This window comes from Nannospalax galili, unplaced genomic scaffold (assembly GCF_000622305.1).
Source record: "Nannospalax galili isolate Female #2095 unplaced genomic scaffold, S.galili_v1.0 scaffold243, whole genome shotgun sequence".
Classification (NCBI taxonomy): Eukaryota; Metazoa; Chordata; class Mammalia; order Rodentia; family Spalacidae; genus Nannospalax; species Nannospalax galili.
Genome location: NW_008353490.1, coordinates 9,618,768 through 9,726,843, shown reverse-complemented (window position 1 = coordinate 9,726,843; position 108,076 = coordinate 9,618,768). Strand labels below are relative to the sequence as shown.

The window sequence follows — 108,076 nt, the reverse complement described above, 5'->3', positions numbered from 1 at the left end:
TTCCTTTGTTGAGTTTAGGTCTGCTTCTTTTTGTAAACTTTGTGTGCCTTTGTGGTTTACTTGTTGGACATGAAAAGCTGGTTGGTCTAGGCTTCAGGTTCTCTCTTTTGATTTTATATTGGAGGGGCCAAATTGATTTCATCTTCCTACTCAGGGCCTTCCCAGAAAGGCCCAAGTTGGATGAGCATCTGATGCTCTGAGGCTTTTGCCTAAGGACTGGATTCCTCCAGGAAAGATGCTGGCCCCACGAAGGTGGGGGGGTGGGGTGTGGACGCCCAGAGGTGCAAAGGGAGGTGGGGACAGGAAGAGGCCCTGAGGGCTCCTGGGGACTAGAGGGAGGAATTGGGTTGGTCTGGATGCAAAGGATCAGGAAGCAGTGGGGAGTCTGGGCCAAGAGGTCAGTCCAGAGGTCTGGGGTACCAAGACAAGAAATGGGACAGTACACAGGCTAGGAGGAGAGATGGGGTGGGGGAGCTGGATGAATGTGGTTGGGGGAGTCATGGTGCAGTGGGCGCTGCCAAACTTACCCAGGAAAGCTGCTGGCCCCAGGTACTTGTTTTCCTTTTTAAAAGCACTGTTTTATCGTTGTCTTTGCTCTGGCTCCTATAACAAAGTAACACACATTGGGTGGCCAACGCAATGTAAACTAATTTTTCATAGTGATGGAGGCGAGAGTCCAGGATCAAAGTGCTAGGCTGTTGATTCTTGGGGCTCTCTTTCTGGTTTGTCATGGTTCCTATTTTTCTTGATAAGGAACTAAGGCCAATACACTGGGATTGGCCAATGTGTTTCTGAAACCTTCATCAAGACTTACTCAACAATTACCTTTTAAATTAAAAAAATTGATTTTTATTTCATGTGTATGAATGTTTTGCCGACACATATGTAAGTGTGCCATGTGTGTACAATGATGCTCACAGGAGTCAGAAGAGGGCACTGGATCCCCCAGAACTGGAGTTACCAACAGTTGTTAGCTATCACGATAAGTGCTGGGAACCAAACTCTGGTCCTTTGGAAGAACAAACAGTGCTTTTAACAACTCTCCAGTCCACAATTATCTTTTTAAAGAATCTGTATTTTATGTGCATGAGTGTTTTGCCTGCATGTATGTAAAGTGCATAATGTACATACAGTTCTTACAGAGGCCAGAAGAGGGAGTCAGATCTCCTGGAACTGGAGTTACACTTGGTTGTCAGCTGCTTTGTAGGTGCTGGGAACTGAACCTAGGTCTTCTGGAAGAGCAAGAAAGGCTCTTAACTGCTGAACTCCACCCTCTGTAACCACCTTTTGAAGAAGCCCAGTTGTTTACATTACATGCTTGTGGTTGGCCCAACTTGGCAGGCTGTGTATCAGCGGTGTTGATTCTTTCTACTGGCAGCTGTTCGTACAAATTTAATCAGATCAGATGCAGGTTTCATTGTTTCATCGGATCAGATGCAGGTTCCATTGTGCTGTATTCTTCCTTTAGGAGGCACACACCATCTGGTTCTGTAGAAGCTCAATGCCAAGATCCCACAACCCTTAAGGTAGAAAATGTTGAGAAAGCTTCTTCTAACCTATCCATGGCTACACACACAGCACTACCTTGCTAAGAAAGGGGATACACAGTGGGTCTTTCTCTTGTTAAATCAATCTTCAAAACATACTGATTAACCCAAGTATCGGTTGATTAACCCAAGTATTGGTTACTTTTCTCATTGCTGTGACAAAATAACCAGCAAAAGTCAACTTAAGGAAGAGAGGGTTTATTTTGCTATGGTCTGAGGGTACATTCCATCATGGAGGGAAGGTGTGGTGGCAAGAGTGGCTCTAGCTGTGTTGGAAGGAGTGTGAAGCAATGGGTCACACTGCACCCACACTCAGGAAGCAGAGAGAGATGAATCCTGGTGCTCAGCTTGCTTTCTCTTTTATTAAGTCTGCGACCCCAGCAAATAGAAAGATGCCACCCACATTCAGGGTGGGTCTTCCCTTTACAGTTCAACCTTTCTGGAAAAGCTCTCACAGATACATCCAAAGGTTTATCTCTTAGGTGATTTTAAATTTAGTTAAACTGACAATTTTGTTTATAAGAAAATGACTGAGACCTGGGAGTCTTCTGAGGAAATTTTGCCTAAAAATTTGACATGAGAGGGATGAAATACCCATGAAATATCAACACTATGGTTTCTGAAATAAGACCTGCATAATGACACTAGTCAACACTAGTCACAAGGTCCCACTCCTAGATGTTGGCAATCAATGGCTGCTGAGGGGTAAGTAGTCTTTTCCAGGGACGAGCCTCCTGACAGGATATATACCCACATGGTTAGCTCTAAGCACATGTATGTGTAAGAGCAGCACCAAATGGGCTCAGGTTGTCTATGTACATATGTGTAACAATAATTACAGAGGAGGTCATGAACTTGAGGGGGGGCACCAAAGGGGTTGAAGGGGAAGAGGAAGGGGAGGAAATGAAATAAATTCAGTACCCATGTATGAAATTCTCAAAAAACCCTTAAAAGATATGCAAATAACCTCCCATTTACATTACATTTTGGATTCACCGGTTTTTTTTTTTTTTTTTTTTTTGGTCTTTTTGAAGCAGGGTCTCCTTGTAGTCCCAGCTGTCCTGGAACTCACTATGTAGACCAGGCTGGCCTTGAACTCACAGAGATCTGCCTGCCTCTGCCTCCCAAGTGCTAGGACTACAGGTGTGCACCACCACGCCCAGCATGGATTCACTGTTTTTAAAGGGTAATGATGGGATTGCTGAAATGATTTTTAACTCCACCTAAATATGTGAGAAGAGAAAATTCTGGGTCTGTGACTCAGTGATAGAACACTTGCCTAGCATGTGTAAGGTCTTGGGTTTGAACCCTAGAATAACAACCAAAAACGTGATATGAAGACAAGTTTATACACTATTCAAATTATAGAAGTGCTTCACATCAGTGGGGAAGGTCTCCATAGACTGTGTTGAGACAGTCAGCTAATATTTAGACAGCACAGACCATACACCTAGCCTCAGCCCATGTAGCATGCAAGGCAGATGTTAAAGATGGGAAGGTCACTATGAAGCCACGTGAAGGTGTTGAGAGACCGTGGCTGACATGTGCCAGGAGTATCCCCAAACCACTCTGGACACAAGAGAACACAGTAACAAGGTGAAAATTAGAAACTTCCTAGCATTGAAGTCATTAAAATGAAAGAAAACCAGAAAAACAACTGCAAATGATTGTGTATAGTATACAGGAAGCAAAAGACAAACTGGCACACCGATGAAGATGTGGAGCAAAGAAGTTCCAGTCTATGCTGGTGGGACGCAAAATGGTGTAGTTACTTTGTCCACTTTTTACAATACTAAATAATCTTACTGTGGCATCCAGACATCCCACACTCTGGCATTTACCCATAAGTTAAGCCCACCCACACAAAACCTGCACGTGGATGTTCACAGCAGCTATATTCATCACTGTCCACACTTAACCAAAGTGTCCTTTGGTAAGTAATACATAATCCACAGTGGTCTACCCAAAGAGACAAGAATGACCTATGCATCCATGAAGGATGCAGGAGCCTTGGGTGCAGGGTAGTGAGTGAAAAGTCCATCTGAAAGGGTAGTGAGTGAAAGTCCATCTCTGATCCCACATGTGTGATAGACAGGGAAAGCAGACTTGTGGGTACGGCACGATGCAGAGACTAGAGGGAGGGATAACAGGGGAGCACAAGAGATCCTGGGGCAGCAGGATGATTCTGTAGCATACCACAGTGCCATGTGCACACCATCCGGTGGGTGTCAAAACACACAGAACAGTTCCAAGATGGAGGCCTGCATTTGTACCAGCAGCAAATGTGCTCAAAGGTCAAGAGCTTCATGGTTGTCTTGAAAAAATTACAATGAAACTCTGGACATGAAACACACTCAAAATGCCACATTCTGTTTCTCAGAAAAGATCAGAAAGCTGGGCATAGTGGCACAGGCCTGTAATTATAATGTTTGTAACCGTGATTGAGTTCAGGCTAAATGTGGGCTATTTAGCAAGATCCTGTCTTGGAAAAAAGGCTATTAAATTTCAGTTGTTACAAATTTTTAGATTTTGGAGAGTAACAATCTGCTTACTACCTATTTATGTAAAGATTTCCTTTGGACTTCAATGAGTCTCTTGGTTTCATTTTTTGAAACAGGGTCTTATTTATATAGCCAGGTAGACCCTGAACTCACAGCAGTCCTCTTGCCTCCGCCTTGCAAGTACACTGTCACACCCAGCTGCTCTTGTCAAGTTCTTGATTATAAATTTCTCCCTTAGCCATTTAGGGCATAAAACCTAATCCGAAAAAAGGATCTCAGAGAATGAAGTTCAAGTTTCCTATTAAAATTTCCTAACAAGATTTTATTTCAGATAGAGGTACAAATTATTGAACATATTATTTAACATCTAGCAATTCTTTATGTCACAGGAGAATGTGAATTTGATCTGTGTCTAGATTTGATCTGTGTCTAGGGGGGCATGGGCCTGTTTGCAGGGCTTCTATGGCCATTTGGCCACCACAGATGTGCAGCATGCTCTAGATAGGAGGTCTCCAAGGCGGGGGAGTCAGGGGACTGGATAGTCAGGGCCCCACCAAAGGACACGGCCAGTCCTGACAGGCAGGAGTTAGGATGGCATCTTTATAGACACGGTGGCAGATCCTCTAATACCTGCTGTTCTTCTGGCTGGCCTAGCCCTGGCATGACTGTACAAAGACAATCAAAACTGGTGGGTGAGAGAAAGTCCATTTTAAGCAACTGTGGAGAAGTGTTCTGGAGCTACGTCCCACCTCGAATACAGGAGCAGAGTCTGGGATACACATATGCAGATGGGGGTGAGGGTGGGAAGTGGGCTCTGAGGTCAGCCCTGCCCTGGTCCAGCACTTACAGCAAATCCATGCTCCTCAGCTGCAGACAGAAGGCCTAGCTGTCCTCTGCAGCTGCTTTTCTATACTCACCTTACTGGGCAGGAGTTGGGGACATATGTCAAAAAGCCTTTTGTTCATCTGAGACATGGGGAATGGGGTGAAACGCACTGTTTAATATCAACAGAAATACCAATGATACATAGCCAAATCAGGTGACCACTGTAGGGTCCATGCTCAGACATTACATGATGGGATGGCTGCCTGCCCTGGGCACACCCATTTCCTGTGGCCAGCCCAGCTTTCTCCTGTTCTTGGTGCTCCTAACCCCACCCGTGCTTTTGCTCTGCATTCAGGAAGAACTCCCACAATGTAGACGAACTTCCTACAAAGCCAGGGTTTGGTAAAGAACAAGACATTGCTCAAGTATCTGGTGGGGCACAGTCCCACCTGGTTGCAAGGACTAATGTCCAGCACAAGGTGCCTGTGCCCAAGGCACCCTGCACATGGAATCCAATCCTCCACAGAACAAGTATGTTGAGTTTTCTTGAGCTGGTCCCAGGCAGGACAAAGGGTAGAGTCCTCACACAGGTTTCTCCCAAGCTCTTCTGCTATTTCTCTGTACTGTGTACCTCTGCATGTTATCTGGAACCAGCAGTGTTCAGTCTGGGCAGCAGGCATCGTTCAGATGGAGTAGCCGTTGGCTATCTGCTGATCACCCCAAGCCTGTCAGAATGTGGACTCTCTGGGTAGTCTGTGCTTAATGCTAACTCAAATCTGGCTTTGAAACATCCTGCCATTGGTAAGAATGGTCATATGGGCTAGGAGGAGCATGCTGGTCAGTCCCGCCTTCCTTCAGCTCCACTGTCATGACAATGCAGAGCATAGACAAAAGCACTTGGCACCCGACTCTAACCACCGAGGGAGCCTCTGGGGCTGATTTCATGGGAAGGCCTAGGCCTGGTTGATGGCCTGAGTTTTATGACCACTGCATCAGTCATCTTCACGAACCCTTAGGACCCACATGTTCTGTAAAGGCTGTGACCAAGAGTGCAGAGCCTCTACCTGCCACATAGCCAGGCAAGAACAGAGCAGCAGTGTGGGGGGAGGGGCTCAATGGCAGCTGACAGCCCAGATGAGCACACAGCCAGACAGAATGACACAGTGAGAAGATGCTAATGCTAAACAAATGCTCAGAAAGTCACCCGGAGAGCTGCTTTGGCAGGTTCCAGGATGAAATCTTGTTTTTGTTTTGACAGGGTCTCCCAAGTCCCAGCCCGCCTGGAAGTCACTATGTGGGCCAGGCTGGCCTTGACATCAGAGACCCACCTACCTCAGCCTCCCAAAGGCTGGGATTAAAGGCATGCGCCATCATTTCCAGTGTATCCACGATGAAATCTTAACAGTCCACTTTCATTTCCATGCCAATATGGACCCATAAGAAGGGCTGTCCCCCTTTATTGGTTCATAGGAAACACTGCCACTAGAAGACACAGAAATTTTGGTTACTGCTACTGGAGTGAATCAATGAATGCATTCATGACACTTCCAATCAGCAGGGCATGTTTCTTGAATCTGTGTGTCTGCTCTGGGCCCACAGCAGCCTCTCTCTGTCCACTTTTCTTTTAGGGTGGAGTTGTACCATATTAGCCCAGCAATGGAGGCGGCCTAGCAGAGCAGAAAGCCAAATTAGAGGAAACTCCAGCTTCTGACGATACTTGAGCATCCAAAGAACATCTAGACCTACAGGTACCTGAAGCTCTGTCCACAACTTCTCAGGAGCCCACATGCGAAGGTGATCCTGCTGGGGTTGTGATCCTGAGGTGCAGTTGAGAACACAAGTGATGTAGTCTTGGCCAGGCACTTGACTGCTGATGTGATGGCTAACGATGGAAGGTGACCAGGCTGAAGTAGGATTTCAGCAGTGGTGTCTCTAAGAACAAACTCCTCTTAGCTGTACCCCAGACGGCATTTACTTCCTCCCACAATGATGATACGGTTAGGAGGGGTCTCAGCTTACATCCAAGTGGTAGCTAGGAATGAGGCACAAAATCCCCTACTGGACAGAAACCAATAAAACCCTGGGTGCAATCCTACCCAGGAACAGGTTGTTTGATGGTCTGCAAGCAAAAATGGATAATCAGGATGGCCTCAGGTGAAAACTCTGAAACGGAAACAGATGGAAACTCCTAGGCACAAACTGTCCTCCTGTGCCCTAGCCAAGTACCTGCTTCCCTACCACGGATAAAGAGGAAGCTTTTGGGAGGCTAGTCTTGCTCCTTCTCTCCAGGTGTGACAGCTCTTCCTGATTGGTTTTCATTTTCTACTTCATTTGCCATACACACATCCAGCCTATCAAGACCCACTTGGGTCTATATAACAGGGTACACAAGCTCTGGATAGGCAGATTCCGCTTGCTCAAAGTCTGGGGAAGAGAAGGAAGACTCCAACTGCCCCAGCCTCCAAGACTCCACTCTACTGTAGACTGGGTTTCATTCTTGCTACTCTTTCCTGCCTCCGCCAGACCCATGATTCTGAGACCTACTGCTCCAGAGACCTGCAACTCCAGCCTCCAAGACCTGCTGCCATGTACCTCAAGACCTGTGGGAGCTGTAACATTCCTAACGCTTGTCAGCCAGAGCTCAGCTACCATCCTACTACCAACAGCTCAGATCCTTCCCAGTTCCATTCTAGTTGTCACTCCCAGTGATGACCTGCATTCTCATTTGAATCATTAATTCCACATTAATAAATTTCTCATTTTTTTCACCCTTTGCTGTCTACCCACTTCATTCTGGGAGAGGGCAAGGCAAGAACAGGTTAGAGACAGAATCGATGGCCTCAACAGGTCTAAAACATTGGCAGTGATGTCACGGACTCAGTGTACAGTCTGGATCTTTTCCTCCACTGCCCACAGCTTAGGAGACCAGGTTTCTGAGGGGGACGGATGACTGAGGCTCCTTTGTTCAGAGACCTCTGAAGACAAGAGACCACCATGTGTCCCACCACTTCTCCTGAGGGTGCCTGTGTGGCACACCAACTGACTGGCTCTGGCAGCAATGCAATCAAAGTTGCTAGATGTTTCCCATGGTGAAATCACTCTCCAGCTGTGGGTCATGAGCACCAGGCCAGAGCTGCCCATTTCTTCAGGTGTCCCTCTAACAGTTGGAAATAAAAATACCCTGTGCATTCTTCCTATTTTGGCATAATCTTCTGAAAATTCCTCCCAAACAATGGGATGAGTAAGTAAGCACCAAGTGTCAGCGTGTTCTATCACCTAGTCAGTCCTGTGTAACTTTTAAGGCCCAGGTAATTAACTCTCTAGCAATCTTTAGTGTGTTGTGTTTTCTGTTCTACAGACTCTGGCAAGGAACAGGCTCAGCCTTGGTCACCCTACCCAACACAACATTTGGCTACTGAGTCGTACTCTGACTAAGAAGGTATCTGAAGAGAGAGAGCCGCACACTGCTGCGATGTACCAGAGAAGAGAACTTACAAAAAGGATTTTATTAAATGGAAGAATCTGGTGGGTCGAATATCAAATATACAAAAACTTTACATCAGATCTTATAGAGCAGCACAGGCCACCCAAGGAAAGGGAGGCGCTCTCATCACACTGCCCAGGCTGCAGGCAGCATCTGTGCCAGGAACCCCAGGTCACCTGCAGGTCCTCTGAGGAACTGGTGGGTGACTAGGGCTCCCACCCAGGCCTGCCCTAGTGTAGGTACATTGCCGTTCCACTTAAAAAAATCCTTCAAGATTCTGACAGTGTCAGCTGTGAAAAAAGCCCAAGATGCCAGGTTTTGCTACATTGTTTTCTAAGTCTTATTGGGTCCCCCAGAGTCTTCACCCTAAATATGTTGTGGTATTAAAGGGAACCACCAACCCCTCACTACATGACCAGACGTTGCACGTCCACTCTCGCTGTGCGAGGTTCTGCTGAGCTGTTTGGCATAGCACACCAACTCCTCGTGACACTCTGTCGCTTAAAAAAGTAGACTTTCCTATAGTAAAACTTCTTACAAACACTTATTTCTGCAAAATAATGTGTTTCTATATGTGGAACTCTGCAAAATATAAGTTTTTCTGGAGAAAGATGACCTGCGCCAAGGGCTGGCAGAGTAGCAGGCCCCAGTCACATCAGGTCATTCAGCTCTGCCTCCAGAGCCGCTGCCATCTCGTCTGCCTCGGAGCTGCTGGCCTCCTCGTCGTCATTGCTGGACTCCCCACTGGACTCGCTGGCAGCATCTTCTTCATTCAGCTTTCTCTTGTGGCCTCTGATGAGAGAAGCAAAATCACATGAGACAGTGGCAGTGGGCAAGCATGCAGGGCATTTCTGTCACCCTGTCGCCTGCATTTGCATGGGGCCTCTCAGTCTCAGCACAGGAAAAAACAACTCTGTGGTCAGGGATACGGGCAAGGCATGTCATGAGGGCACACCTCACCCTTTGTTGCATTTGGAGGTGTCATGGGTAGTAGGGGGCTATGTGGGCTGGTGATTACCTTGACCCTCAGGCATATGCCAGGGTAGCATGAGGTTACCATAACAGGAATCCTGCAGACAGGTGACCAAAGTCTATAACGTGAGAAGTCACAATGAAGGAAAATAAGGTCAGAAAGTAAGAAGTGGGTAGTGATGCACAGGATGCCCAAACTCCATCCCGTGGGATCCCAACCTCACTATAGCAGGTTTCAACCCAACAAGGAGTGTCAAGGTGGACAACAGGAATGAACACTACATGGTGACACGGGGTGCTACTATGGACATGCCATGCCACATTCTATAAGGAATCACAGTCATTCATGAACAGTCCTGGTTGTCAGCTGGGGGCCTGTGATTGATGCATACCCCTTTCCTTTGCTATTCAAAGCTCCAGACACTATCAGACAGTGTCATAAAGAACAGGCAAGAGCCACACAGGAGTAACTAAAGACCTCAAAGGGTTAGCACAACCACTCTCGGTGAAAAGAAATCCAGAGTCAGCTCAGGTAACTAAGCATGGCCATGGAGTGATGCCTTGTTTTAAAACTCACTTCAGGTAGCTGCTCTAACCAATCACTCTACTGAAACTAAAATGAACAGGAGCAAAGGCCACTATGTGTTTCTAAGCACTGTGATTCAACTGTCCCCAGGGAATCTGCAGGTCAGAATGAAAGCCACAAAGCACCATAAGACTCTTCAACACTGTCCTTCCGTTAGCCCTGAGGTTGTAGTGACCCTGCTCTTTGAAATTTAGCTACAACCCTAGAAATGGAAGCCTGTACCCTACCTGATAAACAGTATCTGGGCAACACCAGCTTGCAGCTCTGATCTTGGGACATTTTCCAAGAGAGAATGAATACACTGTAACCATGGTCACTGAACAGAACATGTATGTTTGGCTAGCATACACACAAGTATGTAACACACGCGTGCACACACACACACAGAGAAGCTAACATACCCAAATTGTAGCATAATGCTTTGAAACTATAGGAAAACCTATAGATAACGACAAGGTGATGGGATGGCAGCACTCCTTGACTGTGGCCAAGGAAAGTTTGTGTGTCTACACCAGGTAGGTTACAGAGAGATTGTTCCAGGAATGTGTGTCACTGGCTATGAGACAAACACAACAGCTGAGAGGACTGCAAACCATAGTGTTCCCAGTCCCTCTGAAGCCACATCTGTCATCCTTTTCTGCTAACTCAGCCCTGCCCCGCACTCCCTGCAAATGGTAAGAGGAATGTGATCCTTCATCTACACGCTGGGACCCCTGGGTTAAAAGATTTTCCTATCAAAAGTTATGAATTCTATTAGCCTCAATTAAAAATGGATATATTATCTTTCAAGTGGTTTATCATCTTTTAAAATGTCAACCAGAAAAAAATGAAGGGTTGGTCTCAAAACTGATGTAGAAGGCAGTTCTCTACACTGGAGTATGGAAATTAAAATTAAGGACTGACAAGAGTGGTCAGTGAAAAGAGTCCTTGGTACGGAAGTCCCAGTGGAGATTACAAAAAACACCAGCTGGTCTGGTCCTATGCCATCAATGGCCCACATGCCTAAAGAAGGTACAGACACCTTTGGAAACAAGGACTGAAGGGTGCCCTGTGGATACCTCTGTTCCACGCAGAGGTGGCACAGTGTCAGTACACAGGGCACCAGCTCTTGGCCTCCAGCCTTCAAGGAGTTTATATAACATGCTCTCAAGCGGCTTCAATGCAGCAGACATAGGAATAGGGAGGTGCCAGGTGACACTTCAAACTCCCACCACTAGGGGAGGAAAGTTGCCTGAACCACTTCCCATCATGGCCACACCACGTCCTGCTGATAAACTCACACTTTTACCCCTGTCAGCCTGAGCCACCACAGCTTTGCTCCTGCTCTTTGCCATTCTAATTAGTGTGCATCAAGTCTCAAAGAGGCTTCACAACACCCCCAGTGACTATGGCCTCATCTCCCACCCCTGATTAGGCTGTGTGTCTCCCACTGTTTAGGGCTCAGAGCTCTTCTTGTTGGATGAATTGAATTCTCTTCAGGTGCGTATTCCACCTGCAGCATGCCTTCTTTAAAGCTTTTTTAAAAAAACAAAAGCTATTGTTTTCTGACCAGTGCTTTCTATATTGTTGTTAAAAATTGTGTAACACATGGCCACAAAGATTTTTCTCCTACAAACCTCAGTTTCTATTTATGTCTTCAATTATTATGAGTTAGTTAATTTCTGTGCTTGGTGTACGGTATGGGTTGAGATTCTTTTTCTTTTTTGCAACTGGACAGCTCATTGCTATAGCACCATTTGTAGAAAAAAAAAATTAAGACACATGAGTCAAGGGAAACTTTTGAATTTTGAAGCAAAATAAGAAACCTCCCCAAAAGATGAATTTGGCTGGAGGAAAGTGAGTATTTGTTTAGCTAAACAGACCACAAAGTTGCAAACACTAGATCTGGAAGACAGATGGCACACACTTGGCCACGTATGTGATGCAATGTATGAGATTTCTAAAACCAGTAGGACAACAAAAAAACCTAGAAGGAGAAATACTCCCTAAGTGAAGAAAACAACCGAATTTCAAAATAGAAAGGAGACCAAAGAGTACCAGGGAAATGCCAGTCAGAGTAACAATGGTACAATATACCTCACTCCCCAGGAAGGTACCTCTTCCAGAGTTGCATGCAAGAAACTGAATGCTGTTCTGGGAGCTGCATGAACTCAGGCTTTGGGAAACAGGTCCAGCAACATTCTGACACTGAAAATACACATCTGCTTTGGCCCAAATTCCCACCTGTAGGACATCTCCTTCAGCAACAAAAACCTCTGCAGGGGCTGATGCTGGTCCAGGATCAAAGAGTGATTGGGGTGGGGAGATGGCTCAGTGGGTAAAGTACTTGCTATGCAAGCATGAGGATCTGAGTTCAATCCCCAGCATGCAAGTAAGAGCTGGGTGTATACATATGTAAATCTAGCCCTGGGGGTGGTGGATGGAAACTGGTGGGTGCTGGAGGCATGCTGGCCAGCAAGCCTTGCCAAAATGGCAAGCTCTGGTTAGAGACCCTGTCTAAAAATATACAGAGAGAAAGAGGAAGACACCCAAAGCTGACCTCCTTAAGTGCATGTACAGGTTAGCACACCTGCAAACCCACACACTCCTCACACATATACTTGAATATGTACGCACACAACACCTCGCCCCCACCACAAATGCAAGTTGAGGACGGGGCCACTCAGTCTCCTGGCAACAAAAAGAAAATTAGGTATACACATCCCAGGATACTGAGGTGCAGAGGTGGCAGAAGTTGGGACAACTGCATCAGATTCTAAAATGCACTGTTAAATGTTGCTGTCTATGCTCAAAGAGCTTTAAATAAATTTTATGTGTTTTTATGTTTCCTTCTCCATCAGCATCTTCCAAGGTACTGAACCTCCAGGTAGGGGCAGACTCAGACTGCCAGTGGGTGGCCAATGGATAAACACCAGAGCATGGTCCAGACTCCATTTTTGGTGGTGTGGTACAAGTGTTCAGTGGTTGAGGAGGAGGAAGAGATGCTGGGAAGACACTGGAAAGACATGGAGCCCATGCAGCTCTGCTCTGGGGAAGCTGCCTGTGTTCTGGGGTGTGTAAAGGCATGTGTTTCTAATGTAAAAGATACTTATACTTGATCACATCAACAAAACTTTGACAGAGCTGAGTAGCACAACTGCCTGCCCTGGACTAACATGGTGGTGCTTTGTCTGGGTTGAGAGCCTCAGGAGAAGTCAAGATTTATGATGGTCTGTCCCTGCATGAAGAAGAAAAAAGATATACCTGACTCCAGGAGGGCACCAGCCTCCATACAGAGCACCAGTCTATAGGGTCACTGCACTGCAGGAGGGCAGAGCAAGGAAAAGTGAAGACCAGTTCTCTGAAAGAAGCCACTGGCCTACAGCATGCCTGCATGATGCAAGGGAACTACAGAAGCTCAGCTTGTACACCCTTGGAAGCCCTGGAATTTGTTCTTCTATTTCTGTAAGCCTTGGCAGCACCTGGGGTGGTGTCATCTCTCTAGCTAGTTCACCCTGGATGGAACTGTCAGATGCTCACTATCCAAACATTGCAGCTCCAGATCTGGGCATTTCTACCTAGACGGCAGCAGTCAAGAGGATGTCAGGAGAATGCAGGAAGGGAGCGGGCTGCTGGAGAGAGGCAAGGGGGGGAAACCTGGAGAAGTGCAAAGGGCTTGATGCAGAAGAGGGGCAGGGTGTCCCACTGGTGCAACACACTCTCCAATGAGAAAAATACTCTCAATAAATTCTGCATAAACCTTGGCGTGGCCTGGATCAGAAGCCAGGAACTGGGTCCTTTTGCTAAGGTCCTTTCCAAATCACAAATGGAATCCCTGTTTAACACAAAATCAGAGCAGACATACAACCCAAGGACATGGCCCAGGAACACCTGCCACACAGTCTCAAACAGACATTAAATAAAAGGAACCAGTTGTATGGTTTCCCTTTGTCAGTGTTAGCAAGAATACAGATATATTAAGAAACCAAACATAAATAGAACATTTAAGGATAACCTCGTGAAGTATTTCATGTGAAAATTAAGCACTGTCTACCAAAGCTGGGAAATAACGGCAATACAAACTAAACTCTACTGAACAGTACACAGGTCAGTTCCTGGGCATTCCCAGAAGGTAGCAAGGGGGACTTATACATACATATCCTGCAACATGTGTATGCAGGGAGTGTCAGTCTAGGCCTGAAGGTTGCTCAAGCCCCTGCATATCCCACAAGAGTCCACTTTCCTGACTGGTCCTTAGTGGTCTCCTGGAACTGTATTTTGGGAATGCCCTCATGGATCAGAGACACTACTCTGTCCAGACTGAACAACACGTGACTGCTGGTAGTCCTTATTTTTCTCTGGTATCCAGGGCTCTTCTGAGCCTGCAGGTCTAGGTCCCATCAAGCTCAGCTAAAGTCCTTGTGATACTTCACCCTGTGCTGTGTAGTTATTTCCTCAGTCAGAGGAAGGGGCTCAGGATGCTCACAGAAATTACAAGACTCATGAGGTAGGCCCTGAGGTCATAAAAGCAGTAAACAATTGCTGGGATAGGGAAAAGACTCGAGAGCTCTCAGTCAGCTGTGCAGGAGGGACTGCCAATGATGCGACTTTCCTGAGTTGTCATCCATACTGGGTGGGATTTTTGGTGATGCAGCTGTCTTTCAGTCACATATGCTCCTGTAAATAGCTCCTCATCCATGCTCTTGGAAGTAACCCCAATAAACTCATTTCTTCATTAACCTGGACTTGGTTGGAATCATGTTCTACCTGGGGTGAACGGACAACTGTTTATATCGCCCCACAGGGAAAAAACCCACAAAGTGTCACAGGTTATGGTTGGAGAGGTAAGCACTCATGATTCCCTAGAAAAGGCTACTTAAAGAAGCTTCAGGCCTGGCTTCTTCCAGAATGCCTCAGGTACATCATGGAAGTAGACTCTCAGCTTTCTGCTGTTAAGAAACCACAGCCTTGAGTTTTAGCACCGTTGAACTTGAGGATGGTCTGGGGCTACAATGTAGAAACTTAGCAAGCATTTATAGTGTAGAGTTAGAGGGGAACAGGCACCATGAGGCCAGTACAATCTGGAGTCACGTTCTGTTAAAAGTGATGAGACAGCTGGGCATGGTGGCGCACGCCTTTAATCCCAGCCCTCAGGAGGCAGAGACAGGCGGATCTCTGTGAGTTCAAGGCCAGCCTGGTCTACATAGTGAGTTCCAGGATAGCTGGTGCTACAGGGAGACCCTGTCTCAAAAAGACCAAAAAAAAGTGATGAGATAAAAGCAGAATCTATACCCAAATCCTCAATATCCTCACCACATACCTACTGCCCAGAATGGACAGATTTAGAATTACCTTCTTATGAAACCATTAATATCCTTTTAATTTTTCATCTCAAAATGACGATTGTGTAAGTTACTTACTGCAGTATACCTTCTCCCAGAAAAGACTGCTCAACACAGGGCAACTGTCTTAGCACACATTTTCCTGTCTCCTTTGCCCTCTTCTTCCTGTGTGTGGAGGTTGGTGACCAGAGGCTCAACCCCTAGCTGCCTCAGGATTTCAGGGTAGCCCAATACTGTAAACAACTCAGTCTCAGACTCAAGGTTCTTCCAAGCCTAGCTCTCTGCCTCTAATGGTTGCCCTAGGCTGGCATGGCTTTGATCCTTCTCACTACGATGCCCAGAGTGGTGACAGATTTGAAGCTGGAAGAGAAGGAATTCCTGATGAAGTATGAAGGGGAGAGAGGTGCCTAGTAGGACCTGGGAAGAGCAGGAGAAATTGAGTCCGAGAAGAGATGCAAAAAGCCAAGCAGTAGACATGCCTTGTAGGAGACAAGCACTCTAATGGTGGCCTGCAGGGTACCCAGGACAACAAAGAATGGAGAACATGCCAATGTGGTAATTGTTAGGAATTCCTGACAGACCCAGTAGAGTCCTGACAGCTGACTGGGAAGGCATCCACAGGCAAGCTAAGCACTAAGGTATGGGAAGAACTTCAACTCTGTACCACATATTCTGTGAAAAACATCAACATAACATATTCTCCATCATGAAGCTGCACCAGGAAGTCTAGCACACTCTTCCTTTTCTTGGATCCTCTTACTACTGTGGACCTAAGTAAGAAGCTGATGTCCTAACTGTCAGGAGTTTGAAACAAAGCCTAGAAAATGACTCCAGAAATCTTTTCCAAGCGCTGATGCCCAATGGCATAGGTTCATAAGCAGCAGGCTGCTTCCAGGATGCAACGCTCCCCATTGAACAACTGTGCTACTTAATCAGAAACTTTTATTACAATATTATAAAAGAAAAATTTAGCATTTCATTAACTAAAACTAAAGATAAAAAATAATTCAAAGAGTAACAATATGACCTAAAGGTTCAGAACACAGAAGACAATGAAAAGTACTTGATTTAACCTCCACTGTTACTGTTCTGGACCTGAAGATGCCATGGGGAAGGAGATGGCACAACTTGGCTGTGTGTGCCTGTCCTGGGCACTAGCAAGCTGGTGGGCAGGACACAGGCCAGGGAAGCGGTCACTACTTCATGTAGTGAGGGACTTTTATATAATGCAACTGGCTGCTGTCAAACATTAATGTCACCTGGCAAGACTTTTCATTCTCAAACAGCAATACACATCTCATGACTCCTGCGGCTATAAAATTCAGTCACGAAGTGTGGTCTGGTATGGGAGCTGACTCCCATGTGAGTTCAGAAGTCAGCCCTACTAGGCCCATTTCCAAAGCGTCAGGCCACCACTTGCCAGTCCACCCCCAGAAAGTAGTAAATTCCATTTAGATCCTGGAAATTCTCACTTCTTCCCAAGGTCTGACACACAGAACTCAGCCACATAGCCACCCTGGCTTCACTGTGGTTTGATTTCTCCAAGCATCTGGTTTTACTGCAAGTATCTTAACTTTTTCTTTGGGGGAAGAGGGTCTTGAGATTGGGTTCCATGTAGCCCAGGCTGGCCTTGGACTCCTGATCCTCCTGTCTTTGTCTCCAAAGTCCTGGAGTTACAGGCATGCACCATGACACCAAGGGAAAGTAAAATAAAATCTTTTTCTAAATCTTCAATCGATCCTTTAAGGGTCAATCTGGCTTTTAAGTTTATTGCTCTATTTAAACTAATATTTAAGAGTTATGTGTAAAATATAAGCAATGGAAAAGAAAGCTGGAACAGTATTTTAAATAGAAAGCCAACTAATGAACCGTATTTTTAAGTGAAGAAATGATAAACACCATGAGAGCTGAATTTCAAAATAGACATTTCATTTCCATAATGCCTTGACTGATACAATCTTTTGGTCTAGTCGGTTCCTCCATGTGTGGCAGTTGCATGGAGTCAAGACCAGGATACACACACAGCGCTGGCAATACTGTGCCTCCAGCTGGGTGTTAACTTCCTTTAAGGCTCACAAAAAAAACCATTGGTGGGCAATGTTTCAACAGTATGCTTGTCAAGGAGAGTCTCACAGGCCCTAAAGGCCAGGCCAGCGTCTGCTTATAGGTGTGTCAGAGCACAGAGGGACTGCATGTGCTCAGAGCACTGGCTCTCATGCTTTAGAAGTGACTCTTACTGAAACACAGGATTAGGGAAAGCACAAGGACATGTTTCTGGGATGTGAACTTGTGGTGCTGACTCTAAGGAAACAAGGAGTATGTTCTTTATCAGAGACAGTAAGACCATGAGAGAAGGGACAGATCCAGGCAGTAAAACCACAGGGAAGAGACAGACAAGGGCAGCAGGTGCATGGAATGAACGAACAGATGGGATAGCAGGTCCACAGGGAGAAGAGGGAGGGCAGGCCCAGGTCGGTGGTGGTGACTCCTGGTTAGGTGGTCAGGTTAGCCCAGCCCTCTACTGTCTCAACCTGTTAAGAGGTATAGGCAGAGCTTCACTGAGAACCCACAGGCTCCACTTGGCTAAGCAATATTTGTAGAACAGTTTAAAATACGCCATGAGTAAATTTAGGTAATTTAAAATTACCTTAAAAATTAGAAACAGATGCCAGGTGTAGTGGCGCATACCTTTAATCCCAGCACTCCGGAGGCAGAGGCAGGCGAATCTCTGAGTTTGAGGCCAGCCTGGTCTACACAGTGAGTTCCAGGACAGCTGGAGCTACAGGGAGACCCTGTCTCAAAAAGACCGCCCCCCCCAAAAAAAGAGAAAAAGACAGCTGCAGGCCACAGTAATAAATGCTGTGTAATTGATACCAGTTTCATTTCCTCTCAGTACAACACTCAATATTTATATTTTGCTTTACAACCAGCTGCACAACACCATAGAGAAATATTAGCAGATTTAACTTTGGAAAACTTTAAAGCTCACAAAAACACATTAAGTTAAATGTGCTATAAGGCAAGAATATAAATTCATGTATATTTCCTCTCTAATATTTCAGTTTTCTGAACCCACTGTTGTCACAGCATACATGGATCACTGCCTAAAGTTTATTATTCAAAAATATGTAAAACTATTTTAATAAAGACAGTGCTGTCTTAAGTCAGTATCTAATCCAATAAGATGCCAACTTTGTAGACAAAGTGTGTGCTGTTCACATGCTGATTAAAGTCTGCGTGGGTTGTATGGGATAAAGACAAGGAAAGACCAGAACTGTAAGGGGCCTGGATCCTGCTTTATTCCATAAACCTGTCTTTGCTGTTGTGTGGGCGGGTCTGGCATGATGCACAAGCAATGAGAACCACTGAACAAGCTTAGCAGTCTCTTTTTCAAGAGGACTGTGTTTCTGTGGTGATGCAAACGCTAAAATGTGGGGCTCTGCAAGCAGAATGGAACTGTGCAGAGAACAAGTGCTGGGCCATCCCTCATACACTCCATTCCATGGAGTTTACTCTAGTGGCAAGATCTGAACAGGCTGCACTAACAGCATGCATACTTAGGACACAATATGGCCACACAACAGGTATGTGTTTTTCAAAAAATTACCATGGCAGCTTTAAAAAAAAAATATTACTTTTATGTATGTGTGTATTGCCTGCATGTGTGTAAGTGTGCCTGTGTTGTGCAGTGCCTATGGAGATCAGAAGAGGGTATTGGATCCCCTGGAGCTGGAGTTACGGATGGTTGTTAATGACATGTGGATGCTGGGAATCAAACCTGGGTCCTCTATGATAGCAGTCAGTGCTCCTAACTGCTGAACCATCTCTCCAGCCCCCATGATAGCTTTTGAAAAGCCCGTAAGCTCACATGCAGGCATGGGTATGGCAAGTTTCAGCAGAGCACTTTTGAGTTGTCCTTGCTTTTCCTCTTCCTCTTCTGCCTCCCTCTGGGAGGTGCTCACTCAGGTCCTACCTTTCCCATATGTGACTAGTACCCAAAGACCCTGAAGCTCACTTCTGGACTGTTGCCTCTACTCTAGGGACTGACAAAGGTAGGTCAGCATCACACCCAAGGCCACAGCCATAGATGTGGCTTGCAAATCAACAAGTATGCATTTCTTTCCTAGGGCCTCCAAGGCCTGTATTCAGGTTCATGATATTATCTAGCAGCATGTAAGGAAGGTTGGCTCACTTCTCAGTGGTATCCACAGGGGTCTGTGGGGTCTGGATGGGTCACTGTGCTAAGCAGTCCTCTTTATCCTCTTCGCCTTAAACAATGACAGCCCCAGTGTCACTGTCTGACTGCCTACATCTCCCTCTATGCTGTCACTTACCCGTGTCTTTCCTTTCTGAGGGTTGCCTTCTACATGATTTGCTCTACTCACGGGCAGAATTCAACACCCTACGTCCAAACCTGCCACCTCAGGTCTGTATTTTTCATGTGTCATGTGGATTTTGCTCTTCTGCTCCCTCTCCACTGATTCTTATACGTTAAGCGAATGTTTTCTGATATATTATTTTAATTTGGTGATTTTTTCACTATATATTTATTTTAAGATGTATCTTTAGTAGTAACTTCCTCTGTGTATGTATATGAGTGAGGTTGCCCACAGAGGTCATAAGAGGGTGCTGGATTCCCTGGAGCTGGAGTTAGAGGTTGTGAGCCACCTAATGTGTTTACTGGAATCTGAACTCAGGTCCTCTATAAGAGCAGTATGTACTCCTAACCACTAAGCCATCTCTCCAGTCCCTCATTATATATTATATATTTTCTCATGTTTTTTGAAGTTCAAGGGCTTGGGATACATACATACACACACACATATATATATATTTGTGTGTGTGTGTATGTATGTATGTATATGTATATCTCTTACACAGTTAGGATCTACTTAAGTTCTAATTGCTACACAGTACTAGCCCTACCCTCATTATGATATTAAATCTAACATACTGTTGTAATTACTGCTTCATATAACTTTATGCCTTTTAAGGAAGTGGAGGGAAGAAGGAAGAACAAGTCTAAACTCAGTGTCTCTGTCTATCATTTCTGGCTCTCATCTCTTGCTGTGAGTGCCTAACTACCTCCTCCCTGTTGCCATCTCCTTATCCCAGACATGTTCCTGCCTGTGTCCTCTGCCCTGATGCTGGCAAATATTACACTTCTGTATGTCAAGTGCCCAGTAGTGCAGCTATGTGCATTCATAACATAAAGTAGCCAAAGAAAGAATAAATAAACAGAGTACTATCTTCCATGGTTACCCAGTGTTCCTAGCTGTCTGTGGGGCTCAGTCTGTCGTTGGGGTTTTATGCTCTCAGCTTAAAGTGTCATGGCTCTTTGGAAAGGGTCTGCTAGCAATAGACTCCCAATTTCTTTGTCTGGGAGTCTTGCTTCCCTGGGGGGGACGGGGGAGGGAGGGTTGGGTTTAGCCCCATATAGGAGTTTTGGCAGACAGCTGATCTTCAAGCACCTGGATGGCCCTCTGCCCTCCGGCTCCTGCTTCCCACATGAAGGCAGGTTTGCTTCACTGGGACTCTTGTAAACACATCATGTTCTCTTGCTACTTTTCTGGTTTTCTTCTCATCTTTCACTTTCATAATTTTACTGTGATGGGTCTGGGTGCAGATTTCTTATCTTACATGGAGTATGTTGAGCTTTTGGGCCACATCAATCAATGTTTGCCATCAAATTTGGGAAGTTTTTGACCATTATCTCTTGGAATATTTTTTCTGCTTTCTCTCCTGAAGAGTATCTTTCCAAGTTAATTATCATGGCTAAACCTAACTTTTATGCAAGTATCTCTATGCTACTACTTAGTGTAGTCCATCTACAAGTGAGAGTTGGGACTAATAAGTAATTCTCCAGGGAGAGAAATGGATGGAAACAGGCTGGGCAGAGCTTCTCTGGCCATTTTTGATAACCATACACTATCCATAAGGAGATGGTCAGGAGAAGAACCCAGTGCCAGGTGCTAAGAACTTGAATCAGGAAATTAAAGCCTTTATAAAGTGGTGTTATTTTCCTTGTTCATTCTTTCTCTGTGTTCCCACACCAAGGACAATGCTAGGTAAACAGTATGTGCACAGTGGCAGCCATGCTTGACCCAGCTGATGTTCCCTGGGTGTCTGCAAGCTAGGAGGGCCTTGCACTGGGGCTTTGTGTCCATCTAGTATGTACTCCAGGCTGGCAGCCCAGGTCCTCCACAACAGTAGGTGTAGGGTACTGGGGGAACCAAAGGGTTAGAAGCAACATTGAGACCAACTAAGAACAGGATCCAGTGCCATCTAGGTCAAGGACAGACGCTCAATAAACACTTCAATAAAGACTTCAATAAAGTATTTCTCACTTGAGAGTTACATACACTAGCAAAACTGCTCTGGGTTTTGGAAGTTAATTAAATAGTGTTGCTTTCACTTTTCTATTAACTCTAGGAAGAGTCATACTGTATTTTAAAGATGACAATTGCTGACCATGCTAGGCACCCACTGCTCCAACTGTAAGAAAAGCTTTTGCTAGGAGTTAAGCTGGCTGTGAAAGACCATGCCTATGAGCCCACGCTGTGCCTGTATGGTCACACTGTATCTGGGTGGCACTATACACATCCTGAGTAACTCCACTGGGCAGACACTTTTCAAGTCTGTGCCTGATCTTTCATCTAAGGCATGTGCCCAGAGAATGAAAGTGCTATGTGCTGCTATGAGAGGAGTATGAATCACTTCTCGGTAGACAAATACAAAATACAGCCCCCTGCCTTCTGTTAGTCATTTTCAAGTTCAAGTGGTGGTAAGATTCTGCAGAACAGCTTGGTTTGTGAACCTGACAGGATGTGCTGCCAAGCAGAGTACTGCATGACAAACCAAACTTGCACCTCAGTTGCAATGCCTTGTCATACATGGAGACAGAATTATTAAGAAACCTGGCAGAGAAAGAGAGACCTCCAAGTCTAAGGCACAAAGCTACAGCTGATGGGAGCAAGACACATCCAGAGTGCATGGTGCCACCTTCCTACCATTAGAGGCTGAGCTGCCTCTGCTGGATGTCATAGCTATCAGGGACAGCACGTGCATGATGACATGACAGGCCATGGTAACTTGTATCTATGGATGCCTTGTGGGTCTTAGGGGTGCGGAACGAATTTGAGAAGGGTACGAGATGCATGTATATTTGCAAAAACCAGCAGGCACTCCTCCAGCCTATGGGCCACTTTGCTTTCTGCTCTCGAGTTCTAAAATCACCTGAGTCAAAACCATAAAACAGTAATTACAGCAACAGCGTTCCTCTTCACCTGAGGAGAAAGAATGGACAGGCCGTTCCCCAGAAATCTACATGCACATATATCACATCACTTATCTTCAACGCCCCAGCATTCTGCACCCAAACCCCTCTGGCCAAACCAAGTGGTTTTGCTTAGAGGACTCACGCTGACCCTGGCACAATTTCTAGGCTGGCAGCCAACTTGCTTTCTCATTGCTAGTGCTGAAATGGAGAAACAGAGCAGACATGGAGCAGGCAGAGATGTGCACAAAAGTCCAATGAGCAAAAAGCAGAGCTGGGACCAGAAACCTGCTGTTGTATGGACTGTTCTCCGACAGACTGACCCAGTCTTCCCAGGAACAGCTGTGCCTGCTTGCCTAGGATCACCACAGGTAGGCTTGTTAACGGTCAGCCCTGCAAGGAAGGAGGGGCAGGGAGAGTCACAGGACTGTCAGTCACACCTACCTCCCAATCAACCAGTTGGCCTTAGATGCATGTGGCCTAGGGGAGGGGCTAAGGGTATATAGGTTAGGGAAGCCTAGGGTAAGCTCTCCCTTCATTTTATGCCAGCTATGGGGAAGCCACCACCCATGCTTGGGTGAAGACTTTACAATGTGGCCTTCGGGCCACTCCTGTAAGTAAGCTCTTACCCACTGCTCTGTTAAATAAGCCCAATAAATTCACTGGTTTCCCAGACTGCAGTTTAGCGAAATACCTTGATTTGTCATTGGGACCAAGGGGGGGTGGGGTAAGGTGTTGATTATACACCTCCCCCAGTTGGAATTTAGAAACACCTGGCAACCTTCATTCCCTCTGGACATGTCAAGTGGTCTCCTTCAGCCTGAGAGCAGATCTCACTTCCCCAGTGCAGGGATTCTTCTCTAATAATACAGTAGGGATTTGACCTCTTTACCTAGAAGTGGCAGCCACAGTCTGCATGTTAGCAATGGGGAGGATAAGTAGCAAGAGCAACACCCCAGTTAGCCTTACAGAAACACTTCAGTTTCTTTACTTTTTGATTAATAAAGAAAACAATAAAAGGTTAAGACTCAACAGCCAAAGTATGTTGACAGCAGAGAGTCTATGTTAGCAGCACACAGCTCGTATTCCCCTCTACCCTTGAGACTCTTGGGTGGAGTGTGGAATCCAGTCCTAAGAGCTCTACTCCTTCCTTCCTCCCCTAGACCTGTCCCAAGCTTCCCTATAGACCCCACTGTCTACCTAGAAATGAAGGCACATCTACCAAAGCACCATATAATTCATATGGAAAGATGGAGGTTTGTCATGACCCAGTACAGAAGCTACAGATCTCTTCTAACTCAACACAATTTGGCACCATTTCAATGAGACTGCAAGGTACTGCCTTCTGACTGCTGAATGCAAACTCCAATGCCTGCTAACCCTAACCTATGAACCCATTCATTGAGTCATTCTTATTACGGAATAAGGACTATCCGGCACCATCTCCACTTGGTGCTGGTATAACTAGACTGCATGACTATTGCCTTTCAACACAGAGTAGTCTAAGGGCTAGGCTAGAGGGGAGTGGACTGGCTCGATAAACACTGTTGTCACTTTCATTTAATTTCTCACAACACTAGGAGGGTGAGCACTGCTCCCATATCATACAGTGGGTGGGAGAAGGTACCAGAAACCAGGTTCTAAATGAGACCCTCAGGATGCTAACTTGTCTGCATTTTTTTGTAAACCGAGGCCCTGCCAAGCTGTGCAGAGACCAGTGCTTTCTCTTGAATGAGTTGTCTGCACAGATATGGGGTGGTATGGTCGGCATATTCTTGAGCGGTGGCACCTACATACTGGACACACCAACGATAAGACAAGATCCAAGGTCCTGAGAGGACAAGCAAGGCAGCTGAGGCAAAGAAGTGGAAGGGCTCTGCCTGAGCTCTGCAGCCTACACACCATGAGACATGACAGGACAAAGATGACATGCAACCTTACACTCAGGTTCCCTCTGCCCTGCAGGGCTTTTCAAAGGGGTCTGAACACTGGCTTCTATCTCCCATACATAATTCTCAGGATCTCCTAGAAGACGAATTCCAGCAAAACAAAGGGAATGGGGAGCAGACCAGAAAAATAGGACAGCAGCAGAGAGGGAGCCAGTTTGCAGCAGTGGCTTTGGCAGGGGGCTCAGGGGCAGGCAGGCAGGAAGAATACCCAGCAAATAAACAACGAGATCATTATCAAATCAAGGTAAGACAAAAGGATGTTTATGAAGGAAACATAACCATGGTGGTCTTTCTAGATTCAATGAAGTGATTTAACTCATAATGAATACCTCACAATCCTACCATCTAAACCCGACAATTACACTGGCATGTCTGAGGGAAGGAAAGGGTTAAGGTACCGCTTTTCTCTTCTACAGTAAAAAAACAACAAAGTAGCCAGAATGTGGGCCAGCCATGGCAGGGCAGGGTTCTCTGAAAGAACCATGGGGGCTGGTTATCTGTTATGTTTACCTTTTAGTGCTTCTTAGATTTTATAACATTTCACATGTAAAACAGATAAAACAAAATTTTAAAGGAAAATAAACTTATTTAGGATATACTTCCCTATCATTATTTGACAGCAGCTAACAGAGATCAACAGAACAAAATAGAAAGCCCAGGATATACCCAGAGATGTAATTTCAAATTAGTGGAGGGCATTATTTAATAAACTGTGACAGGACTATTAGCTGACATTTAGAAAACATTAAGTCCCTTTCCTTATTTTACTAAAACAGACAAATCTTAATTTACTAAGAAATATGTAAAAAAAAGTCAAGACCTAAAGTATGTGATGGACACATGGGTTACTGAAGATTCTGAGGCTAGGAAACCCAGTTATATAGATATACAAAAGGCTATGTTAACAGCGGTGTGGTAGAGTACCAGCGAGGCACAAACACAGATGACAAGCTAGAAGAAAAATACAGCAGAGATGAGATCATTTTGTCAAGTGAAAAAGCACTGGCCAGTCATTAAGAGGTGGGGTGACAGAGCACGTGGCTCCCAAACACTTGAAGAGGAGCCACATACACTTCTGACAGCAGCAGATGGAGCTGCATGAGTATTTTTCAACCATCTGTCTCCACACTAGTGATAAGCCACCAGTTTCTGGGTTGAGAACTCGGCATCATAGTGACCCCTAACACTTGGGATGGGATAAGTCCCTGATGGCAGGATCTTACCTGTGCTTATATCTGTGCATGGGAAAAGGTAGGGCAAGGCAACACCCCAGGACAAGGTCTCCAAAAGCTCAATCAGAGCCAACCACATATCCACCGGCAAAGGCAGATGCTGTGCAGGTTCAGTATCTCAGGTCAGCATCTGAGAGCCAGGAAGAAGTGCAAGGGTGGGCTGCTGAGGCATAAATAAGGAACATGTCTCTACAGACAGCAAGGGTATGCCTCAGGCCATTCCCCACTTGCACAGGTACCACCCTTCATCAGCAGCACACGGATAACCAGACCCCTCAGGGTTAAAACTAGGTTCCTATGAACACAATGGTCTGGGGATATGACAGTGCTCCGAGGAATCAAGAGGCAAGGTATCCTTCTCTCACTTTCACCAACATAACATCCACAGTGAAATGCAGACCCTGATAATAGTGATGCCACATAACGTCTGGCATACCCAGTGAGCAGGCCTGGGACCACCTGCTGTTTGTCTTCCCCTGGGATCCTCTCAAACATCCTTCCATTGTCTAGGCTTTTGATCATCCTTTCTCCCCTGGCCCACCTCACCTGGGCCCACGCATGCCAGAAGCACTCCTCTCACTGGATGATGACCCTAGTGGCTGTTCCCTTCGGATCCCTGGGACCCTGGGCTTCCTGGGCTTTGGCACTCTTTCCTGTTCATTGTCTTGGTCTTCTGTCTTCTTCTTCTCGCTGTCACTGTCATCGCTGCCTTCTCCAAGGATGTCATCAACCTGACAAAAGGCCAAGAGTCAATGGGCTTGCAAGTTAGCTTTCTGTAGGAGCCATGGGACCCACACTCCCCTGGGAAGGACAGCAATAGTTTCTCATCATCCTCACACAAGGGCATGCTCAGTGCCACTCTGCAGGGTGCCCAATGTTTAGTTCCACTTTCTACTTGAATGCTGGGGTTTGAAACTAAGCCAGTGTATAAATGACAGCAGAAGAACAACAGAGTGTACTGAGACTCCCATCATGCTTGCATTCATGAGACTGAGGAAGTAACGATGGTTTCCATTCACAGGCTTAAGTTCTCGTGCACTGTGCTGATGAATTTTCTGTGAGCACCTGGGCATTCACTTGGCATTCTCTGGATCAGTGAGACCCCATAGCCCAAGCATACTTCTGAGGAGCAAGTGGACCTTAGGTGCTGGAGTCTGGGGTGCAGTTGTATTGCAAGGTGGCTGCCTAGCTGACTGTTTTCTCTCTCTCTTTCCCATCTATCGCAAGTTTGGAACATGACATGAGGATGATGTTGGAACAATGTGATGGATGGTACGGAGGGACAGGCCTGCCTGGGATTCCAGATGATGAGACCTGAGGGTAGGCAGAGGGAAGTCAGGTGTCAGTGGCAGAGAAATGAGGAAGCACAAGGCAAAGAGAAGACAGGTAACAGGCTGGCATTTTGTGAACCTCACTTGGGCCTACGATTATACAGAGCTATCCCATGCCTCAGCACCAGGGAACAGGGGTTTTGGTACCCTCAGTATAGGTGGAAGCCAGCTCTGCACAGAGAAGGTGAGGGTAGAGCTAGCACCCGGCCTTGGCATTCTGGCCCCAGAACTTAAGCTCTTAGTTCTGTCTCCTACCTTGCAGAGATGGGCAAAGAAAATACACAAGGTAGAGGGTTGTTCTGATGAGCTGCTGCCTTGGGGTGACCTTTCACCAGGAGTATAGTTCTGGTAGGCCAGGGGGCATCTTGGACAAGGCATACAGCCACAAGGTCTCTGTAACAGGCAGAACATTTGGAGCCACCTAGGGATCATGAGGGGCCCTCTGTTTGGTCAACTGCATCTATATACCAAATGGAAAGCATTTCAAACGCTCTTGTCAGCGCTTCTGTGTGGTATATAGACAGCTGATCCTACTAGCATGTAGTAACTCTGCTGGCTAGCTGGTAGATCCAGAGGAGCATGTTAACAGTTAAACTGAAACTGCAGGCAACCATGGAGCCTGGCCTTGTCTTAATCAAGCTTCTATCTGCTACTCCTTATGCTGGACCCAGAAGTTTCTGTTTGGGAATGATGTGGATCTTTCAAAAGAATCAACTACTTTTTGAAAACTAGTTTAACTGTAATAAACTTTACTTTAAAAGGTGCTATGAAAAATTGTTCTAAATGTTAAGAAAAAATTAAAAGCAAGTATGTGAAGTGCGAAAAAAATTTCAATATATACTCAATTAAGTCCTAAAATCTTTACCACATGATGGCAACATCATGAGAGGCTGAGGGAATAGGGAAGGAGTGGTGGAAAGAAGAAGGTAGATAGATACTGACACTGGAACACAAGGGACAGGAAAGAGAAGCCCAGGGTCCAGTGTGGCTCTTCTTTCCTCCCTGTCATAAAAGGGCCATGCAAGAGACCCTGACAGACAAACATTCAGCTTCTTCCTGGCCTGGTGCAGAAACCAGAGGGGGGCGAATGTGCAGAACTTGCCAGGGAATGGTTCCACACGAGCTTTGCCAGACAACAGGGCCAGGACTGCCTTAAAAGCGCCACTGTTCACATGACTGATCAGATCACATGAACTCTAAGGAGCAAATATCCACTAATCCTAAACCCATATCAACTTATTTAGAATCTACATAAATAGATTCATTTCCTTGTCCCAAAGAATGAACACTGTGGTCATTTCCTGATAGCGTAACTAAACAGATTTACAGATGTATTAAGTTGACCTTCTCTGGAAGTTTTCCAACGATGTTGCAATGGATTAGGAGGAGAACCCACAGAACTGCAGGGTTTCCAGCTTACTTCTCTGAACCAGGACACTGCTGGCACATGCTGACCTCATGATATGGGCCACCATGTTGCTTCCTGAGACTGTGTCCTCACTCCTCTACATGGCAGTTCATCTTCTGTACACTAATCACAGTTCCTAGTATCTCATGACTAGCCCACTATGGTTAAGCTACACAAATAGCCATGACCTCATAAAACCTCAGAGCATTTGCAAGACCCAAATAATATATGTCGTTCCTCTTTGTAACTAAAGTTGATTTTCTCTTGGCTGACAAAGCCTTGTATTTTATATACAGGATGCTACTGAAATGCCTTGGTGTTGAGTACCTGAAGGACAGTTGGAAGCCAAGTGCTCAATCAAGAGAGAAGGAACCTCCAAAGGAGAAAGCAGCAGAGGTGAGTTCATCTGTCACTCTTGGAATGGACTTTATCACATAAAGTTCTGTTTTAGTCAACTAAAAGACTTTCTTGCTGATGTCTAGCTGCTGTGGTGGAAACAGCACAGTGGACTCACCAAGGAGAGGGTGGCAGCCCATGACCTCAGGTTCCCAGTCCTAGCCTAGAGCAGCAGGAAGTCAACTTGTACCCACCAGTGAGTTGGGAGGACTGTCAAGCTCCTCAATGAACCTAAGCTCTGAGATCCGGAACACCAAGACCCAGCAGAAGACCCTACTCCCTGCACTCAGTTCCTGACCCTGGCAACCTGACAAAAGGAAAGATGGAGGTTGTTTTAAGCTTCTGAGTTTGCAGCACTTGTTATGCAGCACAGAAAACTAATGGAGTGATGGAATGTATTTTAAGTGGAATAATGTCAACTGAGAAGCTATTTTTATGAACAGAAAACACGTTGAAGGCCAAAGAGTAACTTTAATGACATGTGAAAAAACCCCAAACTTGGAAAACAAACTTGAGGTGTTCTGAAACTGCTTGAGAGGATTTAAAACTGTCGTGCAGATGCTGGCTGTAGGCAGCACATATGTTCTGAAAATGACTTATGCAAATTACACACTCGAAAACCCTGAGAAAGTTCTTTACACTGGGGAGATGAAAACAAAAGATAACCATAATCTTTCTTGCATACAGATTTTTAACACACAATAAATCCTTAATTCACTCAAACTCCAGTGACCAAGACTTTCAGGAAGTAAACAAAGATCCAGAGAGACATGATTACTCTCCCAAACTTAAAAAAAAAAAATCAGAACAAAGCATAAACATCTGATCTATGAAGGAGGTTTTAAGTTACAAAGAACACTATCTGTGCTCCGTTGTTACCAAGGGGCTCAATGACCTCTATTGAGTAAACCGTTTACAAGAGGAATATATTAAGGATTTTGATTAACCAGAATTCTCTAAGATTGGGTCATAAATTGACAGAGGGACTGCTGTTTAATAACAGAATATTCTCAAACACTACCTGCACATGTATGTTCTATGTTTTGGACCTAATCCTCAGATGTGTAAACAGTGTATGGTGACAGTAGGGTCTATCCCTTCAGTTTCCCAGACAGATTCCAATCTAGCATGAATTACTATTAAATACCATCTTAGCCCAAAGGTCGTAAGGCAATTAATTACTATTATAAAGAGAATGGGAACAAGTCTGATGCTTCAGCAAGTGCTTAGAACTTACTAGATGATGAACGCTGAATTCAGTAAAATAAGTATCCCGCTCTAAACGATGTTGCCATTTTAGGTTATGGTGCCACGCACAGGCAATCAGTAGATAATTCTTATACAGCGTGAGTAAAATAACTCACATTCAGTTCTTACCACCTATCAAGCATTCATCATACACTCTTGGGTTCATTAACTAGAGGGAGCAAGTCTTTAGGAAGAGAGAAATGGGCTAGTAGGTAGCCATTCAGCAAGCAGACCCTTGTCCACCAGGAAACAAGCCTGGCACACGGCTCCAGGTAGCTCTGTTCTTCTCAGCTTGTGTTTCCACATCACAGCCTGTGGAGGTCCACGCCTTCCTCCTTTTGCTGACTGGCCTTTCCATAACACAGCTGTTCAGGACACAGTTACAGAAACAGGTAAGCAGGGAAATAAGATGTGTCTCTATGATTGCAACATTAAAATAATCTTTTCAGGTATGAAAAGGTATCTACCTGAGCTTTTAAAAAAAGGTAATACTTGCTATTCACTGATGCTAAATGGAACTCTCATGACAATGATGGTAGTGCACCTCCTTCTTAAAACAAAAAGATGAAATCACAGGAGATACAGAACTCTCTAATACTGATTTTTATCGCTAAACATCACTTTGGGAAGCCTGCAATCTGAAGTTTCCTGGTTTCATCAGTTGGGCAAATATACTCTGCCCAAGACAGTGTACAATAGATGGGGTCATGGAACAGAAGACACGGGCTACCTCTGTTCTAAGCACAAGATACAAGTGCAATGCAGAAAGATGGCATGGCTAATGTGGTGTTCTGAATGAGTGTTCCTCCTAGGCTTAGGTACTGAACACTTGATCAGATGATGGTGCTGTTTGGGGAGGGTCTTCGAATCTTCAGGAGGTGTGGCCTAGCTGTAGGAAGTATGCCACTGGGGGTAGGCTTTGAGTTCACAGTCTTGCCCCAAACAGAAAAGTAATATAGCTAACCAACAAAGGCTGGAGATAACACAAAAATTTCAGCCACTATGGAAACAAGCATTTAAACCTTGCTAAATACTTAAATTGTGCACAAAATTTACTTGATATTTGAGACTCCAGGGGTCAAATAAATTCTTATGAAAATTTCCAGCCCTTTTCTCAGTACAGCCTACAGACCAAAAATCACAGAACTGCACAGCCACCTTTGCATTTCTCTCACTTGGGGCTCCTTATCCATCTCTTCCAGGCTTGAGCAAACATCCCTTTACGTGGTCTCCCCTGACCCCAACAGAAAGCATCAGAAAAGACCAGGACTTGAGGTTGACACAGTATGGATCCATTTCATCGAACCCTAAATCTGGTCAGGCCAATCTGCACTAGTAGAAGCTGCAGTCTGACTCATCACAGTTTAGATATTCCCAGCTATTATTTCTTTGAGAATTTTTTCCTGCTCCAAACCACTCTCCTTCAGGACTTAACAGACTGTTGACACCATCCAGGGGTCCCTGCAGCCCCCAACCTTTTCTTTCACTGTTCCCTGTATCACTACTCCCCAATCAGTCTTGTCTACTCTGACTCCTTTGGTGGATTTCAGGGGCTTTGCCATACTTACTATAGTTGTCATTTCTGAAACTGGTTCTTCCGTTTTTTCTATTTCTTTTATCGCTCCGAGACAGTTCATCTTTCAGTCAATGTGGCGACACAAGCTATACTAAAGTTCCTGCTTGATCTTCTGTCATGGTTCTGCTTTTCACAAAGAGCCATGACTTTGCAAATGAACCGTAAGTTGCCTTCTGCAGACAGGGCTCCAAAAGGAGTCTGAGAGCCTCTGAAATGTTATGGTCTGTCTCAAGCCCCAGGGTGCTCAGATGACTTTTTTCCTGGGTCAGTTCTCACGGCTACTGGCTCATGTCTGGGCTCTTCAGTGACCCTGAGACCTGCATGGGCTCATAACTAGCAAAGGACAAGATTCCCTTTCCAGGTCTCCTTCAAAGTTTTACCTACCATCCCCACTCTGCAGTGGGTGGCAGCAGATATGGTTCTGAGGGACTGGGGTTGCTCTTGGCAAAGAGTTAAGCCATGAGTGATGGTAGCCCAAGTTTTCACCCTTCAGACCACACACCTCCTTGGGTTCCTTGTGGCCGGATGAGCTTTCCTCTTAGGTTTAGGTGCCACAGAATGTGAAAGCTGTGCTGGCTTGGTGACAGGGTCTGGCCTTATAGCTGCATCACAAAACCCAACCACCAACCAGAAAACAGCACTCTTCCATGCCTATAGCCTCTTCCTTGAGCTCGGTGGCTTTATGTGTTGCCCCCAAGGCAGGGAGCACATACCGAGAGACCCCACACCCATGCTTGCTGCTCTGCATGTAGACTTCCTCTACTTGCTTGCCACCACAGCCTTCTATTTATTGTGTCCAGACTTTGTGGCTGTCATGAGCTTGCTTCACACTGATTAGCTGGGAAGCCCCATTTCCCTCTAATATGAAATGTTTTCCTTTCACTTACCAAATCTGTTTTTTAGGTATATCATCACTTGGTCTTTGATTATTTAGGACTAATGGTTATTTAGCCCTATAAAACAAATTTTACTTATGAGACAGTTAATTTTTAGAGTAGATTACTATACATTTATAATCCAAGTGTGGAATTTTCTTGTATATGGTAGCTAAGCCCCACTCATCTCACCATAAAAACTTTGTTATCAGCGACTTTGGGGCCAGTTTTGCTGAAAGCACTGACATCTCCCTGGGGCCAGCAGATGCTTGATGGGCAAATAAAAATCTTGGCATCTCTGCCTTTATTTTTCATCCAATCTCTTTTATTACCATAAAGTCTTGGTCAGACTCCTGCTCAGCTCTGCACATAGACATGCTAATCACTTCAGCAGTATTTTATATGAACTGGAGATCCCTCCCGTCCTTTGAGGTTAACAGTCTTCAGAAAAGAGTAATAAGGTATTTTCAAGATTTGCAGGGACATCAAAATGAACACACTATCAAGTGCCACAGCACACATCTTTACTGTGGCAGCAGCAAAGCTGAAGAGATGGCAGCAGATGTACCTGCTCTTTTAGCTGCTTTGGCCTGAACCAAGTGCCCACCCTCCTTCAGCTTTGCTTCACTCTGCCTTTCCTCCATGTTCCTGATATGGGATGACATGTCTCCCCCACCTCCCAGTGCAAATTTGCAGTCCCAAGCACAGCAGCAGCAGAAGGAGCTTGCCCTATCACTCCCCATACTTGTGCGAATAAGAGGACCACACACAGTGTCCTAAGAAGCCAGGGAATAATGTTTTCTTAAAAAGTGACAGCACAGAAAACTACATCAGTCATTAAGACTAGTTGGTGCAAAGAATCATGAAGGCACTATTAATGATCCAAGTGCACACTAACAGTAACCCTGCTATGACAGGATCTGAGTCCTTGCTCTGCCCTCAGGGTCCTTCACAGCTTCAGAAGCAAACCTGCCTCATCTCAACACCTGGTGACCAACAGAAAGGTGCCTATTTTACTCAGAAAGTAATAACTGCCAGAGACTATCTGCCTCCAGCAAAGGACATGTCTTATGCAACCTGCACGCGAACAGGGCACTCAGTAGGGGTGGGAAAAGCAATTATGTGCAGACATTTCTTGAGCAGTCCCGACCGCACACTAAGCACAGCTGTGAAACACCAATGGGAAAATGTGGTGATGCAACAGATCCTATGGAGCATGCCACTGCCAGGTTCTCCAGAGTTGTGGGGTGCCTAGAGTGAAACTAGAGATGACAACAGCCTGCAGGTTTTGTGGCCTCCATAGCACTCAACAGTTACTACCTTAAGTTAGCTCACACCAAACAGACCTTGAATTAACCAGCAATATAAACATGCCTCAGAGTTTCCACTTCAGTCACCTTGAATTCATATAAACACGAATCTAACATAAACCCCTTAAAGCTGTGTAGCTTGTCTGGATCCTAAACAAGTGTACAAACATTCCATAGAAACAAAACCTCCAGGGCCAGCAAGATGGCACAGCAGGTAAAGGCGTTTGCTGTTAAGCCTCATGGCCTCAGTTCCATCCCTGAGACCCACATGGAAGGAGAGAACTGGTTCTTGTGAGTTGTTCTCACCTCTATGTGTATGTCCTGCTCCATGCCCCCACCTCAATTAAAAAAAAAACCCAAACGTACAAACAATAAGACACACAATCTTTGGCTGTGTGTGGCTCAGTGGTAGAGCATATGCCTAGCATTTGATCCCAGCACCACAACAAGTCTATGCGGTGGGACTAGAGTGGATAACAGCTGCAGTCATGCACATGAAGCTATAACTCCTGAGGGTAGCCTGACCAGAGATGCTGGTCCTGCATGTACTTGCATTAATGCCTACCTGCACGCTGCTCACCCACACTACCTACCTGCATTGGTACCTGCCTGCTTCTAAGGACACCTGCATTGGTGCTGCCTTCCCTTGACAGAAGCTCTGTCTGTACAGGACAAAAGCAAACACAGATAATCCTTATTAGATTTATTTATACTTTCACAATTCTTTAAAAAAAGCCAGAGATCCGAAGGTTTTCTTAGAGAACCTCTGAGCCTGTCAAGGGCACTGGGGGTAGGGGTGGGGGTGGTTCATGTGCTGCCTATAGAGCAGGGTGTTAGGTCCAAAAGGAACAGGCCAGATGTGCTTCTCAACCATGTTAACAATGACTCTGTAGCAGTGCCAAGAAGGGTGGGGTGAGTGTGGAGTGGAGGACCCTCACTGCATGGACTGTGGACATTGCCTGCCTGCAGAGCTCCCTCTGCTGGGCCACATCACAACCACTCTGCCTTCAAGCACACAGCTGACACCAGGTGTCCCAGGGCGCCTAGTTACTAGAATCTGGACAGTACTGAGGTAGAGAGGACATATGTAAAATTAGCTGAGCCACCAGATCTCCAGTTCCTGAAATTTAATGGAAAGAAAACCTGCTGATAAATCGAGACAGAATACATGTCCTGGCTTCATAAATTAGGTAGTGGAGTTATGCCATGAACAGACAGAGAAGACAAATGGCCCACTATTGTATCCTAGCAGGGTCCTCTGTTCTCTTTCCATTCACCCAGGAAAGATTAGGTGTGGTACTACATATACCAATGACTTTCAACAGTTAAAAGATCAGGAAGTGAGTCACAGGACAGATATGACTGCATTCATCACTACAGACAGGGGAGACAGTTTACCAGCACCCATGAGGTGTATTCTGGCAGCTCAGAGAAGCAGAAGTGCCCCTGGGCATGGGAGTACATGGCATACCTGCTTCAAGCCTGGCTTCTAGGACATCATGAAGTAACAAGGCACTATACATCCTGATGCTCATATAGACACACAGGCATGTGGAATCTTTCTTTTGCTTTTTCTTTCAAATTCACAGCTTTTGTGAAGGATGGCGCAACCATGACCCACAGTCCAGAGAGTGCAATGGCCTTCATATGAAACTTGATATAACTTAGTGTAATGGGGAAGCTGTTCCCAAGATGTCTTGCTGCATGTACTGCGGGAGCTAGAGGAGAAAAGCCAGTGCCTGGGCAATGGGTCCTCCCTCTGACTGCCTATGAGGGAAGCTACTGGGTACACAGGACTGTCATGTAGGGTCTTTGGGGGTAGAAGGGTGGGAATGGGAGTCTCCTGTGGCTCTACGGGTCTCCCTAAACTATTTGGCTAGGGTTGGGGCGCACAGGTCTACTTAGCCCCAATTGTTAGCCATGAATGAGGGTAGTCAAGGTTGCTGGTAGCATGTTAAGAACTATAGGAGTTGGAACTGCTGGTGCCCACTCCCATGGCTCAGTTCTGCTCATATGAAGAATGTAATTAGCTTCATCCTCTTCTCCAGAAATATATGGTCCCGGGAGGCTGAGTCCCTACAGCTACACCTGGACTGTTCTCTCTCCCCTAGCATCCTGCTGGCAGGTGACAGCTTCTGTCTGGCAAACGACACTGAATAAACCTGAGCCAGAGAGTCATTCTGACTATGGACTGGACAGACTAAGGTTGTCTCTACCTACAAGTCGGTCAGATTCACAGCTCTGATAAACACTTAACATCAAATTCATGTTCTAAAAAACTGAGAAGTCCCTTTGCCATAATTGTTTTGAACAGTGCAATGTATATTACATTGGTAAACTGCCCTGTGCTGTCTGAGTTCACTGAAAAGCTGATTCAGACTCAAGCATGTTTAATATCAAAGTGTCCTCCAAGAACCCTTTTCAAGGATGGGCTGACCCACCCCCAACTCTGGCAGGGAGGAAAGAGAACACCAAAACAGCTCAAGAGTAAAAACACTGTGTCCTTGAGAACAGCTAGAAGACAAGTCATTTCCCAAAATGACTATTATTTATTCCATCATATAAAAATGCATACGGGGGAATGGGAACCTGGAAGCTCACTCACAGGAAGATCATTCATGGAGAGAAGCTCATCTGGCAACTCCTGCCTCAACTTTAGTCATTTCTGATGGAGATTATAAGAACGAGTTTGTTCATGTTCTCTACCTGCTGTTTGTTCTTTTACTTGGAAGTCTCATGTGGGGGATGTGCTCCTCCACCTGGGCCTCTTGATCTGGAACTCTAGCTGGCTGACTCAAGGGGCTTCCCCAGTTGACTTCTGCTGTTTATTAGCCCTTGATTTGGTGATGTTACCTTGTTTGCTCTTGGTTGGGCAACTGCAGCCACCTCTGCTAATGTTGTATCTGATTTGATGATGTTGTCTACTGCTGCTGTGCTCTATCTGCTACTTATTCTTTGACTTTTGCTTGCTGTATACTTAATAAATTCACTTACTTGAAACCCAAAGTATGGCTATCATAGATCACTCTGCACCACGCAGAACAAATGTTACTGACACTGGGGTAATTTGTCAGTGATAAAGCTGGGCAGTCTAGTTAAACCAGTTACACAGTGCTACCAGTAACAGGGCAGCCCATGTCAGTGCCCTCCAAGCCCACACAGGTCCTGTAGAGAAAACCAGCCTGTAAGTGGACCTATAATCCTCTCCAGGCTAGTATCCTATTAGGTTGTTAAGATTCTTTGGCTTCTACATATATTCAGAAATATACATAGAGTTACAAAGCAGCTAACAAAGCACAATGTTAATTTTCACTAACCTGCCACACTTCTGCTGTACCTTTCTTGGCTCACCCCAGTCTCCAATCTTTCTAGGCAATGGGGGAATATTTTGTAATTTCTTGGCAGAGAATGGTGTTGTTAGAACTGTACTTCGGAGAGGACTGGCCTTCTCTATAATAGATACTCCATTAAGCACTGGCGCTTGGGGTAAGGGGTCATCAAACCTCTGGAAATCTAGCTGGAAATGAGATGACAAGGGGACTGTGGGGAGTAGTGTGCATTTCCAAGTCTCCTTTCCCCCTAGCCAGTGCTGAGCAGGGATGGAAAATATGGTGGGGTCATCATCAGAAGGCCTGGCAGCACAAGGGAGGTGCAGGGCCCCAACAATGAGACTGGTGATGTGCTGGTTGGCATTGCGGAGTTGGCAAAGTTGAATCCCCATGCTTTACGGGAGACAGCAATGGGTCTGTGCCTTGTTCAACCAACCACAGTCACTATTCTCTAAAACTTCCAAAAAGGATATGGAATAGCAGACTCAAGATCCAAGAGCCTGTCTGCTACATAGTCTAGGTGAATCCAGGTGAGAAGGCAGGAAAAAAGCAGCCAATAATCCTGGATGGTAGCTTGGTCTTGCACCCCAGTTCACCATATAAGGTCAGATTTTTTAAGAGTATTTCCAACAAATACTGAAATAGAAGTCAATGGACAGGTACTGGGGCTCTCTATCTTCAGAGGACCAAAGGGCTTAGGCGGCCCCCACCTTTAGCTCTCCCATGGGGAGTATACATAGCTCTCCTCTCAGGCTTATGTTGGTTCCACCGATGGTGTCTCAGGACCTCTCTGCAGGGACTTTGACCCTGCCACAAGGGCCAGGCCTCAGCAACTCAGCAACTCTCTATGAACCCCCTTCAATCTTGTATCCTTCATGTCTTCAGAACTAGTACCATGTGGACAATGCTGATAGCCAAGTTCTGCTGGAAGCTCAAGATGTTCCCCTGGCAGCTTCTGTGTTTCGACCCCGTGGAAACATGCTCCCATTGTTCTAATGAAGCACAGACGGTTTCACCTCAGTGGGGCTGATCAGTCAATTGTTCAGCTCCAGCTATATCTCATACATAGATTCTCAGCCAACGCAGACTACTGTCAGTCACAATGAAGCAAAAACGCTTCACCTCAGTGGTGCTGAGCTCTTTGACAACTCCTTCTTCAGTCCCATAAGTATGAATAAGTACACACAGATTCTTAGCCAAAATATGCAGGAACAGCCCCTATCCCAGTTAAGGAGAAAGCCACTGTCTTCATTACTCAGCATTCTTGCCTTCCAGCCTCTCAGTAGAAATGGCCGAATAAGCTCGGAGCACTCAACAGCTTTCCTGGACCAACATTCCAAAATCTTCCACATTTCTCCAACAAAATAGTCCAAAAGCATAAAAAGTCACATGGTCAGGGCCATCATAACAACAACCCTACTTCCCTGGTACCAATTTCTATTCTCGCTTCATTTGTGCTACAGTGATAAAACACCCTCTTTAGAAGTAACTTAGGGAAAGAAAAGCATTAAATTTGGCTTGCAATTCTAGGTCACAGTCTATTATTAAGGGGGAAGTCAAGGCAGCGGGAACTTAAGCAGCAAGTCACATCCTATCACAGTCAACAGCAGAGAGAATGAATGCACCCATGCTGTCTGCCTGCTTGCTGCCATGATCAGCTGGCTTTCTTCACTCTTACATAGTTCAAGGCCCACCTCAGGACATGGTGTTGGTGTTGTCCATATTCAGTGTTAGGTCTTCCCACCTCAACAACCAAGATAATTCCCCACAGACATGCCCACAGGCCAACCTGATCTAGAATATTCCTCATTAAGACTCTTTCCCCAGGTGATTCTGGGTTGTATCAGGTTGGCAGTTAAAACTAACCAGCACAGTTACAAACACACAACGTGAGCCAAAAAATTTTGCACCCTGCCATTCCACACAACACCAACAAATGCTGCCTGAAATACCTCAGCTCAGATTCAAGACTGGCATGTTCTAAGTCATAGTGGTTTTTTTTTCTTTTTAAGTGTTCACAGAAAGTTTTCTGCTCTTATAGAAACACAAGAGTTTACAGAAAACAAGGATATTTTCCTATTGCCATTCTGCAACATGCAAATGTCAAATGAGTGTATTTTTCAGTTGTATTGTGTTATAATGTTTGATCTTTAAAAATTGCTGTTTGAGTTGCTGCTTGAGTTTCATAAAAAAATTGTCAATTTTGGCTTGGGATTAATATATAATTTCCAACAATTTATGAAATGGCCCTAAACATATTACTGCCATTTAATAGTATGTATTCTAATTAAATGGCATTCTCAGATTACAAAATAAAATGATCAATCTGAAAAAGCATGTTTTGCAATATCAAATATTCAGTCAAGATTTCATTCTTTTTTCCAGCTCTTAACTTTTTTATTTTTTGAGAATTTCATAAATGAGTACTGTATTTACCTCTCTCCATCCCTCCCTCTATTCCCTCCAACTCCTCCCACAAGCACTCCCCACCCTAAGACTTAATTCTTTATATAAAAATATACAAGCAGGGCTAGGGAGACAATTCAGTTGGTAAAGTGCTTGCTGTGTGAGCACGGGGACCTGAGTTCAATCCTTAGGGCACACAAAAAAATCCAGGCATGGTGGCATATACTTATAGCTCCTACTCTGTAGGTAGAAAGAGGTGGATGCCTAGGGCTTGCTGGTCAGCCAGTCTAGCCTAATTAATGAGTTCTAAGCTTATGAGAGACCTTGTCTCAAAAAACAAGGTGGTTAACACCTGAGGAACATTCTAGGTTGATCTGTCTGTCCTCTACATGCATGTACACATATGTATACATGAATACCCTCCTCCCACACAAACAAACATACTCAAATCGTTAGTGTATAAATTTCTTCATGATTTACTACCAGTAATGCTTGGTTTGTATGCTTATTTTATGTATTATGTTAAAATTTCTCAGGTGAAAAGAAGTTGAAAGTGGAAAGAGTTTAAAAAGCCCTGCTTCAGCTGGGTGTGGTGGTACATGCTTTTAACTCCAGTGCTTGGGAGACAGGGCTCTGTGAGATTGAGGTCAGCCTGGTCTACATGGCAAATTCTAGGCCAGGTGGGGCTACAGGGAGATCCTGTCTCAATAAACCTTCTACCCTCCCCCAAAAGCCCTGCTTCAATTCACACAAGGAAGCACCCCTGGTACCAACAGGCGTGGGGTGAGGGTTATATGTTTCTGGCAAAAAGAGGAAACCCCAAGTTCCTGTGATGTCCTGTTTAAGCACGTTGATTGTGCCTTTTCCCTGAAACATATTCTTAAAAGAAAGCCCAACTCTGATCCCTGGGACTGTGGTCTCATCTGGAAATAGGGTCTCTGTAAATATGTTAGTTAAGATGAGATCTTCTGGACCAAGGTGGGCCTAGAGTAGTGACCAGTATCTTTCTGGGGGAGGGATAGAGACTGATATAGAAGAGGGGTGGCCTAGACTAAGCATGGAAGTGATATATCAACACTTAATGGATGTGTACTGTTCTGATAGATCTTAAATGTCTGGAGACAGGTGAGAATAGCCTGAAACATCTTGTAAAGCTGCCTGACCACCTCCTCCTCTTGAAGACAGGATAGTCTATGCTGACCCAAGGCTCAGGGCACTTGGAAAGCAGAAGCATCTGCCTTAGGCTGTCTTGTCTAAGTATGGGTAAGCCTGGCTGCTATCTTTGTTGGAGGGCAGCAGTGCTTTTTCTCATGGGCCCAGGACCCATAGGAATAAGCAAAGCAATGCAGGTGCTCAGGAATTCCAAGCCTCCATTTTCCCTTCAACCGAGAAACAGTCCAAACAAGCAAAAGCCACAGCTACAGCGTCTTCTCCTTAGTACCATGCTTCTGAGGAGCTCAGTTAGGTGGAGTTTAAGGTTGTCTTTTATTTCTGAAAGAACAAGATTCTAGAGTAAATAAAAGTTGCTATTTTGCACAATTTGAGGCCATTTGTATCAAGTGAATAAAAACCAACACTGTGGCCAGGTTGTGACAAACTGAACTGTGAGGGAAAACCTCAGTGACAGACCAGGATGCCAAAAGGGAAACTGTAACATGGCAACCACAGAGTGGAGCAGGCCTTGCTCCTAGGGGCAAAGAAGCAGTGGCCAAGAAAACCTTTTTAGAGAAAACACTTTCACAAAACATAAGCAGCTAATGCTCAAAATGGCAAAGAGAGCTCAGATAAGCCATCACCTGAGATGAAATGTATTTTTCCTTGTTGTCAAAAATAAATGAAAATCATGTTTTCTTCCTTGAGGAACAAAGGAAGAAAGATGATGCCCTCTACTGCATCATCAATGAAATGAAGCATTTCTATCCTCATAGCACAACTGTGCCAGGAAGACTGGTGGCCTGCTGTGGCTGCAGGAAAGCAATGGAGAGAACAATTTTTGTGCACACTTGACCACTCACTCTTCTTACAGTGGTCCCTTTCAAACAGTCTGCGGAGGAATGACATTATACAGACGATATAACAAAATCCTTGGAGGCAAACCCTTCTATCAGAGGGCTGGCCTGAGAGCCAAGAGGAGAAAGGCATAAGGCCAAGGGACATGGGAATACCCAGGGGCCAGGGCTTGTACGAGAACGTGAGTCTAGAACACAGACAATGCTGACTTATAATTCAGATCTGTTCTGGTCTGAAGGGATATTCCCACTGTACTTAGGCTCTAATTCAAAGTACAGTGGAGTTCTGGTATCACTTCCCTAATTAAGTATTTGAAAAAACTAAATACGTGCCTAAAACTATTTAATAGTATAAAAAAATGTAAGAAGAAATTGGTCTTTTTTTAAAAAAAAATTTATTATTTTTATTTTATGTGTATGAGTATATTGCCTGCATGTAGGTAAGTGCATCCCTGTTGTGCAATGCCCACGGAGGATAGACAAGGCCGTCGGATCCCTGAAACTGGAGTTATGGACAGTTGTTAGCTGCCATGTGGGTGCTGGGATTCGAACCTGGGTCTTCTGCAAGAACAACCAGTATTCTTAACTGCTGAGCCATCTCTCCAGCCCCAGAAATTGGTCTTAATTTGTGTATATTCATGTATTTAAAATCTATGTTCAATTGAAAACAAACTAAATTAGTGTTTCTCATTCTGAGTGCCATAACTTTCTGGCTGGGCTATTCCCTTAGCAGGGTGTCTTGAAAAGCACTTATGGTACCTGTACCACAAAATGCCATTATCTTCTTGACAATTCAGAATGTCTCCAGACCCTGTCATGAGACCCTGGGGGTGGGTGCAGGGAGTAGGGGCTAAAGTGTTCTTATTGCCAAACCCAAGGACGCATCACCTAATACTGTTACAAATCCCTTTTAACAGCCAACTTGGGAAAACAGAAGCTGGCTCACAACACCCACATCTATACAGCACGGAACCTCAGTTGCACCTGTGATGTGCTAGTGCACACCAGCCTCTAGGAGCTAGGTTCTGCATTGTGTTCTCACCTCTTTGTCCATACTCTCTAAGTCTTCCTTACACAGAGTGTACAGCGGCATTGTCTCTGACATACTGGGCTGTCGCTTTCTTCTAGCAGGGCCAGGATGCTCTCCATCTTGAGCTTCTGGCAGCTCTTCGCCAAACATCTGCTGCTGATGTGGCTGAACAGCTCTGAAAGGAATTTTATAGTCCCAGGTGAGGAAAGCAGTTTGTTTGCACTCTTCCAGTTCTGCATCCAACACCTGACACTCAAGACTAGGCACTACACATATTTGTAGGGAAAGACAGGTGCCCTATCCACTGAGCCCACTTGTTATATCTGCTTTTTAGTGCACCCAGCACCTCCACCTGGATCATGTCCCTGGCCTTATGGAGGCTCACATTCATCTCCTTTACATAGAAACTACTTTGTCCACAAGGCATCACCTGGCTTGTCCTTATCACAAAACTTGAGGAACAAAATTTTTTTTTAGAAACCATCAGGAAGTGTTATTTGCCCCTAAGTAAAATCACAAGATTCATAAGACATACAAAAAAACAAAACTGACATTTATATCCTATTTGAGTTATAAAACAGAACCCAAACAGGCAACTGGGAATTAAGAAATGGGTATCAATGGGATGGAATTTCTTTTCTGCTCACAAAGTACAGAAAAGACATACTAAATAATGTGTGCACAGCCTCATTAAGTACTAAAGTAACCAATTAGCTAGCAAGCATCAAGTTCCAGCCTCAAGGATGTTTCTGACCTGGCATCACCAACATGCTTACACTGCACTAATTTTCTTATTGGAAAAACTACCATTCCATATGAAACAGTTTCTGTCCTGCACATTCTTTCCTCTAGATATGCCAAAATTCACTGAATATATTCTTATGAAAGTTTAAGTGTGTCAAATTTTAAGGTACACTACATGTGGTAGCTCACACCCATAATTTTAACACTTGAACTGAAGGCTGAGACAGGAGGATTATTGTTCAGTTTGAGGCCAGCCTGGGCTATGCAGTGTGCTTGAGACCAATCTGGGCTACAGATTCAGACAGATGTTTCTAGAACTTGTCCTTCTCTGGGTGAAAGAGTGAGATGAAGAGCTGAGCATCACAGTCTGCTAGACCCCAGACGGGGCCACAATAGATACCTACAGTCAAGGTAGTAAGACTGAAGAAAAGTGGGTGACAGGTTCGAGATGGCTCAGAAGGTAAATGTGCCCCAGGACCCAGAAGATGAAAAGAGAGAGCTGACTCCCACAAGCTATCCTTTGATCTGCACATGTGTGTCGTGGCATATGAGTACCCATTCACCCACCCACATAATAAACAAAATACAATAAAAAAATTTAAGGAAAATGGGGCACTATCTTGAAGTCACAAAATTAAAAAGCAACTATATTAGACTAACCAAATATCTAATGAGGGTAAAAGATTTTCTACCCAGAAATCTAAAAAAATGCAATCTCTGCTTTTCCAAAGTTAGACCCCATGTGCTTATCCTTGTCAAAATTCAACTTAGCAGAAAGCACTATCAAGATGTTGTGGTCAAGGCCCACTTCCTGTCTAGACAACAATACCATTTAGTGTTAATGCTAAATTGTTATTGTAAGCACTCCTTCTGATGTTATTTTCTTGTAAATAAGCAAAGACTTTGGGGGATGAGGCAATTCGACTCTAATTAGCAGCTACTGACTAGACTCTCCCTTGTTGACCTTGGCTGCCTCAAGTGAAGAGACTATAGTCAGAGTCAGCTGAACTATCTTTAAGCCAGGACTTTATGTCAGCATCAGCACCGGCTGTTCTTAAACACTCCATGGACACCTTGAGAAAGAACACAGCAATCTCAGCTGCTTGTTGTGGCTCCTAAAGGTACAGCCTCAGCCAAGGCTATTTCAAACTATTTATACAAACTTTTTGCTAACACAAGCCAAGCCTTGGTAAACTCAATATGACCCACAACTATTTCTACCCAGACCAAAGGAGGAGCGCTTCCTCTGGTGGCCTATCAGAAAGATTACTGTGACTGATGCCAATGGGGCAATGCTGTGATAGTTATAAATACCCCTCTCTGGTTATATAAAGCAGACTACTTGGCTTACTTGGTAAGCTGGATGGGAGATGCCCTCTTGTGCTGCCTCTGCTGGTTGCAACACTAGGTCCAATAAAAGGTGTTTTTTAAATCTTTTTGCCTACTTTTAGTGGAGTGGGTTGGGTTGGTAACATGAAGGAAGCAGCAACAGAGACAGCAGAGTCAGTGATGGCAGAGGCAGTAGAGTGGCAGTGACAGCTGAAGAGTCTGCATGTCGAGGTGTCAAAGTGGCTGGCTTCTTGCTAGTTGGAGGTGGCTGAAGAGTTCGAGAGAACAGCCAGGGCAGAAACAAGGGAACAGAGAGCTGCGAGTGAAGGACAGAAAGCTCCAACGAGCCAGAGAAGAGGAGCCTTTACAGCCAAGAGTCTAATAGCCCCCACCCTAGACCTAGGGGCTGCAATACTGGCTGCTACCAAGGGCTGGCAAATCCTGGCACCTAGAACTGCCTGGAAGCTGCAATGCCAGGTGCTGCCAAGGGCTAAGGAATTCCAATCTCCTAGGCCTACAGAGAGCAGTTAACACTTGTAGAGCCTTTAGTAACACTTGTGGAACTAAGGACCCAGCTATCTGAGGCTTGTGAGAGCTGTAACACCAGAGGGTGCCACCTACTGCCACAAGTTGCTGCTGTCCAGTGCTGAGTAACACAAAAGCTGCCAAAACCCAACACTTGAAGAACTTCTCTTCCCTGTCCTATGGTTTCTATCTGGGTAGAGCAAAAGGACCCCTGTCAGCTGACTGGCCACATTTATAGTTACCATTTCTGTTTATTCCCAACACCCACAACTCCAAAGATGGATGGGGGAAAAGCTCATGTAGTTTTCCTTTTACTAATAATAAATGCGCTACAGTCTCTTTAGAAGTCTAACAGTTTTAACCAGAAGTGAAGTGAAAGAAGATTGCCCTCTCTACTGAAAGCTGAATGTTGCTAATAAAAGGTCAGTACTGTGGGGAGGCTATGCCTAGCTCCCAGCCATCCTTGGTCTGGTAGCACCAGGAGAGCTGTCAGGGTGCTGGGTCCCAGGTGCATCAGGATTACAAAATCACCTTCTTTGGCCTATAAGACATTGTAGACCAGTCATCAAACTGAGCCTCCCCAGGACCTCTCAGGGCACCTGTGAGCTCTTGCTCTTCTAGGGACAACTCTTCTAGGGGCCAGATTTCTCCTTGAATACCCATCAAAGAGAAAGCAGAATAAGGCTGATTCTTAAGCCAGAGTCATAAAAATCTTAAGTGTTCCCACTACATTCTTTCTGAATTTGGAGAATAGTCTTTTTTTTTTTTTTTTTTTTTTTTTAAAGTGCATCTACAATGATTTAATATTGTTATGTTAAAATGAATTGATAAATATTTAAAGAATCTTCCAGACAATAACTAGTCAGACAGCAAAGGTCCAACATTGGCCTCTGCTTTTGCCATCTCAGAGAAAACAGGGAGGGGACAGGTGGAAAGCCCGGCTTCTAATAGCTCTGCAGAAGCAAGCCCATTGCAATGTTACCTTCCCTCCACCTCAAAGTCAGGTAAGAAAGGACGAAACAAGATCCAGGTCCTTAATATGACGGGAAAGTGACCAGGTTTCAGACTAATTACTTGCCATACAGGTCAACCCAAGATGACGACGGTTTATCTGCATCCTTTCAATCATCAATTACAAATATACCTGAAACAGATGGGGGTGGGGTGGGGGGGGGCTTTGGCAAAGAACAGAAGGAGGAGGATTGAGGAAAATCGTAGAGGTGGAAAGTATAATGAAAACAAATACACAGGAAAGGCTTAACAACAAGAGGGAAAGGCATCACCAAACTCACAGGTCTATCAGAAATTACCTCTAAAGAGAAAGTAAACACACTGGAGAGGAAAAGACAAATGTGGCTTTGAGAACTCATATGTGAGGGGAACAAAAGGTTCAGATTCCCATGAGAGGCGGAGATGAACCCAAAGAGCAATGGCTGGACACATCTCTAACCTAGCATTAAGATACAATTCTGATCAAAGAAGCTGAGTGAAACTGATCCCCCTCCCACCTTTTAGAAGCAGTGCAATTAAAGCTGCTTTACCTATTCCTACAGGGGAAAAAGAGGCCAACAGCAGAGTTCCCTACCACGTTCACAGAGGCCAGGAGGCATCAGATGTTTCCCAGGCACTGAAACGTGGACTATCACTCTGAACCATCACATTGGAATATAACCAACAATAATGGGTTGGGGGTGGGGAGGTGGGAGTCAAGACAATTTCAGACAAAGGGAACAGTAAGATGGGCCACCAGTGGGCCTTCTCCATGGAGGGAAATGGGAGTCTGAAGCCTACACAGGGCGAACAGAGGACTGATGGATGCAGGTACCACAGGAGACCCTGTTCTGAAGGAGTCTCCTGAACTGCATCTAACTGCAGAAACAAACGGTAAGAAACACAAAGCAAGTAGGAAGGTGATAAAGAACCCATGGAGCAGTAAACAAGAAAACAGAATTCATTAAGCAAATAACTGCTTTGTTTTTTCTTGAGACAGGGTCTCACGCAGCCAAGAATGACTTTGAACTTCTAATCCTCTTCCCTCCACCTCCTAAGTGCAAATAACTAGTTATTTAGAAAGAGGCCTCCAGTCAAGTATGGTACAAGGAAGCAGAGGCAAGAGGATTTTGTATGTTCCAGGTCCACTAGGTTACACAGAGACCCTAACCAAAACCAAACCAAACAGCTCCCCACAACCAAAAAACAAAGGAAGCAAACAAAAACCACATCAGCAAAAACAAAAAAGAAAGACTACCAGGACTGACATAATTTTTGCACTCAGGGTGAAAAGAGACCACTCCAAGGGCCATCACTGAAACACCCTACTAGATCCTCAAAAGTGTGGCACCAACTCTCTGTAGACTCATCAAAGGAAGGGAGGGAGGGAAGCACTGAAAGAGTCACACTGGGCATGAAAAGGGAAAAAGAAGATGCACAGAGTATGAAAACCAGACTCATGGCTGCTGTTCCTGTCAACATATATAAAAGTCCATAAAAATGGCTTCATTTCAAGAGCACAAGGACAACCCAATAAAATATCAATCAAGGATTCAGTGAGATGGATCAGTGGATAAAGATGCTTGCTGCCAAGCCTGATGACCTGAGTTTGATTCCTGGGACCCACATGGTAGAAGGAGAGAAGTGACCAAGCTGTCCTCTAATCTCCACATTTATACAGCATCATGCCCTCACATGTGTGTAACATCCCCTCCTTAAAGAAATTTAAAAAAAGAAAAAAAAAAACCAAGTTAACACTCCCCACATAGTAGCAGGTTCAAGACCATGTGATCGTATTTGTCAATATATTAAAACATCACAAACATTAAACATTAATTAAAACATTAAAAACAGTAACAGTAACCAGTAACAAAACTTCACGTAGAGGGAGGGACAAAGAGCCTTCCTAATGTGACAAAGAATATGCCCTAAACTCCACAGGTCCCATTAACCCATCAATGAGGTAACAGTTTACTCCAAGACAACGATGTTAAAATGTCCTCAGATCAATGGAACCGATGAAACCAGAAAACAGATCCAAAGATGTACTCACCTGACTCTTAGACAGATGCAAATGAAGGTCAAGGGAAAAAAGAGCATTTTCATTAAGTGAGACCGTACCAAGAAACCTCACAGCTTAGTGATGTGTGGCACACTTGCAATCCCAGTGGTGGAGAAGCTGAAGCTGGAGGATAGCATGTTCCATGCCATCCTGGGTTAAAGAGTGAGATGGTCTCAAGAAACCAAACAACTCTCCACCCCCACACTGAGAGAGAGAGAGAGAGAGAGGAGGGAGGGAGGGAGGGAGAATCTCACAACTTGTACAGAAAAAGACTTGGGGCTGGGGAGATGACTCCATCAGTTAAGTTCTTGCCATGCAAACTTGAGGACCTGAGTTGGGGTCCTCAGAACCCCTGTAAAAAGCACATGCACCTGTAATCCTAGTGCTGGAGATGCAAAGACAGATGAATCTCCAGAAGTGACCAATCAGTTTAGCTGAATTGGTGAAATTCAGGTTCAGTGAGAGATCCTGTCTGAAACTATAAAGTGAAGAGTGAATGAGGAGATACATGACACCAACCTTTGGCCTCCACAGGCATGCACACACAGGCCTTTACGTCCATAAATACCACACCAAAACAAAAAACAAAACCAAAAAGACATGAGGGAAACAGATCATATTTAAGTATAAAACACAAATTTGTTAAATGTTTAGAATAAAATACTAGAGAAAATCCAAGGGGCCAGGCTGTCAGCTAATAGACTCAATAATGAAAGTACAATTCACAAGAGGAAACTTTAAGCAGAACTTTATAAAATTTAAAAACCTAGTGCTGTCAAAGGCCTGGCTGAGAGGGGAAAAGACAAACTACAGTAGACTGAGAGAAAATGTTTGAAAGTGAAAAAAGTACAAAGAATTTACACTTCAATAGCAATAACTAAACAACTCAATTTGAAAGCAAAGACAAATAGAGTAAGCAGGTGGAATGCAATACTTCAGCCACTGTCCCCTATAGCAAGCCCTATTCAGCCTCTCCCAGGTTCCAGATGGGACCCCAGTCACCTTGGCAAGCTTCCAGTCAGGTCAAGGAACCTTACTCTGCATATGGGCAGTGGGGACAAGTACCTCCTGTCCTAGATACCCTCTGAGTTAGAATGGCTGAGATGGCCTTCACCTACCAACTGAACCCAGCCTGCTCTCAAATCATACATTTACCTGGTTTTCATGCTTGAGTACTGTAAAGGAGGGCCTGCAAATGTCCCTGATTTTACTCAGCGACAAGCCTGGGAGACTCCATTATACCTCTAGCCACTGAGTACCAAGTGAAACTTACAAGTTCCTAGCCTGCGTGACAATGAACATGAAGAACAGAGCTGGGTGCTGTTGCCAAGTATCCTGTCACAATGGGTCTACACAGAGTTCCAGGCCCAGAATGGGGCTGACTGCTACTTTCAGGGAGGTTCAGGGCTGAATTCCGAGAAGTATAGAAGGCATGGGAGCCCTGTGACAGACAAAGGCTGGCTGGGGTCAGATATAGACTGTGTGATAGTAGAAATAGTGGGCCATGTCCCTCATGGGGACTGTTATAGGCCCAAGAACGCCTTATGGTCAAAGATGTAAACTGGCTATCAAGGGCACTGTAGATGTCTGGAATCATCCGAGGAAGTCACCAGGTGCTGACCACCAGTATGGAGAGTTGAACCAGTACACACCTGTTTAGTGGCTCAGTGTGTAAGACTCAGCAGATAGGCAGCAAAGTCAAATAAGCAGAGGAAGAGGTGTCTAAACTAAAAAGGAGTATCCACATAGTGCTGTGAGGAAAAACACTGGATTTCCTCATCCAAAAAAGGGGGTCCAGTCACAATGGGTATAACCAGAGTAAACAAGTCCCTCAGCTACAATCCTTGCTATGAACAAACATCCACAAGGAGAGTACTCCTCTGGCAACTGGATGCTCTTGGCTCTTGAGACATCCAGTGCTGCATGTAGATATATTGGCAGGGAGGAGTAAGACACGGGGATGCTATTTTTCCTTATGTAAGTTGGTCATTTCATAATTTTGAAAACAATCATCAATAAGTACTTCTGATACTTGTTGGTTTTAGGAGTGCTTACAGCTTCTGATGAATTCAAGTGAGGAGAGTACTGATTTGGTTACTTAGTAATACTGGTTATCTGGAAGCCTCCAAAGTATATTCTTGTGTACCAAGATAGCTTGCCATCAGTGTTCACAGTACACTTCCAAATTCAAAAGAAGAAAACATCACCAAAGTCACCTTCCTGCTATGCACCAAAGCCAGGGCTGGCTCTGAGTCACAGCTGCCTGAGGCTGAGGATACAGCTCCATTTTTCAGAACACTGGGTTCTGCTGCCACATCACCAGCTATCCAAGGAAAAAGAGCTTTATTCTGGCTCAGTCTACCATATGCAAATTAATTTCAGACATTACTTCTCACTTATCTTGGAAATTCCTAGTCTACTGACACACACTTCAAACAAAGCTGAATAATTAAAAAACATATTGTACCTAACACTGTACTCACCTTAAGACAAGGTGCCTTTGCTTTTTATTTAAGGAAAAATAAATGAGAAGCTGAGTTGGTTTCCGCAGCGTGGAAAGCAGACTGCACAGGTGTTGTGCAGGTGCACACCAGCACATACTGACTTTGAGGCTGCTTTAAATTCTGGAAGCACTGCTGTCCAACTGCAATTTAGAAACTGAATTTCAGAAATAGCCTTCAATGCACAGCTCCTACCTGCCCCTTATCAGGTTATAATATACTGGAACACAGCCAACAACAGAAAAGTGAACCTCTTGTCCATCGACACATTGTGCTCAAAGGGGAAGTCTTGTGGTGTTCTGACAGATGTGTCAAAACCTTGGAATGTCCAATGAGGTGAGAGATGGCTTCAGGACGGGGCTGGTCCCCAGAAAGACCAAGGCCTGGAACTTCTAACCCAATCCCAACCTTTGCCTTTCAGAGAGCTAATCATCTAGGACCAGTGATTCAACCTCCATAAAACCCTAAAACAGTGGGTTCAGAGTTTTTAGTGGGTGTGCTCCAAGTCCAGAGACTGAGGCTCTCCTACACCCTCCATGACAGGCCCACACCTTCCCTGAATTCTGCCTTGACTTCTCTATCTTGTCACCCTTTCTCCACACCCATTTGCCTCATTGGGCTGGTGAATGCACACTCTTTCCACATCTATTGTTGGCAGAGGCTGTCCCAGTCTAGAAATACTCAAAGATCTAGAACAAGGGAGTCTGTAGTCACCAGGCTCCTTCTTAGTCCCTTCCTCTCTTGGTTTTATTTCTCAAATCCTGGCTGCTGTGGTAGCTTCAACTCCTCACTGTCTCCTGAGATCAGAAGGGTATAGCTTCTAGGCACAAAGTATACTATTCCCAGGGAAGGCCAGGGTAGATTCAAGTCATAACCTGGCTGACCATGGGGGCCACTCCCAACACTGTAACTGCTTCTTGTGTGGCTATTTTTAGCAGGAAAGCAAAAATGGCTCTATCACACTGGAGCTCCAAATTTTGACCTCCCCAACAAGCTCAGAATACTGCTTCTTACTTCTAGGACATAACTCCTAAAGCAAGACCTGGGTCAAAGGGCACGTATTCTTAGTAAACGATGTCAGAGTTCACCCAAATGTTGAATTCACCTAGGTGTCCTGAGGAAAACACAGCACACTTTAACCTTGAATGATTGGGAAGTACTGGAATGATCACTGCCTTTACACATATCGAGTGATATGTGGACACCAGTGTTCATCTTACCGCTACACTCCAACTCCTATAAGCACAGGGTCTCCTCTTGAGAACACCTACTTATTTATGCACAACCACCTAGAGCTGGAACCTGGACTCCAGGCATCTAGCCCAGTCCTGAGACCACACCTGCTCTGACTTCCAACTGTGTGTGTCTGTGATCCACATGGAAGACATGCACAGACCATGTTCCTTGCTGCCTCACCTGGTTCTGAGCTGGTACCAAGTGGTTTTACTTTTTCTGTTCTAGCACATTGTCTCTGCTATGGAGCTTTGCCAGAAGATTCTTTAAAATCTGCTGGCTCCATTCTGCCCTCCAAGGCCCAACCGTCCACCTCACGTAGATGCTATCTGTTGTGAGTGCATTATAGCCTCTGCATCTCTGCAGGTATGCACACTGTCATGTGTTACAGAAATAGAAAGTAGCTAGGATGTCAGATGTGAGTGGCAAACAGAATTCCTACCATTGCTGCCCATCTGAGGCAATAGTTTTCTTCTATATGTGTGTGGATGTGTGGCGGGGAGGATATAGCAATGTATGTACATGTTGGTATGTGTATGTGCACAGGCTAGAGATTGACCTTAGGTATCTTCCTCAATTCCTCGCCATCTTATTTTTTGAGACAGTCTCACATTGAATCTGGAGCTCACTGACTCAAGCTAGCCTGACTGGTCAATGAACTTCAGAGATCTGCCTGTCTCTACATCCCCAGTACTAAGACTGCAGATACACATCACTGTGTGCAGCATTTATGTGGGTGCTGGGGATCTGAACATCTCATGCTGACACAGCATGCACATTACTGTATGAGCCATCTCCCCTGCTCCCTGAGGTGACTGTTTTCAAGCTAACTGCAATATCAAGGTGGCCGGCTTCTCTGCCCAACAGTGCTGGAGGAAGAATTTGCATGACAGGTGTAAAGCATCTCACCAGATGTATCCTTGCACACTCATTCTGTTTATTTTCAAACCAGGACCTCTGAGAAAGTAAGACAGCCTCACCATTTTAAAGGACATCTTGGCAAAAAAGTAAACATTCCACCTCTCAGATACTTTAGGACAGTAAAATATATACACAGTGCTCTGAGCCAAAACTCAGACTTCTCTTATTGTAACACAAACTGGAATTATTCCTGATCCTATGTGTAACTGCAATCTCATACCTGCTCTGGCCAGCCTTTGCATAGCAGCCAGACTTGGCTGGGATTATGACAGAAGGTGCCTTAAATATCCACTGTCCCTGTGTTCTGGGATCAGGTTATACTTTTTTAAAGAATACAAAGAATTTGACTATCACAATAGAATTTGAAAGAAGGCTCATATTGCACTTATTGTGACAAATTTCAAGAAAAGTTTATAGCAAATCTAATGAACTTAATTTCACAGACTGTATGAATTTCAGAGCCACAGACAGACTGTATGAATTTCAGAGCCACAGACATCAACTACAGACGAAAGTATGTAGTTCTGCTCAAAAAATGAAGGCGTGCACAGGTAAGGAAAGCTATGGCAGCCTGGTACTAACAAGGCATTTCTTCTACAAGCATGCAGGCAATCTTTAGTACTTTTTAACTTGGCTTTTGCAAGATGGTGAACCAACGCCCTCAAAAAAAAAAAAAAAAAAAAAAAAAACATAAAAAAAAGAGGAAAAAGGGAAAGAAACGGGAACACAAAAAAAAAAAAAAAAAAAAAAAAATCAGTAGAAAAAGAGGCAAAATGGACATGAAGAGGCAACTAGCTAAGGTAGAATCCAAGTAGCAAGCTCCATGGGCGGGCTACCTCCACAAGCCACTTGCCTCCCATTATCTTCCCAATGCAGCAGCTCACCTTGGCAGGGCACATTGGCCTACTTACTCTTCTGGGTGGCAGGGCAAACTACAACATGCATTTGCAAAGTAGCTGACATCGTGTACTAGAGTTAAAAATATACACAGCCTTTAAGTCAGTCATCACACTCTGGTAATGTGATGGCACAGAATATGAGCAGCAGTATATGGACACCTTCTAACCACGTGAATGACTAGCTGGAAGAAATTAAGTTTCAGTAATAATGACGCTTTTAGTTACAAATCACAAAGCAGTGGGTATATCCCAAGGTAGGCCAAGGAAGCAGGGAGAGCCAGTCCTAAAAAGCACAGCTTTTCTGTTAGTGCCAACTTTAGCTCCTATTGCCTAAGCATTATTGAGGCCACAGGTGTGGATATGGGACTGAGTTCCTATCCAGCCCTAAAACATGCTAAAAACATGCAAAATGCTCAGGCCTGCCAGGACCCACTTGCAAACAATGGAACTAACACCATTGCAGCTCTGGGCTGCTAACCACATGGGACAACTTTCAGGGAAGATCTGGGTGCCTTTGGATGAGCATGGGAAAATGGACAAAGTAACTGCATACTGACCATGGCATCTAACCATGATACCCACTGCTCAAAACCTCTAGGCTCCTTATTTAAACAGGCAGGATGTGCTTCAGTCATAGATGAATGGTCTGGGGGTGGGGTGTTAATGGGATGGATAAACTCAAGTCTAGATGGAGAAAGGAGGGAATAAGAAGAGCCTGTCACTTGTGGGGCATCACCAACCCTGCCATCAAATGACTTCTAATCCACTGAGTATTCTTCCCATACCCTCTGACAAAATGCCATCATATCCATCCTGAGTCTGTTCCCAGCATATGGAAGAGTTCAGGTGAGCAAAGCTGAGTGCCTGCAGACGACAGACCCAGGAAGGAGATCAGTGTATCTTTGGGACCTTCTTCTGCTGGGTACCCTAGAATGTTTTCAAGTACCCTGTCAGCACTGAGCACCCTGTAGAGACACAGGGCTCATACAGAAGCTAGATCAGGGTTCTCCAGCTTTTGGTTCTGGAACCCGAGACAAGGTAGAATCAACAGAAGAGCCCAGGACAAGTGAGGGAGATGTTCTATGCATGGGAATCACCTATCCTTAGCGAGGCAGCAACACAAATCTAGGACTGAACAGAGCTTCAAATGCCACTTGTCCACACTGTAGCCCAACACAATCATATAATAGACCCAGACAACAGAAACTTTACACTTTAGATGACTATTTTCTCAGCAAAGGAAGTTCACATGTGCTACAATGTACCTGAAGGAGGAGGGATCCCCGTGGATCGGTGGGGCACTGGGGGGAGCTGGTGCAGGACCCTGGGTGCCCATCCGGATGAGCTTGCCTGTGTGGGAGTCATAGATCCGAACCTCAGGGCCAGGCTGGGCCTTGGGGTGGATGGGTGTTGGGTGGAACAAGGCTGTTGGAGGTACATTCTGTCTGTCTGGAAAGGCTGCTGGGCTGTTATCCCTATGGGACGAGAGAACAAGGGTCATGAGTGGCATTAGGAGTAACACCTGGCACAGGGACACAGCATGAAAGCTTGACAAGGACAGAGATACAGGAATGTGGCGACATGCACCAGGGACAACCGCTAGGTATGTGAATGAAAAGCTTCCTCAATTTTTGACAAAGCACTTCAGAAAATGAACAATTCTGAATTCTAGAGCACAACAATGTATAAAAAGCAATGTGATTTCTCAACCTCCACCATCACCAAACCTGCCATGCAGAGTAGGACAAGCTGGAGGAAGCCTTCTGCCTTGGCCGGACAACCTTGACTCTTGTACTTAGCTGCTCTAACATCTACTTGAGCTGACCAAGATCAGAGCTCTTCTCAACAGAAACTGGCATCTGTGCTCATGATCACTTGCCCACAAGTGATCACTTACACACGTCTCATCATAAATACACAGGACATGGGAAGGTGCATGCTCCCCTATGTCTCTTTGAGAAATTTTGCATACCTGGCCCGTGGCCCTCATCCCTACACCCTTTCTTTGGTTCTGACATCTGGAATAACAACTTCATGTGATTTGTGTAATAATATCAATGTGGAAGAAACAGATGCAAACTAAGATTCACTACTAAAAACCACATTAAATGTTACTAAAGAAAGATACTGCTTTGGGTGCTAATGGTTGCTATCTTTAAGTCCACAGAGAAGTTGGAAGATCATTTCCCAGAGGTAAAGACCAGGGACAGAACAAACCCCATCCCAGGAGTACTACAGCCTTGGGAGTTGGGTGGCATTTGTGGTGATTAGTAGTTATTATCAACTTGATAGAATCTATAATCAACTAGGAGACAAATCTCTGGCCATGCCTGAGAGGGATTATTTTGATTAGGTTAATCAAGATGGGAAGACTCACCCTAAAAGTAGGTGGCACCATCCCCTGGGCTTGACTCCTGGACTGCACAAAAAGGAAAAAGCTGGCTGAGCACCAACATTCACTATTCTCTCATCCTGACTGCTATGCAATAGACCAGCTGCCACAAGTTCCTACCTCCAGAACTTCCCTACCATGGGGAACTTCTCTCTAACTATAAGCCAGAATAAACTCCTTCCTCCCTTAACTTGCTTTTGTTAGGATATTTCATCACAGCATTAAGACAAATAACTAATACAACATGGATCCTGAATGGACACCCTTCCGCAGCAAGGTTCTCCACATCGTATCCAGCCAGATCCCATTTCCCACATGCAAACCAGGGCTGGATATGAAAAGGAACTGTTTCTGCAGAAGCTGCTGGTCCATGTTTGGGTGCTCAAGGGGTCCACCCATAACTTGATGTGGCCAGTAGTTCAGTGAATGGGGTTAATCCTGAAGAGGGGCAGTGTGGAGTAGGACTATGTGGGTCCGTGAGCAGGAGGCACCTACCTGTGTGCCCGGGTGTCATCATCTATGAGTGGGAAGAGCTGTTCCTCTACCTTGTCCCAGCGCTCCAGGCAACTCCACAGCCAGTCAGGACTGACCACATGCAGGTGCCTGCACTCCTGTGCCTGGCGTACCTTCTCTGTGCCTGCAGAGACAACATGTCAGACTGCCTTCCCTACTATACCAGAGGAGAACTGTGCATTCTCAAGATGGAGCTGTCAGGCTTGCAAATATGCATCCTCCTCACCACTTGGGACAGAACCTCTGCCAGCAGGATTTCTGTATCTGAACTACTTCCTATATCTCAAGTTAATATCCCAGATAGCCTAAGACCCTCCAATCCAAGTTTGGCTCTTAACTGGACACCACTGGCAATAGGCCAGTCAGAAAGTCCTCTATTCTCCCTGACTTATCCTATCCTCTTCCAACCCCATGGCCACCCCAACCTGGGACACCATCTGCTGCATCCTAGTCTGGCATCTGGTGTGGTACTATTCCCTACCACATTTCACTTTTGGCCCCTCCTGTGAGGCCCTAGAACCCCCTAGACAGCTACCGCCCACCCCCTGGGTGACTCTCCATACTATGTGCCTTGCCTATCCTGGTGTCTCATAGCTATCTTGCATACACTTCAGTGACCCCATGCTGTTTGATGGACAGGTGAGTGCCTGGTTAGCTGTGTTTTTAGTAGAGCCATTCTCCCCAAAGGGAAAGTAAGATGAGGACATGTCCTTCACACTTCACATGCACCCATGAACAGGAAAGCAAGAAGCAGTAGTTTTTGTCCCTGTGGCTGAAGTTTCCAAAGAGAAGCAAGCTTCAGAAGCAGGAAAAGAAGAGGTATGGATCAGGCACTGGGTAGTCTTTATCCAAGCAGGTGCACACATCAAGTGAACCAAGGAGGGACCTAACTCGTACTCTCAGTGCTCTGGAAAGAACCCTCTTCTCACCCATGAGAGGAGCTGATGCTATGTTCCCTCTCAGACACAGGGGCGTGGCTGGGGCCAGAAACTGCCTGCCTCTGACCCCAGCACTGCACACTGCGATGGGAGTCTCCCACTGATTTGAGCTAAACGCTCTACTGAGCACGTGATATCATGGTCTGGAGCCAGTCAAAGGAGACTGCAGCCTTCATGGAGACCATGGGGATGGGCCACCTCAGCAGCTGTGTTGAACCTGGAGGTAAAGCATTAGGAAGCCCTAATTCACTGACTGTGGTTGAGGAGAAATAGCAAGGGGACAAGGGCCCAAGCTTGTCCTCAGGTGAGTTTTATTCAGGAAAAGTCAAACTGCTTATGAAGGCCATTTTAGAAAGTAATTAATATTTGCTTTCTTTAAGCTTTCCTTAGAGAATGGCCCATTACAGGAAGGTTCTTAGTCTCAGAAGTAACAGACACACAGTGTTAAAGGGGGATTTTCTTGCAAAGAGAGGATATTTATCCTCCATTTTCTCATTTATTCTGTTTGCTCCAGTGGAAATATTTTGTACATGGTTTTTAAACTAAAAATTAGCCTACACCTGAGGCCGAGACTCCTCTTGCTTCCTAATTCTTCCAGTGTCAACACTATCAAATCTCCATTCCTACCAGCTTTGCTATTTCCAGAGGCTGACTTCATACATTGTATGAAAGTGACTGTTCCAGGAATCTAAGACACAGAGGTGAAATTGCATAGAAAAAGAATTTCACCCAAAGCTAATTACCAACCATCTGTGTGTGTGGATGTGCATCTGAGTTGGGGTACATGGGTGCCACCTGCACCTGTGGAGATCAGAGGACAATGTTCAATGTCAGTCCTCACCTTCCACCTTGTTTGAGACAGGGTCTCTTTGTTGTTTGCTATGTGTATGTCAGGCTAGCTGGCTAAAGAGCTTCCAGAGATTCTCTTGTCCTGCCTACCATCTTCTGGAACATTACAATCACAGACACACACCACTGTGCCCGATTTTAACATGGGTTCTAGGGATCCAAACTCAGGTCCTAATGCTTGTATGGCAAGCACTTAACCCACTCATCTATTTTCACAGCCCATCAACCTATTTTAAAAGGTCATGATTAAAGAAAATGTCCCATGCAATGGTAAACTAGACTCAGGAAGAGAGACCAAGCCCAAACCCAGGATGCACATGTCCACGCTGAAAGCAGCGCTGGTTGTGTCCTCACCCACATGGGACAGGAAGGGGCACATACCAGCTCTCGCTGCAATGAGATGAGTGGCCCTATCAGGGGCATCAGGGCTCAGCACCAGGTGGGTAAGGACCTTGGCCCCCAGGGCCGTGGCATGATAGTGCTCACGGGTCTTCTCCACAGGAAAGTTTGTTGGGTGCAGTCCACTGAATATCACAGCTACATCAGCCAGCACCTTGCTCTTGAGCTCTGGCACAATTTTCCGTATATCTGGAGCTTCCTCAAGCTCCTTGTTGAGGTATCTGTCGTACTTTGTGTAATAGTCAGTATGCACTCGCATAAGGATCTCTTCGAGATGTATCAGGTGGTCATCGTCATCTGTGTCTTCTTCCTCCTCCTCCCCCATACTCTGGTCCAGGGATTCGCCTGCTGTGACACCTGACTGTTCACTGTTCTGTGATTCGGTTTCAGCCTCCTTCCGGTCCACACAGCCATTGCCCAGGCCACAGAGGCTGTCCTGCTCACTCTCTTCCTGAGTATCCAGGTCTGGTACTTTGTCCTGAGGGTGGATGCTAGGCCCAGACTCTCCCAAGGAGCCTGCTGCAGGTCTCCCACCACTCAAGTCAGGGGGACTGCTGTGCTGTGAGACTTTTGTTTTGTCCTGCATGGCTGGAGACTTTTTCTGGCCTCTCTTTTCACTTTCCCCATCAGAGGCAGAAGACTTATGACTGTCTGACTTGCTGCTCTCACTATTTTCACTGTCACTGGACAAGTCAAAATCCAAATCCTGGGTCGAGTCTCCCTGAGTGGGCTGCACCCCTGGTGTGGTCCGACCAACCCATTCACAAGACACTGGGGTTTCTGTGGCATCAGCTACCTCATGGCCACTGGGGCTGCTGGTGCAGGGGGCCCGGGTGGGAGGCCAGGTATCCTTCTCATCTGTTTTACTGGGAAAAGCTCCTGGCACAGCCTCGCCACCATTGAGTTCCCTGGAGGATTTCCCAAGACCATTGCTTTGCTCCACCCCAAGAACAGGTTTGCATTCCTCAGGTTCCTTCATAGGCAGAACTTGTTCCAAGACATCGGTTCCTTTAGAAGAATGGTTTACTAAATACATACACAAAAGCAAAGTTATTATTACTTAATGGTAATTAATTTCTAAAATTAAACAGCATCCCTCTCCTGGACAATCTGAACTATCTATCCTCTAGCCCAGGTCTCAGGGATCTTCTGCTCTGACAGCCACACAATAAACACCTCAGGTGTGTGCCATGCAAGGACCCTTTCTCTTTACAGCATGTGAGGGTATGACTTTCCAGGCCAATGGTCCCCATCACTCTCCTTCTTTGAGAAGGCCCTACAAGCTGTACCATCTCCTTGCCTTGACATCTACGTTCTATTTTTATGAACTATAGGAGTAACTGTATGCCTCAAAGTATTTTGTTTCATAACTGAAGTTCCTTTAATTCTAGTACTTGGGAGGCAGAGGCAGGCAGATCTCTGAGTTTCAGGCCACACTAGTCTATATAACAACTTCCAGGTCAGTCAAGACATAGTTGAGGCTGTCTCAAAAACCACCATCACCACCAAAAAAACCTAAACAGAAAACCCCACCACACTAAAGTTCATCAAAACACTTAAAATTAAAAATTTTAAACTGGGTTTGGTGATGTGTACCTATAATTCCAGAACTTGGAAGCCTAAGGCAGAAACCCCCACCCCCAAATTTAAGCTTACTTCAGACAGACTCTGGCTCACACTTGCCTAACAAAGACATAGTTCCCTGAAATCTGTATGGAGACAACAGTCTGAATCCCTGTGTTTTGAGGTAATTTCTTACAAGAGAAGCAGATATGGCCTAGGCCTCCCTCCCTCCAAGGGATGCAGAGTCCAAATCTTACTCAACTGACAAAATGCTTATGATAGTGGGATACTTCCCACTCCGTGTCTGAGGACTGAACCCAAGGCTATGTGTGTGATAGTAAACAGTATACAATCACAACACCAGCCTCTAGCATGATTTTTTTAATATCTCAGTTTTCATTACATAAACCCAACTACCTCAGGAAAATTGAATTATAAGTAGAAAGCAAATAACAAAGTGAATCTTAAATTTATAAGTCATTATAAAGATAAAAATAAGAAATAAATGTTAAGCAAAATGCTATTTCTTTTTAAAGCAACAAGGAGGCCACCCACCTTTCTTTCTTGTCTGAGCTTCCCGGGACCCAGGTGGTGCGTTCACATCACCTGCGCCCGGGAAGTATACATACTTCTTCACAGTTATCAGGTTAGGGGCGAACTTCCAGACATCTTCTCGGTCATCGATAATGCAAACCATTGAGTCTCCACAGGGAAAGAGATTTCTACAAGCAAAAATGTGCAATTACATAAAATAACTGATACCCAATTGCAATAATCATTTATTTTGCCTGCTAAGCAGAACAGTTTAGGACTCTCATCTGTATGTAATAAGCAGAAATCAGATTCATTAGAAAAAGGCAAACTCTGATGGGGCTTTTATTTAGCTCACACTTATACTTTGGCTTCTAGAGAAAGTAACATTAAATACACTTTTTTTCCATTGTTAGATTCTTCTTTTTAAACGATGCACTTTAAAATGGGACAGATGATAAATACTTCAGTCTTGACCAACCACAGGTAAGAACTCAACTCTGAAGATTCAGCTCTTGTAAACAAATAGGTCAGGCCTCATTCTAGTAAAACTCATTCACAAACATATCTAGGCAGTCCAAAGGCCCAGGGTACAGACCCAACTGCTCACCTGACACCTGTAGAGTGGACCTTCAGCTATGCCTACCCAGAGTGTTTCTACTGGAGTTGTGTCTAAAGACAGCTTTGCTGTCTGATAAAGCACCAATGTCATCTCATGCTTTCTCTTGCCCTCATCAGTCTGTTCACTCTAATGCTATCAAGGTTTGTGTTTCAAGTGAACACCTCAGATTCTCTTCTAGTTAATATTAACTTGCACAGCCTTCAAGGCTCTGTGGATCCCTTAATGTAAAAATGAAATTTCAGAGGAGTGTACCTGTACAAGCCACACCCCCTTCACCTGCCACCCAAAGCTGCTAGAGCATGGAGAAGCACACTGGAAACAAATGATACGTAAGAATGGTGGGTACAGCCCTTTCTGGGTAGAAATGGTGAACTCCTTCCTTGTATAGAATGAGAAATTTCAGAGGAAATCAAACTGCTTTCCAAGTAGGAGTAGGGAGGAGCCAGCCCTATCTCAAAAGTTTAAGGGATGGCAGGAAACACGTAAAAAGCTGCTAAAAAAGGAGAAAGTAGAAACGGGCAAAATATAGCAATTTGGCCATTTAACTTAGGATTTTACACATTATCAGTAGGGTGAATGCCAGGCAAATTCCTAAGAAATCCTAACTCTGAGATACTGGTCTGGTCTCCTCATCCTTCAACTCTGAAAGCTGTATGAGTGAAAACTGAAGTTTGGGCAGTTGCTCTGGCCATACTGCTACTTACTATCAGCCTTTCTGTAGGATACTCTGCCTACTAAGTGAGCCCCAAGGCCCTCCAGGGGTATTCAAAAACAGGCAAAGGCTTTACTGCTAGACTCCTGGAAGGGATTCACGTCTACTTCTGGCCTCTTAGTAGTGAGTTCTAATCAGGTGTCTGAATAGGCCTGAAATTCAAGACCTAATCTCCCAAGCCAGCTGGAGACAGGGACAAGTAGATGGATGGGGAGAGAGGAATTGGCTGATACTGGGTCTGTGCAGGGCAAAGATGATCACTGCACCACTTCTGGCAGAAATAATGAACCACTAAAGAGCAGTTTCAAGGCTGTGTGTCCAGGGGAGGGCAGAGAGGATTGGTACTTCAAGGGTCAAGCACCCAGGGCAATACTCAGGACACATGCAGGAGGAGGAGGGAGTCTGGGTCAAAGACAAATTTTCTGCGTACACTATAGATCCCACTGAAAATCAGAGGAGAGGGGTTAAAATGTTCAACACAGAATTATCACTCTGATTCTCAAAATTCAATTCTTAAAGGTAAGCTGAATAGTGAGCTGCCTCAGCAATAATTTGGCCAGATACATACCTAAGGTTTCCCGTTTTAGAATATGGGTCAATACACTCATCTCTAGATAATATTCGATGAGAAAAAAGCTTCTTCTCAGGATCTAAAAAGCCTGTGAAAAGAAAAAGGCCAAAGATGATGCTGTGTGTGCATGTAGCACAGCACTGCCAACAGTGCTCACTTGGGTCTGCTTTCCTCTTACAAACATCAGATTCTCTAAAGAACAAAGCAAATTTATTATCTACAATAGTATTAATCTAAAATAATCTGTAATATGCAACTGTATTGTCTAAGCTAAATGGCTCAGATAAAGCTATTTGAAGGCAGTTCTGTAATCAAGCAAATAAATTACTATACTCCACTAAACAATGGCTCTGGATCCATCTACACTTTGATCTGAGCTAAGGGTGGCTGGCACACCACTGTTAAATGTAATCCAGGCCATTTAATGACAGTGGAAAAAATGCTATCCACGCAGCTTCTTTCTCTCACACTAAGTCAGAAGAGCTAAACAGTTGTCTCCCTCCTAGCCAAGGAACACATTCCAGGGCCCCAAGAGGATGCCTGAAATCTTGGTTAGTACCAAATCCATGTTGGTAGACACAGGGTGAAGTCATTGTGAGCAAAGTAGGCTTTAGTATTGTGTGATGGCTCTACATCATGTTCCAAGGTGGTCATCCACCTTTTTGGGGTACTCTGATAGGGACAGTGTGTCAGTTTCCTGTCATTATATAGCAAATACATGAAATTAACAGCATGCAAAGAGGAAAAAATTTTGGCTGATGGATTCCATCAGATGGTTACTGACTCTGTTGCTTTAGACATCTAACAGTCCAGTGCATCATGGCAGAAATAGAATGCATCATAGCAGGAACATGAGGTGGGGAAAGCTGCTCTCTTCATGGTAACCAGGAAGTAAAGAGAGGAAAGGACAATGTCCCAGTATTCTCTCTAAGGACACCACCCTGACATCCTCACTTCTTCCTACTAGGCCCCACTTCATAAAGGTTATACCACCTCTCACTAGTGCCACTAGTATCCACAATCACCCTCAGGTGCCATGTGCAACACACCTGGGTTCTAGTATCTGCAGGTGTGATTGCTATTCCTCTTTATACCCTATATCGATGTCCATGGGTCCTCAGAGTCTGGGGTGCAGTGCTCCTGGGAGAATTTTACACCTACATTCTTATTTATTGGATGTTGCTGTCTGATTTTGTACAACACGCTTTGGACATGCTAGATACTGGAATTCCACCATAAAACCACAGCTGGAAATGGAATAGGTACCCAATGAGGCTGCATAGTGCTCAGCAAGTCCAGGGGGGCTCAATGCAGCAAGATTCTTGGCAACCCCAGGAGCCCAGGTTGTCAGCAGGCTCCTGGGGTGTGGCACTGTCACACAGAAGCATCAGTGCAGGCACCCTACCAAAGCAGCAAACAACCACCACAGCTCCTCCTCTTTCTAGCCTGACATTCTTCTTCACATTTACCACTGGGGCCTTGCTAATATGGATCTAATGCAGATTACATGGATGGAGTGTCAGAGGGACAAATGAGGGTGTGACCCAATTGAAACTCACGGATGTGACGCTGCTTAAGCAAACATCCTCTTATCCAGTACTGAAGCTGTCTCTAAGTCTCCCTTGTACTGGTCCTTAATGGTCTATGTGCTCAGATGAGTCACCAGAAGAGAGTGCTAAGAGAGAGATGTCTAGTAGCTGTCCTGAATAACTACAAACTGAATAACATCTGAAAGAACCCCAAATAAGAAACATTTGCATTGCATAAACTTACAAAACCAAGATGGAGAAAAAAAAAATGATGCCTTCAGGGATTGCTCAGCCTCCAGTTGGAGGTGGCTATGTACTCTACTGGGTTAATATCATCTGATGTGGACCCATGGGGTGGGGCTATTCACGTGTAAGTCATGCCAGTTTTTCCAGGAAGGAAGCCCTACATACAATAATATCAGTTCAGGAGCTCACTCACAGGGTCCAATCCAAAGGGAGACAAATCTACTCAGGTTTAATTAAGTTCAGTGGATGCTTTTTTTTTATGATGAAAGAGCAAAATGAATGCAATGTTCAAAAAGAAATAATTACACAGTTATGTGAGAGATTTGTTAATATCCTTAGTGATAAAAGAATCGTATGTGAGAAGAACAGGGTATGAATGTGTAGTATACTGAGTCAAACTACATAACATAATGAAAAAAAAACAAAACCAAAACCAAAACAAAACAAAAAACCCCACCAAACAAAGCAAGCAAGCTGAATACATGTGGACATGATGACAATGACAGGTATTTTTCTAATTTTTAACTTTTCTGACACCTTTAACTTAGAAAATTAAGTGCCAAAGAGCTTATGTAACTGGAATGCGTTCATCAGACTCTGCTGATGTCTCTCCTAGTCACCTGCCTAAAGCTGGTACCACTGTCATTATTACACAGTGAGTCATTAATCACCACCCAGAGATGCAAGGTTTCAATGGGAAAGCCACAAGCCTGAGTGTGGATCTACTTTTATACAAGGAAGTCTTGGCTGTTGGAGCTGCTACAGCAAAATACTGCAGACTGGGTATTTATAACCAACAGGAATCTATACCTCATAGTTCTGGAAGTTGTAAATCTAAGATCACTGTATCAGTAGCCGTAGTGATGGGTGGCGGCTATTCTGCTGATGGTACTTTCTCATTATGTCCTTTCAGAGTGGAAGGACAAGGTAGCTCTCTAAGGTCACCTTCATAACCTCCCCAAGGTCACCTCCTAATGTCTTCATCTTGGTGATGAAGGGATAGTATTTGCATTCAGACCATGGAAATCTTATTTACTGTCTTGAGAAATGTTGACTTACTTTCCTATTACAAGTACATGAATCTTCAAATTCTATGTTCCAGGTATACAGGAGTCACAATATTAGAGGAGAAAAAAAACTCACTGAATTTCAGTCATAAAGTGAATTAACTTTAGTACATGGCTTAAATATTCATGACTAATACAGTATCTGTGTAGGTTTAATTATAAGTGCATCATTATAAGTGCATCATTCTGGGGGCAGGTGCTGGCAGTGGGAAGGCAGGGTATATACAGGGCATATAAGGTGTGTGTGGGGGCAGAGTATGTGTATATGGGAAAGCTCTGTAATTTTGCTGTGAACCTAAGGTTACACTAAAAAACAAAGATTTAAAAAAAAAAAAAAGGCTGCAAAGGCACTAAAGACCAAAAGGAGATTCTGGACTAACTCCAACATCAAAGACAGAAAGACCTTTGAATTTTGCATGTATGTGATCTATATGGTGTGTGAGCATGTGGGTACACTCATTCATGCATGCATGTAGAGGCCAGAAGCCCTACTGAGTGTCCTCCTCTACTGTTCTCTGCCTTGATTTTATTTTATTGTTTTTTAAACAGGGTCTCCTGAACCTGGATCTCGAAGTTTCGGCTAAATTGGCTGGTCAGTGAGTGTTGCCATGCTTGGTTTTTGCTTGGGTGCTGGGGATCCCAACGCAGGTCCTCATGCTTACATAGGAAAGTTTCCTCAATGAGCCAACTCCCCAGCCCTAAGACCTTTGGATTTTAAAGTAATCCATTGAACAAGCTCTGCAACTGCTACCAAGGTGCTATGACCATGCTGGAATTCATTGTCTTCAACCTGTCACTGAGGCGCTGAAACTGTGACGCATTATAGCTCAGAGGTTATGTCACATCTGGTTGTACCCAGACCCATTCCTCAGCCAGTACTGCCACCTGGTGGCCACTGGACACTAAGAGCAGTTGGAAGTAATGGCCAGTGTTAAGAGCTCATGTCCAGTCAAGATACACAAAGGTCAAAAACTCGGGCTTCAGGTTGCTTACTCACTTTGGCAGTTAGAGCATTTGGTGTAAACACAGGTACCTGAACAACAGAGCTCTGAAGTCATTTTTAAACAGTTGAAAAAACTTTTTGAAAACACTTCCACATAAACTTTTCTTTCTATGGTCCCAGTCAACTTCTCAGCTGGGCCAGGGAGCAGAATTTCTTATCTGGTGACTTCAATCCTAAGTCACTATCTGGTGACTGCAACTGTCAATCCTAAGACTGAGCTTCTGCACTATTACTTGTTTTGAAGAAAATGTCCTTGAAAACAAGAAATAGTCTGCTGTCTACACTCCTGTGGAAGGACCACATACTGTGTTTGACTGACCTGCGATAGTGTGTGCATACAGCCGGCTGCCGAAAGTGAAAACATGCAGCTCATACAGCTTTGCAATCTTCTCCAAGAAGTCTTTGCAGTGAGGTCGCAGGCGGGTATGGAGCATTGGCTCACCCCGGCCCAGCTGGAAGTGAAAGATGCCCTGTGAAGAACAGGCAGGAGTGAGAAGAGATGGCAAGGAGAGCTGCCCAGGCAGCACCTGAGCTATGGGCCCTGAAAGGATCTGGAGATGTACAAGGGTACTGTCAGACCGGGTGTGGGGGAAAGCGCAGGGGACTTGAGACCCATAAGACTCCACAGGTCAGGTATGGGACGATCTATGATGATAGATGCCACTAATTACCTCGAAAACTATGCTGACTAGCCACTATAATGACAACAGCCTGTAACTATCCCTTATAATAATTGCCTATAACACTACCTATAACTACTTCGTAAACTATAAACTACCTATAACCACCTGTAACTACTTAGGATGGTCATCTCTGAAACTACAACTACCCCATAAGTGCCTGGGATAACCATAACTAGGATATCCTCCGACGACGGCTGTAATGACTACCTAGTCATGCTAAGTCTCATGATAGGCTCCTGGGATAAGTGTCAGGCCTCATGCCGCAACTCTGGTCTGTGTTATCATCCTGCTGATGAGTGACATCACCTATATCTTTGCTCCTTTACATACTCCTATCTGTCAAACTACAGAGCTGCAGCCACTGTTCTGAACATACCCATGGAAGGTGCTGGGCCCCTGATTGGTGTAAAGCAACTGCTGGCTTTGAGACACAGCTTTACTCACATACAACCCGAGTGCTGAAATAGTTTTCTAGAGCATCTTGGCGGGATATGAAATATAACTCCCAGGATCAGTGTGCAGATAAACCCACATTCCTTTAGAAACTGCAATTCTTTTACTTCTATTTACAAATTCATTTTCTCAGCAAAAACATTGATTTTCAAGAATTAAAAAGGTAGCCTACTTAGACCTAGATAAATTTCGCTAGCTCTAAATTAAAGGCTCCATGATTGGTGAAACTGCTCTGACAAAAGACACAGAGAAAAGAAATTCTAGGGACAGTTTTCCGAAATCTGTCATATAAGCTTCCATATGGTAAGGCCTGGATGTCCAAGGGGAGGAATTCGGCAGTCCTTCTCTAAGCTGCCACCCAGTGCTCAGGTGGCAAGTTGGCTCCAGGCCTGCAATTATGCTTTTAGTGGTGACCAAGGCTACACAGCTAGGTCAAAGGCTACAGGCCCAGGTCATAAGGGGCTCCTAGATGTAAAGTATAAGCATCCTACAGCACTGCTATTAGCTGAGGACTGGTTATGCCTAAACCGCCCCACAAAGACCTGCAGACACTGAATCTTTCTGGATCCCCTGAAAGTGAGTATTACTTTAAGATGTCTTATTGAACTAACTTAAAATGTACAACTCCAAAGGCACACTAAAAGAAAACATCAGGGGAACGCATGCACATTGGGATGCACAGGTGCAAAGTTTCCAGTCTTTATGCCCTTCAGATTGTTCAATACACATGTCAGGTGATACGAATAACATCCTGAAAATATTTAGTAAGAACTTTCATTACACCAAAGAAAATAGTTTATGATTCTATAAGATCCCACAATATGCAGAAAACTAATCTAACTAAAAATATAAGCTGTACCGCAGAAACTGAATTCTAGTCATAAAAAAACTCATGTTCAACCTCCAGACCAAGACACCGGAACTTAAAGATCACTTGGTTTATTTATTAGGCTAACCTTAACAAAGCTATCTATACAGTTGTCACACTAAGGTGTTTTCACCAGACATTTCCCATGTCACTATTTATACCCACAGTGGTTCAGTCAGGCAAGGGAACTTGGCTCTATGGTGGACCATACTTTGGGCTATGGTTGGCTTCTAATATCTTTCTGTCCTTAGACCTGGTCACATCTGCAAGGTTTCAGATCTAAAATAATAGTCTCTGTGTCATCTGTCTAACAGCCAATGTTTTTAAACATGGTAACCTGACCCTAGCCAGGTCATCCTTATTAAAAGCTTGCATGCCTACAAAGGTACTAAAATCCTCTTACTCTCAAAGCTCAACTTCTTTGTTCCATTCCCAGGAATCAGTTGAGCTACAAGAAAACTGGCATGTACCAGAAAAGGGTCCAGCACCTGGCTCCTTCTCATCTCACCCTGGAAAATTCAACTCCCCCTTGGTGACTCCATCTTCAGCCCAGGTTCTCTTGAGCACAGACCCAGCCATCCTCTTGCCCTGAAGATCCAGCTACAAGGCATTTCACATCAATATACCTTCCTAAGACCATGGCTCCAGCAGTGCTCCTATGCTCCCCCATCACTGTCCTCCAAGTCTCTGAATGCTTACACTCTGTGGGACCTCACACAAAAGTTCAATGCTAACAGTAAGAGGGCACTTTCAGTGCTGCCTGGACCAGCCCAGATACAATAGATATGTAAGATCACACCCACAACTGATTGGTCTGTTTCCCACATCCAGGTGATCACAGGAAATCACCTAAAAACAAGATAATGTACTTTAGAATGGAATCACGGGGTCCAAGGCTGCTGTGAGAGTTGTCATAAGAACAGCCAACATCACTCACTTTGTTGGACATCTGGGGACAGTGCTGCTCGGTTGTATGGATCAGGGTCTGGTCCAAATCAACCATGAGGACTAGTTTCCTGTTTCGATGCAGTCGTTGCTGATCTTCCCTTGCGAGTTTTTCAGCTTGCTAAGGTCAAAAAGAAAAACAACAAAGTATTTGTATTTGGATCCAAAATAAATTTCAATTTTATCAAGAAAAACAAGGGGAACAGACATGTTCCTAACCAATACCATCAAGAGTGCCTTCATGTTAGGTGTTTGCCACAACATTTTCAGGGAGTTTGGCTTAAGGGGAATCCAGGCCACTCCAGTGGCTGTGTTGGCAGTACAAGGTGTGTTGTCACCTTGCAAACCGAGAGCTGTGGGGCCTCAAAGCATCCACAATTGTTTATGAAAGAGAACAAGGGAAATGGGAACCAGTGGAGCCTCCAAGTCTCTAGGAAGGCAGTACACCACACAAATAGCTCAGATGAAGGTTGCTGCTAAAAGGGTGACTACTGGTGCATGTCTCAGTCCCCCCACAGAACCACCACCCTCTACTCACCTCGGAGCTCACCATTAACTCAGGTACACTGTGGACCATGGACACGGTTGCTGTGGACAATAGCACCTGCTGCTTCCCATTCTTACTCTGCAACCTGCGAACACGGGAAAAATGTTTGGTTAACTGCACGTGGAAACACACCTGTGAGTGCCCTGCCTTCACTGTAGGTAACCAATACTGCTATCCTAACACACAACTCTCTTGTGTAGGCAGCTATGTAAATGTTGTCACAGTCTAAAACTCAGCCTCTGGTTCATACTGGTAGTCAGACATTTCTCAGTCATAACCACACTTACATGCTCAGTCATAAACATGGGCAAATCCTCCATGAAAATCAACTACAGTTACATGGAAACATAAATAGGCCCTCAAGGGGCTGGAGAGATGGCTCAGGGGTTAAGAGCACTGGCTGTTCTTACAGAAGACCTGGGTTTGATTCCCAGCACCTACATCGGGGCTAGCAACCATGTATAACTCCAGTTTAAGGTGATCCGATGCCTTCTTCTGACTTCTGCAGGCAATGCACAACATGGGTGCACTTACAAACATGCAGGCAATAAGCTCATACATATAAAAATAATAAATAAAATATATTTTTTTTAAAAATAGGCCCTCAAGCTGGGCGTGGTGGAACACGCCTTTAATCCCAGCACTCGGGAGGCAGAGACAGGTGGATCTCTGTGAGTTCAAGGCCAGCCTGATCTATACAGTGAGTCCCAGGACAGCTGGGGCTACAGGGAGACCCTGTCTCAAAAAGACAAAAAAAAAAAAAAAAAAAAAAAAAAAAAAAAGGCCCTCAAAATAAAACAGACTGACAGTCACCAATACTTAATGGAGATTACTTAGCATCAGTGGTCAGCTAGCTACACAGAGCACGGGAAAAGCAGGCGCAGTGTCAAAGCACCAACACCTCCAGAGACAGATGCTCCAGATACAGCAAGTGGTTTGTGGTCCCCACAGTGAAGACAGCGTATGCTCTCCGTACTCTCCTGAAGTACTTGAGGAGAGCATTCAAGACAATCTAGGGCTTCAGGACATGAAGGTATGAAAACAAAAAGGATTAGCTCTTTGGTAAGTTGGCCAAAGTGTCAGGCTCAACTCTGGGCAGAGGTGGCAGGGTCCTGTACCATGCCCTGCATACCCCCAGTGCCCACAGGCCCACCCAGTTGAGAGTCCAGAAGGCCCGAGCCTCACTCCCCACATGTACTCACTGGGTCAAGTCTTGGCCACACTCGGCACACAGGCCCTTCATGACAACAGGGTGGCTGCATCCTTCCAATCGTACCAGAAGTGTTCTGTGAAAACACAGGGAAGCATCAACAAAGTACATTTAAAGATCTTTTGGTGTGCCGAGTGTATCATATTGTGTGAGAAAGGGCACCCAAGTGAGAACTTAACCTCAAATCTTGCCAGCTCTACCTGACTCTTACACTGCTCTAGCCATGGGTCCCTCACCAACTAGGGTCTCATGTTTGTGACTATAAATGAAGGGACTCTTCACCTGCAGGTCTCTCACATGAGACAAGACAACTAGCTATTGTGTAAGAGAGCAGAGTGGAGGATGTCAGAAGAAGAGAAAACAAGGATGGTTTCAAGACAGTAAATATGTATATGTACTCCTCTTACTTTTCTGGTAAGTTCATCAAAATCAAAACTTTACCTATGAATACTGTAACGACAAGTTGGTATACTTTCAAAATAAATTCTTTTTCCCCCTGCAGATGACTCCCCCTCAAGGCAGGTTCATATTTAGCTAACATTTGTCTGAGGGAACTCTAATATTCCTAGATTTTGTTTGTTTGTTTTTCCTTTGAAACAGGGTTTGACTATGTACCCCAAGCTGGGTTCAACTCACCATCCTCCTCCTAAGTATTAGGATCATAGGTATGTACCACCGTGCCCATCTTCCTAGTTTTTATATAAAAAGAAGCTATTTTCCTTATTAGACCCAAACACTGGTCATCTGGTTGTTGCCTCAGAGAGATTACTACAGAGTAATCTCAAGACTTTAAAACCAGCAGATTCACTCTCCCAACATGGCACAGTGAGGAGTCTATTAGGCCCATGTTTGTTGCTGAGCTTTCTAAGTTAACCCAAAGTCACCTTCCAGAAACCAGCACTGCCCTGCCCTATTCTATACAGTCAAGAGCACTCTGCTTCTCAAAGTCTAGCCCACCCCTAGCAGAAGCTCCCAAAGGGGCCTGACCTGTCCTACTGTAGGCCAGAGTACTCTACCCTGACAGATTCTGCTGGCCCTCACAACACTCTAAGAGATGAACGAGAGCAGTTGGGCCATAGCATGGCATCACAGGAACAAAGTAGGGCACTTCTCTGCCACACCCTCCCAGAGCTAGAAGGCCAAGGGCCAAGAAGCACAGCACCATGCCTACCTCTGTGGATAGGCTCAGGGTGCTTGGCCCCTACGACCTATCTCCCTATGCACAGGGGTCTGGGAGAGGGACTCATATGAACCAGGCATAAGCCCAAGGCTCTACAGCAATCCAGTGGAGGAAGGATAGACTTTTCTATCCATGTACCAGTGCCATGATCTAATAGGCACGAAAAAGTCAAACAAAAAAGAACTTTGAGCTCAAGTCTCACATTTTATACAAAGTCTGACTCAAAACAGATCATAACTAAACAAAACCCCCAGTATCAGGTGTGGGATATCTCCCTTCAAATTTTTGGTCAGAGACCCCAGAAGCCCTGAAAACAACACGTGCTATTGTCACTGCTCTTGGTTGCCTACCATAACTTGATAAATCCTATTGCTGAAAACATCTACATACTTTGGTCACAGAATATATAGAAACCAAGCTGGAACTGAGTTAAAAACTTCTTCCTGACTGGCCAGCTTTTAGAGTACAAGAAGGTGCTATGCAGGCTGTTGGCAGGGAGAAAAGTCGCCAGCAGTCTGACCCAGCTGTGGATCCTTCCAGCTACAGTAACAACCTGCCAGTAAAGGCCTGCACCCTCTGGTGCAGTAGTGGCATGACTTAGGTGTGTAATCACTGCTTTCTAATTAGATTTGAGGCCCACCGCACAGGCGGGAACTTATGCCTGGCTCTGTAAACCTAGTCAAGAATCCATAGGCACAGTCCTTGGGGGTAGGGGAGCAAGGGAGGAGTTACTACTATTATTCTGCTAAATGATCATGATGTCAAACTGCAATATAAATACTTATGTTTATATCCATAGAGTAGTGCTGTGCTCAGTCTTATTCAGAGAAACTTATTATTATAGCAGGCAGCAGTTAATGCAGAAACCCAGAACTGGCCAAAATGTGGAGAATAAGTGACAGTGGAATGCTCAGACCTAAACCAGGCATCTCCACCACCTGCTCCCAGCCTCAGGGAACATCATGGAAGAAGAGGCAGAAAGAATGTAAGAGGCAGAGGATAGGGAGATGTGCATCAAAAAGATGTCTTTTAGATGATAATAGCTGTTTCACTCATGAACTCATTGTAGTTGTGGTTATCTGTAGGAAACTTCCACAACATGAGGCCCAACAACAGTTCATCACAGATGGGTGAATGTCCTGTGAGGTCCCATTCTTCCCTGAGGATCTACTGGCAGTTAACGGTTGCTGGGGGAAGGAGGGGTCATTTTTTTTCAGTGGTGTAGTCACTAATAAGTTGCCCATGCTCCAGTAAATAACCTCCTATCCACTGCAAACAATTCCAGTTAAACACTGGATCACACACAAAAAGAAGACATGAAAATAAGAGGGACTTGTTGGGAAGAAAAGGAAAATGTGCATGGAAACAACTAAAATTCATTACATATACGTATGAAGAGAGAAAACAATGGGTCACAACATGACAGAGTGGGCTTGTATGCAAAACTATTCACCTTAAAAAAGAGAAAATATCTACAAGATCTTGGTCTAGGCGGAATTCTCAGATTTGACGGTAAAAGCTTGCTCTTATAGAGGATGCGGGTTCAGTTCCCAGCACCCACATGGTAGCTAACAATCCTCTGAAACTCATACTTTTTTTCCCCTTTCATTCAGTCTGGGGCCCAAGTTCATGGGATGGTGCGGGCCACATTCTAGGTGGATCTTCCATCCCTAGTTAGTTCTTTCTGAAGAAACCTTCACAGACACCCAAAATTGTTCATCAGGATTGGCCTTTGGGGTTTCTCATTCCAACCCAGCTGACAGTAAAAGAGAAATCTCAGGCCTGGAGAGATGGCTCAGTGGTTAAGAGCACTGGCTGCTCTTGCAGAGGTCCCAGCACCCACATGGCAGCTAACAACCATCTGTAACTCCAGTTCCAGGGGATCCAATGCCTTCTTCTGATCTCCATGGGTATTGTACAACATGGGTACATTTACATACATGCAATCAGTACACTATACATATAAAATAAAAATAAAATATTTAAAAATAAAGTGAAATAACTCTCTGGATGGGCTGTACAGACAAGTCAGAGGACATGTTTGCTATCTGCAAAAAACTACTATCAAAAATAAAGAATTCTCACAACTCAACAGTAAAAACCAATGGGACCTTGATTATTATAGCTTACAAGGAGTCTCAAAACCAGGTAATGGAAGTTCTCAACTCTACTGTTTTTCCAAGTTGCTGTTCCAGGTTCCCTGCATTTCCACACAAACATCAGAACCAGTTCAGCCATCTCTACATGCACACTGCTGGATTCTGCTCCAGTGTGCAAATAGGCATCTCTGAGATGGGCACATCAGTCACACCTGCCACACAAGGAAGCATGTGATGCACAACCAGGTTGTACCTTGTTAGCATGAAGTCAGATACAGGGAGGCTCCTTGAGGCCCTGCCCCCCAGCCCATGTGGAGTTGGCCTGAGTCATCCATCCTCTATCCTGTGTCTGCCCAAGAAGCTATGTGACATTCTGCATGGCAGCACTGAGCTGCCACTAAGACCAAGGGTAAAGTTACCTAGGAGGACTGCTCTGAGGGCAGAGCTGGTAACAAGGCCAAGTCTCTCAGTAGGCTCCCTGCCCAGCTCAGCCTTCCCTGGAAAAGAGGCCTAACACTGAGCTGTGGGCAAAATTCCTGTGGGAATAGGCTCAGTTTCAGACCCTGGAGAAACATGGCCATAATCTAAACCAGTGGGGTACACAACCCTGTTCTTAAAGGCTCAATGAGAAGAGAGGCTCACAGTCAATTTCTTGAGTTTAAAAAAAGCAGTAAGCGTTTGGAGAACCCTCAAACCAGCACGGAGGCAGGAGCACAGATGGTGAGCTCTACTTGGAGCAGAAAGATGTTTCTGTATAGACACTTGACAAGTAAGGAAGAGGCAGGCAAGGTAGGAAATGAAGTAAGGCTGTGTGACCAGAGTGAGGGCACAGTATGTGCTATGTAGTCTAATCTCCTGTGCTTTGGGCACTATGGTCTTAACATCCTCACTGAGTGAAGGATTCATGTGATTTTCTGTACTAGAGTCAAAAGGTTTTGCCCTTATTCGATAGGGCAGATTCTGCTCCCCTGAACACATGGCAGTGTCTGTAGATATCTCTAGATATCACACTGAGGGCACGTTAGAGTCACTGCTCAATAACCCACATGACACAGACTATTTGCAGTACAGTTAGCAGGCCTAGAATGTCCCATGTGCCCAGGAAAACGGAGGCACAGACAGAAGACCAACGGTATACTGGAGTGTATGCTATCCCTATTTACTTACTTTACTTTTAGTGTTCTAGATACATCCATCCCTAATGAGAGTACCTGTCAGTCAGTAAGCTAATCTACATGGAAAACTGCTGTGACATATGACAGCGTATGTCACCAAACAATCCAGGGACAATACACAGGTGCCATCAAAACCTCCAGGAGCATCCCTCTGCAGGACCAGCATGTATGGCTGAACACAGGATAACATAGTTTCTTTGCATCCCTCATAACATACCTTGATTTCAAAACCTCAGAGGGCTGGAGGTATAGCTCAGTGGTAGATCATCTGCCTGGCATGAACACAGTCCTGGGTTCAATCCCTAGCACTGCAAAAAAACCTCAAAACCTAAACCTTGTCTGTTAAGTCTTGCCATGTGATTTTACTTGTATCTATAAAGGTTAAGGCACAAAAATTTATATTCATAAAAACATCAAATACTAAAGTTAAGCTTGATCTTTCCAACTCGAAGTGACTCTAAGAATCCTGCTCTCATGACAACTGATGTCTTGAAGGATGCACAAGGCTAGCACAGAAGGCTACCAAATGCTCCTGATGCCCACACCTAGGCAGTGAGTGACTCATCCCTTCTGAACCCCTAAGGCTAATGGTACAGGCCTGCCAGCTCCCTCAGAAAGCAGCAAAGTAACACAAGGCACAAAACACAAGCGTTACATCTTACAAAGTGATCTACAAAATCTGACATTCATGCAAAGCTGTATTTGGAAGCCTAGCATATGGTAAAGAGAATGCCAATGACACAGCCACCAGGCTAAGCAAAAACAGGGTGATTAAAAAGCTAACACTTTCCATCAATAGGGCAGGTATGGTCCTGCATCTTGGAAGCTGGGCAATGTTCTGGGTAAGTGCCTGCTGAAGGCCAAGCTGCTGTATTCCTGCTGCCTGTGTCCTCTCACCCAGCATCCCAAAGCCCATCGCTGGTGTTTCTGGAGCCTGGGCCTGTGTCCATAAACACACACTGACAGGTTCTGTCCCAGGACAGCCCAGGGAGAACATTGGTACTTTGGATGTCTAGGACCTGCATGAGCTTCAAAGAGCCTCAGAGTGCAGCCACACCAAACCCTGCTTATTTTAAGGCCAAAGTTTGATGAGAATGTATGGTACTGACAGATGAACACGCGCCTTCTGAAAGGACACTGTCGCTCCCTGTCAGCTGTACCCACATGCAGAATCACAATCTAACCAAAAGACATTCCAGAAAACAACTTACCGATAATGCTAAGAGAAAGAGAAGACCAAGCAACTGATGCATGGCATGCAACTGAACACAAAGAGCGACAGAGCTTGCTTTTACTACAAGGAACACCATCAGGAAAACCAGGGAAGTCTGCAGAGTACACAGCCCTGCATAGACATAACTGCTGATTTTGATGACTGCAGAGTGACACAGCAAATGCTGACATCTGTGGATCACCTGGGGGTGACACATATATGAGATTTCTTTGCCCTGTTCTGTAACTTTTCTCTAAGTTTGAAACTATGGCTGTGATAGTTAAGTTTGTGCCTTGAGCAAATCGACTTGAGGATAGATTTATTTCACCTCAAGTTCAGAGTTCCTGGTTACTCGGCCTTCATGGTAACAGAGTAGGGGAGCAGAACTGCTCGCCTCATGGTGGCTCTGAAGCAGAGCAAGAAAGACAGGAAGGGCCGGTGATAAGGGTGATAAGACAGCCACTTTAAGGCACAATCCCAGGGACTTACTTCCTCTAATCACGCCCCTATCTCCTAATAGCCCATTCAATATGGTTAATCAGTTGATGGGGTTAGCACCTCCATGATCCAGTCACAACTAGCTGGAGACCAAGCCTTCTGTGAGCCAAAAGGGGGACACTTCACATGAAAACACAATAGATAAAACAAAAAGGGGGTGTGTGTGTGAAAGAACACACTTTGAAACCACTACAGGGAAGGTGCTACCGACACTCATATGCCAACTTTCAATTGGAGCTGGGCTGTGACTATATTGGGCACTTATTCAGAAAGCAGGGGGCCACGACAGAGCCTAGTACAACTGGACTGGTCAGGCTTTGGATTTGGAGAAGGAACTAAAATAAGGATGACAAGCCCAATTCCCAGGCCCATCTTGGACTCTACAGTGGTTCAGCTAAGTAAGATTCAAGGGACTCTCTACAGACCTCTCTCACCACCTCTGTGGTCTAGAGCCGCTAGCCTCAAAAGCATGGATGCTACAAGCACTTGTCACCCACCCTATTGCCTTTGCTGGAAACTGGACTTCACAAGAATGTGCCAGCCAAATCTGCCTCAGAATCTCATCAGCCAAGGGCTTAAATGCTTGCAGCCTCACAACACCATCACCACTCCTCAAGAGAAAAGGCCAAAGCCACAAGCCACAGGGTACCCACCACCTAAAAACTCATCATTCCCCCCAGTTCAGTGTGTATGTCTGTGTATGTATTACTCACAATTTAAAGTACCATATGAAAACTACCAAGAATCTTAAAAAACGACTTTAAAACACATATAAATTAAAAAAATAGCGAGTTCTTGAAATTAAAAGGATTTTTATGTGCATATGTGTACTGATTTAAAATTCACTGAGATCTCCACTTACAAACTTTAAGAGGTGTCTATCTTTAAAATATTTCACAAACATTTCAAAATTGATTTGTGCTATTTTCTCTTCTCTAATATAAACATTTTCCTGAGACAATGGACTTGCATCATTTGTTATGTTTGACTTTAACATCAGAATTTATGTATACTACACAAGCATGCACGCACACACACAGGACTTATTCCATCCTCCGTACTAGTATTTGAGGACTTCATTTAATCTCTTTTAGAACTAACTAAAGAAAACATGCAGCTGTAGATAAGCTTCAAAATGCACATACTTGCCTTACTGTCTACATCCTAAGTAGACATACTTCACAGCCCATGTACCTCAGGGGCTTCTATTTAGAAGATCATATCAGAGTCAGACGTGGTGGTGCACACCTTTCATCCCAGCCTAGGGAGGCAGAGGCAGGCGGATCTCTGTGAGTTCAAGGCCAGACTGGTCTGTCTACATAGTGCGTTCCAGGCCAGCTGGGTCTACAGGGAGACTCTGTCTCAAAAAGACCAAAAAAAAGGGGAAAAAAAAAAAAGATATCAGAGGTACTTAAAACCTGAGCACAAAACTCAGAAACTAGAAAGGCCCACGAGTTTCTTCAAAACTAGAAACAAAACAGAACAAAATGCAACTCCACCTTAAGTACACATTCCTTATATTTAACAGGCTCGATTAAAATAACAATTTCCCTAGTTTCAGGCGAGAATGTCTTCAAACCAAGTAATTCTCTAGTGCAGATGTCAACAGGAAGGAACATAATTATTTGCTAAAAGAATCTACTAATGCACCAAGATTCTAGACATCAGGGTGTAAAAGAAATCTCATTCCCAAAGCCATACTTGTACAGGCAAGCATTTTAGTGGTGCCTAAAATGTGCTTAGAATTTTGAGTACCCCTCACTGCCTGACTTTAGAATATTGAATCAAGGAGCAAATCCTAAGTTACTGTGTTGGCGGTTTTCCAAAACTGTTGGCTCTCTAGGAAGCTGGAATGAGTAGGTAGTGCTCCCACCAGGACTGGCAGGGCTGACGCTCTTCCCCTAGCAAAACACAGGGGCTGAATGTCTTTCATGCACAGGCCCACTGTCTCTGCCTCTTTTAGTTCTTATGCCCCCCCACCTACCCACTTCACGTGCTCAAACCTCCCTTTGGGAACTTAAGATCAAAACATGACTAATCAGTTCTGAGGTTGTTTCTGACATATGGTGAATGGTCAAGAGTGTTTCCAATCAGAGTAACTGTAACCCAGGTAAACAATATGCAAATGGAGACAGAGTATCACTCTCACAAACCAAGACATAGTATCACTCTCCCTTCCTAATGAGATGTACCTCGGGGAAGAGTCCAGCACAGACAGAGTAGCACTCCACTGATACACCTTGGACCTTGGAAGCTCAGGAGAGCTTCCTTTTTCCAACTCAACAGGATGAAGGCTTCCACAATACTTCCACAGCTCACAGTGACAGCTGGTGATTATTTCAACTTCCCAAACAGGGTTCTTTGAAAACAACCTTAGATGTGGTCAGGCTGGATGCTGCTGATGACTACAAAGACAACCATGACAGCTACAACCACAGGGACCTAGCTTTTGTCTGTGCTTATCAAGTATACAAGCCACCCCATAGTCACAGCAAAAACAGGTTGGTGTTAAGAAACCTGTCAATAAGATGGACTGTCACCAAATGCCTACATCTGGGCTCTACTGTGTCACCTCACTCTGGCTGACTAGTACCTGTGCCACCACAGCTCTGCTCAGGAAGCGGGTATCTTCCTAAGTACGCTGCCAGCTGTGAGAATCCAGGAGAAACAAGGATAGGTGGGAAACTCCAAAGATGCCATGCTGAGAAGCCTCTTTATGTTGCCTTCAGAGCACAGTGACCTGACCTCAGAAGAGACACCAGTGAGGAACACACGATACAGAGCATAGGTCAAGACTCTGGGGTCTGGTTTGCCCTGGGAGCAAAGTTTCTGTCTTGGCTGGTTATGTCAGTGGTGCACTATTCAGGCAGTCCTCCAAGAATGCCACTCTGATACCTGAGTTTCTGAACAGTCTGCAGAGCTGGGTGCTGCTGACAACCGCCACAGGTTCCACTGGTATGGGGAGGTTCAAGAAGAGGGGAAGAGAGTTCATAAACAGCTCCTCTGCCCACTGGCAAGCTCAAAGGTAGGTCAAGATTCTCCTCAGAACAGTTGTGAGTTCACCCAACGTGAGTCTGCACAAGTGGATGTGATTCAACTTATGGAGAAAAGGGACTCTCTAAGGACCACCACACAACAATCACTCTACAAAGGTCTAATGCAAATGTCACTAAATGCTAGCACTCCTGGGAGATCATAAGAACACTAGTGGGCTTGGTAGGTGCACACCTGCAATCCCGGCACTGAGAGAAAGGGGAGCAGGTATCCGAGCAAACCTCCGGGAACTATTAGGATAAATCAGTCATAAAATGGTCTGAACTGTATGTGATTCTGAGACTTGCTCAGAAATGCTTTGGCTCAGGGCCCTTGGTGTGGGCGAGACACCTAGTTCTTCACTGACAAGGCCATGAGGAGCACTATCCCACACCAGGATGGAACCGTACCCACATTAGAAAGATATTCCTAAGATGCGAATCACTTATCCCAAAAGCTGGGAACCACAAAAGCTGTGGATTTGGGGCTGTTTGGGTTGTGGCATGTTTGCAGACTTCACATGCTTAGTACCCCTAATGTGACAACTTGAAGTCTTAAATGTTCCGGTTTTGGACCTTGGACTATTTTGGATTTCAGATTTTAGGATTAGGGATGCTCAACCTACACAACTGAATTGTGGGGAAAGACCTAGGTAGCTGGAATGCATGCCACGGAAGCCGGCTATGAAGGGACTGCAGACAAGAGCTCTGGGGCTGCTATGAGAAGCTTCCTCTGGACAGACCCACTCAGACACTGCCCAGAGGAGGGGTCTTTGCACAAAGTGACTTAACCCAGTGATTTTCTGTGTCCCACAAAAATATGGCAGGCATTCTGAAGGATGACAGATCTGAGCTCCGAAGAACCAGCAGCTCCAAAAGGACTGCACTTCGAGCAGCACTGACTCCATGATAAAAAACCTGGAATTCAACTGGGAAAGGCAGCCCACAGTCATGAAACATACTCCACAACACCTCTGGGACTGTCACAGGGAATGCAAATGGGGCTTGAAGCTCTTTCCTGGAGCGATCACCTGTAACCTGTACATACAGACATGCAGGAATACCACAGGAAACAGGAATGTCAGGCCATTCCAATAATCCCCAGAATGCTCACAAAATGCTGTACACAAATGCATGCAAGTAATGGGGACAGGGCAGAAGACATTTTAAAATAAAAAAGCAATATTGTTTGTGGTTTTCTCTGAAGCAGGAATTCACCAGCCACCCCTGGACTGGTAGCACAGGAACCAGTAGGAATCCTTTCGGTGACACCTAGATGCTTCATCTGAGAAGTGACACAACCCATCAGTTTCTGAGTCCTGTGGCAAGCCACTGCTCTAAGAAGCCAGATCTCCAACAAACAAAAGAGACAAATACCAGCTGGGAACAAGCGCTAACCACTTGGTTTACTCCTTGGTCAATGTACTAGCTGGGTTTGATTCACTGGGATAGTGGATCAGAACACGAAGATCTATGCTAATTAGCTATGTGACAATGCCAGTACCTGTCTGGGTCTCAGTGAGGCATCTGTACAGAGAAACAGAATGAATTGAGAAGAGTTCTTCAATTTGGGGGTTTTCTACCAATCAATTCAAAAGTCCTCAACACTGCCACATCCAGGGGCTGAGACTTATTAGGACCCAAGTGAAGCCGAAGTACCTTTTTTGATGTAGGAACGTACCTACCAAGCCCACATTCCTGTCTGTCAAGGAGAGGGCAGGCTAACAGTGCCCTCAGGGTTCAGCCTCAAAGAAACAATCTGTCCAGCAGCTGTACAAACCCATCCTCCAGCATTCAGAGGGCAAAGGTAGGGGCTTGGTCCACAAACAAGAATCACAGGCACCATCTCCAAAGATGCAGGAGGGAAGTGAGCAGGCATGCCAGTGAGGTAGGGTGCTCTCATGTAGGAAAAGACCAGTGCTGTTCTAGACCTTAGGGATGGAGGGCAGCAAATACTCAACATAGGCAAAGACAGGTGACTAGAGGCCACCAGAGGGAGAGTAGGCAGTTCCTATAAAGTCCTTTTTAGAGGGAAGCTTTCGGCCCAACCCAGGAAAACTCCTCTCCCAGCAGTTTCTGTTCCTTACAATCAAAACAACCAGCCATGTGACTCACATGCCCACGTGTCAACACAGGCTCAAAACACAACACTGGCAAAGCCAGACATAAACTGGACAGTGGTGGATCAAACCAACTCAAGAGTAGGCATACCCTGTGGTTAGGACACAACTGACAGCTAAGGACTCCATGCATGACCCCAAGGACGTACTACCCTGTCACCAGGATGAGGCCTGGGTTTTGCCCTTTCCTTAGCTATAATGGAGAACCACCGGGTTTTACAACCGCGTTTCACAGTTTTACGAGCGTTTAAAGATACACACGCCCCACAACTTCTATTTCAATAACCAGCCTGGAACTTGCCTGAGTAGTCACTACTGTGGTCACAGCCACCCAAGTTGTCTCCACTTCCAAAGATGGAGTCCAGCTACACTACGGAAGAACGAACGCAAAGGATTTCCCAATGGAAACAACTTTAAGATCATTGAGAACTTCCTAAAACTCAAAATACCAAAGGTTGGTAAAATCAAAAGCACTTATGTTCTCATCCTGCTGCAGCACCTCTGCCCACCCCCTCCCAACGACCGGAGTCGAGGCACACTCACCCGGGGGCCACCACCTGGCCGGGTTGCACACACAGTTCACGGACCACGCCCGCGCGCTCAGACCTGAGTCTACGCTCCGCGCGCGCTGCGCGCACGCAGCCCCCGGAGGTGGCGCGAGCCGGGGCCTGCCCGGAGGGCTGCGCGGAGGCGGCAGCCTCGCACACGGCCAGTACTGAGCCGATGCGTACAGCCGCGCCCGCTGCCACCTTCCACTCTATCAGGCGCAGCGGCGTGGGGCCCGGGCAGCGCACCTCGGCCGCGGCTGCCGTCGGGGAGCCCTCCGTGGACGCCCCGGCCGAAGGCGGCGCCTCCATCACGGCCCGATGGGCAGCAAGGAGAGCAGGAGCAAGGGCGGCGAACGGCAAGGACAACAGAGCTCAGAGCACGGCGCCCACCGCGGGCGGAGGCGACACTGTAGTTCCCGCTCGGACACCGGCTTCACCCGCCGCACTGTGCGCACCCACTTCCGGGAGGAGTGTGGCGTCACGGAGGGCGGGGCTGATGACGTGCCAGCGCATGCACGCATGCGTGCGCTCAGGCAGCGGCTGAGCACTCGGCCCGGGGCCCCGAGGCGTTGAGCCACAGCTGCAGGGCTCTGGTCCTCGATATTGGGAATACAGGTATATGACGTGAATCGCTGTCACAAGACTTCCGTCATGCGATGCTAGCTCTGACCTCTCGAAACTACAAATCCCGGCATGCAGCGCGGGCGTCTGTGTCAACTCCCGGCGTACACTGCGAGAGCAAGGTGGCGAGACTACGGGTCCCGGCATTCAGCGGCGGACTGCTGTACCGGAGTGTGCTTTGTGAGCCTGATGTCGCGAGACACGAGTTCCAGCATGCAGTACAACTGGTCCCCCAATTCCCGTCGTGCATTGCCAGTTTTGCCGTTGTGAAACTACAGGTCCCATCACTCGTCTGTGACTACTTTTCTGGTTTCCGCCGTGCAAGCCCCGACGTCTAGAGACGCGGCGGGGCTGACCCACAATTCCCGTCTTGTTTTTGCATCTCAGTCGAGTGCGTTGAAGAGGTGCGAGTGACCAGTGGCTGGTGGTACTTGCCTCTCTTGTTGGGGCCCTCATTCCCAGCGTGGGTCTCGGGTTGGCTGAGGGTGTCTAACCCCTCTCCGGTCTCCTGACTGACCCGCTTGTAGTTTATGAATCTCCTAAAAGAGCTTCCAGATTAGGCTGGAGCGGGCAGGAGATCGCAGCGCCGCAGGGTTGCGGAGCCCTGTACTCCTGACCCGGCAGTGAGCACTCTTGTTCCAAAGATGTTATCGGATCTTAGGCAAAGCAACCAGGCCTTCGTTCCTACGGGCCCTGTTCGTAGAATAAGTGCAGCACATAGCATCCGAGGGGCCTTATTTTCTAGACCAAAACTAAGAAAATAAGACAATCTCAAGTCGCGTGGTTTTAGTTGCGTTGGTTTTCCACTGGTCTTCCACTGACGCACATTCCAAGTAGGATTGCAGTGTGCTTCAGAAGCAAAGTGTTGTACCAGTTACTTAATTACTAATGTCCCAGCAAATGTATAAGGAACTTAGTTGAAAGTTAATGTGACCAGATCGTGAGACTTTGGATCCAGGGGGATGTCACTACTGTCCCACAGCCCATAACCCCCAGGCTTTCGTTTTATGTTTGCATTAAGTGTAAAAGAATGATCATCAGGTTGAAAGAATTGTTCCGTTAGAAGGAAAGGCACCTGGCTTGTAGAATGAGACCACAGCCAGGAAGGTTAAACGTTAGAACTCTTTAACATCTAGGAATGGATGCGTTTCTGAATCCATAAATTTTCAGACCTCCAACTCCATTTACTTTCCCTAAACTTTGTCAAAAGCCAGAGGATTACTTCAGTTTCCTGGCTTAGAGTGTTTCTTTCAGACTCACCTGTGTTCTCTGATTAGCAGATTCTGGTTAATTCTAGTGAGACCAAAATAAGAGAAGATTGAGAGGAAAGATACAGCAATTGCCAGGACAAAGGATTTAAGAGGGCCTTTTCCCAAAGGTGATCTGTCTCTCTCTCTCTCTAGATACTCAACAAGCACATGAAAATATGCCCACAAAAACTAGAGCTCTTAGCTAGAATACTATAGGCCCTTTCTTTGCTTCCCAAAACCATAGGAGGAAAGAAAGAAAAGGAAGCATTATTTGCCAGGCTTGGTGGCACAGTTCTATAATCTGAGCACTCAGGTGGAGGCAGGCAAGTTCAAAGCCAGAAAGGCACATAGAGCCTGTGTGGTGGCACATGCCTTTAATCCAAGCACTCAGGAGGCACAGGCAAGCAGATCTCTGTGAGACTGAGGCTGGTCTGGTCCACGTAGCTAGTTCCGGGCCAGCTGGGGCTACAGGGAGACCTTGTTTCAAAAGACAAAAACAGAAAACCAAGGTGATAATATATAAAAAGGTGCTCACAATCACTGATCATTATGTGTGGACATTGGAACTTTGTGTTACCATGTTCTTGGCATCTTATTAAAAGGAAAGGTCACACAAATAGCAAAGCAGCAAAGAATTTTATTCAAGGGCAAAAGAAAAGTATAGAACTGATGACTCAAAGGAGCAGCTACTTGAGGTAGAGTGCTCAAGAATACTGGTCAGTTGTTTGAAACTTTCTTTATGGGGTCCAGGAGGACTAGGGAGGAGGGGGGTAGCTTTCTGTTTTGATTGGCAGCCTTGAGTTGTGGAAGTCTTTGTTCACTGTGCACATCCTTTCCTGTGATTCATGTGATTTTAATCAAATGTATGCCCAGTTGCATAGGCATAAGATGGTAAGAGTTTTCCCCTAAAAGTTCATTTTGAGGACACAGTTTGTTTTGCTTTATTGCACATGAATTCAAAACCAATTTAGGCTGGATTGGCCCACTACCCCTAGTTTCAAGATGTATTTGGACACAAAGGAAGAGATTACTAAAGGTGGCTAGGGAGCTATGCTTTTGTTTGGAGAGGGGTGGCATGCCCCTCAGTGAAAGAAGTCCCAGGTTTCTAAGTGCACTGTTAAGAAGGCTGTGTGTGCACAGCTCAAGCCTAACAGAGTCCTAGGTTGCTGAGTTTTCCCTGGCCTTGTCAGCCTCATAGAGAAGTGCAAATCAATACTTTTTTTTTTTGTCTTTTGAGACAGGGTCTCCCTGTAGCCCCAGCTGGCCTGGAACTCACTATGTAGACCAGGCTGGACTTGAACTCATAGAGATCTGCCAGTCTCTGCCTCCCGAGTGCTGGGACTAAAGGCATGCACCACCATGTCCAGCTGCAAATCAATACTTTGATGAAATATCACCTCATACTTAATAGGATGGCTGTTATCAGAACAAAATCAGTGTTGGCAAAGACGTGTGAAATTGAAAGTCAGGGTACTGCTAGTGGGAATGTAAAAGGTCACCATGGAAAAGAAGCAGTATTTAGAAGAGCTATATGCACATCCAGGTTCACAACAACATTATTCACAATATCTAGATGGTGGAAGCAACCACAGAGCCTATGGACAGATAAATGGTAAAGTGTGGCATGGACATTCCATGGGAATCTCTGAAAATCTGACTCACTACAGAGTGGGTAAATGTTGAAGACATAATTTGAAAGAAGCAGGCCCCCAAGTGTATGATAGTGTATGATATCATTTATGAAGTATCTAATAGAGTCACTTTTTAAAGAAAAAATTAAATGGCTAACTATGTAGAATGTAGAGTGTTTTTTCCTGCATGTAAATGCACCCATGTATGCAAGCTTGTGGAGGCCAGAAGAGGGTGTTGAATCCCTTGGAACTGGAGTTACAGACAATTGTTACCTGCCATGTGGGTTCTGGGAATGGAACTGGGGTCCTTTGCAAGAGCAGCCAATGCTCTTAACTACTGAGCCATCTCTCCAGCTCCTAATTGTTTTTCTAAAGATTTATTTTTATTTTATGAGCCTGGGTGTTTGCCTGCATGTATATATGGACACCATGTGCATGCAGTGTCTGCAGAGGCCAGAATAGGGTGTCAAGCCCTTTGGAAATGGAGTTACAGGCAGTTGTGAGTGACTGTGTGAGTTCTGGGAACTGAACCTGGGTCCTCTTTAAGAGCAGCCAGTGATTTTAACCAGTGAGCCAGCTCTTCAGCCCTTGTGATAGTTAATCTTAATTGTCAAGTTGATGGGATCTGGAATTGATCTAGACACATACCTTTGGGTGGATGTGTCAGGGCAGTTCCAGGAAAGATTAACTGAAGGAGAAGATCTTCCCTCAGAGTGGGTGGCACCTACCTACAGATGGCCCAAATATAAAGAGGTCTAAGGAAAAAAAAGCAGTCTTTCTTTCCTGTTTGCCTTTGCTTCTTGGTGGTAAGTGTGTCTATCATGTTGCTGCTGCCACTGCCATACTTCCCTGACATCACATTCCAGTGTGGACTGAGGAGAAGAGACTCTCCAGGAATCCTCTAGACCTCCAGCACCAGATTGGGACTGCTTAAGCATCCAACCTCACAACTGAGCAACTGTGGAGTTCTTGGTCTTTCCAGCATGCAGACAGCCATTGTTGGACTACCCACTCTTCCTGCCATAATTGACTGTATCTCCTTTTAAACTGTGAGCCAAAACAAACCCTGTAAATTGCTTCTGTCAGATGTTTTCTAATAATGACAATAAAAGTAACTGATACAGAAAATTGAGGAGTGGGGCTATTGCTGTATGTTGACTGTATGTTGACTGTATGACTGCATGGTTCATAGGCCTTTGGAACTGGTTTCTAGGAGGAATTTGGAAGAGTTTAGACCAATGGACTTCAGAAGCCATAGAATGCCATAATGAGAGCTTAAGGGGCCATATGCTTCTGGTGGGAGCATAGATGCCCAGAATGCCAACAGGAAAGCAGACAGTAAAGACTGCCACAAGCTTTTTTAAGAGAACAAAAACTCTCAGGAATTGAACAGGAGGCCATTTGCATGACCTTATGGGAAAAAAATCTGGCTGCATTCTGCATGTATTCTGAAAATTTGAATGAGGCTGAATTCAAAAGTAATGGACTGAGTTGTTTGGCAGAGGAAACTTTGAGGCAGCATAACATTCTGGCTGTGGAATGGTTCCTGCTCACTGCACTTAGGTTTATAATGAGAAGAAGACATGAAAACTGTGCAGTTTGTCAAGGAAAGGTGTGTGAGAGAGTTTAATGTTGCAGACAAGGTAAGTGAGAAGGAAGCTATAATTGTTAAAGATATTAGTGCCATTAAAAGAGGCACTTGGACTCTGCACTGGGACAGTGGGAAAGGTGCCCTGACCCTATCTGTTGAAGGCTCTAACTTGTAAAAACACAAATTCATTTGAAAGAAGAGGGCCTGAACTGATAATGCTACTGAAGGGCCTCTCTATTCCCAAACAACTGGCCAGGGATGTGCTTTGCAGGATACAGCCCCAAAACTACACAGAGGACACTACAACTGTGGTAGAAGAGTGCCAGAGTACATCTTGAGCTGACACAGAACTTGCCAATGTCATCCACATGGTGCTAGTTTTTCAGGCATGCAAAATGTAAAAGTTAGGGAGTTGTAGAGACTTGCACCAGGGTTTCAGAAAACCGTGGATGCCAGACAATGTTGGCAGGGTCAGATTCCCTGTAAGGAGATCATGAGAGACCATTGTATGAATCAGAGAAGTGAAGCTTAAAGTTTCAGTGGAGAATGAAAATGCCTAAACCATGGAACAACCACCAAGGAAAGCCGAAGGCTTGGAATGGAGCTGGTTTAGAAGAGAGGCTATATGTGTTGCAGTTAGTAGGCTTAGAGGGTGTGATAGTTTGAATGAAAATGTCTTCCATAGGCTCCAAGTATTTGGACATTTTGTCCCCAGATGGTGGCACTGGTTTGGGAGGTTTTAGAAGGTGTGGCTATCCTAGAAGAAGCACGTCACGGGGTGGGGTGGGGGGCTTAGAGAGTTCTTAAGCCAGATCTCTAGTTCATCTTCCTGTGCCTGCGTGATATGAGAGCTTAGCTTCTGCTGCTCCTGCTCCAGCCACCTCCAGCCAGCATGCCTCATTTCCATGATGGACTGTAATTCCCTGGGAACCGTAAGCTCAAATAAACTCTTCCTTCTATAAATTGCTTTGGTCAGTGTTTCTATCACAGCAACAGAAAAGTGACTAATATAGTAATTGGTGCCAGGAGTGGGGTATTGGCTGTGAATAACCTGACCATGTGGGGTTTTGAAGAAATGTTGAAGACTTTGGAAGTTTGGGCTGGAAAAGTAGTTGATTGCTGTAAGCAGAGCTTAACAGGCCATTCTAGTAAACACCTGGAAGAAAGCAGTGCTGAGAACAATGTAGTTCCAGAGGGAAATAAGGACTTAAGCAGCACTTGGGATATTTTGGCAAAGAGTCTGGCTGGAGTCTGCCCTTGACCTAAAAGCTTGCCTGAGGCTAAGTTGAAAAGCAATGGACTAATTTCTCTGGCGGAAGAAATTTCAGGACAGCCTAATGTAGAAATGGTGGTGTGGCTATTAATGATGAATGTTATACAGATCTACAGTGAAACAAATGGGGCAGAAAGAAATACAGAATGTACAGGATGGATTGAAAAAGAGCACTGGGAAGATTAATGTTGGAGCCCTGGCATGTGATGGAGAGGATCCCATTGATAAGGAGATTAAAGTGATTAAGGAGACTAAAGTGATTAAGGAGGGGCCTAGAGATTCAAACTTAAACAATGGAGAGAGTGCCTCCAGGGCAAGACCACACCCAGTTAAGCCTCCAACTTGTGAAAGGAAAATGCTGCAGAGACCACTGAAAAGAAAAGCTTCTAAAATGGATAAAGCAGGTTGGAGTCCGTCTTAAACTTGCAGTCAAATTTGGCATTGTCGTTCACCTGGTACTGGCTTTAGAGGCATGAAAGATGCAAGAGTGAAGGGGTCAGCAGTTCTTCCTCTGCGGTTTCAGAGAACCGCTACTGCTGAGGCCAGGCAGCATGCAGCCAGGGCGCTCCTGCCTAGAGAAGGCCCTGATGGGCCATTGTGTGAAGCTGTGAAGATGAAGCCTGGTTGGCAGTGGAAACCCCAAGAAATTCATGATGCCAGAGCTGTGAGGCATCTGCCAAGAAGACCTGCATACAGGGAGTGGTACCAGCACAAGAGAGAGATGTGTGTTGCATGCAGCAAAGCTAGAGAGGCTGAGCCATCTAAGCCCTTTGGAAGTATGTAATTTGTCTGATTTTATAGAGGTTTACAGTTCAGATATTTACCTGAGTCTCAGAAGAGACTCTGGACTGTGGACTTAGAGAGTTCTTAAGCCTTGCCGGATCTCCAGTTGCTCTTGCTTCCTGTGCCTGCATGAGGATGTGAGAGCTTAGCTTCTGCTGCTCCTGCTCCAGCCACCTCCAGCCACCAGGCCTACCTGCCACGAGGGACTGTAATTCCCCTGGAGCCATAAGCTCAAATAAATTCTTCCTTCTATAAATTGCTTTGGTCCGTGTTTCTATCACAGCAACAGAAAAGTGGCTAATACAGAAGGGTAGGCTACCCGAGGCCATTGGAGCCCAGATGATTCCATTAGGAGTCCTAGTGCTGAACATGCAGCTTCAAGATTTGGTGTTTTCCTTGCTGGGTTTCAGTCTTGCTTTTGTCTGATCTTTCTTTGCTGCACCCACAGTCCTCTGTTTTGGAATGGCAATGTTTACTCTGTTCCATTGCATATTGAAGTATGTAATTTTAAGAGTGGTTCACAGTTAAGAGATTGCTTTAAGTCTCAGGCTAGACTTTGAACTTTTGAACGGTTTTGAAACTGTTAAAGACTATGAGGCTTTTTGAAGGTAGAACTAAATGTCTTTGTATCATGAGATGGCCACAAACTTTTGGGAGGACCTGGGATAGAAAGTTGAAAATTATGTACTTGGGTGTCAAGTTGACAAGCAGTGGACTTTTGATGGTTAACCTTCATCATCAACTTGACTGGATTTGCAGTCATGTAGTAGATATATCACTGGATAGGCCTTTGATGGAGTTTTCAGAGAAGTTTAACTTAGGAAGGAAAATTCACCCTGAATGTGGGTAGCACCATCCCATGGGCTAGAGTAAAAGGAGCAATCCAGTTGAACACCAGAATTCATCTCTGTTTCCTGACCATGGATACATTGTGACTAGCCCCCTCATGATCCTGCCCCATGCCTTCCTGCCATGATGGATTATATCCCTTCTTAAACCATGATCCTAAGTAAATCCTTCCCTTAAGTTTCTTTTGTCAGGAATTTCCTCACAGCCACTGGAAAAGCAACTAATACAAGAACAGAAATAGCTTCTATTTTGGAAAAGTTTTCACCACTACCTCACTACCACTGATGCACACTTGCCATGACATCCTCACTAGTACTGTCTCCCACCTGGTTAGCTGCATTCCGTGGCCAACCTCTTGGCACTGTTGCCTCCCAGATTTCTGTACCTGACCCTTTTGCTCTGATGGTCTTCAAATGACAGTGTCTTGGTTACTTTTCTTGTTGCTATGTGAAATACCTAACAAAAAGCAATATAAGAGAGGAAAGATTTATTTTGGCTTACTGTTTGAGGGTATACAGTCCCATCATGGTTGGGAAGCATAATGACAGGAAGTTGAGGCAGCTGGTCACATGACATTTGTAGTTGGAAATTAGGACAGAAAGTGGAGCTAGGCTATAAAACCTCCGCCTACTTACTCCCAGTGACCCACTTCCTTTAGTGAGGCTCTATCTCCTAAAGGTTCCACAACCATCAAAAACAGCACCACCAGCTGGGAACCAAATATGGGCCCATGGAAGACATTTCACATTCAAATCACATTTCACCCTTGCTTCCACATAGACTAATGGCTATCTCATAATGTAAAATTCATTCATTCCAGCTTCAAAAGTCCCAAGTCTTTAATAGTCTCAGTGTAATGATGAAAAGTCTGACACACGAGGTCTCCAGTGAAAGTTCAACTTCATTGTCATAGCTTTACATGTTATACTCTTTGGGTCTACCCAGAGGGACTCTGATCCTGCAGTACACAGCCTGGCTTCTCAGCCTTTCTTTTGAAATTCAGGTGGAAGCCTCTAAGACTGTAATTCTTGCATACTTTATGTCTGAAAAACTAGCATCATATTATGTGTCATTTTTCTTGTTGCTATGACAAAATATATGTCAGAAACAACCTAAAGAAGAGGTTTATTTTGGCTAATAATTTCAAGGGTTATCAATATATCGTGATAGGGAAAGCATGGTGGTTGGAGCAGGTTGGACCATGGTAGCAAGAGCTTTCAGAGGCACCTTGCTCATATTTTTGCAAATTAGAAAGCAGAGATCTTGGGCTGGAATCTGGGCCTGGCTATAAGCTTAATGGTGTACCCCTATTAAGCAAAGAAGAGTTTATTTTGGCTCATCATTTGAGATTTGTAAAGTCCATCATGGCAGGCAAGACATGGCAGCAGTAGCACGAAACAACTTTTCATACTTCTTACAGAGTCTACCAGCAGAGATGGATGAAGGCTGGTGCTCATTGCCCTTCCTCAGTTTATTCACTCCAGGACCCCAGTCCCTGGCATGGTACTGCCTATATGAAGGCTGGATTTTCCTACCCCAGTCAAACATTTATGGACACAGCCTCATAAAGTACACCCAGAGGTGTGCTTCCACAGTAATTCTAAATCCAGTTAATTTGACAAGTAAGAGTAACTAACATTTCCATTAAGAAAAAGAACAGGCTGAGTGTGGTGGTGCATGCCTTTAATCCCAGAACTCAGGAGGCAGAGGCAGGCAGATCTCTGTGAGTTCGAGGTTAGCCTGGTCTCCCTAGTGAATCTAGGCCAGCTGTGGCTACAGGGAGATCTTGTCTCAAAAGACTGTATTAGTTGCTTTTCTGTTGCTGTGATAAAAACACTGACCAAAACAACTTATAAAAGGAAGAATTTATTTGAGCTTACAGTTCCAGGGGAATCACAGTCCGTTATGGCGGGGAGGCATGGTGGCCAGAGGTGGCTGGAGCAGGAGCAGAAGCTAAGCTTTCACATCTTCAAGCAGGCACGGGAAGCACGAGAGCAACTGGAGATCCAGCAAGGCTTAAGAACTGTCTAAGCCTGCCCACAGTGATGTGCTTCTTCCAGCATAGGCATACCTTCTAAGACCTTCCAAAACAGCACCATCAACTGGGGACAAAATGTCCAAATACTTGGAGCCTTTGGGGGACATTTGCATTCAAACTACCACCCTGGCCCCCATAGGCTCATGACCATATAAAATGCAAAATGCATTTAGTCCAACCTTAAGAGCCCCCATACTCATTACCAGTCTCAATACTACTCAAAAGTCCACAGTCCAAAGTCACTTCTGAGACTGAGGGAAATTGCTTAATGGTAAGCCCCTGTAAAATCAAAAGACAAATTACATACACCCAACATACAGTGGAACCAAATACAAAATACCATTCCAAAAGGGGAGGAGTAGAGGCAGAGTGAGGAAATACCAGACCAAAACAAGACCAAAAACCAGCAGAGCAAACACCAAATCCAATAGCTCCACATCCAACTTCTGGGACTTTACTTCCAAAGGGCTTAGATGGCTCAGCCTCTCCAGCTCTCCAGCTTTGCTGCATGCAACATAACATCTCTCTCTTGTGATGGTACCACTCCCTGTATGCAGGTCTTCTTGGTAGATGCCTCACAGTTCCGGCATCATGAATGTCTTCTTGGGGTCTCCATTGCCAACCAGGCTTCACCTTCACAGCTTCATGAAATGGCCTTCTTTGTGCAGAAGAATCCCAGCTGCATGCTGCCTGGCCTCAGCTGCTCCCAATAACCCCTTCACTCTTGCATTTTTATACCTCTTAAAGCCAGCACTAGGTAAATGACACTGCCAAGTTTGGCTGCAGATTTGGAATGGACCCCAGCCTGCTTTATCCATTTTAGAAGCTCTTCTCTTCAGTGACCCCTAAAGCATTTTCCTTTCACAAGTTGGAGGCTTAACTGGGTGTGGTCTTTTCCTGGAGGTACTCTCTCCATTGTTTAAGTGCAAATCTCTAGGCCTCTCCTTAATCACTTTAATCTCCTTATCAAAAGGATCCTCTCCAGCACATGCCTGGGCTCCAATATTTATCTACATAGTGCTCTTTTTCAATCCAAACTGTACATTTTTTATTTCTTTCTGCCCCATTTGCTCTTTTTCACTGTAAATCTGTAAATAGTCACCATTAATAGCTATGCCACCATTTCTACATTTGGCTGTTTTGAAATTTCTTCTTCCAGAGAAGTTAGTCCGTTGATTTTCAACTTAGTCTCGGGTAAGCTTTTTGGCTGTGGGCAGACTCCAGCCAGACTCTTTGCCAAAATCTCCCAATTACAGCTTAAGTCCTTATTTCCCTCTGGAACTACATTGTTCGCAGCACTTCTTTCTTCCAGGCCCCTACTAAAATGGCCTGTTAACCTCTGCTTACAGCAATCAACCACTTTTCTTGCCCAAACTTCCAAAGTCTTCCACATTCTTCAAAACTCCACATGGTCAGGTTCTTCACAGCCAACACCCCACTCAGTGATAGAAACACTGACCAAAACAACTTATAAAAGGAAGAGTTTATTTGAGCTCACAGTTCCAGAATTATAGTCCATCATGGCAGGGAGGCATGGTGGCCAGAGGTGGCTGGAGCAGGAGTGGAAGCTAAGGTCTCACATCTTCAAGTGGGCACAGGAAGCAAAAGAGCTTGACTGGACATGTGGCAAGGCTTAAGAACTCTCTAAGCCTGTCTCCAGTGACATGTCCAGCACAGCCATACCTTCTAAGGCCTTCCAAAACAGTGCCATCAAGTGGGGACAAAATGTCCAAATACTTGGAGCCTATGGGGGGATATTTTCATTCAAACCACCACTAAGAACAGAGAGAGAGAGAGAGAGAGAGAGAGAGAGAGAGAGAGAGAGAGAGAGAAACAGGAGGATAGAAGGAAAGACCAAACCCAAACCCAGAAGGGCAAACATTAAACCCTGCATCTTCATGTCTGGCATCTGGGCCATGTGGTAACATCATCTGGGCTTTAGTCACTCTAGTTTGTTGCTTATAGTATACATGGTCTTTCTCTTGATCTGGCTCCACTCAGTGTCTGCCACTTTCCTCTGCAGATGTTTCCCTTTCCAGGCATCTTGGAGATCTTGGAGTCTCCATTACACCTTAGGCTTCACTCTCACTGCTTCACACATTGGTCTCTTGGGGCCTCTCTTTGGGAAATCCTACCTTCCAATACATTGCCTTGTCTCACTGTTTTTTTTTTTTTTCCTGGAGCTTTGGTGAAAGCCTCACTGAACTTGTAACTCATACATTTTGTATGCCTGAAAAAAAGCCATATGTCCACATGTACCATATGGACAATGCCAAGTTCTGCTGCCACCCTTGGGTGCAGCTTTCCCTGTTATACTGCAGCTGCAATTGTTTATAAAGGATACACTGCTGATCCTGTGAAAAGATTTCCCTATGTGGCCCTTATGATCAAATCACCTTTCCTGTTATCCCAGTACAAAGTATAAGGTTTCTCTTTAATAACATTAATCTCTTTAACAAATATAGCCATACTGTCTGCACCTGCCTTATCTATAACTTTAGATTTTATTCACTTTAATTTCTTCTCTAAACTTTGTTTCCCACATATTTTGTGTGTTTTTGGCTTTGAATTCTCACTATAAATTTGTCTAAAAGCAGTGAGCAGTTGTGATACTATTGAATGCTATGCTGTCTTAAAATGTCCTCTGTCAAACAAATTTGTACATTACATTGAATTTAGCCTTACTCCAATTTTCAGAACATGGGCAGACCAAAGCCAGATTCCTTTTTCTATTTTTAATTTATTCATATATGTGTACAATGTTTTGATCACATCCAACCCAAATCTCCCCTCACACACCTTCTGTACCCTCAAAATATTTCCTTCTCTCATCTTTGTGTCCTTTTTCTTCTTTTTTTAATAGTCTGCTGAATCCAGTTAGTGCTGCCTGCATGAGCATGGATGTGGGGCCATCCATGTGAGCATGGGCAACCTACAAGGGGCCACATGCCCACAGAAAAATAAATCTCATGAGCCACTCTCTTGTTCATGATGGAATCTTGACTGGCTTGAGCTTGTGCTACAATACTGACCTGCCAGGCAAGATGTGCCTAATGGTGCAACAGTGGCATAACTGTTATAGTGGTAACTACTCACTTTCTGATTAGATCTGAGGCCTACTCCACAGATGGAAATTCATGCCTAATACTATAAACCTGGTCACCAACCCCTGGTTCAATAGAACACAGGTCCTAGGGCAAAACTTACTGTGTGCCTGTTGCACCATTAGGCACATCTTGCCTGGCAGGACAGTATTGTAGCATGCAGGATCTCCCTCTGGGTAAGTCCATTGTTGACTACTTTTCTCCCCCTCTTGCCTACATTGAAGCCAAATTATTTACCAGGATGCAACACAAGTGGCTTCTAGCCCAATTCATGATAGAATCCTTGTTCCCTTCTGAAGAGTTAGGCCTTCACTATATTTCTATTGGCATCATGATCTTCTGAACTCTTAACAGAAAGGCCCACTAACCTCCACTTATAGTACTCTATAGCTTTTCTAACACACAGGCCAAAATGTTTCCACATTCTTCCCATTAGCCAGTTTCAGAGATCTATGAAGTGGGGTTCATTTCACCTTTATGTTATAACATCACATAGATGATATTAAAGGTCTGCTGCCAGCTTGACCAGTAGTTAGGCCACTTGGATCACAAAGGCAGTGACCTAAGTGACTTGATGGCTAAATATAAACACTTTCCTAGGTGTCTGTGGTAGTGAACTCTTTTTGCAATGCATAGTCTTTGAAAGAAGTTTATACTTTTCCTCTTTGAGATCGTAATGAGTGGAGTCTGGTAAGGCACCTTTCCTATTTTCCTGGTACAATGTACTTGGCTTTTTTTTTAATTAAAAAAATTAAAAAATTATGTGTTCATATGTATGCCTCTGTGAGTGTATGTCATGTATGTGGATGCCTAAAGAAGCCAGAAGAGGGCATCAGATCCTATGGAGCTGTAGTCACCTAGAGGTGGTTGTGAGCTGCCTGATGTAGGTGCTGGGAACCAAACTCTGGTCCTCTAAAAGAGCAGGAGTGATTTTAACCACTGAACCATCTCCTCAGTGGCTTGTTTTTAATGGCTCTAGTCTCTTCAGCAACCACACCTTCCTTAGGCACAAATTTATGCTCTTTTCCTGGCTACACTGAAAGTTTTTCATATCTTTCTGCTCTAATTTTTGCTCCCAATTCTCACTGCAAATGTGGCTAAGCATCCAACATGCCTGAAGGATGGGCTGCCTTGAAACTTCTTCCACTAATTAATTATCCCATTGTCTTTGAACTCAGCCTCACTCAATGTCTCAGGGAATGGACAAAATGTAGACCAGTACTGCATTTGCTACTCTTTTCATGACTGTGACCAAGTACCCAATAAGAAGAAACTTTAGGGAGGAAAGGTTTGTTTTGGCACATGGTTTGAAGGAAAGGAGTCTATTATGGAAGGGAAGTCATGATGACAGGAGCATAAAGCAATTGTCACATTACCTTTGCGGTAAGAAAGCGGAGAGAGAGAGAGAGAGAGAGAGAGAGAGAGAGAGATGAAATGGTGCTCTCCTTTTATTCAGTTGGGACTCCAGGCAGTGGCATGGTGACACCCACATTCAGGATGGGTCTTCCCACCTTAGTTAACAACACTCTCTAAATGTCCCCAGACTCACCCAGAGATGGGTCTCATAGGTAATTCTAAATCCAGTCCATTCAGGTTAACAAGAAATATTAATCACCATGTTACCAGCTAGGGATCTTGATCAAGTTAGTTTTCTCCACCAATTAAAGAGTGAAAAGATGGAAAGAGTCTCAGACACAGCAGCAGACACAGCAGGCAACAAATTTTATTAAAAGTAACACACACACACACACACACACACACACACACACTCACTCACAAAGAAAGACTCCCTACAAGTAGAAAAGAGATTGGGAAACCAAAATCCAAAGCCCCCTGGGAAAGCCTAGATCTTTTCAGTGTTCTTGGTAGTATAGGGCAGATTCCCACCCCTAATTTTGGATTGATCAACTTAAACAAAGAAAAGAAGATTGATAGTCCCACAGCTTTAAGCTGAGATATGTCTGGGACCGGCCTTAGACCTATCTAGATTGCTCTGGACTGGGTCAGTCATAAGGGCACTTTACCAGTGGGAGAAAAAGTCTGCCAGGTCTTTGTCTTTGCCACCTTTATTGCTTATCAGTGGCCCTATTTCTCTTTCTGTCTGCCTGTCAGGGATCTGCCTAACTTCTACTCCTTCAATCACATCTTTGCTAGAGTGTTACATGAATGGTCACTAGTCCAATTCCTAATATAGTCCTTATTTTTTATTTTCTCCACAAAGGACTTGTACATTTTTTGTTTTATATTTATTCCTAATTACCTTATCTTTCTCTTGTTATTGAATATTATATCTTTTTTATTTATTATTTTTATTTTATGTGTGTGTATTGCCTGCATGTAGGTAAGTGCACCCATGTCATGCAATGCCCTTGGAGGTCAGAAGAGGCTGTCAGATTTCCTGGGACTGGAGTTATGGACAGTTGTTAGCTGCCATGTGGGTGCTGGGATTCAAACCTGGGTCTTCTGCAAGAACAATCAGTGTTCTTAACTGCTGAGCCATCTCTTCAGGCTCCAAGTATTATATGTCTTAAAATAACATTTTTTGACTCATCATTGCTGGTATATGAAACTGTAATAAATTTTGTGACCTGAGCTTGCAAGGTTTATCTCACTAAGATCTTTTATTTCTACATGGATGAGCTCAGTGGTAAAATGCTTGCTTAGCATGAGGAGGGCCCTGGGTTCAATCTTCAGGACTGTGAAAATGAAGATCTTTTATTCTCATAGTATCAGTAGAATCTTTGGAGTTTTCTACAAAAGGTTGTGTAATTTACAAATAATGACTTTTTACTTTTTCCATCTTATCTCTTAGCCTGCCATGTTAGTTTATTGCCTGTAGTAGTGATCAGGGTCAGTCATGGTGGAATCTTTGCCACATTCCAGATGTTAAAGGGAGGATTCTAACATGTTCCATTACAAGGGATGTTTGCTAAGGGATTTTGTGGATGTTATTTATGAGGTGAAAGAAACTTGAATTCATTTCCTAAGATATTTTATGACTCAAAATTATCAAATGTTGTCTTTATCAGCTGGGATGACAGCACAGTTTTTCATTGTGTTAAAACAGTACTATATATGCTTCCTGGAGTTTTACATATGTATGATTCTATTCATACATGTAAATAAAATTATGCATTTTGGGGAGAACCCAACTCAGTTACCAGATGTTAGATGGGTACTATTTCACCTAATATTTGCATGTCTGTGAGTGAGACTACCCCTCAAGTTTCCTCTTGTGTTATCCTCTTAATTTGGCATCAGAATTTTGCTAGTTTCATGGAATGAGTTGAGGAGCTTTCCTATTGTATTTCCATTCCCATCTTTGCATGTTCTTTTAGTAAGTTTTACATAATTAGCCTTTAAGCCATTCCAATAGGTCATAAAGTAGGACTATGTTAGGATTTTGAGGAATTGCCAACCTTAGGATAGCAGCCACACCCTTTTATGTTCCTGCCAGCAATAAACAAGGGTTCTGATTTCCTTACATCCTATCCACACTTGTTATTTTCTATTTTTGAACATAGCCATCTCGGCCATTGTAAAGTAGTGGCTTACTATGGTTGACCTATGTGAAATCATTATGGCTCAACAGTTAAGAGCACTGACTGCTCTTGCAGAGGATGCAGGTTCGATTCCCAGCACCCACATGGCAGCTACGAACCGTCCTTAACTCCAGTTCCAGGGGAATCTGAAGCCCTCTTCTGACCTCCACAGCATTGCATGACACGGGTGCACTCACATACATGTAGGCAATACACTCATACACATGAAATAAAAATAATAAATAAAATAAGAAAATATTTTATAAATATCTATTAAACCGTAATGCCTGTGTGTGAGTGTGTGAGGGGGGAATCACTTGCAACTTGTTATTAAGTCAGCAACTTGTTTGGCATTTAGCAACCTCTTAGGCTATGATTCTCCCCACAAAGTTCCCTGGGGTAGATTTTTAAATTAGCTTTTTAAAATTAGCATGCAGTGACTGATGGTGTAGCTCACTTTGTAGAAACCTTACCTATCATGCAGGAAGCCCGGAGTTCAGCCTCTGTCACCACAAACTGCACGTGGTGATATAATCTCAGTACTCTGTAGGCAGAGGCAGGAGGCATCAGAAGTTCAAGGTCAACCTCAGCTACATAGTGCGTTTGAGGCCGAGATGGGATACCTGAGAACTTGTCTCAAAAAATAATAAGATAAAATAAGCGTTCTAAGTTATGGGCTTCATTATGGAATTTCCACATGTACTTTGTTCTTATTAATCTTCCTGTCCCGCTTCCTCATGCTTGTCCCTTTATTCTACTCAAAGCGCCCCCCCTTCTTTCATGTCACATGTATTTGATTACTGTCCCCTGCCTCATGACCTTCCTCAGTCCTACTCCTAAATAGCCACAATAATGGAAAACAAGACCAAGCAGATGCTTATACACTAGTATCTAATGCTATACAGTCACAGGAGCCCAAAGATGGAAGCAATCTGAATGTTCATTGGCAGATGACTGGATAAACATATTCTGCATACATAACTGGTATGTTGTTTAAACATAAGAAAGAAATGAAATTCTGATACATGCTACACTGAACAAATCTTGAAGACATTATGTGAAGTGAAATTAGCTGGATCAAAATGGTAAATGTGTCATTCCACTAAGAGGAAGTGCACAGGGACAGGCAGAGCCCTAGCTTACTAGGGCTGAGAAGAAGGGAGGGTAGAAAACTCATTGCTTAGTGGATACAGGGTTTATGTTTGGGATAATGGGATGGTTTTGGAGACTGATTGGGTAAGGATTATACAACATTGTGAATGTAATTAATGCCTCTGAACTGTGCATTTAAAAATAGCTAAAAGGGGAAATTTTCTTACATGTATTTACCACAACAAAAAAGTTCGACATGACTTCCCCACCTTGGCATTTCTTTGTGTGCAAATTTTAATGTATAGGTCAGCTTCTCTCATAATTATAGGTATACCAGGCTGCTCTTTAATGGATTTTGAAAATGTGTCTTCTAGGAATATGTCACCTTCCTTGGGTTATTTATTATTTATTTCTATCACCTTTAATTAGATGTTTAGCTCCTAATTTTAATCTGTTTTCATTTAAGGGAAACCACAGTGCTATAAATGTCCTGCTAAAAATTGTGCTTGCACCATCCCTCAAGTTTTAATATGTAGCCTTTAATCATCTGTCTTTCAACTATTTTTTTATTTCTATTTGCAAAGGGGCTGAGGGTGGATCTCTTTCCATCTACTCAACTTGAAATGTGTCCCGGATTCATTAATTTCATCAAACGTTGAAAATCTTCACTTATAAACTCTTCAACCGTTCTCCTTCCTTGTGCAGTCTCTCTGGAACTCAAGGAGGCTATTTGTCAGCCCTCTTTAATCTCTGATTTATCCTTCTTGTCTTGTGAATCTTTTCCTTTCTTGATTCTCCATAAGTAGTCTGTGTGGTTTCTTCAGGTCCATAATCTGGTTTGTTGGTCTTTTTTCGTCAGTATGTAATCTATGGTTCCACTTGTCTTTTGAGATTTCACCCAAATAATTGTGTTTTTCATTCATGCAAGTTCTTTTTGGATATTAAAAATGCTTGTTCATTTATAGACTCCTTTTCGCTTCTTATTTTGGTAACTTTATCTGTTTTCTATAATCGTTTACATTTAATTTTTAAAGTTATGTGTCTAAGCCTTTGCGTGATGGGTGTCTCTGCTGTCCTAATCTGTCCTGTATCTGTTTCCACTGGTACTGAGCCCAAGACATGTGTTTCATGCTCTTGGTGAGTGCATTTTGATTGTGGTTAATCTGTGGGAACTTGGTGGTATCTGCTGCTGGCATCAGCCAGAGACTAAATTGGGGACTCTTGCATCCTCTCAGGAAGGCTGTATCCTGCATCTTCCAGGAGACTCAGAGGACCCTAGTTCTCAGACAGCTTCTCCTTCAGGTCATAAGGGTTTTCTTAGTTGAGTGTTTTGAAGGTATCCCTTTCCTCCTTCAAGCCCAGTGCTGACATGGAAGATTGAATCCATTTTCTGTTGTATGAGGGCCTTCAGAGCATCTAAATTGCCTTCTTGTCACACGTGGACATTCCCTCTAATCTTCTGCCTTTGTTTTGAACAGGGTTGCAGAGATTCAAAGGGACACCAGCTTCTCCCTCCCTCTGTCTTCTCTTTCTGTAATCATCTTTGTCTCCTTCCTTTTTGGCCTGATTTCCAAGATATGGTCCTAGTCTCTGAGGCACTGGATACTCACAGTCCTCCTGTTTTGAGGAATGGGAAGAAGAGGGATCCGGGGAAAGTTGCAGCTAGTGGAAGGGTCAGATACCTCTGACTTGAACTTCAGAGACAGAAGAGAGCTCTGTAGGGTAAAGTGTCTAGAAACACAAGCAAGCTATGTCTCAGGTGTCACATGATAGATTAATCTTAGGATGGTTGTGCTCTGTGATACAGCACCCAGGCCATCCAGACCTTTCCATTCTACCCTGAGCAACTGTTCCCTGACTCTGCTTCTCCTATGGGTTGGGCCATGCAGCGCTGCACTTTGATTAAAATGACTCTTGAAGAACAGGGGAGTCATGAAAACATAAATTTTTGCTAAAATGAACATGCTACACTTTCTGTTTTGCTTTTGTTTTTAAAGGAGGCAATGGTACACATTGTGTGAATCTGGGGAAGCTGGGGTGATTCTCCTCTGCTCCAGGGGAAGGTGGAGTCACGAGGGGGTGTAATAACAGCTGGGGTTTGTCACCATGAGAGCAGGTGATGTGTTGTGCAGGGCTGATATGAGCAGAGGGTAGAACACACTGCTTTCTAATCATCTCTGCCATGCACCCTGAATCATTTCACAGCAGCCAGAAGAGAGGGCAGCACTCAGAACTCATCCACCCTCTTCTGGGCCTTCTGGGTTGCATCTTTATCATGATTGTGAGTCTAGTGTCATACTCCAGTGAGGAGGGTTTGAGTTTATCTCAGAATCATCACTAGGAATATGATGTCAGAGAGAGGCAGCATCAAAATGTTGCACTCTGGAAATTCCCTCACAGCCTGGGCTTAATTTTCTATTATTACAAGTCATGCATTAAGAAAAACAAAAACAAACAAAACCTCAGAGTGGCTCTGATTCACGTTTACAGTCCCCAAATTTTCATTTGGTACTTTACTGTGCCAGGTGTGGAACTAGGTGACCAGGGAGAGCTCTGAGCTGCTGAAGGGAGGCAGGTAGTCACCTTTAGCTCTCCCAGCATGGTTGTCCCCTAGAAACCCTCAGCACATGACACGGAGGAAGTAAATGGATGGACTCAAACCTTCCTTTTTCCTATCATATTTATTCTGGTGGGAAAACTGCCATAGGATACCAACGGCCAATACCATAATGTATAATTTCCAGTTGGAATAGGTATCGTTTTGGAAAATGGTATAAGGCTAACTTGCTTTCTTTTGTCCCATGGGTCTGCAGAGGCCCTGTTGGAGACCTCTGGCTTCCTAGAATGAGTTCAGGTTATCCATACATCTACTGGAAGGTGTTTGTTTATATGAAGAAATCCCACAGGAGCTCAACGGTGGCTTAGACCTTCTTGGTTTCAGAAGGACTTTTACCATTTAGAGGTAACTTCAGAATTCTTACAGATGGAATAGTATGACATCTGGGGCTTATTTCAGAATAGTCTGGCTTAGGGAACAGCGGGATGACTGAAACCAGGTGGTTCTGCACTGACGACTGGTAAAGGGGGGGTAGGAATGTCAGAGTTTTTGCATGTGTTTGAAATTTTTCATAATAAACAATTTTAAAGGTTGGGTTAGAGGAGGTAATCTCCCTGAATACATTCTGCTTGTGACTTATGTACAAATTACTTTCTAATTTGCTTCTCATCTTGTGACTGCCAAGTTTCCATTCACTGGAGAGAATTTATAAACAGCAGGTCCCAAGATGACCATCATGGTGTAATTCAAAACAGAATGGGCTAGTGTCCTAGACAGGCAGTGTAGGGCAGACATAAGGATAAGCTGCAGGTAGGAAAGGGTCTTCCCTAGAGACACCTCTGTCCAGTGACTCTCCAGCACCATGCTGTACCAGTTAGACCAGCATCCACCACTCCAAGTTCTGTCCCAAGATTCTTAGATCTGTCTTTACGCTAATGCCATGTGACCATGACATTATAGCTTTATAGTAGGTTTGAAATTCAGTATCATGCACTCTTTAAATTTGTTCTCTCTCGTAATTGTTTTGGTTGTTCCTGACCCTTTTATGTCCATATAAACAAACTGCTCAGTTTACCCATTTCCACAGAAGCATGCAGGCATTTTGGTAGCAACTGCATTGAGACTCTATAGCAATTTGTGGAATTGACATATAAACAGTATTTAATATTTCAGTCTGTGAGTGTAGAGTATCTTCATTTATTTAGATCTATGCTTGGAGGATGTTTCACAACTTTCAGTGAGGAAATGTGTGTTTTTGTTATATTCAATAAAAAGTGTCTTGTTATTTTTGATGCCATTTTAAATGGAACTATTTTCTTCATTGGAGGTTTAGGTAGTTGTTGACAGTATACAGAATATATTAGATTTTGTGCCCTGTAATTTCGCAAGCTTATCAGTTTGAGTAGGGCTTTTCTTTTGTATATTCCTTAGGGTTGTCTACATAGATCAGCTTGCTTATTAATAAACAGCTTTCTTTCTGTATCTGTGGTTCTTACTGCTTTCCTTTCCTCCCTTCTTCCCTTTCCTGTTTTTTTTGGGGGGGTATGGTGGAGTTGTCAGCACTTTCTAGAACTTCTGGTACAGTGCTGAACAGAAGGGTTAGAACAGACATCTTGCTAGCGGGGTTGCATTCAGTCATTCATTACCATTCCCAATGTTAGTGTAGGGTTTTGAACATGGTCATCAGCAGGTTGAGGACACTGTTCTTCCTAGCCCTTGTTTATTGAAAGATTAAAAACAATCACAAACAGATGTTGAGCTTTGTCATTTCTCCCTGTATTTTCTACAGATGGATTGATTTTCAGGTGTTAAACCAGCCTTGCATGGTCTTGCAGTTGGTCATGGTTTACAAAACTGTTTAATGCTGTTGGGTTTGGTTTGCTAATACTAAGAGGTTTTGTGTCTATGTCCACAAAGATATTGGAACTTTAGTATCAGCATGATACCAGCCTCACACAATGAGCTTAGAAGTGCCACCTAATCCCTTTTCTGAAATAGTTGTGTAGGATTGTTGTTCTATTTTCTTCAAGCTTGATGGACTGAATCATACATGCCATCTGGGATTAGGCTTCCTCTGTGGGATGATTTTTCGTCACAATTAATTTGTTTACTTGTTATAAACTGTTAAATTAAAAAAAATTTTTCTTCTTGAGTAGCTTTATTTTTACTGTTTTAGTCTTTTTGACTTTGGTCTCCCTGTAGTCCCAACTGGGATTAAAGGTGTGCACCATCTTGAGTAGCTTTTAATCATTTGTGCCTTTGTAGTTTTTCCATTCCATGCTAATATGTGTGAGGTTTGCTGTTGCTGTTCCTTTAAAATTCTTTAGTTTGGGTACAGTTAGGGAAAATGTTCCTTTTCCTCCTGGCCTCTGTCTGCTTTTCTTCCTGTACCTTTCCTTGGTCAGTCTATCTCAGAGGCCCTCAGGGGTTCAGCACCCCTTGATGTTTTGGGGTAGATGATTCTTTGTCTCTGAGGCTGCCCTGTGCATGGTGGATTGTGGCCAATTTGCAGGCAGATGGATGTGTTTAGGGTTCAGCTGTGAAAGGCAATAGTAAGGAAGCAGAGCTGGATGAAGAGGAGTTGAGCTACAGCCTGGGCCAGGGCTTTGTGTGGATGCCACTCTCCAGCACAGGGTACTTTTTGATGCTGACAGACAAGGAGGACCAGTTACAGTGAGGAAATTATGCCTAAGGGTCACCCTGGGTTCTCTGAGATCCATGGAGCAACATCTTTGACATTTTTGCACAAGGAGCTTGCTGCTTTTGGAACAGTGAGGAGTTGGTCTCAGGATCCCTCTTGAAGATACGCTGTGTGCAGACAACTTTGTTTTCCTCTTTATCCACACCTGTAGCTGTGTATGGCTGAGGCTGCATTTCAGCTGGAAAATTAACACTTGAATCCTAAATAATAATAATTACTGTTTCTGGTTATTTTGAATCCACTGACAAAGACCTTTACAGTATAATTGCACTGATCAATCCCATGCGAGGTGCAGGGGAAGATCCTTGAGTTGGTGTGTGATAAGAACATTGGTGGGAATTCTGCATCGGTATTCTGTGTGGTGAGTGTAATTGCGAGGAATATATTGTGTTAAAATGCCTGACGTAGAGTCTTGTAATAACACATGGCTCCCATCAAGAAGCAGATGTTTCTTACTCCCCTGAATAAAACATCATAATTTAACCACACCCACCAGCCTTGAGCAAGAGTGAAAGCCTGTGTGTGTCTCAGATCTGTAATTGCAGCCCTGCATCTCAGTGTGTGTCGGGGGGGGGGGTGGCCTTAAAAAGAAACAATGTATTAAAAATCAGAGAAGGGGTCTTGGGAAGACTGCCTTCACAGAAGCTTATCCTTGGTTCACACACATATGAAATAACTGGTTCTGTTTTTTCAGACCTGTGGTGCCCGGATGTCAAACTTTACATACCCAGGACAAAGTGAAGAAAACAGTGTCACTGGGCTTTAGACCAGTGTATTCTGTATTCCTTTCTGCTCATAGGAAACTTTTCACAATACTCTTTTTAAAAACTGAAATCTAAATTTTCCATAAAAATGCACTCCGTTAATATGTCAGTGGCTTTCATCATATTCACTGTGCAACAATCACCCTTAATTCCAGAGTGACCCTGGGAAACCCCGACTCAGGATGGGAAGACCTTGCCTCTCAGTGTAATGAGAAGGGGGGCCACTAGATGGAGACATCTCTCCACAGCCCTGTGCAGTGTGTGGATTAGGCAGTGGTCCTCTGTATGCCCTTCTCAAAGGGAAGGTTTGTCTTCCCACATTCCCAGAAACACAATACCTGAAGCTCTGGGCCAGCAGTGGTGTTTAAGGGGGTGTGCGAACAGGCAGCATTTACTTGATTAGTAATCTGGTACACTTAATTATATAGTTTTTGAACTATCTGTGTTCTAGAAAAAAATTCATCAAGCTAGTGGTTTTACTCATTTTATTAATGAGACTAAACTTGTAAGAAAGGACTGTGTTAAAAATTAATGTAACAGGTCTGGAGAGATGGGTCAGTGGTTAAGAACACTGGCTGCTCTTGCAGAGGACCTGGGTTTGATTCCTAGCACCCACAAGGCATCTAACAACCATCCATAAATTCCAGTTCCAGGGGAATTCTACACCCTCTTCTGATCTCAGTCATTGCATGACATGGGTGCACTTACATACATGTAGGCAGTACACTCATACACATAAAATAAAAAAATTAATGTAAGAGAAATGTGATGTGATGGATAAGCACTCCTGTCATGTAGGTGGCAAGGCTGGAGGTGGGGGTGGACACAGTGTTGTAGACTGGACAAACAGGAAGTGTAGCAGGAGCCCCTTAACTCGGGGTGTGGGGGGAATCATGTTTCTGGAAACAGAGACTGGCATCTTACTTGTTGTTTGGGAATCCTCTATCACTGGGGGTTGG

At 44.6% G+C, this 108,076-nt stretch overlaps 1 protein-coding gene across 7 annotated transcripts; it reads right to left on the bottom strand.

Annotated features, from left to right (window-relative positions):
* Nucleotides 1–8,364: 8,364 nt before the first annotated feature.
* Nucleotides 8,365–83,778, bottom strand: Ctdp1 (CTD phosphatase subunit 1). Of its 7 annotated transcripts, XM_029554821.1 has the most exons (15): nucleotides 83,317–83,778; nucleotides 71,449–71,532; nucleotides 70,238–70,331; nucleotides 69,692–69,820; nucleotides 67,070–67,220; nucleotides 62,903–62,993; nucleotides 61,025–61,191; nucleotides 58,889–59,932; nucleotides 56,703–56,844; nucleotides 56,193–56,234; nucleotides 55,081–55,290; nucleotides 42,624–42,786; nucleotides 34,431–34,499; nucleotides 26,240–26,424; nucleotides 8,365–9,149 (listed from the first exon to the last, which is right to left on the bottom strand). In XM_029554821.1, exons 1-15 carry the CDS (start codon nucleotides 83,628–83,630, stop codon nucleotides 9,008–9,010), a joined length of 3,027 nt encoding a protein of 1,008 aa, XP_029410681.1. In that variant the 5' UTR covers nucleotides 83,631–83,778; the 3' UTR covers nucleotides 8,365–9,007. The 7 variants fall into 7 exon arrangements, with proteins under 7 accessions (XP_029410681.1, XP_017658108.2, XP_029410682.1 ...); XM_017802619.2 differs by lacking the exon at nucleotides 34,431–34,499; XM_029554822.1 differs by lacking the exon at nucleotides 56,193–56,234.
* Between the last annotated feature and the right edge of the window lie 24,298 nt (nucleotides 83,779–108,076).

Bases quoted from the DNA above. Each gene is read 5' to 3' on its own strand.
- Ctdp1 (XM_029554821.1), bottom strand. From the start codon at position 83,630: ATGGAGGCGCCGCCTTCGGCCGGGGCGTCCACGGAGGGCTCCCCGACG. The intron at 34,500-42,623 runs GTGAGAACACAA...TGTCCTGTACAG, and splicing joins TAGAGAGTATGGACAAAGAG to ACAGAGCTTCTGTCAAGGGA. The intron at 9,150-26,239 runs GTGAGGTGGGCC...TTCTCTCATCAG, and splicing joins TCTGGCATGCGTGGGCCCAG to AGGCCACAAGAGAAAGCTGA.